Below are 132446 nucleotides of genomic sequence, written 5' to 3' on the forward strand. Positions count from 1 at the left end.
TGGATATGAGGTTGAACTCGTGGACTTCTGGCTTCTTTGTTGTGAGATTAAGACGTGAGAATTGTACCTCCTTAGGTGGACAGTATTGTCAACGATTTTTGAAACAGAGTCAACTATCAACACGTGTACTGCACTGTTCCAGATTACAACTCCGCGGAAGCGTTGTATGGTACTACGAAGAGTACAGCTTGACTCTACAGCTCGCTATCATGAACAGGAGACACACTACCGGAAAATTCTCTTCCACCCCCTTCTTTTCTCTAGCTGTGACTTGAAACACTCACCTCCATTTCGGCAGAAGGTTCGATTACCGATAAATCTGGCCACGCAAGCTATTGCGCCAGAGTTCTCCTTTTCGCATTCCCCAAAAGACCGACCGAGAACGACAAGCCGATTAGTGGTCTATCAATCTCCACACTTAGTTCCACCGCCCTTTTCCAGTCGTGCTCGGCCTCGGGGTATTTCTCACTCCCGTATCTTCCGCTTGGTTCCGAGACACGGAACAAGGCGAGAAGCGGTACCTAACGGAGGGGCGAATTCGTAAGCCATTCGCATCTAGTATAATATGCGAGGCCGAGGTGGGGAAATGGTCTGTTTGGGGTCAAATAAAGTGTCGTACTGATAAGCATAAGTAAGGGATCAACCCTCTTAGACCTGGAGGAAAAAAGAAGTTTTGCGGGTTCATTGGGTGAGATGGGCCCGTTTTTGCCGGACATTTCCGTGAATAGGGTTGTGAAATAGGCTTTCTTAGTCATGCTTAGCGCTTTATCTCGTCACACCCGATATCATCAGAAGTAAAAAGTCTAGTCGCCTAATTCTCTCGGATCCATCCTTGCGAAAGCGAGGCTCAGTTCGATGTTGTTTAGTTAAACGAGTCTAGAACGTAACTTGTCCACTCCCTCTATACGTCGCCGCCCCCATCTCTCTGTCTTTCCCGGGACTGGCCTTCAAACCTTGATCTCGGGCAGTGGCGGTAGACCCGCTCTCGCTGCAGCGTCTTTATATGCGTTCTTTTCGTATTACACGGGATGAACCCCTAATTGTTAGCATCTGGATCAGGATGAAACAGCGCTCTCGGGCCTAGGTAAAGTCCGTTCGATCGAAGCAAGGATAGGTCAAGCCAGGGGCACGGCAGTGGGGCACAGCTAGAGCGAATGAGAGGACTTACATAGCTGTCCAGGCGCATGTCGTCTGGAATCATTCCCGGCGTCGTAGAGCCTTGGTTTTCGAAGTTGAAGATGGCGGCTGACGAAGGATCGTAATTATCCCAGTGCGGGACATCCGGGACTGCCGCGGGGAGAATTCGTCAGTAAGGAGCTCGGAGGAAGGAAGAAACTGCTTACTTCCGTGGCAGTTCGGGTCCAGGTCGTAGGCGAAGGATATCCACCTAATGATAGAAAAACAGCGGTCAGCCCGTCATTTCCTCTTCAGGCTTCCAGGGACCATGCTGCAACGTCATTCCATCCACGCCCCCTTTGCAGCAATGGCCTACGGAACAGAGCCAACTCACATCGACTGCACCAAACTCGCCAGCTGTTTATCCTGCTCCACCGCATCCGGCCACCCGTAAATGTCACCGAACACGGACCCCAACTCGGAGGCGTGCAACACGCCGGCTCGGATCTTATTCGCGTCCGGCACGTCCGGCGGGAAGCCGTAGAAGCGCTCGTTAAACAGGCTCAACCGTGGCTTCTGCGACCACCGGTACCCCCACGTCTTTGCTCCTCCTGCTTTCTTCCCGACGCCGCCGCCGCCGCCGCCGCCGCCGCAACTGCCGCTAGCGGTGGTGGTGGTGGCCGTCGTCGTGTTGGGCGCGTCCGCGCCGGAAGCGTGCCGCCCTAGGTTGATTCGCCGTGGGATGTCCTGCACCGCGTCGCCCAGGACTGCTTCGCCGATGTAGTAGGAGTCTGGGGCGGTGGGGTCGGCGTCGAAGCCGCGGCCGTTTTCGGCGGCGGTGTGGTTGTAGTAGGTGGAAAGCACGGGGCGGGCGAGGGTGAGGTCTGTGGTGTGGAGGTTTTCTGGTTTGAGGCGTCAGTGTTGTTTGGATGACTGGTGGTAATGTTTCTGAGGGCAGAAGAAGAAGAAGAAGCAGGAGAAGCTGGAATAAAAGTACTTACTCGCAACAACTTGAGCCAGATAGGTCTCGTTGGTCGCCAAACCGGTAGGCACACGGCCGTACAAGCTGCCTTCGTTCAGGGTATCTCCAATCATCTGTCCCACGCCGGGCGGCGCTCACGGTCAGCCCTTATCATCTGCAAAGACCTCCCCGCCAGACACTTTCAACACCGCCAGGCAAACTACAACAGCAGCCCCACACACTCACCATCGGAATCTGCGCAGCGTCCTCGTCCCAATAATTCTCCGACTTCACCCACTCGCCATCTATCCCGAACCCAACCGGCAACTGCACAAACTCGTCCAACGTGTTATACAGCTCACTCGAGCTATTATACCAAACCTGCATCAACTCCTCCACCCCCACCCCCCTCAAACACGCCAACGCCTCCTCCTGCCCCGTCCCGCCGTTCGCAACAGCAGACGGACACCCCAACGCCCTCAAACTCCCCTCGAGAAACCCGTCCCCCTCCTCCGGCCGCACGCCCCTCAGCGCGAGGCTGCCAGGCCCCCCGCTCTCCATTATCGCGCCGCGGAACAACTGGCCATCACCCTCACCATCACCACCTTTCTTCTCTTCAACGGAGGAGCCGGCGGAGGAAGCAACGTACGCCTCATACCTCACCTGCGTCCACACATCGAAGCTGCCCGCGCTCTGCCCGAAAATCACCATCCGCCGCGGGTCGCCGCCAAAGGCCGCGACGTTGGCGCGCAGCCAGCGCAGCGCCAGTCGCTGGTCTTTTAGACCGGTGTTGAGCAGGTTGTTGCGGGCGAAGAGCGTGTTGGACAGGAAGCCGAGGCCGCCGGTGCGGTAGTTGAGGGTGACGGCGAGGACGGGCTTGGGGGTGTTGGTGGCAGTGGTGGTGGGGTGCAGGAGGTTGAGCGAGTGCAGGACGAGGTTGGAGGCGGTGTAGTGCTGCGATTGGCCGCCGATGTTGGCGCCGCCGTAGATGTAGATGAGGACTGGGAGGAGCGGGGAGGAGCTGGTGGTGTTGTTGGGGGTGTTGGGGGTGGGGTTGACGGCGGCCGCTGTCGGGCGGTAGATGTTCAGCGTCAGGCAGTCCTCGCTCAGGCCGTTTGCGGCCTCGAAGGCGCGGTCTTGCAGGCACGCGGGCCCGTAGCTCGTCGCGTCGATTTGCTGCGACGGGTCGCCCGATGTGTAGGGCTGTGGGTCGGCGAATCGTAAGGCGCCTAGCGGAGGCTCTGCGTAGGGGATGCCGAGGAATTGCTCTACGCCTGGTATGCTGGTGTTTGGGTGGTAGGTGCCTTGTGGGGTAAGGACGGGTAGTGGTGGTAAGGCCTGGCAGAGGGCTGCTGGGGAAATGAGGAGAAGCTGAGACGTGAAGACAGGCATGACGAAGAGGAGCATGGTGGTGCTGAGGTCGGGAGTGGACGCGTTGCTGCACCATCAATTGGAAGATGGAAGGGTATTAAACCATGTCAGCAAGCCTGGTGGCGGTGTAGGTGTTTGCATGGCTCGGGAACGACGTCAAGACTTCAGAAAGTTCAGCTGCAGTTGGCGGTATGTCGTCACCATGGTACACGGCATGGCGTCTGGACAGCAGGGCCTGCAGACTGTGTTCTGCATGAGCGGCGGTAGGGATGGCGTCTGCCGAAATGTCAGCCTGCATTAGGGGTACATGCAGACGCATGCTGCGGCTGAAAAATGTCAAGTATGCAGAACCCCCAATCGCCACTACATACCACCATCACTCTTTTAGTCGTATGGTCTTGGCAGCGCATGCTGTGCGTGATGATGTATATTGGCTTTGTCTCAATGCAAAAGAATTACGGATACTCACCAACGCAAACTTGGCTGTAGCCCTATCCTCCAACGTTAACATGTCATTCTGCTTGAGGCACCATTGGTGGTGGTAAGACATTCAATGGATGTGAGATCGGGTGTTGTCGAATATTGCAACAGGGTGTCTGAAGTGATATCCAATGGTGAGTCAGCTGGGAGGAACAGTAGCAGATACGCAGCCATTTGAGCAATGCGGCTTGGTGGTTCAAGGGATTTCCATGCACTATGCGGTCCCCTGCAGCTTAGGTATGCGCGTTTGTGCAACGTCGGGTGGAAGAACGGAGCTGGATGGTTGCATTTGACAGGCGCCAACGGCCCAGCAATGAGGATCTGTGTAACTAAACGAGCCGTGCTATCGAGTCACTCCGTGGTCTGATATTCCCAAGGAATGAAAGGTTGTGATAGCCTTTGTTCGACCGTCTCTTGGCGTGCTAAATCGGATTAGGTGGACATGAAGGGAAAGTACAACGAATCAACGACAAGTCCACACTGTCTAATCGCAAGTGTCGCGAGTGAGTAACATTTTCTGCATCTGGTGAAAGAGTTTGGATGACTCCTCAAATGGGATCCCGGAAATGGCAATCGTCGGGGGCATCTCTAAGCTTCATGCTGCCTTCGACTGCCGAATCATTAGTGAATCTTAGTCTTAACAACTGTAGGTCGAGCCAGACTTGGAAATCAGCAACACTGAAAGGTGTGGAAGTTTTTTATGCTCAATTGTCACGGTGCAGTGTCGAGCATGCATGTGTTGTCACCTGGTCATGCATGCATATGCATCGAACCGCAACGTCACGCGATCGAAAAAACGCTGCCGCAGTCGAAGACATTGAAGCTATAAATCAGTCAATTCAAGAAATTTGCCAGTTATTGCGTGCATAGAATCTGGACTATTTGAGGAGGCTCAAATGGGTAAAATGGTCATCTCAAAGCTTCGTGCCATCACCCATGCGTGCCTTGCTTGCATTGTCTCGGAACTTCTCCTGCATCCAGTTGGGTAATCCTCTGAAGCCTGAAAGGAACGAGTGGGGTTTGGGCAATATCAATTGGTTTCCACGGCAGGCAAAAATTTGCTCCAGGATGGAATTGCCCACAGATGCGGGCGTCAGGAGAGGGCCGTAGTGGCGCTCAAGTTCTTTGGCGTGATGGGCGATGAGAGCCGTACTAGTCCAGCTGGGATGAACGACGGTGGTGTGGACATTGGGGGCCCCATGGCGGTGGCGGAGCTCTTGGGTAAGGCCTGTGAAAGCGTGAGCTGTGGCAACGATGCAAGGGGTGTGATGCAAAAGTATACCTTCGTGGAAAGCAAGAGCGCCGGTCTTTGTGGCAGCGTAGTCGGCGATGTTCGGCAGGGCCACAAAGCTGGCGGTACTGGCGACAGTGACGACATGGCCCTTGTTGTGCTTGATCATGTCCGGCAAGAAAGCTTGGCATGTATACCAGTGAGAGAACAGATTGACCCCGAAAATCTTGTTCAGATGTTCAGGACTAGTGTTGAGAATGGTATGAGAGGCGCCAATGCCCGCATTGTTGACCAGGATCGAAGGTTGACCCAAGGTGGACCTGATTTGGTCTGCTGCACGGTTGACGGCATCAGGGTCGGTGATGTCGCAGTGCTGGAAGAAAACATTTGCTGAGATCTGTTAGAAAGTGGGCAAGGCCGATTGAAAGGGACGTACAATGTTCCAGTCTTTTAGGCAGAGGTTGCACATCTAATATAGCCACCTTGACGCCGCGCTGGATGAGACCATTCACTACTACTTCGCCGATACCGCCACAACCGCCGGTCACAACGGCAATTTCCTGGGACCAGACCCAGCGATTGGCATCGCTACGGATGCTCCAGCCATTGGTTGCGAGTGAATTGAGCCATGAATTGACATGCTTGACCAGGCCGATGGCGCAGAGCCACTTCAATGAGGACACGACGCGGCGAATGGTTAGTTGAGGAGCAATGCTGGCGAGGTGACGAATGATGGGCTCTTTGACGTGGTCAGGGGCTTTGGTGAGCAATAAAAGCAAGGGTCCCGTGATCAAAGGATTCGTGATGGCTCCCACTACAGGGGAAGCAAGTTTGGAGACGGCCATGGTGATTTTTGGCGTCGAAAAACAGCACAGGCCCGAGAGTTATATAGTCGGCGGGCTGGAAGGCAACGTGGAAGAGCGGGACATTTGCGGAAGCATGTGGAGCAGCAGCCAGCAGCGCAGATCAGATTTGGAGATTCGAGCCGAGGCAAGCATATCGTCCAGCAACTGATCGTCGCCACAAGCCTGTCGGCGGTAGGTTACTCGCCATAACGTAGCCATTTCAGGTATCCAATGCGACCGGCAGCGAGGAGGGGAAGGAAGAAAGGTGGTGGTCATGACGCCAGCGCCGGCGCGTCAAGCGCGTCACACGAACTGAGCCGCGGCAACTTTCCCTCTCCAAATAATTTCCACCCAACCCCAAACCGCCGCATACCTCCATTCGGCACCCACGCCAGCTGCTCTATGCCATGATCTCCCGCATAGGCAGTGCGCGGGTTGCCCCGTCGCCCTTCACCCTCACTCCGCTCCAATTTGCCTGTCGCCGCGCCGTCCACCAACAAGCGGCCACCTCGCCCTCCAGGCCGCCCTCCAAGTCCCAGCCTAAGCTCGACCTGATTAACAGAGAGCGCGCCAATCCCCCGGCTTCGACCCTCCCCGAGCTCGTCGACGTTCCTCCGCGGAGGCCCGACCAAAACATCCTCAGCTATGGCCTCCAATCCGGCAAAGCCTACTGGAAGTTCTACAAGGCCGGTGTGAAGAGCATATGGAACAACCGCAAGCTGGCCAAGGCCGTCTTGGAGCGCCTGCGCCAGAACAAAGAGCCGTTTGTGCAGATCAAGCCCGGCATGGACGCATTGGACGTGGCCTTCACACGCGGCGAGTTCCAGCTGTTGCGCCGGTCGCAGCATGACATGCGCCGCGTGCCCGCCTTCGCCGTGCTGCTCCTACTATGCGGCGAGTGGCTGCCGGTCATCGTCATCTTCGTCGACGGTCTCGTTCCGCTGCCTTGCCGCATTCCCCGCCAGGTTGAGAAGGCCGAGCGCAAGCGCGAGGACCAGCGCCGTGGCGGCCGAAAGCTGCTGGCCGATACTCAAGCTGCCGCCCGCATAGATCAGCACCGCGTGCCGCAGGGTGATGGTGAGACTATGAGGGCACTGGATACGCTACATCTCAACCTCGACCAGGCCACGAAGAACTTGACACATTCCCCCAAAACCTCGGTACATCTGTACCTGCACCATGCCGCTACCAACTTCAATGTGCGCTCTACCCTGTGGGATCGGACTAAAGCCTACACCATCATGCCGTCGATATTGTGGATGATCAAGCTGCGGAGGCATTTAAGATACCTGACGCTTGATGACGCGCTTCTGCGCCGCGATGGTGGTGTCGACGCTCTTAGGCCTGAAGAGGTGCTCGTTGCCTGCACTGACCGCGGCATTGATATCACGGGGAAAGCGGAGGGACAGTGGAGGCCAGACGCACAGTTGAGGGCGGACTTGAAGGAGTGGCTGCAGAAGAGGAGGGGTTCGGAATGGTTGAAGCTGCTTTTCGAAAAGAACAAGGCATAGTCAGTTTTCCGCGATCATACGCGTTCGCCAAATTAGATGTAAACAATGTAATCCTTGTATTCAAGTATAGCTAGTCTCTACCCATGTATGAATAGACATGTTGATAAATACACACTACCAATAGTCATTACTTATATTTGTTACCTCAACGTATCACCATCTGAAACTTAAACGGACAGAAGTATGATCAACTTCGACTGCACTTTTGACACTTGCTGGGCACATATGCGGAACCGTGGTCGATGTCTTGTCTTGTGGTCCGGGGAAGATCACGTGCCGCCCACTCGGGGCTCGCGACGACGAAAATGCGAGCTTTGTGGCTCACCAAAATCTCCAGCACGAACCCCTCCAACCTCTTCCACTTCGGCCTTGCTGCCCACCACATCCGCACACCATGGGCATCCCCTTCGACTTCGCGCAGGAACGGCCGGAACACATCGACCAGATCCTCAACGGTCTGGATCGGTACAACCCCGAGACCACTGCCGTCTTCCAGGACTATGTGATGCAGCAGTGCGAGAGCCAGACCTACGACTGCTACGCCAACCTGGCTCTGCTGAAGCTGTACGTTATTCCCGCCCTCGTTTCCAATCTTCCGGCCTCATCTGCGATCTTGGTCGCGTCCTACATCTTTTCGTCTGGCCTGCGCGTCTGCCCTTGTTGCAATGATGATCAAATACCACACGTTTCCTATTACCTGAGGGCGTCGGAGTCTGAACCCTCCTGTCCACTGAAGCGTCTTTATTAGCTCTATCTGAAAGCGCGATTCTCCTACTTTTCTGTCACCGCATGCACTTTTCAAGCAAGCATCGCTAACACGAATCGGCGCGTCCACAGCTACCAGTTCAACCCCCACCTGGCCCGCGATGAGACCATCACCAACATCCTGGTCAAGTCTCTGACCGTCTTCCAATCGCCCGACTTCTCGCTCTGCCTGTCGCTGCTGCCGCCGCACATCCTCGCGCCGCTGTCGAGCACCTCGACCGCGAACCCGGCCGCCGGCGACCCGGCCCTCAGCGAGGCCGTGCAGAAGCTCAGCGTGCTGAGCAACCTGCTGGGCGCCGCCGACTACCAGGGCTTCTGGGCCACGCTCGACAGCGACGACCTGTACGCCGACCTGATCGCCGACGTGTCGGGCTTCGAGGAGCTGATGTGCGTCCGCATCGCCGTCGTCGTCTCCCAGGCCGTGCGCGAGATCGAGCGCCCCATCCTCGAGACTTGGTTGAACAAGAAGGGCAAGGAGTTTGAGCACTTCGTCGGCGACGTGTGCGGCTGGACCATCGACGGTGACAACGTCAAGGTGCCTTTGAACAAGGAGAACGAGGCCAAGGGCACCGTCGTGAGGGAGAACGTCAAGTTCGACCGTAAGTCTTCCGTGTCCTGCACGCTTGCAAGGGGGGTTTCCGTCTTCTATGGTATGCTAACATGCTTTCGTAACAGAATTCTCGAGGTTGATCAGGCGTGCCTACGAGCAGCCCGCGTAAGCGCGTTGCTTGATGACGTTACCACCAACCTTAATACCAGACCTCAGATCCTTGTGTTTCTTCATTCTATCTCGTACCTGCTCCAGGGGCACTAATCACTGCTTGGTGCTCTCATCATTTTGTTGCTTTAAAGATATCTTTGGGCACGGCACCCGCCCTAAAAGGTTCGGAATGCACGAGTATGGCGGAGACAAAAAGGGAAACGGCGTTTTACGAGATGACGAAATAGTGCGGTTCCATCTTGAGTTGCAAGGCTTATCGCATGCTCTTACTTCGGAACCAAGCTGGTAGAGAAATGGAGCACCGGTTGTTTTGCGCTGGAGGCTGAAATATGTCCTACAATGCAAGAACAAGTCACCAGCATCAAGGAAGCTCGATCAGTGATGAACTCGCTGAAACCATTAGAGGAAAGAAAAAACAAAATCATCCCTTCATTTGCTCTTCTCTCATGCCGTGATATCTCGTAATGACCAAAAAACGCCGAAAGTGCTCACTCCAAACTTTTTCCATCCCACCTTCTACCCTACCAACGGAATCGTTCAGACATCGCTTACATTACTTCCTGTCAGCAACCTCCTCCCACTGCACACCCACCCACTCCTCCAAGTACTCAGCCTCCCCGTCCTTCGCATCCTTGGTCACACAATCCTTGGAGCAAACGCCAACAATGATCGTGCCCCACTCCATTCCATCGAGACCCAACTCCTCAGCCTCGAGCTCCGCAATAGCCTGCGGCGTCAACTGCACCTCGAAGACGCGGCCCGCGCCGCAATTGGCGCACTTGGGCATGCCCTTCCCACGACCGCCCGCCGTCTTGACCTTGCCCTCCTCCATATCCTCATTATCATCATCGTCCCCGCTATCAAGCAGCTTGCCCACGGCGTCGGTCTTGCTGTACAGCAGCGGCAGCCCGTTCCACTCGTACCGCAGCACCTGCTCGGGGTTCTGCGCCAGGCGGTCCGCGAAGCGCTGGAACGTCTTGTCCATGAGGGACTCGTAGATCTGCTTATCTTCCTTGCTCGCGGCGCCTGCACCACTTCCGCTGCCCTCGCCCGCCGCGTCGTCTGGGTCCGCGGCGTTGGGGTCCAGCTGCGCGTTTGCGGGCAGCGAGTTGTCTTCGGGCGACAGCGTCTCGTAGTCGGCGTCGAGGTGGTAGGACGGATACGGCTTGGCCAGCGCCGAGGCGTCCGTCGGCCAGGGCTCGTACGGCGGGCGTGCTGCTGCTGCTGCGGCGGCGGGTTGGTCGCTGGTGGCGGGAGCGGCGGCGGCGATGCGTGCTTTTTCCGCAAAGGTCTGGCTCAGCTCGTCCTCCTTCTTGCCGCCCACCACCGCCTGCGGCGGTTTCGCCGCCAGCCCGCTCGCCGGCGACGCGAACGGGTTCGCCATCGCGCCTCCAGCACCACCACCACTCGCAGCGAACGGATTCGCAGCAAACGGGTTCGCCTGCGCGGGCGTCGGGCCTGCTCCGCCACCAAAGAGTGCGGTCCCCAGCTGCCCTTGCTTCTTCCACCGCTCCTCCTCCTCTTTCCTGCGCTGCTCCGCCTTTGCGGCTTCTTCCTCGTTCTTCTTGCGCTCCGCGGCCGCCAGCGCGGCGTCGACCTTCACGCCGCGGACGGCGCGCACCGAGCCGGCTTTGCGCGCGCACGGCTTGCGGCGGCACGCGAAGATGTAGAGGCGCCGCGAGTGGCCCGGGAAGTGTGTCGGCGCGTCGCCGTTGATCTGGAGGAGGAGCGGCATGGGCGTGTTGCAGACGCCGCATTTGGTGAGGGCGAAGGAGGGGGTTGTGGTCGTGTCGAGCCAGGTCTGTGGTAAATTGAGTTACGTGGTCAGCTTGAGGAAGCTTTATTGTGGCCATGGGATTGGACTTTGGGAGGAGGGACAGTCGTGAAGCAGGTGGGGTATGGTACCGGATGGCCGCCGAGCTGGCTGAAGTTGTCGTCTGTTGGCTCTTTGGAGGCGTAGCCGAGGAGGACATTGGTCTCGGTGAATTCCGAGTCCTCGTCGCCGGAGGAGTCGCTATCGTAGGGTGGCATTGTTTAGGCGGGGGAATGGGTGCAGAGCGCGAAGAGGTGTGCTGTTTTGAACTTTTGGGCGTCGGGCGTTGTTGTATCGCGGGGCCGTTCGAAAAAAGTTGGATTGCTCGTCTGGGGCCGATAAGATAGCGCGCTACGCTTACCCGGCGAATATGTGGATTGCGTCATTGAAGAGGCTATCTATCAATCCTCCACGGAATCTTTCGTGCAAACAGTGAAAACGATGCTTATATAAGATATCGATATCCTGTTATTGCAGATGAACTTCATATGCTCTATTTGATTTTACATGTCCTTGTTTTACTTCTTTTCTGGCTCATCCCTCGGCATGTTGACTCCCATCATGCCCATCATGTTGCCCGCAGGTCCTGCCATACCCGCCTGGCCCTTGAAAGCCTCCAGCATATTCTTCAGCATATTATAGTCCATGTCAAGAACCTCACCGTCTTCGTCGTCGCTTCTCTCAATTTCCTCGACATCATCATCCTCATCCGCCTTTCCCTTGCCCTTTCCTTTGATCGCTTTTTGCCCATCGGCTGTCTTAGGCTTCGGATTAAGGTTCAGTGCTCCAGCCTCCCTGAGCTCTGCCTCCATACCCTCCATCATTTTGCGGAACTCTTCCGCTTCTTTCGGATCATAAGCTTCGTCATCCTCATCATCAGAACTCAGCTCTTCCACCTTTGCGGAACCCTTTGGTGGTGGTCTTGGAGGCCCGAACATTTTCGCCTCCGTCTCCTTCTCTTTTAGGCGTGCCTCAACTTGCTCGCCCTTCAGCTTTTTGAGTTCATCGATGGGCATCTCCATAATTTCTTTGTAGACGTCGTCGGGCATACCCATCATCTGTCGCATCATTTTCGAGAACTCCTCTTCATCGAACGAAGCCGCCTTGTCCTCCCCTTCGCTACTGACCTCGCTGTCGTCCTCGTCGTCGTCTTCATCATCCTCATCGTCAACGTCCATATCGTCGAGCTCCGCCCCTTCCGGACCAGCCGTCTCATCGTTCAAGAAGCTCTCGAACCGCTCAACCATCTTCCGCAAATTCTCCTGCACGTCCTTATCCCCGAAGCCCTCCTCAGTGCCTCGAGTGCCCTCCATGGTGAAACCCTTCTTGCCCGCAAGCTCGCGCTCGAAGTCCTCATAGTTGATGTTCATCCAACTGTCGTCATCCTCTTGCCGGTCCCACGCAGCAATTTCAGCGTCCGTCGGCAGGGCGTCGTCCCCGTTCTCAACGTCTTCCAGCAGCAGCTCAATTTCGCGCACGGCAGGCTTATCGCGGTTTTGCGGGTCACCGACCAACATCTCGAAGCCGCACGCCAGCTTCATGCCCAACAACAGCCGGTCGTGTTCTTGCGCTTCTACGTGTTGAGCGAGCGCCGCTTCCCACGCCTTGTTGGGTGCGTCAAACTCCTGCGATTTGAGCTGCGCGTAACCGACTTTCGTGAAGCGCACGCGCACGGTCACGAGGTCCTCAGGCGGGAATCGCAGGGTGCCGCCTTTCTCGTCGGCCTGTTTCAGCGGCTTGAGCGCAATCGGATCACGGAGATAGAAGGCCTCGACAGCGGGGCTGATGTAGGCGGGGTTGCTGTGCAGCAGGAAGGCCAGTCGCCGTGGGATGGTGGTGAGCGCGTGATGCAGGGTGCTAGAGATTTCGGAAGGGTAGTTCCGAAGGCGGTAGAATGCTTCGGACTCGATGAGAGGAGAGTCGGTGGCTTTAGATGGGGACGTTTTGATGATGTCGCGGGCTTCAAGTAGTGTTAGAGGCCGTTTGTCTGGGGCAGTCGGAGGACCGTCCAGAGGAATGATTTTTAGTTGGCCGTTGTTTAACCATACCTGCATGTGTGAGCGAAGATTTGTAGACGATGGTGAATAGTAGCTTACTCTGTGCTCTGCAACTTCCGGGTTGAGCCATTTGGGAAGCGTATTGGCAGCTTCTATGAGGAGGAACTCGCCGTCTGTATCGTACACGCGTATCCAGGCATCGGCAAATTGCTTGCTGATTTCGCGAAGCAAGTAGACGATTAGCCACTCATCCGCAACAGAATCGCCATAATTGGTGGTGCCACGCAATAACCACGTGCCATCTTCTCTCTTCAGCTCCAGCTTGAAAGACTCGCGCTGCCATATGTAGTCTTTCAGGAGTTTCTTAATGAGCAAATTCGCTGCAGTCTCGACACTTCTAAGCCTCTCACGGACTTGCGAGTCTGTGAGCTTGGAGTCGATTATGAAGATAATGTACTCGACCGTGTCGTCCGGGAGGCGCTTGGGAAAGCCGTCGAAGCCTTCGCCAAACCATTTGAAATCATCTCGGTGCGTGTCGACGATTTGTTCCATGGTCGAAGATGCCCAGGCACAGAGTACTGCAGAATATGATGCTGAGAGGACCTCGAAAAGTTCCGCCCAAGCTGACGATCTGCTTCGTTAGCGCAGAGCGGAAAAGAGTGGCGGCTCCGTTGATGGTCGATGGCAAAGACGGAAGGTCTTGGCGCGAGTGGCCCGTGCGGTACCCGCAGGCTGCCTCGGGGACGCCAATCCCAAAACGACAACAGCAAAATAAACAACCGTTAGAAGCTACAACCACCCACCTCCCCGCCGAAACGGCAACGACAACAATCCACACGCGCCCGCCATTGCGCGCCAACACCGCCAATTTTTTCTATTTTCTGCCTTTGCGCATGCTTATGACTTACCCACCATAGCCACGAGAGCAGCTACGTGCGCCTAACTACAGCCCAACACAAAAACTACACAGAGGCCACCATGGCATACCTCTACCCGGACACTCCACGCACCGCGTACGGCGAAGGCGACCAGACACGCCTGTCGGCCGACGACCTCGACATGTCCATCGAGCCGTCCTTCCACTCGCCCTCCAAGCACGGCGACGACCTCGTACGCCAGATGCGCGGCCAACGAACCCCGCGCGGCCTGAAGACGCCCTCGGCCGGGGCCCGCAACCCGCTCGTCGCCTCCCACAGTCGCCGGCAGCAGCCGCAGCCAGGCAAACAGGAGTTCACACCTCTGCTCAAGAGCGCGATGAAGAACAGGATATCGAATGCGTACGACAGGGAGCTTGGTGGCGGCAATGGTGGTCCGGTCTTCAAGGGCCCCATTCAGACTCCTGCTGCGCTGAAGCCTGGGTACAAATTCGATAACAGCCCACTGCCAGAGGGGAGCTCGATGTACGATGGCTCGTCAGTGACTGAAACCACCGAATTGGCGGACCCAGCGCCACCGCTTGCGAGCAGCAGTATAATGTCTACGCCGATGGCGTTGCCTCGGTCGGGCGAGATGGACAGAGGGAATATGCTCACGCTGCGTGAGCAGGAAGCAGTACGTCTCCAATCATGGAGCGAGATAGATTGTATGTGGCTGACACGGCAGGAATGCAGAAACTCGCGCAAATCGACAAGGAGAATTTCGGCCTAAAGCTCAAGATCCACTACCTCGAGGAGAACCTGAAACGGACTGGCAACGATTACGAACAGGATGCTCTAAGAGAAAATACCGAACTCAAAGTCGACCGCGCACAGATGCAGCTCGAGCTAAAGAAAATGAAGCAATCGCTGCGCAAGGCTGAAAAGGAGCTCGAGGAATACCGCCAGCAACTAGAGGACTACGCTGAGAAGGTCAAGAAGAGGCATCTTGACGCAAGCGCACGAGAGGAAATCGAGGAGCTGAAGAAGCTTGCGGAATCGAGAGCCGCCGAGCTTGAGAAACTACAGAAAAATGTGGATTCGGCTAGCAAGGACAACGCAGAGGTGGAAAAGCTACAGGGCGAGATTGAGGACCTGGAACATGAGCTCAGGCAAAAGGATCAGGAGCTGGACGAAAAGGATGAGCAGCTCGAGGATCTGCGTGCGAAGCTTGAGGCGGCGGAGGGTGGTGATGGTGATTCCGAGGAGAAACAACGAGTCATTGATGAACAATCCGACAAGATTGACGAACTCGAGGATCAGCTGCGGCAAACAGCCAAGGAGAGAGACGAGAAGGAAGATGAACTCGAAGAACTCCACGAAAGGCTGGAAACCATCGAAGGCGAGAAGGACAACCAGCTCAAGGCATTGCAACGGCAACTGGAGTCGTTTGAGCGGGCAAAGAAGGATGATTTCTCAGCATTGGAGGAGAAGGTTCGGCTGAAGGATTTGGACATCAAGTCCCTGGAGCGTCAAGTCGAGTCTGCCGAGCGCGAGAAGCAAAACGAAATCGACGCGCTTCTGGACCGCGTGAGGATCGCCGAAGCTTCTGGCGGAAATCAGGCTCAACTCGCTCAACAAGCTGCCAACGAGGCTCGCGAGAAACTGCAACAGATGAGCCGCCAGAAGGATGACGAGATTTCCGCTCTGAAGGCCCGTTTGGATGCAGCCGAAGTCCTGGGGGACAAACTCGAGGAATGCCAGTACCAATTGCGCCAATATGCCGACGACGCGAGGCGCCGGGACGCTGTTGAAGACAGAAGAGAGCAGGAAATCCAAAACCTACGGGAGCAGCTTCGGGTCTCGGAGCGGAACATGAGCCCACTGAAGAAACGGATAGGAGAACGTGAGGACGCTGACCGAGACTTGGAGAAGCTCCGGACTACTCTGGCTGAGCGTGATTGGGAGGTTTCTAATTTGAAGCGCACCATTGAGTCGCAGTCCTCATCCCTGGAAGAGCTTAAGCGTTCCCAACTCGATGCCGCAAGCCGGTCCTCAGATGCGGAAGGTATCAAGAGGGCTTTGGAGTTCACTAGGAAGGACCTTGAACAAAGCCGTAGGACCCAGGAGCAAGCCGAATTTACTCTCGCTCAGCGCACACGCGAATTGGAATCAGCTCGTCAGTCTTTGGAGGAACTGAGGCGATCTCAGCTGGAGGCCGCAAGCCGCTCTTCGGACGTCGAGGGTCTTAACAGGGCTCTAGAATTCACACGGAAAGATCTTGAGCACAACCGCAGAACCCAGGAGCAACTCGACGCTACCCTCTCTCAACGCACTCGGGACCTGGAGTCAGTTCGCAAGTCTCTGGATGACCGTACAAATGAACTTGAAACCGTCCGTAGGACTCTTGACCAGCGGACCGTGGAGCTCAATGACAAGAGCAGGGAGTTGGAGACTGCTAAACGGACCTTGGCTCAGCGGTCTGAGGAGATTGAGCTGCTCCGCAATAGCATGGAGGAGCCCGACACCCAGTTCGAGATTGTGAACAACCTTGCCCGGGAGCGTGAGCAGGATCTCGACCGCCTTCGTTCAACTGTAAACGCTCGCGAGAAGGACCTTGAGGCTGTCCAGAAGCTGGCCAACGAGAGACTTGAAGCCATCAACGCTCTGCGAGAAGAGCTTACTAAATCGAAGCAGGAGCTCGAGGACGAGATCGAAGTCTTGATTGCTGCTGCCGACGAAGCCGACGTGGAGAAAGAGGCTATGGAGTTCAGGCTTGCGCAGCTGGAGGAAGAAGCCAAGGGCTCTGACGATGTCCGAAGCAAGCTCGAGCCACTTGAGCAGCGCCTCCGCACCGCTGACCGGGAGAAGGCCAGCCTGCAGTCTGAAATTGAGTCACTTAAGCAGGATCTTGGTATCGCAGACAAGGATCGAGAGTCTCTCCAGGCACGCGTGCGCAAGCTCGCTCAAGAGCTTGAGCAGTTGCGTGCCTCCGCCAACAAGGGCCCCGATGTCACGTCCACCGGTGAGCGCCGTGACTTGCACGAAGCCGTCAAGTCTGCACAGCTTGAGGCCGAAGAGCTCCGCCTCGAGCTCACGAACCGCGAGAAGCAGCTGTCCGACCTCCAGTCCAAGGTCCGTGAGGACAAGAAGAAGCTCCGGACGGCAGAGCTGGAGAATGAAGAGCTCAAGCTTCAGATTTCCGAGAAGGATGGCGAATTGGAGGCTTATGCCGCCCGCTTCAAGCGTGAGGGCACCAACCGTGACGCCACTAAGAAGCACACTGCCGACCTGAAGGAGCTGCACGAGATGCTCCGCAACGCGACGCTCGAGGTGGAAGAGCTGCAACTCGCGCTTTCCGAGCGCGATGCGCAGATGGACGCACTAGCGAAGGAGTCGCGCCAGCTCATCCGCGAGAAGGAGCGGAAGCTCAAGGCGCTACAGCTGCAGGCTGACGCCAGCGGCGACGCGGTCGAGCTCAAGGCCCAGCTGTCGGAGAAGGATAAGAGGCACTCGAGCGAGCTTAAGGGCCTCGCCAAGCAGATCCAGTACCTCCGTGCCAGGTGCGCGCGCGAGGAGAACTTCCGCGAGGGCTTGGCGTACGAGAAGAGGTTCTTCATGATGCAGATCGAGACGTATAACCAATGGTATGGTGCCCTTTCCTTCCTCATATTCACGTTTTCGTTGGAATTGCATGACTAACGCGATATTTTTGCCTGCAGCACTCAAGCGGATCTCCGTCTCGTCGAGGAAATGGGCATCACGCCCGACGTATCTTTCCGTCAGCGCAAGCCTTCCCTCCGTACCGCCGGTCTGGCCGTCATCGCCGGCATTCGCATGCGCAAGATGCGCGAGGAGTGGGCCAACAGCAAGAAACTGCACGATGCCCTCGTGAAGAAGTTGGAAAGCATGAGGAGGGCCGGGAGAGCGAGTGGAAGGGGGTTGAGGGCCTGAATTACGGGATGAGAGAAGGAGGGATGTCTCAAGGCGAAAATTGGTCTATTGATAGGCGTTTTCTTGTGGTTGGGCTGAAGCATGGGTTGGTCTTGTGGGTTTAAGGGCCTCGGAGTTATTTTCGGGAATGGTTATTGAGCGTATTTTGCTCTTTGGGCGTTGATTGTACCGCCTCGTAAAAAGGCTGTATAGGGATTGGTGGTTGATGATACTTCATTCATACTTGTCTTACAAATGGTTCACATGTCCATGTCACATGATGATATTGGAAAAATACGCAAGGTTGATGATGCTTGACTTGCTAACCTCAAGCAAGCAAATCTTCGATGTTCCAATGAATGTGATAGAACACAGACTTCCCCTAGGCAATGTCATCCTCACAAGCGTTTTGGCATACAGCGTCATTCGCCTCGTATCGACCACCAACTGTGTCCAATCAAGCGCACTTCATGTCTTTTGATAGGCCAACTTCACCCAACAGAGGCTGTCCTGTGAGAACATCCTACGAATGGGGAGACCGGCCGTCGTAACAATGCCAGATGGGGACAGGGAGTATGATACCTACGTCAGGTACATCTACTATAGAGCCTTTAGCATGCCTCAACTATATGGAGACTCCGGATCCCACGACAACTCCCTCTGATTAAAGAGATGATTTCGCCATGAGGATAGTAAGAAGCGCATTCCTAATTCAAATATGGTTACATAATGTTTCATTTCAACAGCGCTGTTTCGATTTGCAATTGGTGTGAAATTAAAGACATAATCTATTATGGGGATATTTTATTATAAGCTAACCCCGCCAGAAGCTTATCTCTGAAAGTAATGGTGTAGCTTGGTGAGTAAGAGCGAACGTATACAATATCCTATATTAGAGACCGCCATTTCAGCCTAATCAATATAGATACAGATCAAGTACAACCGTAGTATCGGTCAATCATCTTAAAAGCCCTTACAGAACAATATCCGAGGTCCCATTTTCAGCTACCAGTTAACACGAATAGAACACGAAGCGTAGATCGCGATACGTCAAATGGTAAAAAGTGTAATAATGATGGCGGATCGCGATCCTACTATCTACGCTATCTACCCGTTCTTACCTATCTGGCGTGGAACCTAATCCTAACTACCCATTCCGTAGCACCTATCATCCGCCCGGCTCGAAAGTGTCACTCCTCTCGAACCCGCTGTGCGGCGAGGCTGGTGCGTGAAGCTAAGAAGGTAAACGGGTGATGTATTAAGAAGCTACCCGAAAGAATGCACTAAATACCCCCCTCGGCGATGGTTCCTGCCAACACCGCCACCACTTTACGCTTAGCGTGCCGTACAGATCACCAACCTAATACGTAGTCTGCTTAGATGTTGGACGTGTCTTCCATCATCGCGATCGCGGTGACGTTCTCGAGCATGACCTTAAAGGCCTTGTCGTTGGTCTCGATGGCGTGGTTGATGTCCTGAAGAATTCCGTCTTTGGCACCTGAGGAAGTGAAGCTATCGATTTGTGACTTCATCTTTTGCAGGGCTTTGTTTTCCTCGCGGTTTTTTTTTTTTTTTGACGATGGAAGTGAGCGTGTTCGTGGCTCGTTTCTCAACTTCCAACTCGGCCTTGACCTCGAGCAACTGGTTCTCAAGGGCCGCGATCTGCAGGTTCTTGATTTCATTCTTTCGAACGAGGCTGTCCTTCTGCGCTTTCAAGTTGGTGACGGTTTTGCGTAAGCAGTCGGTCTCAGTGAGCAACGGTATTTTCTATGTTTGGCTCGAAGATGGTCAGTACTCGGAAATCCACATCGGAGCAGTGACTGCATACTTGAACAAAGCTTACGACAGAACTCGTCCCACAAGTTGTGGATCAACAGGGGGACATCCGGGTTCGCTATCACCTGGTAGATATCTGGATCCCTTGCGCTGAGAGCATACCAAATGTTCATGAAACGTCTCATAAAAATGAGCGGGTAGAGTTCCTGGTGAGGCGCGAGCCCATCTGAAGAAGATACCAGGAGATGGCTGCTTCCAGACCTTTCGAAAAGTTGAACGACCCAGAAGATCTAGGGAATCCGAATGACCGAACGGCTGCGCGATGGCAATCGACACGCGAAATTGGCGTGCCACGTGGGCGAGATATGGTTCGTGAGGGAGGAGTTGGAATGCTTGATCTTTCGGTTGGTAAGGCGTCGGGCGGTCATCGACAAAAAGGGTTCCTCTCTCGTCGTTCACGCGTCGGAGCACCCTCTCAAATGATTCATAGGACGGTACCGGTTGTTTGGCGGCCATCCGAGACGTCTTGAGCGCTTCGTAAAGCGCCTCGTTGGGGTCGTAGAACCTTCTCCACGACCAATCCGTCGCGACGTACTCAAGGGGTGGTCTTCCAAAACCAGGTTCCTCGAGTGCGATGGGTGGCCTTGGCTCTCGCACAGACCTCGGTTCCAGATAGCAATTCATGCCGGAATTGCTCAAAGGATGGTATTCGATCATGAACTTGAGCGGGTCAGATTCTGGGGTGCGTGCCATCTTTACCTCATACTTCATCTTTTGATACTGATAGTCGTTGACGTGAAATGGGACGAAGTAGGGAGGCAGAGAGCCATGCATCTCCAGCTCCTGTCGGAGAAGAGGCTCTCTCTCCTGGCGCTTTCGGATTGTCCTCTCCTTCTCCTGCTTGGGCCATGGCTCACCCGGGCCAACTGGTTCTGGGTGCCGCTGGAACGCCTTTTTCTACCTGCACATCCTTGATTTGGGCCCACTCGTTCGCGAGCTCCAGGTCATTCTTGACAAGCGTTTTCCAGGAACCATGGTCGCTCTGCTCGTCTCTGGCCACATATAGCTTGAGGTTATTAATGTGATGTGGTCCGATGATCTTGTCAGTCTGGAGGTCCTTCAGCTCAGCCGAACGTTCTGTGGCGGTAATTCTGTCGATCAGGTATGGTCCTCTCCACCGGGGCATGAACTTTTTTCCTTTTTGCGAATCCAGGGCAAAGTTCCTGAGCAGAACAAGATCATTCTTCCTTGGGGCTTTCCAGATCTTTTCCTTGGCTGGGAACTCCTCGTAATGTTGCGCTCTTCGATCCACGGTTTGTTGGCGGATCTCGTCCAGCTTAGCGAATCTCACTGAGGCATCAAGCATGTTTCGGGTGGAATCACCGCGACCCGACGGCGGGTCGAGACAACTGAGGTGAAGCTGGAAGGTTGTCGCGGTGTGGTGGTGCGGCGGTGCGGCGGACGACTGCGACGCTGCGAGGATCAGGTAAAGTCGCGCGGCGGTTGTTGTCAGTTGAAGGAAAGCAGGGTCGAACGTGACTGCAGTTTAGATGCGAGTCGCTCGTTTAGCCGGAATAGCCCCGTGGGGCGCCGCTCTCGCTCTATGACGTAATTGGTCGCACGTCCGGCGGCATCAATGCTCCGGCCTGTCACTGAGTGCCAGTGAAGGCCTCTGCGCAGACGGCGAAGCTCAGCGCCGACGGTGTTCAATGGCGTCGAACAAGACCTCAGCTCAAGCGTGAGTTGCCACATTGAGAACAACGCCTAATTAATAAAGAGTACCAACCACCAGAAAGCGTTAACAGTTGAGCTTTATCTTCCGATAACTGTAAAGATTCGACTTCATCCCTTGTACCTCGCCGCCATGAGTACTGGCGTGAGCTCAGAATGAAAGATCAACTAGAATACCTACAAAAAGCGCAGAATATACACGCTGCTAAATAGCTTAGGAGAAAACAGAGGCCATAATGCAGCAAATAGAAAGTAAGATGAAGGAAATAATAACACCACACAATCTGAAAGCGCAGCAGGAACCGTCAACTGCTTGCACTTCAAATCCAGTCCCACAAGTCATTCATGTACTCTGTAGGAATACAACCAACACTGCCGCATACCTGAAACATATGTTAGTATGAAAGCTCTACTAGGTGGCGATCTCGTTCATGTATTCAGTCTTCGGACTTACGCAGCAGCGCCGGCCAGGCTCTCAAATGGCCTCACAACAGCCGTCAGGGACAACAGCACCACGAAGCTAACGATAAAAGCGGTGATAACTCCAAGCCTTGACGACATCTTTTGAACTCCAGCCAGAATCCAGAGCGGTGCGATCAACATCATTAAACCGATGGCCGTAATGACCAATGCGACAAAGTAATCGATTCGCTGATCGGAAGCATAGCGGACATTTTCATCATGATGTTCGGGAAGTGTGCGCCTCCACACTCGTGCCAGGCGAAAATGTGAGGAACGTTCCAAGAGGCGGCGTAAAGGTGCTTTCGCCTTAGGTACCATGCTGAAGAGGTCAGATGTGTGGTTTATATACTCCGTTTCATCCGTCAAGATCGCATGTTCATGGTTGTGAAACCAGTTCGAGATGCTGGTTACATCTTTTTCCTGAACACGCGGGCGCGAGCGTATGTTCTAGTGTTGGATAACGAGTTCATATAGGGGTCGGTTAGCGCACTCCAACGTTGGGAAACTTGCTGGGTAGCACAACTTACTATACGCTCTGAGCTTTCGGTCAATTTCGTGGAGGAGCTCCAGGCGATTCGGCAAAGCCTCAAATCTGAAAGAGTCATTTCGTTTCTGTGGATCCGGGCTTTGCGCAACTTCTTTGTCCAATTGTGATAGCTGGCCTTCCAATTCTACGAGCTCGTCTTGAGCAGCGAGAAGGACCCGTGCTGTCAAATCGCTGAAGCGCCGGAGCACAAAGAAATCATCGTCCGACGTGACAAATTTGACAAAATTCGGATACCCTTCAGATTTCCAAGGCTCTGGGTGTAAGGCTGCGTTCTCAACATCGGTGGCCAAGGGTGGACTTGAAGCTGATCCTGCGGACATGGTACTGATATTGCCGCAAAAATGTGACACTTGGGGAGGCTATGCTTGCTTTCAGCCTTACACAGCTTCTTACCCTCATTATCGTGGGCGGATGATAAGGCTTTATTACGAGAGCCTGACCGTGAGGTTTAGTGTTACACTGCCTGCGAGGCTGAGCCTCGAAGTACCAATCATTTTGGGACACGAGTATTCGTCGTACATGCTTACTTTTAGGAGCCCCAGCAGCGATGAGGGGTTTACAACTGAGAGTTTGTAGTTATAAGTTCACGCTCTGAGAATCTGGACGGATATGCGACTGATCGACTCAATAACTGGGGCTTGAAACCAACCTGAAGTTCACCTTCCCAACTCCAAGTCCTTGACACCAGCCCGCACCACTTTTTTTTTTCCTCGAAAACCTCGATACACTTCAAACCGATATCCGCCGACCCACAGGACAGATCATGCGGCAGGATCCCGTTGGGCGCGGCGCAGCCAATGCCGCGTCGCCCCCTACCGATTTTAAACCACATACCGAGACGTTTCAGAAGGATCCCGTATACTACGGGCTCCCGGGAAAAGCACATGCCGGCGAAGTAACCAAGAAATCATCAAGCAATGGTAACGCTGGAGTTTCCCCTCCAGTGTACTCTGGCCAGAGGATTGGCGGGGCGAAAGACTTCACTCAAGGCGGGTCGGGCGACGGTGATGGCGACTCTGGTAATAGCAGTGGCTCCGGCGGCGGCGGTTGTGGTCCTTCCAGTGGTGGTGGTTACGCCGGAAGCAGTGGTGTTGAACCTTCACAAACCGGTCAACACAACCATCCGTACCGTTTCAAGCACTATGCTGGATGTCGTGGAAGTTGGCAGTTTAGGTGAATGCTGCAACGTTAGTGTTTATGATCCGCTCGTCAAGCGCCCAGTTGGTAAATCTTGAATACGATTTCAAATAATCAGAGCAGATTTCATTGAGATACTGTCTCATGAATACCAGCCACAGATGTTTGGAGAGAGGGAACAGTAAGAGATCGCTGCGGGAGGGTCAATTACAAAGAGCTCCTATAAGATGAATACCATTTAACGACACCGCGGGAGCACCTTCCACATTAAGCCCTGCTGACTAACCCTCCACGTGCTCCCTACCAACCTCCGAAACCCACCGTGCACAAACCGCCCAGAGCTGAGACACCCAACAAGCATGCACACAAGCAATGCCGTCATTCCGGCTCGACCGACCGGTCGAGCCCCTCCAGTGACGAACACGCGGGGGCGGCACAGCAGTACTACGTACCTATCTGTTGAACCGAAACAACCTAACCCTAGTCGTGACGTGCGTGTCTCATGACCAGGGAGGGTCTGATCGAGAGATGATGGGGTCAACTGGTGGCGAGACGGAACCGTGAGGAGAGCTGTGAGCCGAAGCGGGTAGGCGAGGTGGAGATCTCTTCTGCCTGACCGGCCCGTTTCGGACTGGTGCTTCGTAACTGCGATTCATGGTCCGAGTCGATAGTTCCCAACCCGCCGCCGCTGTGCCGCCCCCGTTGGCAAGGGCCGGTGAAGTAAAAAAAAAAAGGAAAAAAACAGGTTTAACCGTCCCGCGCTGGCTGAACGGTATGGCGCCATCGTAGAGTGGAGATCGGCGGCGGGGAGGCGTTTCTGCACCGGTTCAAAGGAGACCGTCGGGTGTCGAGGTAGCGGATACTGGGATTAGTGATACTCGGTATAGTGAAGGACTGAACCACTTCGCTGGGGATGATATATGAGCCGTATGCGAGAGAAATGCCAATGAGACAACGTGCGCTTTAGAGACAGCCGTAACTGTGACTACGTTTATCTGCAATTGAATAGTACAAACCAAAAAAAAAGGACTATTTAATCCAGCGCCAAGCCTACCATCCAGTCCTCCATCTCCAGCCAAAACCATGCAAACCGGCCGTAGCAACACCCTGCATATATGACGATTGTATGAACCTTATAATAGCGAGCAAGCTGAATGAGAGAGACAAGCAAGAAAACCGTTGCGGCGTGACTTCCCCCTCTATGCAGAACAAATTACTCTCTCCTCAAGACCGTTTCTCAAATACCAGAATCGAAGAGCGAATGCATAATCCAGTTACTTTTTTTCCCATTTTCCTTGAGACGCAAACTCCTATAACGAGGCATACAGTGATGTATCGAGATGGCCGCCATTTTCCCACCCTTGCCACGGGTTGTAAAAGTTCGAGTCCATCGTCGGCCGGCGAGGTTGAGGTTGAGAATGGGGTTGTTGTTGTTGTTGTTGCTGCTGATGGTGTTGTTGTTGTTGCTGGTGCTGTGCCGCAGCCCCACCTCCGACCCCAGCACCACTATTTTGCCGCGACGGCGGAGACAGCTTCATTGCCTTAGCCTTCAGGTTGTTAGACAAGAACGTGGCGACCAGGTACGCCATATCGGATTTCCTCCCCAGGTACCACAGCGCCTTAATGCAGTGCTCGCACCGCCGCATGTATTCGCCCGCGGCGTTCATGTTGATAGGCACGCTTCCGGGAGGAAGTTGCTCGGGCAAGGGAACGGAGTCGAGGAGCACACGGGCGGACTTGGCAAACGCTCTGACGAGCACGACGGTCCACGGCTCGGTGAGCAGGGCACCCTTGTTGACGGCAAAGTGGAACTCCTGGGCCTTGGCGAAGGACGAGTCGGCGCTGGGGCTCGAGACGCGGCCGACGTCGGACATGGCGAAGGCGTTCTCCTTGCGCAGATTGACGACGAGTCGGGACTGTTCGCGTTGCTCGCGCTGCGGGTCAAGGCCCATGCCGCACTCGTCGATGCGCTGCAGCATGTCGGCCAGGCTGAGAACGGCGAGGTGCCAGTGACCGGCCAGAATGACGTACCAGGACTGGATGCGCGGGGGAAGGCTCTCGTGGTGGTTCATGCAGTCGAGGAAGAATTGCCTGTAGATGTTGTTCCAGTGCTGGTAGACCTTGAGTGACTCGGTGATGGACGCTTCCATCTTCTCCGGCGCCGTCGACACGCGCGACATCAACGTCTGCAGCCGCGCAACTTTCCTGTAGAGCAACACCTTGACGGGCGAGGCGTTACACAGCGTCGTTGTGGCTTCCTCGTACGAGCATGGCCATCGGGGTATACCCTGGTCCCAGCGGACTTGCTTGGGCTTAAGGAATAGATCGCCCCACAGATCACCCTGTGGCTCTTCCGGGAGCTTGGCGGAAAAGGCGCCGTCGGTGAAAAGGTCGCCGCTCGAAGCTCCGTCGAACATGCTGTGGCTTCCGGTGCGTCCGCTGTTGCTGTTGGCTTTTGACCGGTCAGGATGGATCTTGCTGTCTTTATCTGAGACGATGAGTGGCCGGTCGTTCATCACGGCCGAGAGGGTGTCGAACATGACGCATAACCAGAACATCATGTCGAATGTCTGCAATGTGTTAGCGAGAACACATGGTAGGGGGGTTTCACATACCTTGCGGTCACTCGTCTCCAGATTGCTTGCCGGGTTCGCCGCACCAGGCCGTCCCATCATGCGGTTCAGCTTCGCGCGATGGGCGAAGACCTGCCTAGTTGCTGCTTCGAGGAAGATGGGAGGGCCTTCGGCTTCGATGATGTCGTCGAGTCTTGACGTGTCGCCATCATCAGACGCAGCAGGAGCATGCTGATCTAGGTTTAGTGGTTTCTGTGTGAAGGAGAAGATGATGTGGGCCAGCACGACGCGGAAAGACTCGCAGTCAGCGGCATCCTGCAGAGCGCGGCGGGCCTGGTGCCAGAACGACTCCTGCAGCATGCGGTCGAATTCACCATCCAGAGGGAACGGCATGCCATCGAAGCCGTTGTTGTTGAACTGAGCGGAGCTCCGCTGGCTTCCCTGAGCCCACTGGGTGGCAAAAGCCATAATAGACAGCTGCAGCGCACGCGACGCCGCCCTGTCCTCCTGTGCGCTCATTGGCCCCCGGTTCCGCAGCTTCGCCCACGACTTGTCCAGATGGCACACACGCTTGACGATGCGATTGCCCTGCCGTTCTTGGTCAGTTCCGCCGAAGAGGGCGGCAATAATCGGATCCACCACCCACGCGGGATCCCATACCTCTGACAGCGTGGCGTCGCTGCTATCCCCCGGTGCCGGGAGCATCTGGTACGTGTACGGGCACGTCTTCTCCGTGAGCCAGCAGGACAGGGCGTTCTCAAAGCTGTCATGATACACCTTCCACAACCCCTTGGTTAGTACGGATTGGTTCATGGTCGTTGAAAGCCGGCTTTGTAGCGTCGAGGGCTGTATGTTGTCGAGGAAGCTGCTAAAACTGGCGGCTGACGGGCTGCGTGCCCGCGTTTGGCCGAATTGGGGTGCTGTCGTCCGCCATGGCACTAATTCACTTTGCTGCGCGTCGGTTAGGATGTCCTCCACGCCTTGCTCTATGCTCTCCGGGCTATCGTCTTTCTCGTCACATTCCCACGCCGTGCCCGTGATATACAGGCCATTTGAGCCTGGGGACACGGTCGATGGCGCGGCAGAGGGGAAGAAGGCATGCTGGTAGTCGGGCTGCTGCTGATGTTGATGCTGGTGCTGTTGGGACTGCTGTTGCTGTTGTTGCTGCTGCTGCTGCTGCTGCTGAATGTTCTGACCCGGGACGTCGTCAAAGCGGAAATCGTCGTCCAGGGCATCGGCCACGGCGCGCAGAGGCAAAGGATCGAAGCCGGACGAAGGCCATTGGTCGGACAGGGCAGGCTGGGCGTGGGCGGAGATGGGCTGTTGTTGCTGGGGCGGCAGGAGCGATGCCAGGACGGGATCGTCGACGGAAGGCGAGTAAGCGTACGAGTAAGCGTAGGCTCCCGGACGCTGATCAGAGGCCGTGACTTGGGTCCGAGCGTCGCCACCGGGCGGCTGGGAGGTGGTGGAGGCGATTTGGGCGGGGGCGGGCGTGTCTTCCAGCTTGGTGGCGGGCTCGTCGATGTCGCGGCGCGGGCGCAACGAAGCGCGGTGGACGGCGCGCAGCCATTGCAGGGTGCAGTTCTTTCCGGTGCGCTTACAGTTGGAGCACGGCCCGAGGGCGGTGATGTCGTCCGAGTTTCCGCCTGCAGGCAGCAAGTGATGAGCTTTCAGGAAGGGTGGAGGCGTGGTGCGGCGCAGCGCTCGAGGTCTTTCGTCTTACCCGGCTCCTTGGCGAAGGCAACGTCGCACGCGCGCTTGCCCTTGCGGCACTGGTCGCAGCTGCGGTGCTGGCGGCGGCCAGTCTTGAAGCCCGCCTTCATGGGCTGCTGCGTCGTCGTGAAGTCGCACACGGGCTGCGGATGGGACATGATGTCGGCGTCGGCCTGCGAGTGACGTGGAAAGCGGGTCTCCATAGGCGGGGCCCCTGGATCAGTTATAAGACGATGCGCTGCTAGCCTCATCCTGACTCGAGCCCGCTAAGGCGGACAGATAAACACCCGGGATCAGGCCCTGGAGCGTGGGGAATGCGGGGGAGCCGCTGATTGGGCTCACCAGCTTAGCTCGATGGATCAGCACGCGTCCCGCGTCTCCCGGCAGTCTGAGGAGTTGCTCGTGACCCGTCATTGGCCTGGCGGCGCTGAGAGCGCTCGTGCGGGCAGATCCCGCCTCCAAAAGGAGGCGTTTGGCGCGCTTCTAGCCCGAGCCCGCGACCTCGCCACTACACTTTTTGGTTCTGCCTTCCATCGCTTTAATCCGTATAGGCCCACTGCCACGCGGAACGCAAATAGGGGACGGTCCTGCCCGACCCTCTGTCAAACCCACGTGGGATCGTCACATTTCTCGCACCTGTCATTGGCGGGCTTTGCACCGGTCGTCGAGCATCCACGTGGAATCCGAAACTGATAGTGCAACCACGAATCCTGCATTCACCGGCGACATGTGCTTCTCGATTCTGCGCATTGAGGCGGTGTGCCAGCCCGAAGCACTGCTGCCCCTCTGCCGAGCAAGTAAACACTGCAGGGGCGGCCCACTCGATTCTGTCTCCACGCGGGAGCTGCATCTTTACGGCCCGTACCTAAAGCAATCTGCCGCTGCAGCCGTCTCATGATGGTCGAATGCTCTTCAACCCCTTGTGTTACACCGCAAAGCGCGCGCGCGCCAAGAATCCTCCGTACCAGAAATTGCTCGCGCCAAAAGAAATCACGCGTGGGTCCTGCATGCTTGTCTATGCAGGGTCCAGAGACTTCCATCGGACATTGCTGCCACCTACAGTAGTACCACGCGCATCTACCCCTTATTGCTCTACTTTCATATGCAAGTCCCGCTCGCTTGTCGCCTCGGCGGCACGGCGCGTATACCTAGTTTCCGAGCCTAGAATTCTGCTCTAGTTAACCACGTTTCACCGGTCTGCGTCTACTGAATCATATAGGCCTACTGTCATAACGTCCCGAGATTTTATCGTAGGCGCTTTAGCAAACCCCCCCGGTTCTGCAAGGCGCAGCTTGCTTTTTCTTGTCGTCGGATCCCGCGGTGTCATCCCCGATGCCCAGCCTAGTGGTCGGGATATGTTTCCCTTCCTCAGGTAGTGCAACACCTGGGAAGAAAAAATGTGCGTCGCCTTCCTTCCTCGCCAATCGAAAGCCCTGGTGGGGCGAAAAAATCTGGTTATCTCAGCTGCGGACCCACACGGTGGAGAATATTTGAGATTACGTGTTTATGTAACGTCTGCTAAAGGCTTACCCGGAGCATCTCGCGCTTCGCCTCTACCCAGCATGAGAGACCCCCTACAATGTAAGGCTGGACCCGAGTATTATGTTGCGGAGTATAAGGTTGCATTTGTAGCAACAAAGCTCACATGATAGTATCAGCTGCTCCTGGTTGAGATTATGGTTCGCGTCGAACTGCTAACGTGTAACCACCCGCGTGTCGAGATGGTCTACAACAACGCCCCTGTGCGTCTAGTCGGAGATCGTGCGATGACATGCATAAATTATAACAGACATCCCGGATTCATTAGAATTTACGGACGACACACTACTGAAAGGAGAAAAGCTCATGGCAGACGACCAGAAATGCGGTCGCCGAAAATAACCAGAAATCAACGCGCATTGTATCCTAGGAGAATCGCAATCTGACCTGATAGGCTAACCCAGGTCTACCAACACGAAAGCTGAGCCTTGAGTGCGCAGCGGCGGGGGGGCCAAATCTCCGGGTCCAGCGGAGCGGAAAGTAGAGCGACGAGGAGGGGGGGCCATCAAGCCACAACAGTCCGGAAGCCCTTGAACCCCGGAAGCGCATCCCGGATCTCCTTCGTATAGTTCGGGATGCCTCCCGCGTAATTAACCTGCTCGAAAGCCTTTCCGGGAAGGCTGCCACCCATGTACGTCGACTTCGTCGTCGGGAAGAGCGACTTGTCCGACAGCTCGTTGATCCGCTTCTTCCACTCCTTGCTGGCCTCGGGCGTGGGGTCGATGTACTTCAAGCCCGCCCTGTCGACAGCCTTGATGCAGTCGATGATCCATCGGCTCTGGACCTCGATGCTCGTCGGGCCGTTGCTAAGCAGCGTGGGCCCGTGGGGCCCGTACAGATGGCTTGCATTCGTCAGCATTGCAATATCAAGACGGATACGCTGGACACGCCACTTACAACATGTTCGGGTAGCCGCTGACCGTCGTGCCCAAATAGGTGTAGGCTGCGCTCTTCCACTCGTCTTTGAGAGTGGTGCCGTGGATGCTCTGCAGGCCCATGTTGGTCATTCCGCCAGTCGTGATATCAAATCCAGTCGCGATGGCAATGACGTCGACTTCATGCAGCGTGCCATCCTGAAGCAGGATGCCATTAGGCTTGATCTCAACGATTGGGTTGTCCTTGATATCCACGATATCGACGTTCTCCCGGTTGAATTGCTCATAGTAATTCTGCTCCAAGCAAGGTCGCTTGACACCGCTGTGCTCGTCGTCAGCTGTGTAACCAGGATTTCAATTTTCGTCGGGACTTACAAGTGATGAGGAGGCTCCACAGGGGCAAGCAGGTCTCTCTTACGGGGGTCCCCAATACGAGCCCGTTGGTTCTTCGCCCTGCAGCTGCGTGTGAGCTCGATGGACGAGGTATTGCTTGCCTTGAATCAGTGATAAAGCAAGGTTTCGAGCTTACCAGAAGTTGTACGTCTCTCGGTTGGCCTTCGCATCAAAGAGATAGTCCTTGTAATTACCGAGCCAGAAGGAAAACCCGCCGTGGTCCCACAGCTTCCGGTAGTACTTTTCGCGCTCCTCGGCCGAGTCCTCGAATGTATTCTTCTCGGAGAAGCTGAACAGGAAGCCGCCAAAGCACTGCTCGCGGAACTTCATGAGTTGCGGATAGAACTTCTTCGTCCGGTTCTGCTCCTCCGCTGTCAGGGGTTTCTTCCCCATAGGCACTGCCAGGTTTGGTGTCCGCTGGAAGACCCTGCTCCCGTCAGCAACATTACCTAAAGTGAAAAGTTCAATAGGGAATACTTCAAGTGGCCGTTCGTCCCGATCTTGGGGCCCCATTCTTGCGCGATCTGCACGCCAGAAGCCCCCGTCCCAATGACAGCGCAACGCTTGCCCGCGACATCAATGTCATCCTCAGGCTCGGGCCAAAACGACGAGTGGCAGATGAACCCTTGATCACTCGATTAGCTACACTCACCGGTCTCCTTCTCCAACCCCATGTCGAACCTGTTCAAATTGGAATGCATACCTTGGAACGAATCGATGCCCGGCCAATCCGGCACGTACCGCTTCGCCGCGAAGCCGGCGGCAACGATGAGGTACTTTGCACGCGCCTTGCGGCCATCCTCGGTGCGCACATTCCACCGGCCTTCTTTCTCGTCGAAGCGCGCATCGACGACGACGCTGCCGAAGGCCGTGTCGCGCGACAGGTCGAGGACTTTGTCAGCGTGCGCGAAATACGCCCGCAACTCGTTGAAGTCCGGGTAGTTCGTCGTCCACGTCCAGTCCTTCCAGAGTTCTGGGATGGAGAGCTCGTACTCCGGTACCTCCGAGTCAACGCGCGCACCGGGGTAGCGGTTCCAGCGCCTGATTTTATGTTTAGCGAGGCGTAGATGAGGGGGAATACAATGGAAAACATGACAAAGAGGCATGGAGATCTGGCCTACCAGGTGCCGCCGTAGCCATCACCAGCTTCGTAAATGGTGGTCTTGTAGCCCAATGAACGGAGCTCATGCAAGAGGTATACTCCAGCGAATCCGGCGCCGACGATCAAAACGTCTGTCTCAAGGTTGTCGGCGTAGGGCCCCTTGCCATCGCTGGGGCGGTGAGCGTATTCGCGGAGCTCTGTCTTGATGGGACCGACCATGTTTGAGAGCGTTGGGGATAATAGGGGCTAACGAGTATAGAGTTTGGAATCTGACCGAAAGTGGAAATGGAGTGTGCAGGGGAAAAGCTTCTGATGTTTGAGGCGTTGGAGGGATATCCGAGGCTTGCACTTGGTAACTGGGTGCGGACATGATAGTTATATAGGAAAAGAATCTGGGAGAAATTAATACTCGATACTGCGTGCGCGGTTCTACGGATGTGATCAGCGTTAGAGAAGCGTTGAGCAAAGGCCAGCGCAATTCTCGTCCGCAGTGGATCGTGAGGGGACGAGTCTACGTCAGGCGACTTCGAGTACATGGCCCAATTGCGCGCGTGCGGCAGCCCGTGGAGCGGAAGCGTCTTGAAAGCTGCGGCTCCGCATGGCGAAAGGAGGGGTTGTGTGTTGTTTTGGAGAGTATCAGAGGCTATCTCTCCCCCGCATGCCAAGCTAGGAAGGCGGCTACGTTGGGTTGATGTTCGTGCGTGATTGAGTTTCCCCACACAAAGTTCCCCAGATTCCGGATCCGCAGCACAGACGGGGTAAGTCTGCTGCACCTGTGGAGCTCTCCTCTTTAGTCAACCAACGTGGCCACCGTCCACCGCGGATCCCGCCGGCAAACAGGGTTTATTCGGCCCTCATAGGGTCGGCTGTGATGCGTCAATCGTTGAACCCTGCAAAGTAAGTTGACAAGTCATGTACAGTGCGGAGATCAAGTGGACGAAAGTGAAGGACAATAGTCGGTGGCTGTGTACACGGTAGAGCATTTCCGTGCTTCCGAGATCCCGACTGTTACGCACTCTCGAGTGGGAAAGTACCGTAAATTACGAACGGTAACTCGCATACCCAGTGGTTACGTTTTGGGCATGCCAAGCTTCATAAGCATAGCCGCGTTGCTGTACAGAGCCAAAACGGGGTGAGGTGGTAACGATCGATCACGCCTGTTGTGCATTAGCGCTGAGTAAGAGTTATTGGACCCGCAAGACGCCATTTCTCTCCAAAGTTCCAATGGCGAGTACAACTGGTGGGTGATGAAAAGCAAAAAGAACTGCCTTTGCCGAAGTTTTGAGTCTCAAGGCATCAATATATTGGTGGTCTTTGGATTGAGCTGTATGGCGTGCTTGCTTCCGTTCCTTCCAGAAGTGATATTGCGAAATTGTGGGGTGATTTTGAAGAGACGGGTTGGTGAACGCGGCAACAGATGCTTGAGTTGGAGAAAAGAACAGTTGAGAGAGCAACTCGGCGATCGCCAGGTAATACGGAACCCATTAGCGAAGCAGCCGATCCAATGAAGTTGCGTCTGCTGTTTACTGGCTATCGAGCGTTGGGGCTTTGCTTAAGTTCCGAACGGGAAATTTACACTCGGCTTGCTCGGTTTTGTTGCAATACGACATGTTGAATATCTACGACGGTTGATTCGGCAAGGTCTTCAACGCCGTGAACTCGCACAAAGGTATGGTCAGCGGTGTTGATCTGCGCAGTTGAACATATCTTGCACGAATATTCCCCAGTTGAAGCAAGCAAGACGCGTGGGTGATGAGAGACATAGCCATTGTAGTGTAGCTCTACCAGTCGCAGGACAATTTCTTCCAGGATCGGAGGAATAGCTATGCGATCGGATGCAATCGATCAACGACGTGTAAGTGCGGCAGCAGGGCCATCCAGTAAGCCATCAGAAGCCCCGGAATTGGGAGCGACGTCTGTTCAATAAGAAAAGGAGCAGAAAGGCGATTGGGAGTGAAGGAATCGCAGCCGAGTGGGGGTGATGTCATTGCGGTGCGGGGCAGGCGTCTGGACCCAAGCCAGCCCGCGCGGCAGCCGCTAACGGAGCCTATACACGATGTCGCCCTCCTACACCATCACGACCTTCCGCTTCGACCAGGCCGCCAATGGCTTCGTGAAGAAGGCGGCCGACCGCGAGCTCGGCGCCAACGAGGTGCTCGTCAAGACGACGCACAGCGGGCTCTGCTACACCGACGTCCATGCGAAGCATTCGAACAAGGGCTGCGGCCTGGGCCATGAGGGTGTCGGCACCGTCGTGCGCAAGGGTGATGCCGTCAGGGACCTGAAGCTTAGCCAGAGAGTCGGCTGGGGGTGAGTCCACGATCCGAGCCGCAGCCATGGGTTTTAGAGGCTGATGATCTGCCGGTAGCTGGCTTCACCACGTGCGTTTGCGCCTTGCGAGCTACCAAGATTGAGCACCTTGCTGACCGCACCAGTCCTGTGGCGCGTGTGAGTGCTGCGTCGACGGCTACAGGCAGTACTGTGCCGACGCGTGTGGCTTCGCCTTCGGAGAACTCGAGCAAGGCTCAATGGGCGACTACGCCATTCGCAACCGGTCTTTTCTCTACCCCATCCCCGACGACGTGCTGTCCGAGAACGCTGCTCCGCTCATGTGCGCTGGCGCGAGTACCTTCGAAGCTCTCACCGCCGCTGAGACTAGATCGAGCGATAGAGTCGGTGTCGTCGGCGTAGGCGGGCTGGGACACATGGCGATAATGTTCGCGCGCGCTTGGGGCTGCGGCGTTACGGCCTTCTCTAATGACGAGGGCAAGAAGGATGATGCGCGAGAACTCGGCGCAGATGAGTTCTTCACGCTGGACTCGCTCCGCAGCGGTCGCCCTGCATCCGCGTCGCCCGTAAATGTGCTGCTCCTATGCTCTAACGGCATCCCAGAGCTCGAATTGCTGCTGCCACTGCTGGCGCGCAGGGCGCGTATCGTCTTCATGACCATCCAGCAGGAGCCCGTCCAGATTCCGTACATGCCGTTCATCCTCCCGGGCCACAAGATCATTGCTTCAACTGAAGCATCAAGAAAGACTTACATAGAGATGCTGCGCTTTGTTGGCCGGCATAAACTTGCCCCGTGGATTCAGAAGTTCCCCATGACCGAGGCTGGATTGGCTGACGCGTTTGCGACGCTGGAAGAAGGAAGGATGCGATACCGCGGAGTGCTCGTAGCTGAATAGGTATAACAATCTGTCATACTCTATTTTCAGCGGATGGATATTCCAGCCGCGTGCGGATTCCGCGGCGCGCGGGAAGGCAGAACCCGGACTTAAGGTCGGGGTTGAGCGCAGGCGTTGGATCCTTCGCTTTGTTGTGGTAGGCTGGCTGAACACCATCCACGGATTTAAGCCCGGACCGCTTATAAGCAACCAGGCCTACTTGTACAGATAAAAGGAAAGTGAAATTCTACTTGTTGCTGAACCTGCCCATAGAGAACAACAGCAATTCCCGATCTATTCTTTCAACAGCGTGTCACCCACTGAGCAAATATTCCAATTTCATTGTCTATTTCCTCCGATTCACATAGCACAAATCCACCACACGCCATGGCTATCATCCCAGGATTCGTCTACGACCAGTACAGGAGGCTGCCCGTAGTGCCCAAAGACTGCACCGGCCAGACCATCATCGTCACAGGAAGCAACACAGGCATCGGCTTCGACGCAGCGAAGCACTTCGTCGAGCTAAACGCCGCGCGCGTCATCATCGCCGTGCGCTCCCTCGCCAAGGGCACCGCCGCCAAGGACGCCATCGACGCCGCCTTCCCCTCCCGCGCCGGCGTCGCCCAAGTCTGGGAGCTCGACCTCGCCTCCAACGCCTCCGTCCGCGCCTTCGCCAAGCGCGCGACCGACGAGCTCGACCGCATTGACGTCGTGCTCGAGAACGCGGGCGTCGCCATGGCCGAGTGGATTGAAGCCGAGGGCACCGAGACGACGGTGCAGGTCAATGTGATCGGGACGTTTCTTCTTGCAATGCTGCTGCTGCCGAAGCTGAAGAGCGTCGCCAAGGAGTTTGGCATCACGCCTCATCTGACCGTCGTGTCCAGTAGCACGCATTTCGACGCCAAGTTCGTCGAGGGTCAGCAGGATGACGTCTTCGCGGCGCTGGCGGAGAACAATCCGGAGTACATGAAGGAACGGTGAGTGGTTTTTTTTTCCTCGGCCCCCGTCTGCCGCAGCGGTTACTGATTCGTTTTGGCTTTCAGGTACCCCGTCAGCAAGCTCATCGAGATTTACGCCGGCCGCGAACTCGCCAGCCTCCTGCCGGTCGAGAAGACCGGCGTCGTCATCAACCTTCTCTGTCCTGGCCTTTGCTGGAGTGAGCTCACACGCAACTGCACTTGGGGAGTGTGGCTGCAAATCTTTACCTTGCGCCTGTTGCTGGCGCGGTCTCAGGAGGTCGGCAGCCGCACGCTGCTGCATGCTGCAGTCGCTGGACCGGATAGCCATGGCCAGGTTTGTTCGGATTGCGAGATCAGGGAGTAAGTCGTGTCCTTTCCGTGCTGATGCATCTTGAGTGGAGCTGACGTTTCTTCTTTGTAGGGATAAAACCGCCGAATTTGTCAAGTCGGAAGAGGGCCAGCGCACGCAGAAAAAGGTCTGGAATCAACTTGTTGCAAAGCTGGACGCTATTGAGCCTGGATGCGTGAGCAAGGCATTGGCCTGAAGTCGTCGTTGAAGTTCTGTTGCCCTTCTCTGGAGGCGTTTTAGTATGATCATCACTTGGAACAGGCGTTTTGTGTCGGAGAATGTTTTGTCTCTCGAAGTCAATTTATTAATTCTTGCTATTTCCACATCATCAATTTACCGAAGCTAACATCGAGAGCTGAGTTGAAGGAAAGTCGGATCTCGGACGGCCCTTGTGCTGTCGGCTTATTTCTACAGACAAATGCTTAGCTCCACACCTAAGAAAGGCCAACACCCGAGGATTACTTACGCCGCAGCCGCTGCAGGAGCACTGTCCTTGCGGGCAGGTGCAGGCCGACGGACCGTTGCAGGTGCAAGAGGAACCACAGCTGCAACCCATGATGTTCGTTTCAGATGTTTGAAAAGTGTAGTGGAACTTCGAGGAGTGTCTTCTTGAGGCAGAGAAATGCAATTCTGGTTGCTCTGATGGAAAGACTATGAGCTGGATGCGGAAGCTGCTTCTTATAGACACTGCAGCGTGCGGGCCGCGTCATGTGGAAGCATATGACGTCGCAGCCGGAAGCGGCGGGGAAAGAGGGTCAATCTGCTGATATTGTGCTCCCATTTGCTCAATGATGCCTGGTCTGGTTCGAGTTTCTTCGGAGAAAAGGCGCCGTCAACGGGCCGGCGTAGTTACCATCTCGCTTCATCTTGCCATGAGCGACTTCCTTTGACTCCACGCTTGTGTCATCAGATCATCCTTCTCCGCACGTCTGGCCAGCGTGCCAAGCGGCGCCATTCACTTGATGTACCCCGTGAGGCCGTCTTCCACTGAAAGGTATCAGTTGTCATTGAACAGGTGTCTGCATGTTTAAGTCACGCACCTCCACATGACCGCGGAACCGTTCGTATCTTCTGTTCCACAATATTGCCGTGTGTGGTCAGCTAGAGTAGGCATGTTCCATCAGGTTGTGTCCCCCTTGGATCCACGCGTTTGACCCCGCTGCAAGCGAGTGCCCCACATTCCACAACGACCCGTCAGGGAAACTCACCTGTGCCTGGAACCAAGGCAACTGCCACGGACGTGGTCTCTGGTGGCTATTGTTGGTTCAGTAGTGCCAGGGGTTCGGGCGTGATTTACCTTTTGGTCCCGTCTCTCAGCTTTTGTTGACAATTCGCTGGATTCCCGACGTACCTTCAACTCTGCATTTCAGCACCCGCAACGGAAGCACCAAATTCTCCTTTGAGCAAGCAGGGGACAATTCGTGGTACTCTTCACATCTAAACAATGGTAAGATTTGTCTCTCCACATACTCAGACGCTTACAGAGGGATATTACAGCGGAAGGCTACCGCGAAGATAGAACAAAGGGGAGAGAGACTATGTCTCAGCAATCCTCTTTTATGAGGGTTATTATACCTTCACGTCCGAAAGTTAGCTTCAGCTGCCCATAGAATGCGCGAAAAACAAATCCACGCTGACCTTCGGCTCCAATACTCATTTGTGCGCCGCTTCCCAACAACATAGGCCCGCGCATAATGTAGCCATTTACGACAACCTCACCATCCGTGCTTGCGTTGAACAAACTCAGCCCTCGCGGAGAACATCATCAGGGCCTGACCGAGTTTTGTGAATTAAGCGCCGGACTCAAGGCGGAAGCATCAGCAGATCTGCTCCGTCGTGCTGCGCCATGCTCGGGTGCGCAGGGTCAAAATCCTTCGTATGCAGGTGATAGCTTCGCCGCTCAGCTCGCACACCTTACCCAATTGGGACAGCTGTGCGCTCCCCACACATTTTTCTACTGCTGACGGTGCTACAAGCAAGCGCCAAGCTTCGCATACGGAGGGGCATTGCAGCCGAGGGCTGGAGCGAAGAATAGTAAGGCCCTGGAACAAAGACTATGCCTTGACCTTTTTCCTAAGAACAAAAAACCACGTTTGGGTAGTAATGGGAGCCATGATCCGACCGTCAATGTAGAAGCAATAATTATATATTCACCTCCAGCCGATAGCTTCTACTGCCTATAACATGAGCGAAAACAAATTCACATTAGCCTTCACTCGCGATACCTTTCTATATTCAGAATTTTCTTCAAATATTGCAGTATCACGTCATTCCTTGCAAAGTACGGTAAGCCATTTCTCGTCGGCTCCATATGTGCTTTCCCTCCTCTCAAAGGTGAGCGTTATAATAGATGGCCACAACCGTGGTATGATAGGTGATTTAAGAAAGGCTTATGTTTTTAGCCACCAATCGAAATAGTTCTCGCGTGGATTGGGGGACGAGATGAATTACAGCGATGAATCGCAAAGCGTGAGACTACAGCCCACGGTGATTTTAGCTATATCGCCGAGTAAAGCGGTCTTTATACTTACACCATTACTTCTAGAAGAGAATGCGAATCCGGCTACGCGTCCGAGTGCGAGTCCGGCTACGAATCCGGCCCGAGTGGCTGTGCGCATCCTTCGCTGGGGATGCCTGCTTCGACGGGAATGTTGTGCATATCACCACCGCGAGAAAATGACAAATAAATTCACAAAGTGCCACGTATTTGTCAATGGTAACCAGCGGGTATGTTTGTGGACTAGTAAAGACTCATTCACTGCAAGGTTCACCCGCACGTTTCTCCAAAATACACAGCCATTTGGTGTTTATCAACTTGCTCAAAGGATGCATATCTTCACTACATGAAACAGATACGGCTTCAGGAATATGCGGATCTGAAAGCTGTCCAACACGCCGCCGCCATTTGACCGACGCGAAGCACAGACTGGGCGGATGCGACGGAAAAGCGACGAGATGGTTACGGTAGGCTATTCCTGCAGCCCAGCGCATATGAATGCGGGCCCGCGTATGTTTTGAAGGCTAAGCGGAGTTTCCATCAAAGGTTGTTGTGTATTCGTGAGTCAGACCTTGCGCTTAGTTCGTTGACGATGGATGCTCCGCCCTCAATACTAAAGGTTTAGCATACGAGAGACCAAATGTTTAGAAGACCAAGCTTTACTTGGCTCACACGGGACGATGCTTGACCGATGTTCGGTGAGAAGAGGGGAGGCGCGTACGTGGGCGGCAGGTTGAATAGGCATGCGCTGTCAGCACTAGTGGGTTGGGAGGATTACAGTGGCTTAGCGCCCGTCAGCAACAGGTGCACAAGGGGCCAAAATGGCAACGCTAGCCCAAAACAAGAAAGCCGTGCGAACTTGGAGAGGCTTTGCGAAGCTTGGGTGTCATGCCCACCATCGCGCTCCTCTATCAACAGCGCGTCGACAGGATGCTCATCCACCAACGGCCCCAGCCACGCCGCTGCGGTCGGCAGCTTTCGTGCATTGCAGATCCTCCAGGACCTATATAGCCATGCAGCCAGTCTGCTCAGGATATCGCATCATCACATTCCAACACAACAATGTTCGACAAGCTGAAGAACACGACCTGCCCGGCGCCGATATCTGACGCCGAGGCCAAGCCTTTGAGCATTGGAATCACAACGCAACGACTCCTCACCTACATTTCTATTCCATGCGCTGCCATCTCATCAATCGCTTGCCTTTATCTCATCTTCAAGCATCTACACCGATACACTCGACCGGCAGAACAGCGTCAGATCGTCCGCCTCATCTTCACTCCCGTCATTTACAGCATCCTGGCTGTACTGTCGCTCCTGTTCTACGATGCGCATGAATATATCGAGCCGCTACCTGAGCTGTACGAGGCCTTCGCTCTGGCATGCCTCTTCGTGCTGTTCGCGCATTATTGCCGAAACCCCACTGTGCGAGATACGAGCGGGTTTACGCGGGCCAAAACGCGCAACGAGTTTGAAAGCATTGCAGATATCAAGGTGAGACTGGCCTCTATCTCATCAATCTTTTCGCATGCTGACTGTTGTAGAAAACATGGATCCTGGTTTTCCAATACCCCATCGTCAAGACCATCCTCATCATCGCACAAGAAGCATCGACAGCGACAGGAACGTACTGCGCGGCTTCCAACTCGATCCATTTCGGTCACATCTGGGTATGGAAACATCACTCACAATGTACCAAGTCCACACGCTAACCTGAACAGATAACGGTTATCGGAAGCATCTCTTTGGTTGTCTGTTTCATGACCATCCTCCGGTTCTACAAAGTCAACAAGCACCTCATGACGGTCCACAAGCCCCTGGCAAAGCTCGCCTCGTTCAAGCTCATCGTCTTCGTCATCTTCCTGCAGAACCTGGTCTTCAACTTCATCCCCACGCCCAAGGGCCTGTCGTCCAACGGCACCGTGTCGCCGCGCGACATCAAGTACGGGCTGCCGTCGTTCCTGGTGTGCGTCGAGATGGTCTTCTTCTCCTTCTTCTTCCACTTCAGCTTCCGCAGCCGCCTGTACCACCCGTCGGAGCGCGGCACCGGCGCCGCCATGTCGCTGCCCGCCGCCGCCTTCGACGCCATCAACCCGTCCGACCTCGTCATGGACATCGCCCAGATGTTCACCACCGGCCCCGTCGCTGCCGGTTACATGCGCACCCAGAGCCCTGCCGCCTTCGCCCAGAACAGCCCGGCGATGCACCCCCTGGTGCCGCCGGCCGCTGGAGCGGAGCGCCCGGTGTCGCCGGTCAGCATGCCTCCGCCGTACGACAGGCCGTATGATCCCGCCTACAGTCAGCACCTTTCTCCGCCGCCCCGCAGATGATAGTTGGGGATGGGGGCTGTTGTGCCCATGGCGGTTGTCGAAGCTTTCTCTGCGATTCTGAGAAAGGTTTGTGGGGGCGGGTTTACCGTAACGAGTCTCGGTTGTGATGAATTCCTTTATTTTTCCTTAGCGCTTGTTTACAGTGTCGATTCAATATTCTGCGCGAGGATATCCAAAGTTTTTAGAGGTTCGCCAATGCAAAAAAGTCCTTCATGCCAGGTTGGTCTCAGAGTAAGCGCGCATACAATATTTGTTGATAAGGCCAGGGGTTTTTGAGTTTCGTCATTGCCAGCCGATGCGTTGTGGGCCCCTACAAATTTAGAAACTCGGAAGCTTCCAGGCCGGCTTGGCATGCAAACACATCCTCCCCAAAGCTGAACATTTGCTTGATGATAACGCATGAGTCCACAGAAACGGTCATTTGACACGAGCTGCCGGTGGACCCTCCGTGTGCGCAACCAGAGCAGAAGCCTGGTAGGACAGTTGATTGAGCCGACCAAAGGAAATCAAGCGCAGCCAAACTTCTCCTTGAGAGCTGAAAACCCAACTTTGAAACGGGTCTCTTCGGGCAATAATTGGTGCCTGCGCCAATCGTTCATATCGCCACCAATGCACATCCCTGCATGTGGCTGACGCACGTTTCTGGATTCTGTTTCGAATTGGGACGCCTAGAACATGCGCCACGGATTGATTGTGCGCGTTTTCATTGGCTTACTACCCTTAGCGTCGCGTGTAAAGCTTAAAGATCCACTCTTGCAGCAGAATTCAGTCATAAATTACAAACTTCAACCAATCGTTCGGCCGCACGCTGGCACTCAGGCCGTAAGATGCCGACTTGGCACACATACGCAATCCGTCGCACTTATCGCCGACTACAGGGGCCTAGTGACAAGAAAAGGCCCATTAATTTATGTATTGTCTGGGTCGATGACGAGGATGCTGCCGCCTATCTAACGGCTCCCTTCTTGCTACCAGCTCATGTCCTTTCCTTTCTCCAGGGGAACTGCCATGAATAGAATCTCATCGAGGCGCCGAAGGATCTCGTATGTACCCACATGCTGGACCGTGAGAAGGATGCAGTCATCATTGCATGGTTCTCGAACCTTATGCCCGTTTCACACCATGCTTGCAGAATCTGGTGAGCTCCACCAAATGCCAAGAAAGAGGCTGGAAGGAGCGGGAGAAACGGGTTTCACCGTGCAGCTTAGAAAATAGAGTGCATATTCTTCTTTTTTCTAGCCCTTCTCTCTCCGATTCCTCTCATCAGGAGCTACGCCATGCCTTTGCCTGCTGCCCCGCTACGCACAATACTACTCACTGCTGCTGTAGCCGCTCTCATATGGCTTAATCTCTGCCTTCCTGGTCAGCTCTCGACTAACGATCATCCCGTCTTACCCATTCACTTCTCCGGATCCCGCCCGTCCGACCCGCCCGAGCCCCACGGACTGTCGCTACCTGGAGATTACAATGCCCCAAACACAGATCCGGAATGGTGCGAGAGCAAATACAGCACAAGATACCTTACCAACCTACGTGATGGCCGGCAGTCGTACTGTAACCCGAGCGTGTCAGACTCGTCACTCAACTGCTTCAATACAAAGATAACAGACGAGCGCACCGATACCTTTTGCATTGCAAAGGGGGTTTCTATGCTGCACTCGCATCAGTCAACCACATTCAGACTCAACTGCACGACTTGGAAGAGTCCGGGAACAGACGGGAGCATGGCGCTGGCGCCGCTAAAGACCGAATCCTTCCCAAAATATTTGTACAACACCGGCCCATACCACATCTGGTCCGACTACTTCTCCACCGTCCCAGGCTTACCATCACAACCATTCTGTTCGGAACGGCAGGGCACCCCGAAGTACACCATCCTTGTGAAGCGCGATGGCGATGGAAACATGTGGCATTCGTTACTGGAGATCTTCTCCCTCTACCTCACCCTCGACACACTGCGTATCACTCCCCAGGATCCCTCCTCACACACCCCCGAACCATTCCTCTCTGCCGCGGACATGTCCTCGGCACAGATAGTCATCCTGGACGACTACCCGGACGGCCCATTCTTCGACCTCTGGAAAGCCATCGCCCCGCTCCCCGTCGTCCGCCTGAAGGACATTCCCTCCTACGGCACCGCAGCCGCCTGCCTCGACAACGTAATCATCCCGCTCGCCGGCGGCAGCAACCCGCTCTGGCGCGGCGACTGGCACACGGGCTCCTGCACCCATTCCCAGCTCATCGACACGTTTACGAGGCGCGTCCTGTCCCACTACGGCCACGCCGCCAACACTTCCTCGACTTCCCTCCTCCCCCCCTCCTCGTCTCCCCCGCGCCCGAAGGACGACACCGACACCACCCCGGACCTAACCCTCACCTTCATCGACCGCCGCTCCTCCCGCGCCCTCGTCAACACCGAACAGCACCTCGCCAACCTGCGCCTGCACTTCCCGCGCGTGCGCGTCCAAGCCATCGACTTCGCCGTGCTGCCCTTCAGCGAGCAAATCCGCATCGTCCAAACCACAGACGTGCTAGTCGGCGTGCACGGCGCGGGGCTGACGCACGCGCTGTTTCTGCCACCGGGCGCCAGCGTCGTCGAGATCCAGCCACGAAGACTAAACTACAAGGGCTTCCGCAACCTGGCCAAGATGCGCGGCCACCGCTACTTCAGCGCGCACGCCGCGGCGAACGACTCGGCGCCGGACTGGCACGATTTGGATGTGAGTGTGGGGGAGGGGGAGTTTTTGGAGTTGGTGGGGGCCGGGATAAGGGCGGCGTTGCATAGGGGTGGGAGGGAGGAGGATGTTGTTGTGGTTGGGTGATGGGTGGATGGATGGATTGTTTTTTGTATGATATGGCTGAAAAAAGTTGTGACGATTGATTAATTAGATAGACGGGTGGGGAATTGGTAGAGGCGCAAGGGTCTGGGGTTTTATGACATACTTTTACCTCTCGGGAGGCTTTTGGCAGGCTTGCTTGGGCGCGGATGTGTGCGCAGCGCTGACGAACTACAGAGAGGTGCTACATACAGCTGATAGCTAGCGCGAAGAATAGCAGGGCCTCAGAACATAGCGTAAGTATGCCTCGGTTCTTTTTTTTTTTAAAAAAAAAAGAAAATTGACATATGTGGGTAGCTGAAGCTATCGTCCGGACGTGTATGTAGAAATTTTAATTCGACATTCTCGTCCGGACGATAGCTTCAACTACCCATGACATGAGCAAAAAAAAAAAGCTATCGGTTGTGAGAGGGGACTGTAACTTGCTTTTGGACAGGACGCTTTTAGGGCCAGGGTCACGATTTAGGCAGCAGCGAGCGTCGGCACTCGAAAAACGCCGTCGCAAGCAAACATGCAAGTGCCGCGGCCCAAAATGGTTTAGCGTCCGGATATTTCACATGGTAGGGCAAGAGCTCAAGATATTCCTCCTGTACCTTGAACCTGAACCTCGCCATCAAGCAGCATCCTCCACTTAAGACTGTCCTTCGATCAAACCAAAATGGATCAAGACACGGTCCAAGCCAGGCTTGACGAAGTCCTGGCTGCAGATGCGATCGAAATCCGTCGCGCATTCCGCAACTTTTTGATATATTCGTTTGATGTCGTCACTCACAGTTGCGCCGACCCTCCACCCCAACTTACGGACGAGGAGATCGACGATGGCTTCGAGTACATCATGCTCAAATGTAAGTTTCTCTAATACTACTAGGTAACAGCTCAGGCGCTAATTTCTTAGTTATTGGACCTGTAGGGTATCACGCGGGCGACTTGCCGCATCGCCGTATCCAGCAGAGGCGGGAAGCGAGGGAGCTTTTAGCTCAAGAAGACCCTGCGTATGCGGCATTATTGCAAGAAGCAATCTCCACCCTTCACATCAGCGATACAGATGATAGCTCTGTGGCAAGCACGACCCATGAGAACGAGCCGGAAAGTGATTCTCAGAAAATCGGAGACGGACAACCCCAGGACCATCCTACCACCGATGCTAATGCCGTCGGTCCCGTCGCTGAGGAAAGCGCCAACCCCCGCCCACTCTATCCCCGCAATTCCAACACGCCACTAAGGATATTATCCGTTGGAGGGAGAGAGCTCACTCACTTGGGCTCAACATACATCGCCGTCACAAATCAGAGCTTGAAACGTTTCAGCGAGGAAACGATCAAGGAGCACGGTGCGAGCCACCTGCTACAGAACCATCTCAGGGGGTTATCAAGCCAGGCCAATCTTGGTGTTGGCCAACCATCGAACACACTTCAGCACCCCAGTGTAGACTTCCCGTCGGAATCCCCGTTCGAAAATAACGGTCGTACTGGCTTCGGTCCTAGCGTCGGAAACCCTCTTAACAGTCAGCATATTATGGACGTGGATCTTAGTGTCAAGCCATCAAACAAGCCTGCTGATGAAAACCCGGATGCCGAGTCCGACAAGCTTTCGAATGAAAATCCGGATACCGAGTCCGACAAGCCTGCTGACGAAAACTCGGACGCCGAATCAGATGCAAGTGTCACGGGCATTAAGCCCGACCCTGATGCCGGACCTTCGAACCAAGGCCCTGGCAGTGTTATTGAAATCAAGTCCGACCACTCGTCAATGGATGATTGGCCCGCTGCTCCTGAAGATGATTACCTATCTGAATCTTCGGCCACGACCGACGACACAGCAATGGCGCGCCCGGTACCGCTGTCCACCATGGTATGGGCAGACAGCATGTTCCCCTTCCTTCAGCGAATCCAGGTCACGGGTGTGCAGCTGGCACCCATCATCCAAACTCTACCCCTTCTATCGCAGTATAGGTTAAGGCCGCTAGAGGCCTTTGCTTCGATATTCGAACACATGCATATCATGGTCGGATCACTCAGCCTATTATGGCTAACGCCGTACGACTCGTAATACGCTTACTCGTTTATATCTAGCACGTAAATTCTGTTACTTGAATACTTCTCTCTTTAGAACTCTTTCTTCTTTAGTAGCTTCTTTTCGTATATAGAATCATAGTCGAATTCTTATTTACTACGTTTTCTAATATAGCCCAAGTTATATTAGGCCATTTCGAGCTCGCCACAGCGACGTTTCTATCCGAGTAATAGAAGCCTTAAGACCAAAGGCTCGCCTGGCCATTAACATCAGTGCTGGCAGAGGAGAAACGTCTTCGACATGCATTGGGAGGAGAGCCTGGTCTAGGATTCGATCGAGAGACTATGCGCACTCAGAGGTGAGACTAAGCCAAATGGGCCTTCTATTTTTGATAAATACTCTGTGCGGCTCTTCGTACTCCAACAAATCAGTTAGTCTGTGGTATGCACTATACGGCCTGCCTCTCGGTTGCCTCATACTTGTTATGTCACAGAAATAGTATATTAACTGATGAAGCCAGAATGAACTCTCAATTAGGTTCAATACAGTACTCCTTTAAGCTTAAAAAGCATATGCAACTGCGTTGCGTACTAGGTGAGGGCAAAGCCCTTACATATCGAGCCACATATAGGATCACATGAGGCAGGGATGCCTGAAATATTCTATGTAGTGGGTGCTCCAAGTTGCGAGGGACAGTTTACAATGCATTATAGACTGAGTTACTACTGTAGTCGGGCTGCGTTGACTCGGCAGTTCCCCAGACCTGTCGTCCATTGCCGTTGAGGCTTCTCGTCAAAGGCTGACTTGTTAGCAGAATATGCATAGAATATTTTCAATACATGAGTTACCGAAAGCACATATGCAAGGAAAAAGTTTCCCGTTCAACAGTATCGAAGTAAGCCGGAGCTCGGCAAATACTTCCGCGCTAGTTGAACTATTGAGCGGAAGGAATGGCGGTTTCGGTCTACGGCCCGTTGAGAACCAACTTCGTGTTTCGAAGAATAGCTCGTCAGAACTAGCCTGTAACAGAGCTCCACACATTAAAAAGAAGGTTGAAATCCGGCAAGACCACGGCAAAGAGAGCGTGCAGGCCGGGCCAGACCCAAAGGATTTTCCAACACCATACGCTTGGCAACTTACATAATAACGCCAAATATATCATAGGATGACAAAACCAAGCACGGTCGGACCGAGTACTGCAGGCAAGGGAGCGACATATCGATACCGTGGCTCAAGTATGCGGTATCGCAAATGAAGTATACGACGAAGTGTTGCGTGGCATTTAATAGCTGGCAACGATATCACCGGACAGCCAAAACGACTTTGTTTGGTGGTTTTTAACTCCTATAAGCAGGTGCTGCACAGCCACAACTTCTACGTGTGCCACAGCGCCAACCTGATCAGGCCGACTGCATCGCAGCTTGCGAAGCATCAAACATCGGTACAGTGATTTGCCCGCAAGGTAAACTTCTTCAGCTTTTGGTTTAAATTGACGATACCCAAGTTTCAACTGATAATCTGTAAAAAAAATGTCCTTGAGCTCAGAGATACCAATATGTCCGCGATAGAAGTTATCATTCTAGGTAATGCCAACCGTTACAACCCCTAATTAAGCACCTCGCTATGGATGCCATACTAAGCAAATGCACCCTTTAGAACCCTCCGCGTCCTCTGGTATACATTTTGACAGCGGCAGTGGCACTTTGCGGGTAAATTTCTTTTCTTTAGTCACGATGAGACGATGTTGACGTGATGTTTTCGCAACCTTGTCAGTTGCACATCTCTGCCCCGCGTCAGCCGTTCTCTTATCAGACATCCGGAGAAATTACGCAATTCTTGGCCGTTTCTTTGGCTTCGCGCTGTGACGTGTGTAGAGGTAGGGCTCTGGAGCTTTCTTGTCGTGACAGTGGGCGCATGTGAGCATGACAGTTTTCAGTCCCGTTCCGTTACTCAATCATCATGAGTGAGGTGGTCTATGAGAAGAAAGCCTGAGTGAGGAGACTGTGAAGTCCATGTTTGCAATCGCAGTCGGAGCGTCGAAGCTTTTATACCGCTTACCAAAGACGGAGATAAAAGCGGGCGAATTTCCGGACCACCTGGCTTGCTCTTTTGCATACTATCACAAGGAAACAACAACAGGACTGATGCATAAAAGCGGTGAGATATCTCACAGGGCTGTCACTGGCCTTCTGTGGAAATTGTAGACATCATACCGGTGAATCCCATTCGGAATGAAAGGGGGAGCTGGCAAGATGCTAACGGCTTTGGCAGACCAAATTTGACAAGAGCCATATGGTCTTCTGAAGAGCCCACTGGTGTGTAGCATCTAAGAGGCCCGATAGTAGGACGGCCACCAAGAGCATCAGCTTGAGACAGCAGCCGGCAAGCTGTACCATACCAATAAGGGCCGTGACCTGGCTGGTGATCATCGTCAGAAGTGGTCTTCGGAAAGTGACCTATTGTAGAGGCCAAACGACTAATCACAGTCGTAGTGGAAAGGCTACGCGGCCCCACATGGGGTATTCGGAAGTCTTGTCTGTAATCACGTAGGATTTGGTAGAACTCGGACCAGTGCTTCGGAATTTTCGATAGCTCACTAGGCAGCGGGAAAGTTTTGCCGCGCCACTTCGGATGCTTCCGAGCCTGGCGGCGCATTGACCGGAAAATTTCGTATAGAGGGAACACCCCAAAAAATCACGACCACGTTCCCACTGTCATCTCCCCCCTGGTGGGTACGGTTGAAATGATGTTAAGGCCGAAAGCGTTGGGCGGGTGGTCAGTGCAGCTTACTGTTAAAGGACAGTGCTATCGACCCTCGGCCTCTGGAAGAATGATGAGCATTGCCTTGCATGTGACTAAAACCGACGAATGGCAATTGGACTTGTTGGCGAAGCGAAATCCACAGTCACGAGTGCATTGCGCTGGCGAGAAAAAGATCGGCACCGACTATCGGGCTTGGCCGCAGATCGCGCTGGGCTAGCATGGCAACAAAGTTTAGCGCCCCCTCTAGAACAGCTAGAGACTACTCGAAGAGGAGATGTTAGAGATCCCGGGCAATAGGCCGGGATTTCCTTGTTGGTCAAATGCTGATAGGCGGACGTACTGTGTACTACATACAACATATCGGCGTTATGGCGATCTGGGGGATGAGGCTTGGATCAGCATCGCCTTTCTGCTCGACTCTATACCGTGAGCAAATCGACGATTCCGGCCCGATTGTCGAATAGCTTCATTTTTTTGCATGCATGGACCTTTGCGAACTGTTGGGAGCTTGTATGATTTGCATTGCTCCCCGCTGGCATGAATCGTGGTACTGCTCGCGCGAAAAGAGAGGACTTCGCGGTGGAGCATTCCAAACAAGGGTGATCGGCAGATTATCTGTGAGAAGGAGGCCTCGAAGTGATTGCAGGTTTGAACATTCGTGACATTTCTACAACCTCAACTATCGAAGTGGAATGATTGTACGGAAAAAGATGAATGGGTATTGGACTTCTGGGATCTTGCCCGGACATGCGATGGGGGTATACATATGATATTAATAGGAGAGGTATAATTGACAGGGACGGTCAGATCATTACTTTTTGAGGGGTATCCAGTTGCTAGATTGGGTCATGGTGGGATTTTTTCATTACCTCCACGACAGGGGCACTTCGTCGTCTTGCCGGTGTCCGTGTCCGTGGTGGTAGTTGGCATGCTCTTTGCTTCCTCTACTGCTCGCTTGCTCCGACTGCGATATACTCTCCGGACTCTCCTGAGGGTCAGAGATCTGCACAGTGACCTCGCGCTTTGTGAAGATCTGATTGAGGCCTTGGCCATTTTCTTCTTCTGAGTACTTTTGTGCGGAGACGGTTGAAGTGTGGTTCTGCTCAGAGAAGGTTTCGAGCTGGACATCCTTCGCGGTAACGTTTGTGCGGGTGGGGTTAAAGGTGAAGCGGCTGTGGCCATGGCTGGTCGAGGTTGTACCCAGGTTGCGCTCGTTGATCGACTCCTTGGAGATGCGCGTAATCAGATTCGTCATGGACAGCTCGATCTTGAGCTTGACAGTATAGGCAACGGGGTGGAACTGGATGAAGACGACGCCGTTCTTGAGGAACATGGTGCCGATGATGAGCAGCTAGGGAGGCCAGGTCAGCTAGGCAACGTCTAAAGGCGCAACCATCGAGGAACCTACATCCATGCCGATCGAGATCAAAATGATGTGGGTGTTGAATCGCGCGAGAGCGTTGTACTTTTGCAGGCCGTTGGCAATGAGGCGCTTCTTCACCTGAACAATGAAGTACCAGTTGAGGGCAGCATCGTTCAGACCGATCAGGACCTTTGTTATCTTGTCCCAGACGGCGTTGACTTCGACAAACCTGTCGTAGCTGTCAGCATGCCGTCGCTACGGCCGTAAAGGAAGACGTACTTTTCGCCGACACCCAGGTTAGCAGGAAGGAAGATGCAGAAGACTGAGATGTTGACGAGGGAGATGAAAACGACGGTCCCCCATCGAATCCAGGTGAGGAGGCGGTTGTCCATGGAGACGATTGCCACTCGGTTGACGATGATTTGCAGGATGAACTGAATCTCAAAAACCCATGCCACCACTAGAAATGTATGTTAGCATGCAGCGTGCGAGCTGGTCGGTCGACACGGCTTACGGATGAAAAAGAAGGTTGGTAATCTGGACTAGAGTCAATTGAGAGCCAACAGAGGTAGATGGAAGAAGACGTACGTTGGTGGAAGCACTTCTTCGAGGAAAAGCCATGCCAAGATGGCAATGGAGAGGTTGGCCAACAGCTCGCCCCATACCATCCACACGAACAAACTCCGCAAAGGGTTCCGGTTTTTGGCAGTGATCTTGTAGGCATCCCAGGCGGTCAGGTAGCCAAAGCCCAGGAAGAATCCAAAGGCAATGGACGACACCTTGGTGTCAGTGGCCGAGGCAGACATGGCTGGCGGGCGAGTGGTAGGGCAGCGGTGCCCGGTAGGAAATCCAGAGAGCTGACAAGAAAATGGCAGTGCAAGAGCGGGCACTCTTATGAGACGAGAGTGGGTTCGCCGAGTTTCCGGGAATGGTCCGGGGGAAATAATAGGTGCAAGAGAATGAACGGGGGTGACTGGTCCGGAACGAGCGATCCACAGTTTTATGGAACTGCCTTGTCGGTCCCTGCCAAGGGCTGGGGAGCCAAGAGTGTTCCTGCACAATTGCCATATGATGGCGCCGAGTGGCCCGCCTCCAGGAATGCGGCTAGAAGGCGAGGAAATCGGGCGACCTGGACTGGGCTGCCTGCATGATCAGGTCCTTAGCGAGGTGGGAATAATGCGGGGATGAAATTGTTTCATCGCCGCAAGGTTCGCCCAAGCTTTCACGTGGAACGACGCGCCAGCTGCCACCGTCGGTGAAGGCAGGCTCACGAGATGGCGGATGGGGACCACGGGAGCACATGTACGGCAGCCCCAGACGCCGGGTGTTTTCGACGATTCGATAGCGGGCTGGCAGGCAGCAGCCATGTTGGAGCTGGCGCGGAGGCTTGCGACATGGCGATGGTGTTACGAGAGGAAGGGCGGATGGCGGCTGGGTCTCTAATCCGACAGTGAAGACTCATCCGAGGCTAGCGGGCGGAAGGCCTGCGCGCCGGCCAGGGCGGGCGAAAGTGCCGGCGCAAGATGCACCGTGCGTACCCGGCGCGAAACGGATGTCAGCTTGCGCGCACCACGCTAGAAGCCTTCAGCCGGTCCGAAAACGCCCTGCGCCGAACCACGGCTGTTCTCCGACGCGTTATACTGCTTCCGGCCGCCTCATCATGTGGTAAGTGGCCACCTTCAACCACCGTCACCGCGTGTCGAGGATAGGGGCCACACTGATGAGGGTCTGTAGGGCTCGACCGGATGAAGCGGACGTATCGGCGCGCTGCCGGCGTCGTCAACTCTCGCGCAATCACCCGCCAGCAATAGCCGACCGACGACGGCAAGCCTCAGACTGTGGTGGTGCGTAGCTCGCGTCTGAGGCGCTGCTCCACCGGCCTTCCCCGATCACCAGTTCCCGGTTCCCCAAACTACCCCTCCCCTCGCCACTGTGGCCACGGGCTCTGGCCGCGTATGGTAATCTCCGGCAGCGAAAGTCCCCAGGCCTGGCCATCATGTCAACTCCAAACGCCCCTATTCTGAATGACAGGACGATCACCAGCCTCACCCATGTTTCGCGCTGTTGACCGCTCCACCAGCGTCATGCCCCAATGTATCCTTTCTTGTCGACGGCGTGCGGAGGCGGGTCCAAGGGTCGGTCACAGCTGCCTGCACTTCACTGCCAGAATCGCCAATGGCATGACGGATCAACACCAATATTATTATCATCTCTTTTCCGCTTTCTGATGGCGGGCGGACGGAGCACCGTCAGATCTGCTGTCCGTTGCGCCAGCGGGATCAGCGAAGCGAGCGTTGAGCGAACCACTTTTTGTGGCCCGTCCGCCAAACGGTCGGCGACGGTGCAGAATTTTATCACAAGCGGCCGTTCTTTCATTGCCTATTTCTCAATGGCGCGGGCGGAGCCTGTTGCTGTTGTGGGACAATTGGATCATCTTTTAACCTAGATCCCTTGATCTTACCGGCAGCTCGCTTCCACATGAGGATCTTATCAATTCTCCGACGAGGGATAAATCCCCACTCTTGACGCGGAAAGAGGCGAGCTGCGTCTCGCATCCCTCGTATCGACAAGGCTCTTCTGTTGCACTGCAATTGCCTCGCCTGCTCGACGATCAAGGGTCACTGTGGAGAAGACATCGACGAATCAAGTCAGATCACACTAGTCAATGCACTGCCTGCTTCATTGTTGCGCAATCACCTTGCGTCGCGGCATCCCTCTCCCGCCTACCCGTCACGCTATTCGCTTGCAACCCTTTATGCGTCACGCATAAGGACGTGCAGTCAAACAAGATTCTCAACTTTGTTGAATTGTAATCATGCCCGGTCTTGTTCCTGCATATGTCGGTCGCTTCTCGACGATCTTTGAGCTTATCTCCGACGAGTTTAGACAAGTGGGGAGCTCAAAACCGAATCCCATGACCGCATGGTCCAGGGAACCACTGCACTCCTCACGTGCACTTTTGGCCCTCTCAGAAGTTGCCCGACTGCCATCCGGACAGTTCGTACGCAGTTGCAATTAGGTTGCCTTGCATGTACGACATCAGGGCGATCCTAAGGCAGAGCGAGTCAGTCTGGCGAGCTGCCGCGCCACTCGTATTTTCTTGACTCGCTGCAAACACCAGACCCGCAGCTTCTCGCCAAACCACTACCAATCAGCTCTGGCTGCCGCTGCTAAGTCTCGAATTGCGACATCTCCTCCTTGGTCGCCTTGACTAGGACTTTTAACTTTACGCCCATCCCCCACAACGCTCTGCCCTTGTCGTTGATCCACAGAGATCCTCCACAACTTGGCAAGCCTTTGAGCTTTGGGCGTGTGTTTGGACAGGTTCGTATGACTCGTGTAACGACCTTGGCCTTCTATCCCATCGGGCTGCCATCTGCAGACACGGTACATAAGGTATCAAGTCAGAAGATTGAACTCTTATCATCCAGACATGGTCTGCTCCTTGAAAGCCTCGGTTCAGGGGCGTTGACTTGAACCCAAAGAATCTCTGCGAGAGCCTACCCTATTTTATTACCACGGCCATGATGCATATACTGACCATGCTAGACAAACTCTCATTCCAAGTCTATATTGGACTGTTTTCTGCTTTCACAAGACGGAATATCATAAATCACTTTGCAGATTCCCATCGTCGTCATTACCTTCCGCTATTATCATTTGCTTCATCAGTTGTGCTCTCCTTCCAGTTTCATAAATGATGGAACCGCTGGTGTATCCAAGAAAACTATCTCACAGCCATGTGAGCGGGCTGAATAAGCATGAAAATGGTCTATGTTTGATAAAATAAGATGCAAGGCGAGGTCAGCCAAGGGCGTAGTAAGATTTCTTTATAAGCAAAAATGCTGAATAGTCCTGCGTTGCGGCTCGCATCGGTGAAGCTTATCAACTAGGTGATCGAAAAGATATATATAGACTCTAGATCTGCAATAGTAAGGCATTTCAGTGGGCAGCTGATTTTCTCAGCGTACCGGTACTTCCAGTTATTGGTTTCTCTAAATCAAATTTGATGGGGTTTATCCGCAAAATCAGAAACATCTACTCAGGGACGATGCTGAACTCTCCAGAGCTCACCTGTTTGAAGACCTGGGCATATTTGGCGAAAGTGCTGTAGTTTCTGTGTGACTGTTTTGGAGCGTCGGGTAGCCGCCGGAAGCCTGCAACCTTTACGTAATCGGCTCACCCCGACCATATTCAACCACCACCACTACTCGGCCATCTTTAAGATTATTTTTCTCTCGAACTACCCAGATATCCTTGCTCAGCGAGCCCGACAGCATGCCCCCCGCCAAGTTCTCGTGTCCTCATTGCGAATGCGAGTATACTCGCAGGTGTGACAATTCCTGGCCGCGGCAGCAGATCAGAAGACGCTCGGGGGCCACCCGCTGACATGAAACCCCACCCGCAACAGAGACTCGCTCCGCCGCCACATCAAGCTGCACCACCGCGACAAGGATCTGAAGCGCCTCCGCGCACTCGCCGCCTGCGTGAACTGCAAAGCACGCAAGACCAAATGCGAAGGGTCCGCGCCGTGCGACTTTTGCTTGGAGAGAGGCTTGCAGTGCAAGTACGACAACGGCGGCGGCAGCGGCGCCGATCAGGCGCAGCCGGAACCCGCAACCAGCAGCCAGACGACGATCGACTGTACCAACTTGTGGTCGCCCGAGATCGACCAGTATGTCGAGGCCTACTTTGCGCGCTTCCACCCCACCTGGTCGTTCCTGCACAAGGCCACCTTTAGCCCGCGGCGGGAGCTGCCGTTCCTGGTGCAGGCCGTCGTTATGATTGGGCTGTGGGCGACGACGCAGCAGTCGGGCGCCCGGGAAGCCGCGATAAAGCTGCACGAGAAAATGCGGGTGTCGATCCGGGAGCAACAGGTAAGCTATTCTCAGGAAGGCGTAGCGGCGCCGGGGAAAAAGACATAAAACTGATATAATCCGCGTCGTAACCAAAAAGAAAAAGTGGGATGTATCAGGGTGCAAAGATGACGACCCTCAACTGCAGGAGGCATGGCCCATCGGCACGAGCCAAGCCATCCTCCTGTTCCTTGTTTTCACCACCATGCTCGAGACCCGGCAAGAGGCGGCGGCCCCATCAACCCAAAACGACCGAGATATCCTTATCGCCTTGGTGAAGAGCTGCCGCAAACGAGGCATGTTCTCGCATGAGAATATGATTACCCAATTCCGCGCTGTTGGCGCCAGACCCTACCACGCGACGCTTTGCGCTTGGGTGTCGGTGGAAGAAATGAAACGATTTGCAGCCGCTTTGTACCAGGTCTGGAGGCTGTATGAACAGTCGGGAGTCTTGCCGGAAGACGAGGCGGAGCTGCTCGAGGACGAACACCTTCAATTCCCCATGCCCGATGGCGAATTTTTATGGGACGCGGACTCGGAAGCTGATCTGTTGAGAAGGATAGGAGAAGAGAAGAGCCGTGGGGCAAGACCATGCGAAAAGGAGATGCAATGGCTTGGGACTAGTTGGGATGATATTCTGACGGACTACATACGTCAGCGAGAAGCTGCGACGTAGGGGTTGACTTTTTGTCATGGAATGTCTATAGTACTGCCGGTAGATCCTCGCTCTCCATCTCCTTGTAGGTCCTTAAAGAGGCCGGGGTGCTTCGGCACCAAGAACCGGTAGTTCACCCCTGTCGTCCCCTTGTTCGCCCTTCTCGATGAAGTTCTTGTAGGCTGGCCTTTGCGCAATCTTTTCCAGCCATCCCAGAATCCCATTGTAGCCAGTCAAAGCGAAGGGAGTGAATAGACGCACCGTCGTGACGGTGAATACGGCGTAGATATCGGCAGCTGTGATTTCGTCGCCCGCCAGCCATGGTGCTTTCTGAAGACGCTCGTCCATCATTTTGAGCGCATGCGCGAGGCGGCCCTTGAGAACTTGCATGACGGGATTCTCATCAGGAACTCCGGCTTTGGCGACGAAAATGAGAGTCATTTCCATGCTTTGAAGAGTGCCGATGGCCCAGTGGTACCAGAAGACATAGTCGGCAAAGTTCGGGGCGGTGGAGGGAAGGGTGAGGCGGCCATTTCCGTACTTTCCCAGGATGTAATCCATGATAGCTCCGCACTCCGAGATGACAACCTCACCATCTTCGATAACCGGGGCTGTGCCGGATGCGTGGCTGAGTGGATTGCTCAGTCAGTCAAGGGTATCAATGTGTGCGTGAGACGTGTACTTACATAGCCTTGAGGTTTGGCGGAGCTCCCAAACCAACCCGTTCGCGATGGTAGACTTGAAGGTTGTAGTCGATTCCAAGCTCTTCACAAAGCCAAACAATGCGCTCTGACTGCGAGCGCTGGAGGTGGTGGACCGTAAGAGTCATGGTTAAAATGATTGGTTGTTGCGCTTCGGATGGGCTTCCTCAATGACTTGAATGGAAATCAACGGATGAATGTATCTGCGGTCATAGTAAGCTCGGGCTTGATATTTATTCAGCGCATCATGCCAGGGCAGACAGCGGACAGCCAGCTTTAGTCAGTCTCGGGAAGCCGCAAGGTTTATCAACGGATACCCGCAGTCGCCGGATGGCCGTCGGCAGCCCACAACACACCTCAGGCGAGCTGACAAACCTGCGCACTGCGTCAGAAATGTTAGTACACATGACCCGATTGAATCTACGAAAGGAATTAACGCCCGGTTCGTGTGTAAACTTGCTCATATTGGCATTTTAACTTAAATTTTTCAATCGGTTCCTACGCAGATGAATTCTTCGCACGATCTGGACGTGGCCACTTGTACGTAGATGCACTGCCGAACTTGGCTCCATGAGCCTCGAGAGACATGTGGTGCGGAACCTTTCAGGCCACTAGACAGTTGGAGGAAACATGGCGCAGAGAAGCTTCTGATTAGTGGACTGCATGTGGTCAACGGCCTCTAAGCAATGGCACCCTGGCTGACGAACATCGCGGCGTAGCTGATGCTCTCCATGTTGTGCATATGGCCTGCATTAGGAGCACCGAGGTGTAGGTGGTTTGTAGCGGGCATTGCGGCTTCGGGGTGCTCAAACATTCTACAAGATGGATGTTCATTGGTTGAGTAGAGGGATTGAATATGATTCCAAGAAGGCGGATGCTTGGAGTAAGTTGCGCTGGATAAAATTATGGACACGCGGGTACTTGGTAAAGGCGTTGCGTACGCTGCTGCGAGGGGTTTCCCCAACTTGTACATAGATTTCCTGAATAGGCGCGTCGTGTGCTGAGAGTGGCGGTACGTATGCTGGACCGAGAGCTCGAGTACCTCAAGGGCCTTTTGTGGGTTTGAAGCATTGCCAGGGCCTGCCGCATTCATTAGATCCCAGGTCCAATCGTTGTTCATGAGCAACATACGTAGGTGAGAAACGGTGGGTGACGAAGCGTGTGTGGATGGTGCTGCCTGATGCTATCACGCTAAGCCCCGTTGAGGGGCGGCCCCCAATTCCAGGCTGCCCAGCTGAAGTCCTCACTGCACGTCAGATTCCCCGACGACCGATCCTGCAGGATTGTAAGGCTGTGCAGCTCCGCGCACTACTCGATGCAGCGGAATTCCGCCTCCGTCACTCCACCTTCACTTTACCTTCCCGCTCAAAACTTTCGCTCGCGGAACTCCACCATGTCGCTCACCTACGCCACAAGCACTAGCGCCGCCTCGGCAGCCGCCCCGCCACCCCGCCGCAAGAGCTGTGGACGCTGCGTCAAGGCGAAACGGCGCTGCGACCTGCAGCTCCCTTGCTCGCGATGTGCGGAAAAGGGTCTGGCGTGCGAGTACCCGTCCGCCGCTGGTCCCTGGAGGCCAGACCAGTCGCAGAAGCCCGCTGCAGCACCTGACCTCGACCTCGCTGCACGCAATGCGATGGGGGCGGACGGCTTTGAGAGTATCATGCCCGGACTCATGAACGGGTACGATTTGGATCTGCACATGGACCTGGGAGATACGCCTGCCCTTCTTACTGGCAGTGGCGCCTTTGACCAAATGGATGATCGTCGCGAAAGTTCTTTTGGCAGTCCAGAGTCTCAATCGACCTCGACCCGGGAGACGTTCACCCGAGAAGATTATGAAGACTTTTATGAACTAAGGGTTTGTCGTGTTCTTGTATTTTGTGAGGGCGCATTCTCACCGGCTTGTAGGAAGAACTTGATCAAGGCAAACTGGGCAACCCGAACTCTGCCAGCGCATACATCATTGATCTGGTGCGGAATTTCCCCAAAACCATGGCTTTGAAGATGAAAACACCGTTTCTGCATCCGCGGATGTACGAAGACAATATGCCCAAGGCCATACTCGATGCCTTTACAGCCTCGGCGCTTTATGCAACCAAGAATTCGGCAAACGAGGCAGCTGTATTCAAGGTTTTGGATGCAAACGCATCCAACTTGCTTCAGCAGTACAACCCTGCCGAATCGAGACCAACTCGAGATCTGCTCATCATGATCCAAGCTTTACTACTCTACCAGATTATTCGCGTCTTTGATGGTGACATCCGGCAGCGCGGGCATGCCGAGACTGCAATGCCAGCCCTGAAGGAAATGACAATACAGCTTGAACAACATCGCGATCAATTTGCCAACGTCCCTAGCGCAGGCCCGGATCCACCTCATTGGGATGTATGTTTCTCCCCGTAATATATTCAATGATTGTGCTTAACTTCTGAGTGCAGTCCTGGCTACTTGAAGAGTGCACGAGAAGAACCGTGCTCGTGAGCTATTTCTTTCTCAGCAAATACCATTTGCTGAAGAATGGAGACGGTAACCCATTCGACCTTTTCCCCAAAGGCATTAGCTGACGTGCGACCATAGTCGCTGATGTAGGTCCCTGGGGAAGGGCGCATCGTTGGACACTCTCCGCGCATCTGTGGGACGCATCATCATCATTCGAGTTCACTCGGGCATGGAGGGAGAAGCCTCATTGGACAATCTCTAATTGCTTTGTGAAAGAGGTTTTGCACAGTGGAAAAGGCTCCGATGTAGACGATCTCGGGCGGATGTATATCGTGTCGTATGGCTCCCCCTTACAGTACAACCATTCTCGATCTGACTTTCACCAGGTACCTTGGGACCGATGCCGCAAAGGGATGGTATTACGAAACTGGATCACCGTTTGACTGAATTTAAAGGCGCACCATTAGATCGAGGAGGTCTACCTTTGATATATCAATCAGCCTTGAAAATGGCCGACAGTTACAGACTTTCTTTTCAGGATGACCAGGAACGTGGAAAACGAGCGTCAGGATGTTTCCACGCACCCGCCTCTTAGTCGCAGCCAGTAGAGGATGCAAAGCGGAATTCCGCCAAGAAGTGTTGTGTGGCGGATTCCACTTTCGAGAAGCCCCCAGCGGACCTCCGGACGGAACTCCGCCAGGCTCCATCACCAACGTTTCTACCACGAAAGATGTACAACGAAAAGTATAAGTAGGGACTCAAGATGTGGGAAGGGTGTTTCGAACTACCAAACCATCATTTCATACAAACAATCCACCAGACTTTTCCGCAAGACTCCCGACAGATTTTCACAATGTCTCCCATCCCGACAAAGCCACTCGGCGCCAACGGCCCCCTCGTCCCACGTCTGGGGCTCGGATTGATGGGTTTGTCTATAGAACTCGGAGAGCCTGCGCCCGATGAGGAACGGTTCAAGTTCCTCGACCGCGCCCTGGAGCTCGGCGAGACATTTTGGGACACGGCCAACGTCTACGTAATTTACCTCTGGATCCCTCTGTTGTGCAAGAAATTTATCTGACTGTCAAGGCAGGGTGACTCGGAAGATCTCCTCGGGAAGTGGTTCAAGCGGACGGGCAAACGTGATGAAATCTTCCTGGCCACTAAATTCGGTGGCATCATCGAGGGCAAGCTCGGCTCTCCCGACGTGAGATTCTTCCTCCGCAGCGACCCCGAGCACGTCAAAGAAGCATGCCAGCGTAGCTTGGAGCGTCTCGGCGTCGACTGCATCGACCTGTTCTACCTCCACCGCGTGGACGGCAAGACGCCCATCGAGCACACGGTGCAGGCCATGGCAGAGCTCAAAGCGTAAGTATTTCGCACCAACCCCCACCCCGAAACATCAACCATGACTAACACAACCGTCACCACCACCAGCGAAGGCAAGATCAAGCACCTCGGCCTCTCCGAAGTCTCAGCCACGACGCTCCGCCGCGCTCACGCCGTCCACCCCATCGCGGCCGTGCAGATGGAATACAGCCCCGTGACGCACGAGATCGAGACCTCGGGCTTGCTCGCCGCGTGCCGCGAGCTCGGCGTCGCCGTCGTCGCGTACTCGCCGTTCGGCAAGGGCCTCGTCACGGGCGCGTTCCGCAGCTCCAAGGACTTCGGCCCCGGCGACCGCCGCGCCATCTACCCGCGCTTCTCGGACGAGAATCTGCCCAAGAATTTGGTGCTGGCGGATACGATATGCGGCATTGCGAGGGAGAAGGGGTGCACGCCGGGGCAGCTGACGCTGGCGTGGTTGTGGGCGCAGGGGGGTGATGTTTTTCCGATTCCTGGGTGAGTAAATGCTGTATGTGACCGTGTGGGTTGCTGATATTGATGGTGTTTACAGGACGAGCAAGATCAAGAACCTCGAGGAAAACGTTGGGGCCGTTAATGTGGATATCACCCCGGCTGAGGTTGCCAAAGTACGGAAGCTGGTTGACGAAGCCGAGATCGCGGGGACGAGATACCCGACAGCGCTCATGGGGGGTTTGATGACTGACACGCCGGAGTTGTAGGTGAGAAGAAGGAATCGTGGGGTTACAGCGAGGTGGGGTGGTCCTTGCGGGAGATGTGCCACCGGTGGGGTCAGCCTGTGGACGACTGAGTGACGGCGGAGGCGCAGGCGCCACTGCGGGTGGCGGCGGGTGCTGACGCAGTGGAGGCGGCTGACGATCTCTTTAAGGCCTTGTTTTAATGCCGCCGGCTGTTTTTCTTGTTTTTGGGGCAATCCTACAGAATACACAAACGGTGTCCGGGAATTTTCAACACTCTATTGGCTATGTTCCGTTCTTGTTGGCACGATACCACTAACAATGGGCTATTCTCCGACCACAGTGTAACGGAGAGCAGACGCAGCTGTAAACAGTTCCTCTAATCGTATTAGTCTTGGCTGCCTCCAGGAATGCGGAAAAGGTTCGTTAGCGCCAGGCTTCTGTACCATGGTCCCGGATCACGGCCACACCATATGCTGCATTCTTCGTTTCGTTTTAGCTGTCAAAAGAGACTTTATTAACGCATCCGATAGGTCTCATCTATCTGAATTCCCATGGCACTGGCACGTGGGTCGCACGCAATGGGAGCCAAGACGGGCCAAGAATTCGTCAAGGCGGAAGTCGGCAAACTGTCTGACCTCTCCGCCCACTCACGCCACGCATTGGAGCCGCCATCGGAAACCTGTCTTGGCTTGCGGCGCATAACACTCGTTATGATTCTTGGCTGGACGGGTTCAGTGAACCTGGTATAAAACCGCCAATTCGACCTGCAGTCTGCCTACCGCTCTCTCGGGACCTTTCTTTTTCCCCTTGCCTTATTCTTGTGCTTCCCACCTATGGAAATGCTTCAGTAATGGCGGTCTCACAATACATCAAGAAGGTGGGCGGTTGGCTCGCTCCCCCTCCGCAAAAATCAGAAGATGGACGTGACCAATGGCCGTCGCGAGCTGCGTTTCTTCTCGCCGCCATGGGTGGCTGTGCAGGCCAAGGCAACCTGCTGCGATATCCGTCTGTCGTCTACAACAACTACGGCCTCCAATGGTTCATTCCATATCTTATGGCTGTCATCCTAATTGCCATCCCGTCGCTTATCCTGGAGATTTCCGTTGGCCAAGCATACCAAGGAGGAACCCTTATGGCATTCAACAATATCAATAAACGCCTGAAAGGCGTGGGCTTGGGCCCCGTCTTCGTCAGCTTCATTGTTGTCCAATACTTCACCGTCAACTTAGCATGGATCATGAACTACTTCCGCCATTCCTTCACCAGCCCGCTCCCGTGGGAAGGTAGAATTGAAGAGTTTTATTGGAACGATATCATCCACAATGTTGACTCTGTTGAAGGGAGCTTGACTCCGGGAAACAGTCAGGTTGCAGAGTACACTAGTTACCCAGGCATCTCCATTCTCGGGGAAACCGTCGGATGGAGCGCCTTTATCTGGTTCCTAATCTGGGTCTCCATCTTCCGCGGCGTCGGTCTTACTGGCCGCGTCGTATACTTCACCATGGGATTGCCAATCGTCACTACCATCATCTTCGTGGGCCGTGCTCTCTCTCTTGAAAATGCCCGGGAGGGTGTTAGACTCTTGTGGGCAACATGGAGAAGTGATCAGTTAGCATCTGGAACTGTCTGGCAAACTGCCGTTGGACAGGTCTTCTTCTCCACTGGCATTGGCTTCGGCTACTTTACCTCGTACGCATCCTACAACGCAAAACACTCCAATGCCGTCATGGATGCAATCCTCATTTGCGGCAGCAATGTCCTGTTTGAGAACTTTGCGGCCTTTGCCGTATTCGGTGTTGTCGGATATCTTCGCAGGTGGCCGCAGGATGGCGTCCGGCTGGGTGCTTTCGTCGTGGGATTCCTGACGCTTCCAGAGGCCGTGCTTCAGATGCCCGGCTCCAACTTCTGGGCCGTTCTTCTGTTCTTCACCCTTGTTGTTCTTGGATTTAGCTCCGCCTTTGTCATGCTTGACGCTGTCGTAACTTTGGTTGTGGACTCGGGACTCAAGCTCTCGCGTCCGGTCATTGTCACTGTGCTGACACTGATATCGTTTCTCATGTGTCTACCATACTGCACAGAGTTTGGCTATTACCTTCTGGACGGGATCGACAGATGGATTAACAACGTGGCTCTGATTTTCGTGGTCTGGACGGAGGTTGTGAGCGCCACTACCGTCTACCGCTGGAGAGACGTTGTTGGCCAGACAGGTTTGCCTGCATTCGTCGTCTACAACGTCGGATATTTTGGAGGTCAGATTATCGGAATCTCGGTTGCACACGGCATTTCAAACCCTGGGGCAGGAGCTGGCGCTGGATTTGGCACCTACATCGTTTGCTCCCTCGTATCCATTCTCATCTCGAAGACACCGGACTCCAAAGCACCGAGTTTCTGGGATGCCAACGTTTTCCTCAGCCGATTCTGGTACTTGGCGTTCTACTCTGTAAGGCTCGATCAACCCTTTACCTCCCAGCTTCGCTGACCTCTGCTCTCACAGGGAAACCAACTGCGGCGTGACCTCAACGTTGTTGTCGGCGGTGGGAGGAACTGGAATATTCCTGCCTTCCACCCTTTCCTACTGAGGTACATCAGCGGTCCCACTCTGGCCATCATCTTCAGCTTCGCCTATCCTGAGTTCTATTCCCTTCGTTACGACCCGATGATGATATCCGGCTTTATTCTCGCACACCTCTGTCTGCTCATGATCATTCTCGGCTTCATCATGCCAAGATACTATGACTGCTTCGTGCCGCCTCATCGGCGAGGCGAGGGTACTGAAGTCACTATTGTTAATTGGACTAAGGGGGAAGATGCCACAAGTGCTTAATGGTGGTTTGGATAATAGCTTTTCGGGATTTCATATGGGGAAAGGACTTTCGGTTGATTAAAGCGCCTGGTCGGCTCACGAACTCTGCCCCTCGGGGAACGGCATTCAATTTCGCGCGGCTATGGTTAAGCTCGCCATTGGCTAGTAAGAAAGAACAGATGACGAAAGATACAGTTAAACCTAGACTATGCGGAACCAAGAAACAAACCGGAGGACTCCTATCATTATCTTTTCTTGTAATATTACAAGCCTACATGCTGATAAAAATTCGTTTTGAGGGATCGGATCTCTCGGCACCCGCTATAGCGTTAGAGGCAGCAGCGAAGGCGAGCTTGGGGATCCGGTGCCGGCAGTATTACGCAAAAAACATGTTCAATATCTCAGTGTCCATATCCGTTAAGAACTCGCCCAGCTCAACGCCTGCCGGCGACGTCCCAAATGGACCGAACGGATTGCTGAGATCAGGAATCGCACCGTTCCCGAATGCATTTGCGGAACCATTAGCCCCGGGACCAGTCGGTGGAGACAGCAAGCTCGAAACCGCCTCCACGGCCGGCTCTTTGGACACGACTGTAACCCATACGGTCAGTAAATGTATGCAAAGCATCAAACGCTCAATAACAAGGAAGTAATGGAGAGCACAGTGAGTTACGCAAGAAGGAAAGCCACTCACAAACACTATTCAAAACCGCCACCAACCCACCCAAGTGATTCCGGCACTTATCCACCATCCGATTCCCCCTATCCAGCACCGCCAACGCCTCGATGGCCGCGTCCAACGCGTCCCTCGCCTCCGCATCCTCGCACGCAAACGCGAAGCCCTGCCCGGGCACCGCCTCGCCACTACAACTACCACTGCGCCGGACGATCAACGCCGCGCAGATGACCAGCGCCGCGTTGAACGTGTAGTACAGCGTGAACCACCACGCGCCCAGCGCCTGCGGAGCAGAGCGCAGCGTCGTGCGCACGATGGTGATGATGGACAGTGCCGACTCGAGGCAGCAGTTGAGGTTGTATGCGCCGACTTGCTTGAGCAAGAGGTCTGGGGGATGGTGTGGGGCGTTGGCTGCTACTGAGTCGAGGATGGTGGTCAGGATGGGGCGGTGCACGAGAATGCGGAGGTTGAGGAAGCGGAGGATGAGAACGGTGGCCGCACGGGTGTGGATGAGGTTTGTGGTCGGCAGAGGGGAGGCGGGTGTGGTGGTGTTGGGTGGGGATTTGGGTTCATGGTAATGTAAATCAGCAGGGAGGCTGCTCTTCCAGTCCTGCAGCTGCGTTTCGAGTGCGAAGACGTGGTGGACGGTTTTGGTGATGGGAACGGGGCCAGTGGAATAGCCAAGGTTGGAGTCGTAGCAGCGGGTTATGGTTTGGTTCAGGATACTGTACAAGGAGATAGTGGCCTTGAAGAACATAAGGCTGATGGCTTTCGAGTGGTGGTCAACAACGCCAGCGGTGTTGCTCAACGGGGGCTCGGGTGCGGGGAGGTCTATTTTGATGTACTCCTCTGGGATCGATGGCGGGCGACCGAACGTCATGCTTAGAGTCCGGTCGAGCAGAATGCATCCGTACCAAGTCCGCTTTCTGAACTCTTTCTCGATTGGCGTGAATGCTGCGGACGCATTTTGGCAGTGCAAACCCAGCTGAAGTGCACCTTTGACCGCAACACCATGCACCATCCACGTCTGCAGCGATTTATGGGAGCCTTGAAGATACTGGCTGGTGAGGAGCTGCAGCTGCACCGTCTCGAGATTTGACGCTCGGAACATCTGTTCCTTGCACAGCGAAATGGAACGGCGGAAGAAGACGTCAGAATCCTTCTGCCGCGTGACGAAGGACGATTCTTGGCCGTGTGAGGTGCTTATCGCAAAAGCGAGCATTACGTTCAGTAAAGACAGCCATGTCTTCTGAACTGAACTTGGCCCTTTACGCTTCATCTCCTCATATTTCTGGCGGAACGTCTCCTCATGGATGTAAGGGAATAGAATGCCGGTGTTTGAGAAGTACATGTTCATCAGCCTACGCACATCCTCATCGGGAGGTAAGGTGAAAGTATTCTCTCTCCCCCCATTGGCAGTGGCGGCCGAAAAACGGGAGGGGCCCGAGCTTGTGGGAGGAGATGCCCTCCTGGACGTCCTGACCATTTCACCCTCCAGGTGAGACGGTATGGATGATACCGTGTCGGCCCGTCCCGCAGGCGATATGCGCGCCAACGCGGGGCCAAGGTGCCGCATGAAAGCGATGTTGGATGACGGGCCGAGGAAGGCGGAATCCTCTTCATCGGCAAAGCTGATGGAGCCGATCCCGTCTGTTGCGCCTTCGGCTTCATCGCTGCGGTGCTCGAACTGGAAGGTAATGAGTGGCGTTGTGGTCCTCTGATCCGACGTCTCGGTACCTGTGCCTCCTTCATCCTCCTCTGGCGCCGTGGCCTGGGGAGGTGCCGCATTGGTGCTGCTATTCGAAGGACTAAGGAGCGGTCTGCTACCGATATGGTCCCCGTGGAGCTCGCCATTAGCGGCGGCGAAGAGGCGGGCCTCAACACGCTCAAGCCGGGATTCCAGATCAGAAAGGTACTCCTTGCCGACTATGACGTTGGACGACGATGCTGACTGGACATAGCTGCACTCAAAGCCGAGAGCCGTACAGCTGGAGCACTTGGGCCGCTTGCCGTCACACTGTTGATCCCCTGATTAGCGAACCGGGGCATTGGAGGACGGAGATGATCGGACAACACCGAGGCACACTTACCCGCGATTTCCTGGAACGGCATGTGGAGCATGCTAGGGAAATTCTGCGGCGCTTGCTGCGCTCTGGGTCCGAGTCCCCATCGGCATCTGTCGCCCGACGTGGAGGCATCGTCCGCTCGGAGGAGGTGTGGGGGAATGTGTGGGCGGAAATTTGCACGGAAGAAGGGCCGGGTAAGGAAAGGTAGGGGCTGGTTCGGCCGTTTGTTGTCGGGGAAGGGCGGCTGTCACGCCAGATCGCCAGGTCAGTGGACTGCGGCGAAAGCTTTTGGGAGACGCCCCGATTAGGCCGGAAAGGTCTTTATCGACGGTGGTGGATTTGAGGGCTATGGAATTGGTTACGTGCAAATTGTGGCTCAGTAGGTCGATGGCGGGCTGTGAAAACCGTGTTCAGAAAGAGGTGGTCCGCTTTGGCTTCACCGGGGAAAGAACGGTAAGTCACGTGTGGCCCGGATGCTCTCATCGGCAACCGAACGCACGTCAGTCTTGGGATCCAACATCTTTAACTTTTTATCGAGAAATCAGACCTGAACATTCACCCGTTGAATAATCACCTTCTGAGAGTTGCAAAAAAAAAATTGAAGATGAAGACTGCATGGCAAAGACTGATCCGCTTCGTCGCAACTGACGGACGAACACTTTACGGCGAACCAATCTTATCGAATCCAGATTTCGATCTCGGAAACACTACGCGAGAGACGGGCCTCAAGGCCAAAGTCATCTCAGGCACCGATCTTTACGACACCACCGGTGCCACCAAAGTCACTGAAGAGACCGTCACTGTCCAAAAGCTGCTCGGCCCTCTGTCTCAAGAAGATGTGCCCATCGTGCGCTGCATTGGGCTGAACTACAAGACCCACAGTAAGTATCCCTACGTGTCTCCGCACGTGATCTATTACCGCCTTGCATCACAGTTTTAACACCGAAGAACAGTCAAGGAAGCAGGCCGCTCGCCCCCTCCCTTTCCCTCCCTCTTCTTCAAACCCAACACCTCCATTCACGACCATGATGCCGACGTTGTCATCCCGAAGATTGCTCAGGATGATCAGGCCGACTATGAGGGCGAACTGTGCGTTGTGATTGGCAAGGACGCCAAGGACGTATCAGAATCCGAGGCCCTTGATTACGTTGCAGCTTACACCGCTGGCAACGACATCTCGTCGCGCAAGTTGCAACGCAATCCCGAGTTTGCTGGAAGAGTCCCACAGTGGAGCTTCTCCAAGGGGTTTGATACCTATGCCCCGCTTGGTCCTGCACTGGTTTCAGCGGCTGTCATCAGAGAACCAGAGAGGTTGAAGTTGAAGACCGTTGTGGATGGGGAGCTGAGACAGGATACGGAGTTGGCTGACCTACTGTTCACGGTGCCGTATATTATTTCGTACCTCTCGAGCGGAACGACGTTGAAGAAGGGGACTGTGATCATGACCGGGACACCTGGAGGTGAGTGGATTCTAACGCATCATGAGTCTCAGGTTGCTAATGTGCACTGGCAGGAGTTGGTGCCGGGATGAATCCACCCAAGTACCTCGTACCGGGTACGAAGATGGAGGTAAACATCTCGGAAATTGGCACGCTAAGGAATGGTGTCAAGTTTGCATAGAGGGAGTGCCAAGTCTCACTGGCAGGCATGCAAGTTATTTAGCCTGAACCAAATATCTCCTGGATCTTTCAATGCACTAGATAGTCAAACTTCCTCCAATGATTTACCTACGAGAAAAGCCGCTGCATTCTAAGGTGAACACTGCTATGCTTCGAACGTGGACCTGTGCTTTCGTGTATGAAGTTTATATGCAGGTGTAATCTTCATCAACAGATAGCTGGAAAACGTGAGGCATTTTTTGGACCTGCCTGCCGACTTGGTCCGGGAATCACAATCAACAACTTCAACTTCTCAACAAGACAATCAAGATTACGACATCATTATATTCAACAGTTAGCGGAATAGGCGCTCAGATGCAGCAACTTGTCTTTTATCCTTCTTATCACTCTTGTCATGTTCCTGTGAATTTCAGGAGCACTTTGCGGTAGGGTGATAGTGAAACGGAGACCGAGGCATCTGACATTTGATCTGGGCTGCTAAACTATCCAAAACTAAAGGCTACTTATAAACAGAACCTCCGTTCACGCTTCCGTTGGTCTGGTGTGAAGCTTTCCAAGCTTTGCGAATGGCATCTTCGGCATCATACCCATAACACCATGCCTGCGTAGCGGGGTCACTCCACTGATTTGCGCTTTCAGAAAAGATCCTCCCTTCGACCTCTGCTCTCATGCTCTCGTCTCGAGCACGTTGCTTTGGACCATCTGGAAAATGCCAAATCACTCCGTTCAAGAGGCTTGCCGTCTGCATATCTCCAGCGCGCTTCATTCTCTCCTTCTCGAAACATTTCAGGGCATTGGGCACCTGCTTTCTGTTGTTGATGAGGCTCAGTGCTTCTGCAATTGCTGCGGCATCCTCAACTGCCATTGCAGCACCTTGAGACATGTATGGCAGCATTGCATGAGCGGCATCGCCAAGGATCAGAAGCTTGTTCGAAGGTGCGATCCACGTTGGCAGCTTGGTCCCACTCATCAACGGCCACTTGAGGGTCTTGTCGATAAGGCCGATCACCTTGGTCAATCTGGTATCATCAGCGGTGTGCTTGAGCAACATCAGAGCATCACTATACCTTGGGTCCCACCCCTCAAACTGGGCGCGCATGTCTTTCAGTACCCTGTCCGACTCCCATATCGCGGCATCTGGTGAGTCTGGATGGGAAAGCACCATATTGAATGTCTTTCCTCCAGCAATACAATATGTCATGCAGTGCCTGTCTTCTCCAATCCTTCAAGTACGACGGGAATCAGCCATTGTTTCTCCTAAAATCATCCTGGGAGCTCACCAGATGTTGATACCGGGCCTTGCAAGGATCGAAGCAAGATCGGGATCGCTCTGCATCTTTTCCACGGGAACAGTTGCACGGTACGCAGCGAACCTCGTCTTCTGTGCTGGCATATCTTCTCCTCCCAGAACCACTTTTCTTGCTGTTGAGCGGACCCCATCCGCTGCAATGACAAGATCCGCGGTAAAGAGCTCACCATTGTCCGTCTCTACAGATGGAGTATTTGGATCGTACTTCACAACACTTTTGTTAATGAGGATCTTTGCTCCACTTTGCTCTGCGAGTTTGTGCAGCGCGTCGTGGAGGTGAGCCCGATGGATGACGTAGTACGGAGCGTCAAAATTGTCTTCGAACTCGGGTTTGAGTTTGGTAAACCCAATGCTCTCTCCGCTTTGCCACCTCCGAAAGGTGATACTCTCAGGCGCGATGACCTTATCCTGAAGAAAGGGCTGAATCCCCCATGAGAGGAGGAGACGAGCGGAGTTCGGGGGTACCTGTATACCTGCCCCAACCTGCGAACGTGAGCATGTTGCAGTGAATGGGGGTAAAGTTTTATTACTTCACCGAGCTCTGCTGCCCTCTCCAGGACGGTCACAGAATGTCCGCGTCTGCCGAGCGCAACTGCCGTGGCCAGGCCGCCCAACCCTGCACCAACAACAAGAATATTCAGCTTCAGGCCGTCGTTTTTGGGCCCCGGAGCCGTGGCGTCGGAGAACGGAATCTTTGTGAGAAACGAGAGACAGTTTGTTGGGTAAGCAACATCCTCAATCTGGCAAGGTTAGCTCGATCGGGTTTGGTGAGACAGTTGCCATTCATTACCAGCTTTTCCAGTTCAGACATAGCGCTGTTCATCGTTGTTGACGCAATACGATTTCTAGAATGTCGGTCGTTCAAACAACGGAATCACCGGCAGCATTTATCAAAATGCTCCTTTTTAGATTTGCCGACTCCTGACCCGTCATGGATGTTGCCGCTTTCATGGTCCCGACATTTCCGTGCACTCCCCCCGCATCTCCCCGCAACGATCCGCGAGAGGACCCGCGCTGAACTTAATCAACTGCAGATCACCCCAACACGGTATACTTAGAGCAGATGGCCCGAGGCAGAAATCTTGCAACGTGCATCAATTAGCCACAGCAAGCAACACAACCACATCGTTATTTCACAATGTCTACTATTGTTGAGTCCGCTCAAACAACCACCACTATTTCGCCTGATAACAAGGCAACCAAGTATGAATCCCTCACTAAGGGAATGGAGTCTACCGCCACCCTGCCCCTATGGGAGCAGATGAAGAGGCTCAATCCTCCTGCGCCTGACCCACGCACCATCCCCTACATCTGGAAGTACGATGAGATCCGGCCGCTCCTCATCCAAGCAGGCGAACTCGTCACAGAGAAACAGGCCGAGAGAAGAGTCCTCATGCTCGTCAATCCCAAGCGCGGTAAGCCGTACTCTACAGTTCTCCCCCCGACGACATCACACTGACTCTGCAACAGAGGCGCCGTTCACAACGGACACGCTCTACGCCGGCCTGCAGCTGGTCATGCCGCACGAGACGGCACCAGCGCACCGGCACACAGCCTTCGCCATGCGCTTCGTCATCGAGGGGTCTGGCGGCTTCACCGCCGTGCACGGCCGGCGCGTGCCGATGCAGCGCGGCGACGTGATCCTGACGCCGACGTGGAACTGGCACGACCACGGCAACGGCGGCTCGCAGCCCATGATCTGGCTCGACGGCCTCGACCTGCCCAACTTCGTCCACTTCCCCGTCCACTTCGTCGAGCACTACAAGGACCCGCGGTACCCGGCCGAGGACATCGATACCGATGATTCGCCCATCGTGTTTCCGTGGGCGAAGATGAAGGGGAGGTTGGATGGGACGGCGGGCGAGTGGGTGGCTGTGCCGTATCTGAAGGAGGATGGGAGGGAAGGTATGTGGAAATCTGGTTCTAAATTGCGTCTCATGAGCTCTGTACTGATCGCTAGCTGCAGTGAGCCGCATCTTGGGTGGCTCGGCGGAGCGCCTCAACTCGGGTAGCACATCGCCTTCCAGACGTGAGACTTCTTCGGCGGTCTACCACGTCATCGAGGGTTCCGGATATTCGGAGATCAATGGGGAGATGATTGCCTGGAAGAGGGGTGACACATTCTGCATTCCGTCATGGTACCGGTACCAGCATTTTGCCTCCCCTGGCGAGACTGTCTATCTGTACCGGTTCGATGATAAGCCGATGCTGAAATCGTTGGGTTTCTACAGAACGGAGGAGATGGATGAGAATGCCCTGCTGTCTGACTGAAATGTAACTCCGAAGTGTTTTAGAGGAGCATGAATCACATCTCTCATGAATATGAAGTAGCTGTCATCCCATCTGTACGTCTCCAAATGATTTCATGAATGCATGAATGTATTGCCGAACTTCGTAAACTCGCTTCTTGGCCAGCTCATGAATGAAAGCGATCTTGTTGATTAAAACCTCCATGAACTGTGCCAGATATATCAGAGCACTTTGGAAGTGTCTACACTATGACAGAGGTTTCTCTTTCATGAAAAAAGAAAAGAATGCTTGGGTGAGGAGGGAAAGAACTTGCCTGTTGATTCCCCCAAGACCCGTATTTACCGATAGTGCATTGACTCACTGTACGAGGCAGCCTAAGATATCTACAAGATCACTAGCCGGTTCAGCCACACCCGTTGTAAATCGGTGAATCGGTCCAGTACGGAACCTGTGAGGGCCGAACGTGGGCCCGGATGGGGGATTCGGCCGAGACTGACCAATCAAATTCGCCGGGGTTGGATCGGGTCGGAAAAGGATGTCATTTTTTGTCAAGGCTATTGATTCAGATTTCATTGAGTATAAAACAGAAAAAAATGATTCAAGAAATTTGAATTTAGCGTTTCAGCCACATCATATTTCACCATACTGAATCCTTTCAGCCACGCTCCACAAATTCTGCAACTTCTGACAAAGATGCCGGCGTACCACTGGATCAACCGCGAAATCGAGAGCCTCGATCCTCACACGGACTACGAGCGTATCTACCGCCTATCTACTGGATATGGGCTCAACGACTTTGCGAACAATCTTATCTATGCTCTGACGTTTCCAAATTTTGTTGTTACCCCTCACGGAGCCGAGGTCGTGTGGAGGGACGATGGTGGCAAGGTCAGTGCTCAGAAGCACTTTCTTAAATTATGTCCTTCTGACGTGACGTAACAAGGTCCTCTCCAAAGCAACGCAGCGAGAAGAAGAGACGCAGAACAACAACGCCCTGTGGTGGTACTACGGCCCGAACGACCCTCGCACACAGAAGTCCATTGAAGGCATCAACAAGCTCCACAAATACTGGGCCAAGAAATACCCGGGACGCTTCTCCGACAATGAGGACTATGTGTACACCCTCGCATTCAGCGTGATTCTGGTGCACCGCTTGAGGTTGCGGCTCGGACTGCGCGGATGGTCTGAGAAGCAGAAGATTGCCGCACATCTCTTCTGGCAAGACATGGCCAAGTACTTCGTGACCGAAGAGGACAATCACCTCATTGGGTTTCCATCCGACTGGGACGCGACGGTGAAATACTGCGAAGAATTCGAAAACACGCCCCGTGAGGGCACCGAGCGCGGCCACCTCATCGCCGAAGCCATTTATAGCCAGTTTGGCTTCCGCTATTTCCCAAGGCCGCTGCACTGGCTTGGGCGTGCGATGCCTATTGCGTTGTCGCTGCCGTCAACGTTGAAGGTGCATAAAATTGACCCTATCAACCCGGTCCTGGAAGCGATTATCATTTGGGTGGTTGGGGCGATGTTTTGGATAATGGAAACGTTGCTACCGGACCCTGCTCCGGAGACGGCATGGTGGCCTAAAATGGAGAGTATGGAGCAGGGAGAGAAGGTGAGCCGTCAGAAAGAGCTGAGGCAGGTTGATCAAGCGTTCAAGCCCTTTTTCGCAAGCTCGCATGCGAACCATTGGCCGGGCTGCCCGTTTCATGCAGCAATGGGGAAGGCGGAGAAGTCTTCATAGTCAGGGGATGGAAAGTTCGACAAATTTGTAGTTTTAAGCGTAGGAAATTTGAATTTGTGTTCGTCATGTTGCCCAACATCTAAGCTAGCCCAAAACAATCTCTTTCCAGACTGCTCCCTCCGCCAATGCTTCCGAAAGATCATCCTTCCCAATCGACCCCACTGCAACGCGTTCATTCCAATCGCCATGCCGTTCAATGAGCATGGCCATATATTTCCAACCTTCTTCCTTGTCCTCTGCTCCCCATTCTGGTCGTTCGTCCCTCCCCTCACATAAAAGTATAAACTCATGCTCTCCTGGCACATGGGCTCGTTGCCAGTCCTCACTCACAAGCACGTGCCCAAGCTCTCGTCCGCTTTTACCGAATATCCCAAGGCGGCATCGCCACTTACTTGGAGTCATATGGGCTTCTGCATCTGCATCCGGTGATGAGTTGAGGTAGAAAGTCACAGATACTGTCCAAAACTGCAGGAACCCAGATCCAGGGTTTGGATTGAGGATATCTTTGCAATATTCGGGGGCATTGAGGAGCTTTCGGGGTGTTGGGGCCGTCTGGCTGCAGTCGAAAGGGAACCGGCTCTTGATTGGGCCACCATAGAAATTTCTTTGCCCAGACGGATTGGCATTGTTGTAGGTCCAGACCGGTACGCACTCGGTAGACTCTTGCCTTACGCGCTGGTACCAGATGATCCAAGTTCGGTGTTGCAATGCGTTCCGGACTTTTTTGATGTCGCGTGAGTACCAGTTCCACATATTCGGCCAGCCGCCTCCAATCCATCCTGACCATGACCAACTTGGTGCGCATTGACGACGTCTCACAGTGTTCGATGTCGCCCACAAGAGAAACCAATCGAAATAAGCTTCTGGGATCCCGTGGCACAAGTTTGTTTCGAGTTCCAGCGTGATGTACCTGGCAACTCCGGCGAACGCAGAGTAAATATCGGTCTCGAAAGAAAGATTCAACTCAGAATATGACTGAATGAGTCCCTCAAAGTTTCCGATATCATTTGAGCTCCTGTCTAGAGAAAGGATCTGAGTAGTCTCCGCATCCTCCAACACGACGTCTTCGCGGAGTTGATCTGTTCGTTGGCAGTTGAAAACTACCTGTCCGCCGATGAAGATGAGGTTTCTCCGGGAAAAAAGATGCTCTTGGAAGCTATTAACAGTAAGAAGGCTGCAGATGTGATGTTTTGCGGAACACTTACGTCCAGCTCCTTGTGTAGTAAGTGGAGCTACTGATGTAGTCATGGTGCGTTGGCTTGAAAGCCAGTCTGAAGCCAGGGGCGATTTGTTCGATAGGTTGGCGAAAGTTTCGCGTCCCTGGCCGCACTCCAGGTAATCCAGCATTAGCATCGTTACCTGTAGCTGCCAGGATTGTTATGAAAGATGCTCCGTATACGAGGTCCATTTTCCTGATTGCCTCTTCCTTGTTTCCGCTATCATCATCCTGAACAATGCACAGACTGTCCACCCACATGTATCGAAGCCCGATCTTCCTCGTCACTTGCATGGCATCTCGGATCGTCCATGGGATCTTTTCGTAGACTCCCGGCCTCGTGAGTCCACCGTGCTGTTCGAAACGGCCCACAGTGCTCTTTAAAGTGTGAAGGAAGTCGATTTGTCCCCAAACGTAACTCAAAGTCACGTACTTGGTCCTACCGACGTTGACCCCCCGTACTAAGCAATTGTCGATAACGTCGACCAGCCGGAACTCGGGAATGATGTCGACCGGGTGCTGGAGTTGGTGGTCTCGCATCTTGCTTTTGTTGCAGTCTTGCCCGTGGCCATTCTCGCAAATCGCGATCCACTTTCGAACCATTCTGAAGTCAATCTTGTCTTGCTGTATGGGCCTGGCCAAAAGGGTTGTTGACGGAACCGGAGAATCGTTGGCGAGGAGGGTAATTTCTGGGAAAAATGGCAACTGTTCACGCGCCGATACGCTTCCCCCTTCCAATTTGCGAGCGTATGGACACAGGTTGCGGATCTGAAGGATATTATCCCCATCTGGGCCGAGAATTGATCCATCAGTATGCGAATCCAGGGTCACCCACACCGGCTCCCCATTTTCAAAAGAGGGCAGTTTGGGTCCCCCAAGCGCTGTGATAATCAACCGACACAAAGGACAGTTACTCCTCTTCAACATATCTGCTACCAGCTCCTTCTCGATGAGAGGCGAATTCCACGCTTGGTCTTCATTTTGATCGACCACGAACTGTTTGGGACTGAGACTTAGACCTTTGCAAACATCGCAAAGTTCGTCTTCAGGCGATACAAGATTAGAAGGAACAGGTAAGAGGGGAAGAACCGTTGGAAGTTCATCAGATTCAGCTTTCAATTCCTCGTCATCGGACTGTGGATCAGATATTTTCGGAGGTGAGCTTTTCTCTTTCTTTGTCAAGAACTTGTTGATGAGATGACGAATATTCAAACAACAATGCATTTTTGAATCGGGGGTCGACTGTGTGCTGCAGAGGTTCACCGGGAGGGAAAGGGTGTTTGTCGATGAGGATGGCCTGCTAGGGGATCAAAATAGTGAAAATTTTTGAACTGCCAGCTCATGATCCCCAACTCACAGTGGGGACTTCCATTCAAAGTGCTGTGGCTGCAACCGTAGAGCTAAGAATAAACCGCGGATCCACCCATTGGCTTACAGTCTGTTCCCGAGCCGGGGCGGAGACTCTTTGCGGACCACCCAGCTGAACAACACATACTATGAGGCGTACTTACAGCAGCTAAATTTTTCCAGACAGGTTAAGCGGCCAGAAATGATTCCCTAAAAAAATAACATGTTCTACACGCTTAGCGACCGGTGGTATGGGTTCCATCCAATACGACTGAAGTGTGGGGATCTCTTATCTGTATGGGGGGCTTAATTCAGCCCGGGAACTCCGATTGGCTAGTTGGTCATAAAGAACTCCAGTCCCAAGCTTCAGACGAGCGGGGTCATATCCAGTAAAATGCTAGCTTTGACGATCAATTTTGCTGAAAGTACGACAGTCAGCTCCAATTAGGGGTTAATTCTACCGGCAGAGGGGTTCGCTGCCGGCATTGCCGGTACGTCTGGCAGTATTGCAAGTTCTGCTTAGGCAAGTATTAGAAGATTTGCAAGCACCACATTAAGCAAGACGCCCTAGGAAATATGTCCAGCAGCCCTTGCAGAAAGGGTAGGTGTGTCCTTTCCTACGATCGCGTCCTGCCCAATCGGGTAGTAGATAACAGCCACACGTACTGTATTGCCAGCAGCGCGAAACATCCAGGGGCAATGCCGCGGCAGAACCGGCACTGCCGCCCCCTGCTGCTGCCAGATATCACCCCTAGCCCCAATTAAACCAGGGCAGGATGCTAATTCTCTGTTGCGGAGAAGCTGATTTGGTGTCCTTCGCAGCCCTCAGCCTGCTCCGCGGACTCAACAACTATTAATCCGATTCATGTGACATTTCACGTGAAAACTTTCATCTGACCAGAAGTCTCAACTCCATTTCTGGTGGGGATGTAGAGATCAGCAGAGAAAATCATAAACATCTTCCATTTTCAAGACTACCGCCGGGCTCTCGAATGCTATGTACATCAATAACGCCATAATCATGCCCAACCTTCCGTTTCCGGAGAGTTTCGGTTTCGGTTTGGGCCGCTTGCATAGCGTATCCTTACTATTGCCTCGTGAAACAACCAAGACGACCCCGCTGGTTCTTCAATGCCAGACCACTGCAAAGGTAGCGACAATGAACTAACTCATATTGCTTTTCACCACAAATGCAAAGGAGCAGAAAGGATCCGATCACTATGCGCGAGATATCATTTCAGGACATGCTGTGCACGCACTGCACCGTGGTGGGGGCCCGCAACAGTGATCTGACGCTGTACAGCAGTCTCACTATCAGTCAACTGGTGCTTTCAATGGTTTTGGTGGGCAATACGGCCACCGATGGTTCTGCTGTACGACCCTTCAGATTTTACACGGCACTCCTGTTGAATTTCTCACAGCAGCCCGTGACCAAAGCGTTTAACGACTTGGAAGCACGAAAAATCTGAGCCTCTGAAAGCCATCTCGGCCAGAATTTTCAGCAAATCCTAGAAGTAGCGAATCAAGCTGGACTTTTGGGCTCCATTACCTCTCAATTGAATCTTAATATGTTCCTTTGCATCGGAGATTGCATGTCGCTGACGTGGGCAGCGGGCTGTGTTCCCATCTTAGCGCTGTTTATGAAGTCATGCATCGATCTGTTAAGGTAGATGTTGGCGTGCTTACTTGTGTACAAATCTAAAACAATCGCGCTTGTCAGAATCAAGGGATTCAAGTGCTGAGGAGAAGCTGAAATCAGCGATCTGAGAATTTTCATGAGCAAATGTGACAACCACGAGATGCGGTACTCTCTAAGCACTACCTAAGCACTACAAGAACAGGTGGAGCTAAATTATTACGCATCTTATGATCCCACGAAAGACCCAGTATCAAGCGTGCCTTTTTAGTCAGAAGGTAAAAGGCCCCCAGCAATGATTAAGTAGAAATGAATCAGGTACTTTATGATGCATGAGCCGTTTGGGTAGGAAGAGACATGTATCAAGAGCTTCATGCTGCAAACATGGCAACCACGGCTGGCTATGAAAAGCAAGTAATTTCGCTAGATTTGTTTTGACAGTGATACAGCTGCCAAATTCATGCGGTCGGCAAGTCGGAGGTTGGAAACGCCGTAAGGGCATTCAAATGTTGCACAGTGTTCAAACTGTAAGGCTGGGTCAAGGGATTCTGCATATTAGGGCGGATCATAATGCTGGGAGGCCTTCGAAGATCACTGCTCAATATTTATTAGCTTCGCGGAATTTGTGGTGGCTTAAACTGTAGTCATGCCGATGATAGACAAAGCGATTTTCAGCTATGTGGGGTAGTCAGCACAGGAACGCTTTTGAAGGAGCTTGTATCACAGTCATACCGGAGCAAACCGACGCCGGCCAGCCAATCGGAGGCGAGAGCGCAAAAGAGAGTGTGCGGGGGGCAATTGGCGAACGACGGTTCTGTGTCACTCCTCGTGGACGACACATCTGCCCTACCAGTAAGCTGGCAATGCATTTGCCACGGTCATTCACCGACGTCTTTCTTTGTGGGACATGTAGAAGGATTGAAGGCCTGATGGGAACAGACTGGCGGTCCGGTCGCCCTGGCCGCATGGAATAGCAGCAACAGGACGAATATATAAGATGGCAGAGATGGAGTTCTGAAGAGCATCAGCAAGTCGCCCTTTTCTCTTCCAAACAGTTCAATCCAATCAACAGACATGAAGACCCTCACCTACGTCTCTATCCTGCTTGCCGGCATGAGCTTTGCCTCAGCTGCCGCTGCACCGGCCCAGGACATTGATGGACTTGTTGCAAGAGCCAACCACAAGGGCGTCAGTTACAATCCTCAGTTTGCATCTCTCACAGGCTAATCAAGACTGTAGACTTGCAACAAGGAAAACCAGGTTTGCAACTACAAAGTCAATGGCGACAGTCGTCAGTGCAACTGCGGTGCGCCTACTGGGGGCCTTGTGAGTATTCACTGATTACTATTGGGGGTGGTTACGGCGGCTAATGCCCTACAGTGCAAGAAGACCGGAAACGAGTGCCACTGGAACACGAATGCGAACCCCAACAGGTGCAACTGCTCTTAGAGCAGTTAGTCGAGGCTTCGTGGAACGAGGTATCAGGCCATTTCTTTATGGTTCTGAACCGATTCCATGTGGCGGTGATCGCTTGATGGGAATGGGTCTTGACATTTTTCTTTTACAGCTGGCCAGCTTCGTTATCCATCTAGTCACTCGCTATGTACACTTTTCTTCCCATGACATAAGTGTACTGATCTTGATTCAAACCTTGAGCATTGAGTGTGAGTGGAGAGCGAGAGCACCGTCTCGGAGTGGCAATCATCATTCGGTACACTAAGATCTTACGTTCTCGGTCTCCCAATCAGGCTCACTTAAGTGATGTAACGGAACCCATTTTTCCGTGCCTCTCGCTCTTCTTCAGTAATTCCAGAAATTTCTGTAGCCGCTTCGCCAACCATGACCTCTCCAATAGAACGCGTGCCCCTTTCCAGATCTCGGTTCGCCTTCTGCAAGACTAATCGAATGAGTAATGCCATGAATATGCCAACCAGGGCGAAGGCCGAGTTGGCTGACATGGCCAGAGTGTACCGAGGGGCAGACTCGTCAGGATAGAGGTAAGAACTGAAGACCTGTTGATGTTAGTGTGTTATGATGAAAGAGGGTAGGGACAACGCCATACCTGGGAGGTGTTTCCAATCGCATTGACAAATGCAACAGCGGCAGCACGTTTAACACGGGGCCGGAGCATGGTCTTCTGTGTCCATGCAACCACGACAGCGTTGGAGCCTGCAGAGTAGCTTCAGTCAATAACGTTTGCCGTTGCATCTAAATAGACTGAGGCTTACCGTGTCCCCCAACAACCATGAGGATCATGGCAAAGTATCTGGCGCCCGTGTTCAAAGTTGCAGCGGCCACAACGAATCCAACAATGGCCATCGCAAGGGGCCACATGACGTGGAAGGAGGAGTTGTGAAAGTGGTCCGCGGACTTGTTGTTGAAAATCGTGACGGTTAGGGATATGATGTAAGGCGGAACGGTGAGAAGCAAAGTATTGACTTTGCTAAAACCGAGCGTCTCGACGACACTGGGAAAGAAGTTGGACGTAGCACTGGCGACTTGGATGCAAAGGAACATGAAGGCGAACAGGTAGAGACGCCAGTCGACAAAGGCCATCTTGAAGCCATAGCTCCAGGCCTCGTCATCCTCATCGACCTGTCCCGCATCACAGATCAGTCTCCATTCAGCGACGGCTCGCTCCGTTGGTGTGAGCCATTTGGTGTTGGAAGGCCAGTCTGGGAGGATGAGCATGGCGCACAAGGCGATGAAGACTGTGATGCTGCCCTCAATAATGAAGAGCCAGCGCCATGACTCCATTCCTCTCTTACCATCCAGACCATGCTGAATGCCAGCGCCAATGAGGCCGGAGAATGCACTTCCCAACTGAGAGCCAGAGAAGAGGATCGCACACCTGACTCCAAGCTCAGAGCGCCGGTACCATGACGAGATTAGAAACAGAGCACCAGCTGGATGCGGTGTCAGCCGGAGCCCAAGAAAAGGGGTAGGTGCAACGTACGGTAGAACGCGGCTTCAACAACTCCGAGGAAAAATCGGCACGCGTAAAGACCACCAACACCCTTGACAACTCCTGTGCAGCATGAAAGTATTCCCCAGATAGCCATTACGGTCGGAATGTAGATCGATGGTCGAAGTTGTGTGAGGAAGATGTTCGATGGTATCTGCATGGACACGTAGCCGGCGAATAGGACAGCCACTGCGGTCGAATACTGGGTAGAAGACAGCTCCAAGCTCTCCTTGATGCCCGACACTTTGGCTGCGGCAATGTTGTTCTGCAATAAGCAATTAGCAATGGTGAGCCACTCGCAAGCCTCATCCGGAACCTACTCTATCCAAATAATTCATGATGAAGATGACCCAGACCGTCAGCAAAAGTCTTACATCAAGCTTTTTCTTGACCGAAGCTTCAGCTGCTGCAAAGTCTTCTGGGCTTAATGCTTGAGCTAAAGCAAGTCGGTTGGTGTTCGGATCTTGCACGATACTCCCGACCCCCTTGTCACTGACAGAGACTTGCTCTGAAGGTTTGTTGTCGTCTCCCATGGCGGCGTAGGTAGGAGAATAGAATGTCTTGCAACAGAGCAAAATAAGAGAAAGAGTTGGCCTGAATGCTTCTTCCATCAAAAAGACTGCCCAGATGCCGAGATTTATACGTGCACACAAGCCGAGCTGGTCCTGCACACAAGCTTTGCGGGGTGGTCCCGCTATTGAGCGGGGGGTTCCACACAGGCCCAGATTGTGTGGGGGAAGGATTCCTCGGTTCACCGTCTTTCATCACAAGCCCCTCTGCGGTGTGTCAATGCTGGTCTCGGAGCGGGGCCGCTTCCGAGGAATTAGCTCTCGTAGACCGCCTGAGCTTGGCTTGAGACTGATACTGGTTCCAGAATCCAGAGCGGGATGTGTCCGTTCGTGAGAGTGGTGTCTGCTGTGGACGAAAGGCGGAACTATTATTACAGCTTTGCAGTGAATGATTGTGTCGATGCATTCAGTAATGCATTTCCTGATGTCACTCGGTGGTATTTCGACAAACCATTCACGCAGTCCTCACCGTCGCTCCCCTCATGCTGATGGTGATCTCAGATTATATGCGTTAATTATTACTGTTGTTATTGCCTTGTAAGATACATATGAATTACGATTCCATCTACATATGTCTTTACACAAAATCGTACAGATCACATGGGTTTTCCACCCAAAGCGCTTTCCACTCATCATCCGACAGCCATGTGCTAAGAGATTCAACCCAGCGCCCGTCATCCACTTTAAGAAAGGGCTCTGTGTCTTCAGGATTTCTTCCAACGCGGTCTTTGTGCCTCTGCGTGTGTGGCCAATCACTTCCCCAAACAACTCGCCGGGGGTTTGCATCCACAATGCGACGAACAATGGGCTTCAGCTCCTGAAACATCGGGGCGTCATCCGAGCATCGGTACGGAGCAGAGATCTTCATCCACGTGTTCCCTTCTCTCAACGCCTGGAGCAGCTCCGAAAATCCCTCTTCTTCCTCGCTGGTCCACGGAGCTCCGTGCTCCCTGAGGCTGGCGCATTCGAGAGACGCGAGGTGATCCACAACCAGTGGCCGTTTCAGGGACGCCCCGATTTCTCTGAGCCGTGGCCAAAAGTCCAAGCGAGGCTGTTGGATCTGGATGCTCCAAACCTTCCCTCCCTGTGCCCTTCGCCCGCGTTCTCCAAGCCACGCGGACAGGCGCTCGTCTGTTTTGAGGATCAGGTCCGCTTGCCTTTCCACATCTTGCGTCGCGCGGTGCCGAAAGAAGTCAAGTCGAACGGACCGTACGCCGGCGGCGTGATAGGAATCCAGCAGGTCGTCCGTCACCGTTTCCAGGTCAAGCACGCAAATGCCGCGAGCTACTGCCGTAGCGCTTTGCTTATTCCATTCGGCGATGAAGTGGAGCAGGGAGTTGCAGTCTGCTCCATAAGACAGCCCGTGGGCGATGCACACGCACTGAACGCCGATGCTTTCCTCGAAAGCCTTGAGTTGCTGCAGAGTTGCCGGAGCCGGAGTAAAGTGTCTTCCTTCGGCTAATGGGAACTTGGACGTTTCGAACACATGCAAGTGTGTATCCCATGCGCCTGGTGGCACGGGTTTTGGCGGGAATGGGAATTGTTGACGAGACATGAGCAGAAAAAGGGGGGGGGGGGGGGGGGGGTTTCCCTTTGGTATGAATTTTGGATGTTGAAAATGGAAACAATGGGTTTTGCGTATATTTGCAACCGAGTCTTAAAATTTATGGGTGCAGGGGAGCGCTGATGTGCGGCCTCGGGGAATGTCCGCTAGTTGTCGGGGGGACTCCGATGGCCACCAAGCCTACACTACATACCTACGGCCGCGCGTTCCCGTCTCATGCGGGGGATCTGCGCTTAACATCCGTTCTAAGCCCCGCAATTCTGCAAAATAGGCATTTTCTGAGGCAATTTCGTAGTGCGCATAGACGTTACGCCTATATCAAGTCCCCACACTGACCAATCGATGCAAAACTACCACAGGCGGCCTTCTTAGCAAGCGCTTTTTATATCCATGCTTCTACGAGCGGTGTATAGATCATCCAGTAGACTCACTGTTGCATGTTTCGCAATGCACTATGGAAAACGACGCGTAGAGGAGCGGATGATCCAGGTCATTTACTTGGCCAAGTGAAGTATAAACGTTATTGAATATCTGTCTGGTCCTTATGGATATCGGAAGTAATCCTGGCACTTGGTATTTTAAACACAAGGCTGCCTGTATGGACGGAGATGTTCTCTTCATTTCAGTATCCGGTTCATTCACATGCATTCCCTCCTAACCCTTCTACAGGTAGGCAACGTAGCCGAAGACCAGGGCCACAAATTAAAAAACACCAAAGTAAAAGATACCTATATTTTTTTTTTTCACAAAAAAGCGACATATGTGGGCAGTTGAAGCCATCGTCCGGACATGTATGTATAATTATTAATATCACATTTATATCCGGACGATAGCTTCAACTACCCATGAAATTAACAAAAAAAGAGAAAAATAAAGTCAACCTTGGCCTCGGCTCCAATCCCTGTCCCATCCTCAACATCATCTACATGATTTACTTCACCGTGCTCTACCTTGGCTCCTTCTTGCAAAACTTAAACACCGGCAACGGCAATGCGTCCCGCAAACCGAACTCTCTGATCACTTTGACTCGGTATGCTGGCCGACATCGGCCGGAAAATCTCCACCGTTTGCGCCTAACTCCTTATAGGGTAAACGAAACGCTGAGAACCACGGTTCGCGAGCACGCCGCCGATGACCCTTTTCGCTTTGAAAACCCGCTCCTTGCCACGTGCGGTTGACGCGACTCTCGATCTGATCGGATCGGATTCAGGATTTTTTTCTTTTTCGTGATTAAGGCTTAGTGGAGTGCTTCAAGGTGGGGGAGAATAATATTGGCGGACCACGCTCCGGTGTGGGTGTTGGACGCGGGCGCAGATCAAGTTGATGGAGATGCAGGCTAGTTTTACGCACGGGAGAAGTAGGGCTGAGAAATGGAGGGCGTAAGCTAGTTTGGGGTTGGGATGGTTTTGCGGAGAAGATGCAATTACTGATTTTGGAAGGGGCAGGGTAGACGGGAGCCTTGAGATAAGAATATACCTGACAGATGCTGCAATTGATAAGCACTTGCATTCGATAGTCTGGTGGGGGCGTGGAGAGAAACTGTGAGAAAAATCGCCGACGGCGCGCTAGTGTGTAACGAACGATGAACGGCAACGGTCTTGCACAGATGCAACTTCGTCGGCAGTTGAATCCTTTGGTTCGGATGCTTGGAGTTTCCCATACACAAAATACAAAAGGCTTTCACTGAGTCATTCAGGATCTCGGCCGCCCCGGGTGGTGGCTTTTCTCCAGGCTCGACTGTTGGCTGATGCACGCCGGGTAGGGCCGTATAGGCCCCCCATCAGCTCAGATCTCACAAGCCCATATTTCTGCCTCTTTGCGTCTCGATCCAGCCACTTCTGATTTCGCTTACCAGCTTCGGCCCCGACAAATGCTTCATCAGCCACACAGAAAAAGCGTACGTGGCCGCCATGCCCTTTTAGCAGCCTCACTAGGCCCAAAGTGTACACCTTTCCGCATCTAAAGCTCGATACAGATGATTCTCCGGTTCTCATGTAGCACGATATGGCCCGACACGTACGAAACCATATTTTTGTCCCGCATGAGAGCTGAAAATCTCCTTGAGATTGGTTTGACAACGCATCGCCACACACTCTCTTCATGTCCACAACTTGGTGCCACGTCTGCGCCACGTGAAATCTTTGCTGCTGCTGAATGCACTCCTGATAACGGGAAATGCCACTTTTATATGGAACGGTCCGCCTCATACTAGTTGACCAACCCGATGAGGACCCTGCGAGCTTAGTTTACTACCATGGGTCACGATGCCTAGAATTATATAAATAATGCAGCCACCCAGACGACAGAGGTGAAAACCGAGTGCCTACACTGACATCTTTTTCTTATCTTCAAAGGTCCTACAGAAAAGCTCCAACCCTCACTGAGAGGGAGATTGGAGACCACCAACCATGGCACCGTTTTCTGACTTAGGTGGCTGGTTTGATCGACTGGGAGACAAAAAATTGGCCACCGCCGGAGTCCCAAAAGCTCTCGAATCCATTTCCGTTCTCTCGGAAAAAATAGCCATAGCAACGGACGCCGCACGGCCGAAATCCCGTTCTTCAGAAAAAGCCAATCACGATGCAAGAAGGAACTCCACGTCGAAACCCAAGTTCCCCCGGTTAAGCAGATCTGTGCACTTGATGCGCTCGGAGTATGACGTTGTCGTTATCGGATCTGGGTACGGCGGTGGTGTTGCGGCAAGCCGGATGGCAAGGGCAGGGAAGAGCGTTGCAGTGCTCGAGATGGGGAAAGAGAAATGGCGTGCGTACTTCAGTGAACGAGTTCATACTACAGCACACTGACGATGGGTAGCTGGCGAGTATCCAAGTACCCTGATGGAAGTGTTACCAGAATTCCATATCTCCGGAAGCACTGGTAGAGCGACGGCAACATGCAAGAGTGTTGCTGCCGGGAGCCCCACGGGAATGTACAATTTGGTTCTGGGCCAAGGGCAAAACGCCTTTGTTGGAAAAGGTGAGCAATACTTCCACCATTTTCAAGCTTATTTGATGCTGAGGGTATAGGTCTTGGTGGGACATCTCTCATCAACGCAAATGTTTACTTGGAGTGTGACAAACGCACCTTGGCGCTCTGTTCATGGCCAACTGAGCTCCGAAACGACGTGGGTGCTCTTGACCCTTGTGAGTATACTTAGCTCTCAACCCAGAAACGTGCATTGATCAATTTTCAGACTACAAACGTGCCTCGGAAATGCTACAGCCAACCCCTTATCCAGAAAATCTTCCTACACCGAAGAAGCTCTCCGTGCTTGAGAAGCAGGCTGAGGCTTTGGGCCAGAAGCACAACTTCTACCGTGTACCCCAAACTACGTTCTTCCGAGAGGGTTTGAACAACGCTGGTGTTCAAATGAAGGCCTCAACATGCAGCGGGCAAGACTGTACTGGGGTGAACGATGGCTCCAAGAACTCGGTTCTGATGAACTACATTCCAGATGCCTGGAGTTGGGGAGCGGAAATGTTTTGCGAGTGCGAAGTACGTTACATAAGCCGAGATCCAAAAGGTAATGGCTACATTATCTTCTTCGCCTGGCATGGCGCCGGAAGGGAAAAGTTTGAGGACAATTTCCACAGAAGCCTGATGTGGGTACGAGCCGTAAGTATTGATCATCTATTTATTTTGCCCGAATCACCACTAATCTCTCATGCAGAAGGAACTTTGCTTCCTTGGGGCTGGTTCTTTGGGAACAACAGAGATTCTCCTCCGTTCCCGAGATCATGGTTTGCAGGTATCACGTATGGTAGGGCAAAAGCTCTCTGGAAACGGGGATATCTTATCCTTTGGTGAGTCAATCAAGATGCTCAAACTCATCGGTACTGACACGGTCAAGGATATGACACAGATGAGGTTGTGAACGGTATCGGCCGTGCGAAGCCTTCAACAGAACAACCATCCGGCCCGACAATTACCGGAATCATTGACAACAGAGACGCAATCAGCTCTCCAAACGTCCTCGATGGTTACATTATGCAGGAAGGTGCCATCCCAGAAGCACTTGCACCTCTGATACAGTCCATGCTGGAGATACTGCCCGGGAAGCAACAGCCGGAAAGATTGAATGCTAAGGACCAGCTCCAACACCTAATGTCGAAAGCTGAAGCTAGATTCCTTGGCCCGTACTCCAAAGGCGGTTCCGTCAATAAGACCCAGGTCTACCTCATCATGTCTCATGACAGCAACGAAGCGATTTTGTCTCTCGACAATGATAAGCCACAGTTGCAATTCGTGGGAGTTGGGCGCACAGAGAGCGTAAAGAAGCTGAATGCTGTTCTTGCAAAGGCAACCCATGCTATTGGCGGCACGCTTGTCAATACTCCCTTCCATTCCGGTATGAGAAATGGAATCCCCTTCCTACAGTGATTGTACTGACAGCCTTGAGTAGTATTAAACAAACAAGAACAGATTACGGTTCATCCCCTCGGTGGTGCCGTGATGAGCTCCGACGGTACCGGCAGACGTGGCGCCACCAATCACCTGGGTCAGGTTTTCAGTGGTGAGGGTTCGGAAGTTCATGATGGTCTCGTCTGTGTTGACGGAGCCGTGGTTCCAACTTCCCTTGGTAAGAGGTGTTCTCCATAATACATACATATTGAATGCTAACATCCCAGGCGTTAACCCTTTTGCCACCATCACCGCCCTCGCTGAGAGGTCCGTGGACCTCATCGCGCATCAAAGAGGCTTGTGCATTGATTGGACAAGAAATGGTAGGCTTGATCTATTCGGCAAACCTGCTAAATCATTTCCACCTCCCCGGGATCTTGCTGCAGCCCACAGGACCATGCAGATAGCAGCGGCCACGGGTGGCGTACAGTTCACTGAGATCATGGAAGGCCATATCCACGTCGGTAATGATCTCGATGACTTTGTCAGTGCTGAAAAGACTGCGCAAAGCTCGTCAAGCTCGGGCTTGCTGTATTTGAGTGTTTCGTCTCCCAGAAGAAGGAACAATATGCAGAACCAGGATGCCGTCGCCACCGGGACGCTCTCCTGCAGAGCGCTGTCCAAGGATCCTCTTCTAGTAAGAGGCAAAGTAGAATTCTTTTCTGCAGACAAATCAGTTTCTGAAGGCAGCAATCTGGTCTACAACCTAACTGTTCAGAGCACCGATGGCAGCACATACCATATGCATGGCAAGAAGGACCTCACACCGGAGATGGCCTTTTCCATCACTTCGACGTGGAGAGCCACAACAGTGCTGCGTACCACAATCACCCACCCCGACGGCTCCCTGGCCGCCAAAGGAATCCTGCGCATACCGTGGCGCAACTTCGCCTCGGAGCTGAAGACGCTGTCGGCCCTCCCGAACGGCAGCCTCCTCGACCGCGCCTCAACCGTCGCCGACTTCGTCGGCAACTTCGCCCAAAACACGGCCTCCTTCTACCTAGGGCCGCTCGGCAAACTCCAACTCTCCCAACCCAAAGTGGACATGTTCGACAGCCCTCCACCCAAGCCCGCGCCCATCAGCACCGTCGAGCTCACCGCCCGCGACGGAGTCACCAGCACGCTCCGCACCTGGGCCGCGACGACCACGCCCACCCGCCGCAAACACCGCATCCTCATGGTCCCCGGCGCCTCCGTCACGCACGAAATCTTCGCGCTGCCGACCGTGCCCACCAACGCCGTCGACTACTTCACCTCGCTCGGCCACACCGTGTCCATCGTCTCGCACCGCTTCGCCGCGACGCCCATCTGCGCGCAGGGCGGAACCGTCTACGAAGCGCGCCTGGACGTCCTCGCCGCCCTCGAGTACCTACGCACTTTCGCCGCCGACGCAGAAAACAACGAGAAGATCTACGTCATCGCGCACTGCATGGGCTCCGTCTCCACCGCCATCGGCCTGCTCGACGGGACCATCCCGGCGGCCTGGCTCGCCGGCCTCACCTGCACGCAAGTCTTCGCGCACCTCGTCTTCGGGCGCTGGAACACGCTGAAGGCCGACACGCCGTGCCTACCGAAAATCTACGCTGCGGCGGCAGGCAGCGAGTGGTTCCCGATGACGGCGGCCGAGGGCGCGGACAACAACAGGGCGGCGTCAGCAGCGGTGCAGGGCGCCATCGACCAGGCGCTGCGCTTCTACCCGGTCGAGCGTAAGGCCGAGGTGTGCCGCAGCGCCGTGTGCCACCGCTTCAGCCTGACGTACGGGCGGTGCTGGGAGCACGCGAACCTGAACCGCGCGACGCACGAGCGGCTGGGCGAGTTGCTGGGCGGCGTGCACATGCGGATGCTGACGCAGACGATGGCGATGGGGAGGGCCGGGCATGTGCTGGATGGGGAGGGAGGCGATACCGTCGCGACCGAGGGAGGGTGGGAGCGGTTGAGGGGGCTGCCGATCCTGTTCGTCAGCGGCGGCTCGAATGTCGTGTACGATCCGGAGAGCACGTTCGTGACGTACGATGCGCTGAGGAGGCGGTTTGGACCGGATTTGTATTCGAGGAGGGTGGTGCAGGGTTATGGACATCTGGATACGTGGATGGGGAAGGATTCGGCGAGGGACGTGTTTCCTGCGATGAGGGAGCACTTGGAATGGTGTGAGGATGGCGTGCGGAAGTAATACCTGCGTGGGTTGGGTCGGTTAAGGGATAAATGGTGGCGTTTTGGGAGTCAATTTCAAGATACCTGGATGTGTTATAAAATTAATAGTTCTGTAGAGGGACTTGGCATCCCTGCAATGGCAATGATCGCGATCACATTTACGGTGGAGTACCTGATTCCACTGTCTCCCCTTTGTGCTAACTAACGCCATCGACATGTCATGCATCCGATACGTAGAAGGAAAAGGCTAAAAAGAGTATTCTACCTAATCTTTCTACACTCCTGAAAGTAGGTCTAGTGCTGTGTCAGTCTCTAAGTCTCATATACGTACAACTGTCTCTCATACACTCCGGCGGCAGCATGTGGATGTTCGTTTCCTTGTTCCGCTGAAGTTCCTCCGGGGAAATGTCGAAAAGACCTTCCTGTAGGCAGATATTGATCCTTTTCAAGATAGACTTAAACTCTCTCTGCTTGCCAACGGACCGTTTCAGCTCCGACAAGAGGTAGACAACGAGCGCATTGCGTCCGAACTTCTTGCACTTCTTGACGTACACATCATACTTCTTCATGCGATCTGGACATCCGCTGCTCATGAGATCTCCATCTCCCCAGCCAGGCATGACATTTTCGCGCGGTAGCGCTGGGATATCGTTGGGGTTGTTGCTCTGATAGAACCTCTGCAGGACAGGAAACCAGAATTTGGTGTAGATGATAGGGCCGAGATAGACCTCTTCTTCATCTCCATTGGCCATGGCGCGTAGCTCATGGTTCTCTGGCATATTCTCGATACGACCGTGGGTGTTCTGGTATTCCTTCCTACCTTGACGAATAGTAGGAGGTCGCGTATCCAGGATCTCGGCGAAGATGGGGGAGAGTGACTTGAGATTTTGGATTTCCGCAAAAGACTTGATGATCTGCGGATGTGCGTGGGCATCAAGGCGAGCGGGGGTCATCCACGCCGGCCCTTTTCCATGCTTGTACTCCCGCGCCCAGGAATCGAGATCGTCCTTCCGTGGATGAAGATGCTTTGGGCCCACGGAGACGTTGTCCTTCGCACGCCAGAATCTTGCACAGGCCTTGACAAGGAGCCAGTCAAACCTGTGGGGATCTCCGTTCGCGTTCCCATTCAATTCCCAGCCAATGACCTGGTGGAATTTTGTGATATACCCTGCAGCTCTTGCGAGACTGAACTTGTTGATCTCTCCGGCAGCCTCAGGAAACGCTTGCTGGAATTGGCGAACCAAGGGCTCGCTCCATTGCTTCTTTTCCAAGAACTTCCGAGGAATGGCGTCTAGTTCTTCCTGGATAACGGGAACGCCGCCGAGGCCCTTGACCAAACTGGTGTCCTTGACAACAAAGAGTCTCTGTAATTGCTGCGTCAAGGAACATCTTCGCGCCATAAATTGGGCGGTGTAGCCAACAGCGCGAGTGAGGATCCAAACGACGCCTTCATCTGGTTTCAATCCCGCTACCCCGTTCCCAACTCCGTCTCCTCGGGCAAGGCCACTTCAGCCCATGTCCACTCCCTCCTGGAAAAAATACAACAGAAATCCTTTGCTAAAGCATTCGAAGAGTTTCCCTATGCCGAACGGTTCGATCTCACATATCAAGTGGCAGAGTGCGGACTGATGCTGCTCGGAACATCCTGGCTTTCGGGCATTCGTAGCGCTCGCCTCTTCCGGATCAAGAACTACACCTTTCAACATTATCTGTTCGTGCTTGAGGTAGCAGACGGGTACAGTGAGGGGACATTGCAGAGCCAATCGTCGGTTTTATGCAGTACACCTCGAAGGACGGTAGTCAGAAGCTTGCTTTGAAAGTCACCCGCAGGAATGACCAAGGGAAGAAGCAAGACTATGCTATGAAAATTGGTGCAGCTGTTCGGCAGGTGAAGAACTGCATGGGTCTCGCGTACAGCGAAGCTGTTGAGTTCTGCCTGCGCCAGTCCGCGATTAGCAGAAATCCCGCTTGGGCGCAACTAGCGAGAGGTACATGTGGGGAAGCTGAGAGAGACGGGGCATACAAGACATTGCTGAAAGATTTTCACCAGGAGGTGTTTGCGCGGTAAGTCTCCCGCCTGCATCTTCGACGCTATATCCACTTCAAAAGTTGCGTCAATTGTCAGGCCGCTCAGAAGCCGGAAAGGCATTTTCCTTCGCCCATTTCCTTTGCTTCCTATGAGCGGTGGTTCCGCACATGTTTTCCCACGTCTGTCCCGAGGGTAATGGTAGTTGACGACAGAACACGAACACTTTGAATTATTTCCGACAACATGCTAGGCTATTGCTGACATATTTAGTAAGATTCAAAGACTCTACTACATAAACAGAGGTGAACGTGGAACGAGTATAACAGCCTAGAAATGACGGAATTGCCAAGAGGCTGCCGCGGAGTCAGCATTACTCATTACTCAAGCTTCATTCTCTACTTCTTATTGATCTCTTAATAAAATGCTTTCCAAATCATTAGCACCTTCCTTTCCTCACTTCTCTCTATCCTCAGCGCAAGGTAAGCAAAAGCGCAGTTGCTCATACCCGTCGACGTTGACGAACACCTCCCGGCTGTGTTAAAATTTGCGTCCAAAGCCGAGTTGTCCACTGTTCAAAGTGTGCGAAATGTTAAGTTCCCACGGCGAGGTGAGATCATTGGGGAGTATGCAGACCATTGGTACTTCGCAGAGGTATCGGCTCACGTATTCGGCGAGTTCTGGCTTCTGCCTGCGGTTGGTTGGAAGCACGAACGACGATATGGTTGGGCCTGACTTTGTCAGCCGTTCGATGGCTGAAGTGGTCATCTGGGCGGCGACAGGGTTGTTGGAGCTGTAAAGGCGGACGATTCGTTGCGTTGGGTCACCGACAAGAATTACTTGGTCCAGTGCCTTGTCGATCGCCGCGATTGCGACAGCCACACCTGCGTCGTTGACTACGGAGGCCTCATCAAAGGAGAGGCAAGAGAATGATGGGTCTGCTCTCCGCAAGTCCCCACAGGCTCCGAGTGTGGTGCAGATCATTTCAGCTGAGTTGACGACCTCATCCCAGACATCCGATTCCATTGGCTCGTCGCTTTCTCCACGTTCTGTACTTTCTTTGAAGACTGCACGCACTGCCTTTTCAACAGAATGCTGCCATGGGTCGACATCATGGCCTCCATGCTCCGAGATCCCGTTCTCGTAGACGTGGGCCATCCCACGCCCGAGGAGCCGTCTTATCTTGATTCCGTCCGCATGGATGGTGTTTTGGATAACTAACACTTTTTTGAGCGGGTTATCTGCGGCTTGGTTGTTGTTTGCGATGAGCAGGGCACGTCGTTTCGTGAGGGCCAGTCCAAGTGCAGACGCTGCTACGAGGTGTGATTTCCCGGACCCTCCGTAGCCTTGCAGAGCCAGGAAACCTTTCACATGTCTTTCATTGAATAAGCTTCCAAAAAAGGCTTTCTGGTGGCTGTCCAAAGCATCGTAGATTGCACGATGCTGCTGACTGAAGCCTTTGATGGCTGTGCCTTCAAGAGCACATGCCAAGTTGCCGGATATCCCGGTAACCAGCTTCGGCCAAGAGAAGCCTTCATCTTCTCGCTCATCGGCTTGCCAGGTCATTGATAGCGTGACATTGTGTCACCTTTGGTGACGCGATGTTGCGGGTTTGGAGGGTAACGTTGTAGATACCATCCCGGAACGTTGGCGCTGCTGGCGGACTGGAAAAAAAAAAAAAAAAGAAAACCACCCACCAGTGCGCGACCGTTCGGAGATGCAGCCGCTGAATCGGAACGGCACGAAATGGTACTCGGGACTTGGCAGCAGTTTCGCGACGAAGCAAGCGTCGTAATCTGGTGCGATGGCGTTGTTTCGCAATCTGACTTCCACGATGTACTGGGCGCCGCGTCTTCGGATACTCGCGCTGTGAGTTGTCATGCTGTTGTAGGCATCGTCAGACTGAGCGCTTAGCCTGTCAATCTCGTGCAGGATGCCGACGCTGAAGATATTTGCAACCGATGTCATCGAGGGATACCACAGCTGACTCTCCTGCAGAAGCCCATGGCGGAGCTCGCCATTATGACTGCAGGAATTCCGGGACATCGGGAAATTGACTGGAGTCCAGGACTTTCCTGAACGGGTCTCGGGCCATGTGGTCGTACAGTTCATGGCGGGAGTAGTACCAGGCATTGCTGGCTGGACCCATCCTCAGGTTGCGAGCGTCCATCCAAAACGCCATTGTCTCGTCCTCCGTCTCTCTTATCCCTTCAGTGTGTGTCCACCAGAGACGCACTTCCACCCCTTCCCTTGCAAGTGCAAGGAGCTTGTGGTAATCTTCATTGTCCCGGGAGCCATCAATGGAACCCGCTTTCAACATAGGAGGTCCAAGGAAACCCCACGGCGTGCAGGGTGACTGTCTCATTTCCCCCAAGTTTGTGTTGAATACCCGCCGCAAGAGGATCGTCCTAGTTGTATATTTCCACGTGCAGATACTCGCATAGGTCCGGATCTATGACGAGGTCGAGGTATGTGGCTTCATCTGCGTTCGAGCCCTCTGGCAGCGTGCTGATTTGTACCCTGATTACAGACAGTATGGTCGAGGGTATGTGCTTTAGGCGCTCGTGGTTACTGTCGAGCCCTCCGCACAATTCGTTGTTGCCAATCTCCAGAATGATGCTGTGGAACATCTTGGGAGTCTTCACTTTGACGTTAAGAGGCTCGGTGACAACGTCGGTGAATGTGGTTGGCAACAGAGGGATCGTGCGGAGGGCATGGATGTGCCCAGTCTCGTTCTAGAGACTTTATCCAGCTCCAGACATGGCGGCGATATACAAGGCGTTGGATGCTTCTGCAGAACGTTCTGCGACATTGTTGGCATCCTCGGAAAGGGCGCTGACTTCCGGAAGAGCAGGTGTCGGATCGTTAGATGCAGCTTCACCGAGCTTTGCGGCGTCCACAGGCACAGGTGGCTCGGCTACTTAGTTTGAACCTTCGCAAAGCGACTTGCCAGAGATTGTCGGTTGAACCTCATCGAGCTCCGCGGCCTCGGCAGACGCAGGGGGGTCAACGGCTGGACTCGGTGCTTCCTGAGTTAGACGGCTGACCTCAGTACCTCTTTTGTGAACCTATCCCAAAATGGCCAGAAAGAGCCGTAAATCTTTGATGTTGCTCCAGGTGTTGGTGATTCAAATTGCCAAGGGACCGGAGTTGAGGCTGTTGCAAGCTTCGCTGGTCTTCATAAGGATCAACAGCTGCTTGCCGAGCCTCAATGTAGTCGTTGATACCGCAACGGCCAATGTCTTGTCTTGACGTTGGCGGAACAGAGCTGACCTGCAGGTCAACTTGGACCATAGCTGCTGTCCATGTGTGGCTGATGCAAGAAATGGCGGTTGCTGATGTGGGTGGGGTTGTGGCAGTTTGCTCATGGCAGGTCCGTCGATATGTCCGGGTGTGCATGACGGTCAAGTCTTGTCGGGTGTCGAAGAAGCGACAGCTGAGCGGGCGTTCCTTCCACACCTGCCCAAGGCAGAGCTTGAGTCGCAGGGCTAATACAATTCAGGAAGTCGTAGCGAGCCTGAATTCCAGACTCTGTCTTGGGCAGGAACGCCCGCTCAGCTGTAGCTTCTTCGATGCCTCTTCCTCATTGTCGTCGCCGTTGACAAACTACTTCTTTCCTTGCAGCGGCCACTACGACTTCACCCACTCACCACAACAAGTGTTAGTTGCACGCTCTGCATTATCTCAGTTCACTTCATGGGCAATCGCTGATCTTCTTGTCCAACATTCTATCAACACTTATGTATTTTTCCCATCTAATTATTCGTCTCTCAATAGAGTCGTGACCAAGTAAAAGCCCAACGCAGGCTTGGGAATCATAATGATAGTACGCCAGAGTAGCCAGTATTCCCGGTCTACTTTCCCACATGAACCCCAAAACGCCATATCGCTAATGCCACTTAATGATAGACAGGTCCACAAACCCCGACACAAACAAATGAAAAGCCGACGGGACTCAAACCAGAATTCTATGCGATGATACAGAATCCGACCCGGCCCTCTCATCCACGCTCTCCACATCGACCGTCGCCTTCTTGCCTACCAGCTCGAGCTCCGAGTGGTGGTTGTCGCGGCCGTCTTCGAGATCTGCTACCGTGCGGTTCTGCGTCTCCTCCAGCAGACTCCAGGGTTCGTTGTGTTTTCTGCCTCTGCTCCGTTGGGTTGCTCCGGGCCACACGCGGTTGTTGTTGTTGTCGTGCAGCCTGTTGTTGTCGCTCTGCCCGTCGCCGTCCCCGCCGGAGCCGATGCCGTAGGAGGACAGCTTGGCGCTGCAGATGCGGAAGAGCGGCCGGAGGCAGGCTAGTGAGCCGGCGGTGATGGCGAGGCCTTCCTCGATGGTGGACCAGATGGCGATGTCTATGGTTGCCCCTAGTAGGAGGAATCAGTGGGCTGTTTTACGAGAGCGAGATATGGGGAGGGGGACTCACAGAGGAAATCAGGACTTCTGAAGTCCTTGACGTAGGCCGTCCTGACCAGGACACCGGCAGAAGCGATGCAAGCCATGCTCAAGATAGGCGCAATGGCAATCTTGGTGCTGCGGGACATGTTGAGGTTCCAGAGCATGACGATGGGGAGCAGGCCGAAGGTGAAGTCGCAGAGGGCGCTGACGGCGGAGTAGAAGTAGGTGAGACCGATGATGATCTCCATATCGAGACATTTGCCGTCGCCGCCGACGGCCCTACTCCAGAAGTAGGACACCGGGCTACACTGCAGGACGGTCACGAAGAAGAAGACGATGCCAGTGACGATGGTGATGCCCATGGCGGCGTAGATGATCCAGATGTAGACCTGTTCCACCGTCACCCGTAGGAGGAAGAAGCCGATGGAGATTTTGGCGAACATCATGGTGCTGGTGTAGGCAGCGTAGCATAACCACCAATACTGAGACGGTGTCAGTATATTGCGTGAATCTTTCTGCGTTGATATACTTACGCGGAGAGCTCTCATTGTGTTATCAGGGGTTAAGTTGGCCATATGTTGGCCTGTACCGTAACGTATTCCACCCAAAGCGCATGTTGTGAACATGATAAATGCAAGCTGCTTGGCGTGTTAGCCATTATGAAGAAGACGGTATTCGACATGACTGACCAATGCGGCAACCATGAAGTAGTCATCAACACCAAAAGCCTTGACGATCTTTAACCTGACATAGACTCTCAGAGCCGTGGCTACGGTCGCCAGGACTATCATGACCACCAGGACCTTGAAGAACTCGGGCGCGCGGCCCTCGAGCTCCATCATTTTGGCAACTTGGGAACCTCTTGGATTGGCGGTATCGAGAGAATGAAAAATTCAGCAGGGGCGGTGTGCGCCGAACTGCGGGGAAGGGTCGGAGGACTGGCAGTAGGGTAAGAAGTTCTCGGTGTTGGCGCGGAGGCTAGGTTCTGAGAAGCCCTGGCTATCTTTCAGTGTTCAAACAGGCTCAGGGCCCATGCCGGGAGGGAGTGTGGAGAGAGCAAATGTGGAGAGCGGCAGTTGAAACATATTTCAGGTTTCTGCCTATCGGGTCGGAACGAGCAGGTTCTCCTTTAGCGGTCTGGTAGAGGGGGATGGTGCCCGGTGCTAACAAATGAGCGGCGCGGGCGGCAGGACGGGAAGGCCAGCAACCACCAGCAAAGAGTCCGAGGAGTTCCCGAGTGTGCATCACGGTTGGCTCTGATTGTTTGGTGGCGAAGAATCCAGGGATCGGGTACGAGGAGAGGCCATCGTCGGGGATGTGCGAAATGGAGCCGTCGCACGCCACATTCCGGATCGGGTAACGCCCAGGCACGGTCTGTATTCTTGGCCACGAACTCCTCTCTGCGCTGCACCGCTGACAACTCCTGATGTATGCCCAACGTATGTCATGGGGGACGCTACTCGAGGCGAAGTCGTCAGTCGGTCGCGTGGAAGTGAACCGGTAGACGGCGCGAGCGATTAAACAACGGCGGCGCAGGCGGTGCCGTTTCGCACGTTCGTGCGACCCACCAGATGGCGGGAAGGGCGCGGATCCGCGCGGCCCAAACAATAATCCCAGCTGCCATGTGGATTCCGCTGACGACGCTGGTTGGGTCACTTTGCTCTGCTTTGGCCGGAGATTTCTCCATGCGTACGCCCCTTGCTCTTCGTCTCCGCGCGACTGGGCCATGAATCGCCAAAGCTTTCCGCAAGCATGCTGGCAGCGATCCTTCAACAAGAGTTGGTCCGATCCCCTTGTACATGATTCAATGCGCGCGCATCTGCCGACCCTTCCGCAGCAATTAGACGTTGGACTATGGGCCGCGATCGACGCAATATTGCCTCAGCCATCAGCTGCTCGGAAATGCGTGCCGGAACTTGCGATGAGATTTTGATGACTGGCAAAGTTGAACATCAGCCCACTACTGCAGCAGTGGTGCTGTAAGCACCCTTACTACGGGACGGCTGCGCTTAATGCTCCAACCAAGCCCCAATCCTAACAAATTTCCAGCCGCGCAGGTAACTCCTAAAGCCGTCCAAATAAAGTCCTGGTACTTACCGTCATGGCCTGATCTCACCTCCGACCTCCCGAATTTCTCAGAACTGCCGATGGGCTCTGCGCCTTTCTGGAACCTGCTGCGCCATGGAACACGCAACGTCCGACGCCACGACATGTCAAAAGGAAAATTCCGATGTTTCAGCGTCTGCTGCTGCAAAGATTCGGGCCGTGACGCCACGGCTCGCGTGTCTCCGCACGAGGGTCTCCCTGATCTGCTCCTTGATCGCCGCAGTGGCGGGCATCAGATGATCGTTGGGTTTGAGGGATGAGGAATGAATTTTAGTCCCATCCGCACATGGACTACATATGACAGTAGGGAAAGCGCGAAATGAACCCCCCGTGCGGCTGAGAAATGGCTCACCCGCGCTAAGCAGTCTCAGTGTCCCAAGTAATCCAAGGCTGACGTCTAGATTGTACCGCCAAGACTCTCGACAGCAATGTGGTGCACTACTTTGAGGGCACCAACCGAGGCCCCGCCCGAACCGGTCCCGACTTGAACAGGTACTCCGGTACCTGACTTGGCCAATCAGCCAGTGCGGTCCCTGACATGGACATGCATCTTGGGACCGGGCTCCCTTATAGACTTTTCGAGAAAGGCTTGGTCCCATCAATTTATTGGCGCAATGCTCATGTTTGCTCTACTGTATCAAATCCGAAACCTCATCCGAAGCAGTGCAGAGAAAGCCAGAAGCATTACAACCCGACGCGCCAAGCTAAATCCAGCAATGTAATCCTCAAACTCTCGGCGTGAACCGAACCTGGAGAGGCAACAGAGTCGTGGTAAACGTATCCATGACCCCTTTGTCAAACTCCTCCCCCGTTTCTCCCGGTGCAAACGACACATCGAAGTGCAGTGCAATCTTGCTGAGGGCTATGCGGAGAGTGGCTATGGCAAGACTTTTACCCGGGCAAGAGAAGGGTCCTACTCGGCCCGATCAGTACGGGGAAGACCGTCTTGGGGTGGCGGGCCTATACTTACCAATGCTGAAAGGTATCCAGGGCTGCTTTTCCGTCTGCCACTCGCCTTTGCGCTCTCCAAACCGCTCAGGGATGAACTCGTCAGCCTGCGGATGGTAGCGAGAGTCGGTTTGGATCAACTGCACCGGAACGAAAACATTCGTGTTCCCGGGAATGTGCACGCCATCAACGACGATCCCATGCGGCGGAGTAGTCCGGTAACCGCCGGTCAGCAACGCGGGTTTGAGGCGGAGCGCTTCGTTAATGATGTCATCAACGTAGCTGACCGACTTAGCGCTCTCGAAGGTCCACTCGCGATTCGGCATGACGACATCAAGCTTGGTCTGAAGCTTTTTCTGCACCTCTGGATGTTTGCATAGGTAGAAGAGGATGTGTGTCAGCGTCGTTGCCGTCGTGTCACTGCCCGCAATGACGACTGCTCGCGCGTCCTCGTGCAGTGAATCTGCCGTTGGTGTAGCACTGATGTCCTTCTCTACGTATGCCTTGAGGAGATGTGAAATAATGTCCTGCGGTTGCTTCTCCGATGCCCAATCCTGTGACAGTAAGCATCAGTTTGCTTATTGCGGGGAAGAACTTACCCGATATTTCGTCTTCACTTGCTCCTCGCACCAGCTGAAGAAGGGCGCGTAGCCAGCTGTTGCACCGGGGATCTTGCCGGCAATATTCAAAAGCCAAGGCACAGTAGCCATGATTCCGAGGACCGTCATGTGATCGTGAATCCCTTTGATCGCAGGGTGCTCGATGCCACTCTTTAATCCACCAAAGTCTTTTCCAAAGCCAACTTCTCCCATCATATCGAAGGTCAAAAGCATGGTCCACTTTGACGCGTCAAGAGATTCGCCTGCCGCCGTGTGCGCTTTGATCTGGTCCAGGAGTAGATCAACCTTCGAGGAAATTCTCGGTGCGTAAGTGTTGATGGCTGCGCCGAGCGTGAGTCTAGATGCGTTTTGAAAAAAAGTGAAACAAGACTCACCCTTGACGGAGAAGCCCCTGTCCCAGGCTTTGCGGCGGTTTTTGTGGGCATCAAAGTCTCGAGTCATATGGATGGAACATTTCTTTTGATCCGGAGACACCTGTATATACCATGTGGATTTTCCGCACTCGGATTGCGGTCCGTAGATGGTGTTTACAGCTGACCGCCGGACTATCGCAAGCTCTCGGGGGCCTAATGGTAATTAGAAAAATAGTGAAATAAATCATCAAGGTAACTCACCAGTGCGGATGAAGTCTCCATATTTTTCATGCCATTTCTTGATTTCCTCGTGGTATTGGACCTTCTTGGCAGAGGTGAGAGTGACGTAAAACCGGGAGAGCTTTGCTCCAAACGGCCCTGGGAACTTCCGCAGTCTGTGAAAGAAAAGTCTGTAGGTGGCCATGCTGAAGTAGAGTCCCGCGTTGAAAGAAAGTATGAGCAGACTAGCTGTTGTGAGTGCCTGGCGCATGTCCAAAACCGACAGGCAGATGGGAAAAACGCTCGCCAATGCAACAAAGTAACACCCGAGAAACTTATACATGTACTCTTCCACGGCCAATTTTCGCAGCACCAGGGCATGGAACAAAAGCCCATAAAGCGCTGCTAGTCCAGCAAGTGAGCCAGCCCTTGCCCGAAGCGCATGCTGCGCCGCAGCATAAATGTCGTCGAAGCCAGCCATCGTCGGAGACACTGGAGGGGTAGAAGGTAGGACGTGGAGCAAATTGCTTGGCCACAATCTACCTCTGCACGGTTTGCCTGCGCTTTTAAACATCGCGCGGCTTGGAAAAATTGACCTGAGCCCTGCAACGATTACAAGCCCTCAAAAGACATTTTAGGATATTAGTGCTTGCTGAATCAGTCTCTTGCAGGTGTCAAAGCGGGACAGATCCGAGCTACCGACCAATCAGCGGCGGCCTACACTTCCATCACCCACTTTGAGACAGACCCATGTAGAGGCTAAATTGAAAGACCCGCTCCGTTGCCCAATCATTAGTATTCCCGTCTACATAATTCGGCAGTCGTTGCTTACACTGCATGGCTTTTGAGCCCCCGCGTGCCACCTACTATGCCCATACGCAGGAACCATGTCACCGTTTGCCGGTGGTGCCTCGATTATTGTTCGAGACGGGATATTGGTACGCGTACTTTCCAGCGCCCACCCCTGCACCTGCGTCTAGTCTGCAAAGATCTACGGTGGTTCTCTTTAATGCTTCGCGAGATAACCGCCAGAAATTCTTGCTTGTTCCGCAAAGCAACTGGTAAGCCGTATGGAGTAATAGTTTGAATTTTACTAATGCGTGAATATGGATATGAGACACATCAATCAGCACTGTCAGCACCGAACTCTATTTTCAAACAACAGACAATGGCTCTTCATCCGAGACTCATCTGCCCCGGGAAAATCTACCGTCATCGCTATCGCGCGCTCGTCCTCTCCAACGCCCACATCAGAACCTCCGCCTGACCGCACCGAGCCAATGCCGCACACATATCACCGCCACCGCTTCTTATCCTCTCTCCTCCCACCATTCCCTCCAAGTCCAGCGCGCGCTGCAGCAGCTCGAGCAACACCACGTGCGCCTGAGCACAAGGAGGCATGTGGCTCGGCACAGTCTAGAGATAGGCTTCCGCGGCATGCGGCCCCACATTGTTGAGCCAACACTCGCACCCGCACTTATCTCTGCCTCGACTATTACCACCCTCTCCCTCCTGTGTCTCGGTGCTCATTCTAGCTGCCGTCGCCGAAGCGAACGACGTCGACCTACAGCATGTGTATCCGGCGTCATCGGGTGCGGAAGCGAGACCGTGTTTGGCGGCGGCGCTGGCTATGGTCTCGGGATACTACATTGCTGACGAGGTGATGCTGATGAGGTGGAGGGCGTGGAAGATGGTGTCGAGGGTGGTGGTGAAAGTCACCGAGGTGGGGCGGCTCATGTGGCGGCAGAGATGCGGCAGGTGCGCGAGGGTGCGTGCGTGAGCGGCGAAAACAGCGGGGCGGAAGGCGGAAGGCGAGAGGAAGAGGCGAGGTTGTGTCGGGGCTGGTCGCTGAAGGCGCTGGAGGAGCAGGAATGAAAGCGGGGAGAATGGAGTGGGCGGTGGAGAGCTTGAGCACGCTCCACGTCGTCGTGCGGCGGGCGACGCGCTCGAAAGTGTCGATGCCGCCTTTCAGACGGGTGATTTCGGGGGCGGCGTTCAGGTGAGAGAATGCGACGTCTTTCCGGCTGGGATGCGGCGTCAGAGGTTGCGATATTCGCTATTTGAGAGGATGCATGTCCGCACCGCTGCGCTTACCATGCCTGCAATCGCAGTGATGTAGGAATCGGAGATGTTTCAATGACTTTTGGATGCTCAGGATGCTAGCGTCTCCTTCATGGACCAGAAACATCTTTCTCATAGCTTCAGGTAAGCCATCCTCTATTCGGAATCTTGGTTCATTGTGGAGCAGAAACGTGCCGGTTCTTCGAGCACCACCAAGAGTGATTCCTCCTTCACAAGGTGATCCGATCCGGGCAACATATCGTGCTGCAAGGCGTGTTACTCGAGTCAGGTTCTCTCGGTGTGACCTCCTAACGGGTTTCTTGCTCTCCTACGAGTGTACGTATTGTACGTGGAGCCCTGGCTGCCTGTAGGTCATTTGTCAAGGCAATGGTCAGCATGCTAGTGAAAGTTCGGAGCTGGAGAGTCCCAGTTATCGATGATATTACCACATCGCAATGTGAAAGATTAGCAAGAAACCGGTGGTCACTGGGTGCTCTGTTTATATATTGAGCAAGTCCGCCTTCACTTCATTGACCCGGCCAAGAATACCAGTAACGAGTGGGGAGTTGACGCAGACGCCCTCCCTGCTTAGGCTGTGACTTGGCCGCCACACGCAAGGGTGGGGTACGGTCGGAGGGTGTAACGGGAAAAAAACAGGCGGTCCTTGAAGAGCCTGTTTCTGTGCCGACAGGCATAGTTTTTTGTCTCCAACAAACATAGCTTTTTGTCCCGTCATGATGGCCGTTTACATAGCTAGCAAGCAAGCAAGCAAGCAAGGCCATCAGCGTATCTTCTTTTCTTTTTGTTTCTTCCCTAGAGAAATGTCCAAGCCAGTCTCAGACATGAGTCGCAACGCGTCTGATTCCCTAAAGCGGTAATAACAACAAACACTGAAGGCACGGGTCCCGCCCCAACCTTTTCTCAGGCAAGCAACGCTCGATACCATCTTCACCTCTTCTCATCCCGGGCGAAGATTTTGAGATCCTCCGCAGCTAGGCTAAGCACTGCAAGAGTCCCGCCGGACCTAGCACCTTCCCCCCCCCCCCCCCCCCCCCCCCCCCCCCCCCCCCCCCCCCGGCTCCCGGTCCTCACTTCGTACATTCCGCATCCTTAACTAGCGCACTATCTTATGTCTCCTGTTAAGGCGCCTCAATCGTTCCAGATAGCATTGAGGTATTTCTGGAGCCTGGGCGGCCGACCACGCCCGAAGCAGCCAGGCCACAATGTAACCTCTCCAAGCTTGCGTGATGGAAGCTAGCTCTCTTGACAACAGCTGATCACTGCCTCGGATGTCATACCTCTCGCCTTCACTGCCATTAGCGGTTATGATCACCTATTCGCTCATCCTCAGCACAGGCCGCCTCAATCGCATAGTTTGCATGAGGTGTCTGAGGTGCCCAAGGCAGCTGCGCTCGGCTGCAAATTTCGCCGGGCGCCGTCGGCGCGGATGTCCCATAGGTTCCTTCCGAATCAACCCAGACGCACGCCACCACTCCGACCCGCTCACCCGCCCCCAAAAACCTCGCATAACGCGGCACGCGACACGTCCGCAACCTCTTGGCAGCGTTGGTCCGCTCTCACTGCCACTCGAGACGTCCTCGCCATGTCGACTTCCTTGGACTTCGTGGTTGACTTCATCAACACGCATCATGCGAGCTTATCTACTTTCGCGCAGAAAGTCGACTCCAATGACCTGAGTGACGATGCTGGCCTGAGGAAGGCTCTCTGCGAGCACGCAGACAGATTGAAAGCTGTCCTCGCAAAGGCTCAGTGTCTTGAGGCAACATTGATCAAGGAGACCGACGAGGTACAGAAGAGAGAACAGAGCTATATTGCTGAAGTCGACAACTTCAAGGAGCAGCTGGAAGATCAGCGTCGTAAGACAGCGGATGCGAACAACCTGGCTGAGCAACATGTCAAGACGACGAAGCTGCACCAGGAAAAGATCCAAGACCTGGAGGCGAAGTACCAGGACCTGCAAAAAGACGCCCACGGCCTACGAGAGCAGCTCAGAGAGAGAGACTCCACGATTCTAACCGTCCAGAAAGACTGCATTTCACGTCTCGCCGAGTACATGGAGCAGCAACCGCGTCCTACTCTTGCAGAAATCTCTTCGTCGGTCAAAGATGCTCTGGCCGAGCAGCCGCGCCTTTCCCCTGCTGAAGTCTCATCTGCAACGAAGCAGGCCCTCACGGACATGCAGAGCACCGTCACTCCGATCAAATCAGAGATGAACAATACCACAAGCCTTACTCTACAAGATCTCCAGGCGGAGCTTGGGCGCCGTGATGAAGCTCTTCTCGGGAAGGTGCAAGTTTCAGTTGGCGCGGCCATCAAGGAGCAGTCAAGCGGGACTTCAGGGGGTACACGGGGTACGCTCAACCAAGTGAATGGACCCGCAGTACGAGGGGCGAGGGCTCAATCACAGCTCCCGTCAGGCTCTGGTCTCTTCTCGAGCCGTACTGATGCTACAATGTCTCCATGGCTGCGAAGTGGCCCGGCTCAAATAGGTGGCGCGGCAAACACTTTGAATTCGCTTCCTCCAAAGCGTAAGATTGACGATCTCGAGCACAAGGCTGGCCAGGAAGCAAAAAGGCCATTCCAAAACGAGACGCTAGACGGCCGTAAGGCCATTCCAGGATCCACCATGTCTCCATAGCGAAAGACGTAATCAAAGGCTCATTCCCAGGCGCAAGCGATGAAACAGAGACTGTCAGATGCCCCCGGGGCCACCGATGAGCCATTTCCATGGAACCGGCATACCTGTGCTTCACATTCAAGCCTGTGGGAACGAAGCATAACCACAGCAAGCACTTTTACTCGAATTTGCTCATGAATTTTGTCAAAGCGGAATTGATCGTCTTGCTCCAAGATCTCTACAAGCATAAATTTGTCGTCCTTTTCGAATATTTCGCTGACCATGCTGAGCTGGCCGAACACCTCATGACCCATTTATCTTCCGGATACGCATCGCAAGGCGGCTATGCGGCGACATCCCCGAGCAAATCTCACTCATTGACGAATGAATACATCGACTATTACGCAAACAAAGAAAATAAAAGCGACTATGCAACCGAGATCATTTCAAGCGAGCCGTGGGTAAGGAACGAAGGGCGATGGCAGTTCGAAGTTCAATACGCGAGTTGCACCTTCAGTGGGACACAGGCTGAAAGGGAGGGGGGGGAAGGTCTAGCGGACGCTTGCAGACTAGAAGCTATAGTATTAAAGGTCATGTTTACAAGGCTATGTAGTGCCTAACAAGTAAACAATGCGGAAGATGCAGCTGTGACAATATGGGAGGTGACAATGATGTATGAAGTAGTTTGAATTGCATCGTGCAGCGTCAGACAGAAGAAACTACCCGCCTCTCCCAGAAAAGAAAATAGAAAAAGCCGAGGAATCAGGATCAATGCATACACAGTGCGAGTTGTGAATGATAGCGTTATCACTCACCAGGAACCTATGCAATTGGCGCGTCGGATCAAGCATTGCTGTGCGAAGTTGCTACATCTACGTCATGCATATCGTGCTCATCACCCTCGCGTTTGCCTCCACGAGCCCATCTGAGTTTCGGTCTCAGTCAATCATAGTGAATGTTGCAGCTCCTTGAGAAATTCCGCTGTTGCCCTAACGGGACGTACTCCATCTAAGCTCAGGATCCTGTCAGGAAGGCTCTATCTCCTAATGAATCCTTGCGACAATTTGTCCTCCTTCTTCGTTGCACCCAAGTTGTCCAGATCCGCGGTCGCGCATTGTCCCAAAGCGTCCAGATGCCCTTTGTGTTACTTCTCCTCTATTCCGACGCAATGTATCCAGTTCCTTCTCATGTTCTGCGGTCTGGCCTTGCGGTGAGGTTTGTGCGCAGCCATGCCTTGTCACTGTGCGGATGGCTCCGCCGAGCCTGGGCACCGCCATCCCGATGGTTGCCAGCTGGCGGTGCTGCCTGGGCGGCAATATGGATGAGGGAATCTGATCCTTCGTGATGTTAGCCATCATGATCGGGCAGAGACCTTGTCGACGAAACGCGCGCAAAGGGAGCTTGTAGCGTGCTGGCGCGGATGCGGTGTAGGGAGAGGTAATTTCCTCGGGTCGGCCAGCAGAAGCGCTTGCGGCGGTATGACGAACCACTCGGCGTGTTCTTCAATTCCTGGTGCGGTATAATGCCTGCTAAGTATGAGCGAGTGAGGAAGGGTGCTTCAGACCTGCCGTCTCGTTGCGGGATCGGCCAGGCGGCCGCGTTCACAAGAGTTCAAGGTTCAAGCCGCGCTGATCCTCAGCGGCGTACTCCATGACATCTATGCCGAAGAAGATCTCCGCAAGAGCACCACAAGCATCCTCCCCTGTTATTTTTTCCCCAGTATCAAGTGTTTGCCTCGGTCGAATCGTTTGTCGAGGGTCCCGTTCGTCCTCGGAAGCGTCGGGGTATCTGTCGGTGCTGCACGGCGTCTTTGCGCGGCGAGGAACAGTTCTTGAGTATACCGGCGTTCAAATGCTGTGTCAGGTGGTGAGGGCCGTCACGGTGTCGAATTCGTACGTGGTTGGTGAAGACTTGATTGTCATCGAGAGTGAGTAGAGCGGCGCAACCGCATCAAGCGGAGGCTCATATCTCTCCGTCCACACGAGCCGATCTCAAAGAAGTTAACAATCCAACTGTTTGTTATCCGAAGTCAACAGAAGACATGACCAAGCTAGGCTTTGAGGTGCATAAAACTTAAGACTGCGAAGTGCATCGCCTACCCCTGGGTCGCGATAGCTTCACAGCTGTCATGTCAACACAGACAGCGTAGTGTGCCCCAAGCGCAGCCGCTGGCCAGTCACAGGCTTTGGGAAGTCAGCGGCCTGTTGTGGAGGGGGCGTAGCTGCCCTTTTGGTCGCGAGCCGGTTCGGAAAATCGTCGGGCTCCGACTGCGCGGAGCGCACACGATATTTTCGCCACCCTCCCATCTTCCTCAACCCACATCCGCTTCCTCTATCTTGCGACCGTCACCAACATCTGTCTTCTCTACCTCATAGCCGTAACTAATGACACTGTCCACGATATTTTCAGGCGCAACGCTTTCACTCGCGCGCACTGATGGCCCTTTGTGGTCGTCCTCGTGCCAACCTCACATCCTTGTACGCAGCTATCCAATTTCAGAGTAAACATGTTTCAGACTAACTTTTCACAGACCTGGTAGATCGACAGCTGCTCTTGATCGTTGTCAGAGCTGAACCGGTATCACGTCTGCGGCTTCTGTCATTCCCAAGGGCGTCTACATTGCCGGCGTCGTCTTGACGGTCACTCGACTCGCGTATTTTGGCCGCAGAGCTTTGAGGATCCACCCTTTCGCACGTCTTCATTGAAGGCGTAATCATCTACGTCCTCTTTTCTTCTCAGTCCTTCTAGCTATGGCCATGCAACGAGAAACGACAGACGACATCTTTCGCGAGCTTCAAAAACTGAAGTCAGACCACGAGGCTCTCCAGCGGGAAGTTTCCAGCTTTCAGGCAACGACAAACGATCAGGCTGTTAAAATATCAAAGTTTGAACAAAAGATCCGACAACTGACTCACGGAATCATGGATATGCATGTAGTCCCAAATGTCACTTTACGAGATTGGCTGAAAGCTCAAGAAATCGTCGACCCACAAGCAGAGACGACTCGAAGGCCATTCAAGATCTCACACCTTGAAAGCTCACTGAGTCTGTCAGCCAGATTGCACCACGACGCAGTGAGGTGTGAGTCCAGCCCGGATCATACTTTCGTGGACATGAAGGTCGATAACTACAGCATCTGGATTGTGGACAATGCCGAGGATAGGTTCACGGTGGTGCGGCGTGGGGAAGAGATGTGGATCTCTACAGCACCTCCCAAATTTCACAGTACCGAGGTGAAATGCGGCTTCAATTTGGGGTCGAGAATCTGGAGGTACCTCTCGACTTTGAAAGCGGAGGAGATCTGGAACGCTATGTGGGAAAGAGATATGAATATGAGCTCGTGACCGCTGCGGTCGAGGATATGCAGGAGGTCGCGAGAGTCAGGAGAGTCTGAGTTGGCGTGTGGAGTAAAGCTTCTGCCTTCTTTGGAGGCATTCATCAATGTCAATTCAAGAGAGTCCAGCATGTTCTCTCCAAAGACGATCATTACGTCGTCTTATCATTGTTTCTCCTGATGTTTGTTTTCTTCGCAAGCCTTCCATAATTCAGTTTTCTCAAGCAGCGTCTTTAGGTCACCAAAACATGTCGATTTGTTTCAATACTCTTTACCTTTTGCTGGGAATCATGAGGCGATGAGACCATGACTCATGGATCGACGAATGATCAAACCTACGATGGCTAGTATGATGCATGGCGTTTATAAATGATTGCTTTCAACAGAAAAGACTTTTAGATTTGAATATGATGGTTCGTGGCTCAGAAATTACAGAAATGGATTGGTATATGAACGTGAACCGTAGCCACAAGGAGCACGACATACAGGACACAACAACTCCGCTATCTCATCCCGACGCGCGATCCTTCGTCCATTTCTGTTACTACGCCGGAACATTTGACCGGATATTTGCTACAATTCACTGATTTTTTTTCCGCTGAGCGGAAAAAGATTGTCATTTATGTAGCACAAACCTCGGTCAAACAACAAAGGGCTTGAAGATAATAAAACGCGACTGGAGCGCTCATTCATTCTAAACTTGACCATCATTTTGAGTGCTCGCCCTCCGCTTCCGAGTCCCCTTTCCCTTTCGCTTCCGGGTCCCCTTTCCCTTTCCCTTTCCCTTTCCTTTCACCGTTCGCTTCTGCTTGCCGCTCCCGTTGCCTTTCCCGGTCTTACTGTCCCAAAACTCCCTAATGGGGTCGCAGTCTACGATCCCATGCTTGTTCACACTGAGGGAGTGGAAGTGCCGGTCGCTAAACTCAAGGATAGCTTGTTTCATGTGCCTTTTGTCGTCCGGTCTTGATTGAGGAAAGATCAAGTCGAGGTTCTTCAAATCCTTAAGGATCTGTGTGGCTAAGCCGTACCAATCACGCTTCGCAATTAGGCCTTTACAACCATCGGTTCTTTTGCCAGATAGTCACCGTAATCCTGAAAGATTCGGTACTCATCAGCATGAATGCTGAGTTCTTGAGCTGGTCGATAGGCTTTAGGATTTCTTGGGCGTTGCGCTTGGCTTTTGAGAAGAACTGGACGGTCGCTGGGGAGACTTTGCGAGCGGTTTGTTGGTCCAAGGTGAATATGCAGTCGCAGTCAAGTTGGATGATAGACTCAAGGTTAATTTTGCTGTCGGTTTGGACGCGAGGTGGTGGGGAAGGCCGGTGGGGGGTCGCTTTGACCGTTGGCGTGGCATTGTCAGCTTACTGGTATCTTCGTCTAGAAGCTCTAATTCGGTCTTGACGATTGTCGTTCGTTTCTTGTTGCTGGGGGGATCTTCGTCGGGAGGCTAGAAGTGAATATCTTGTTGTTCTGTTCTTGCTGCTGGGGGAAGGCATTCTTAAATAGTGAACAAAAAATTGGACTTTGGTAGCGATCGATTCAACCGTGGACCAGGGCGGCAAAGGAGCTGGTCAAAACTCGTTAGGGGAGCGGAGGACTGAGAAGTAGCAAGTAACAGTCAGAAGTGACTTCCTCTAGTCTGTAGCGCGAGCTTTGAACAGCCACAATCATGTGCTGAGGGCGCTGCCGCGGCCGAAGGTGCTGGCGCCGCGGAGGGAGATGGCGCGGCTAAGGATGCCGGCGCTGCCCAGGACGCTGGCGCTGCTCAGGACGCGGCCGGAGCGGAGGACTCTATCGTGGATGCTGCTGCCGATGATGGCGCTGAGGGGAAGGACGCAGGCGCTGCTAAGACCGATGCGGCTGCCGAGGGAGCTGCTAAGGAGAAAGGTGAAGCGGGGGCTTCTGAAGCTGCCAGGAAGCCAGAGGGTGCAGGATCGAAGATTGCGGCCGTCAAGTGTTTCTTGAGGTTCTAGTGAGACATCGACACCCCGCAAATGTTGGATTGGTGCTGCGGGAGACTGTCGCACTTTCCCTTTCCATCAACAAAGACACCTTCCAACACCACCACTCCACGAGTGTAACCCCCACCACCTTATCCTCAATGTCTGTGCTATCGTCCGGACGAGAATGTGGAATTAAAAAAATTCTACATACACGTCCGGACGATAGCTTCAGCTACCCACATATGTTCTTTTTTCAGGATAAGCTGGGGCATAGTTACGCTATGTTCTAAAACCATGCTATTCTTCGCGCTAGCCATCGGATGCCTCGAAAAGCGACAAAATTCACACAAGCCGAGGGGAGGTTGAAGCCGCTGGGAATGGAATCGCGCCGATGGATGAGATGAGGGTATTTGCAGCCTCTGAACAGCCAATTAAGTTCTCCTATCTTTCTCCGTTGGTGTCGCTTAATGATTCTGACCGCTTTAGCTCAAGCAGGGCACCCAAACGTCCCATTGTCCTCACGGGAACCTAGACCATTCCTGAATGCTACTGGGCATACCTCGATCTGGGCAAGGTGAAATCATGAATGCAGCTTGCCGGCGTCGAAAATCACAGCGTGCTGCTTAGATGCAATCGATGGCAAAGGTGAAGCACCAAATATCTTCCTTTGCGTAAAGAAGGCTAACAAATGTCAGGACCATCTTCAACGCATCCATTCTGACAAGGCTCTGAACATGATTCTACGATCCCACGGCATGCTTCGCGCCCGCAACCCGGGCTCGCTCCTTCTCCATCAACTCCCGAAGCGGCCCCTCCGGTACATCCTCACGATCCAAAACAAGCTCTACCATCCGCAGACCCCTCCCGTTCGTTAACCTCTCATCGGCCATGACTGCCTCCAGCTCTCCCCACGTCCTCACCGACGCCGTGAAAACGGCGCCGTCCCCGTCTCCGTCCCCTCCGCTGCCAGCACCAAAGAACTCCGGCGCACGCAAGTACCGCCAGCGCCCAACGTCGTTATACCGCTCGCGCAAGCCATGGATACACCGCTCGATCGTATACCCGTCGTTATTGAGGACGAAGACGATAACGTCGAGGTCGTGCCGGATAATGGTGGACAGCTCCTGCACCGTCATCTGCAGGCTGCCGTCGCCGATGAAGAGGATCGTGCGGCCACCGCCGCCGCCGCCTTGCGGCTGCTGCTGCTGGTCATGAGAGGATGCGAGTGCCTCCCGCTGCGCCAGCGCCGCGCCTTGCGCCGCAGGCAGCATGTATCCGATGGACAGCCAGGTGGCGGGCGCGAAGAATCGGCACCCGCGCGGAAGCGGGTGCATCTCCCTGACGCCGTGGCCGGCGGTGCCGGTCTCGCCGAGGAGGATGTCGTGCGGGCGGAGGAAGTTGGAGCCGGCGAGGATGCGCCAGAGCTTGTCGTGTGTGAGTGGCTGTTCGCGGTGCTCTGAGATGTCCGAGAAGGTGAGGAGATTGTGGCGGCGGAGAGCGGACAGCCCGTCATCGGAGTGGTTGGCGTCATATTGGCGGGTCCTGGAGAGGTCGAGAAGATGCAGAAGCTGAGAAGCTGCTTGCCGGGCTGGGATGTCTCGGAAGGTACGGTCCTTTGTTTTGATTTCTGTGTCTGTGAAAGATATGCTGACACTGGCGTCTGGTATGCTCGAGTAGCCGTTGGTGTTGGTCGAGCTCCAGTGCGGTCCGAAGCACAAGACCAGGTCTGATTGATTGAAGAAGTCTTGCACAGCTTTGTCGTCATACCGGCCTTTGTAGATGCCGTGAAAATTTGGTAAGGTCTCGTCCCAAAGGCCTTTACCGTAGGCTGTTGTCCATGTAGGCCAATTGGTGCTTTTGATGAGGGCCTGCACGTCGTCGACAATGCCGAGAGCCCGACACTCTCCATCGACAAGGATGACTGGTTGCTTCGCGGCATAGATTCTATCCAGCACCTTCGCCAACGCCTCATCCAAGGCCGGACCGGGCACCGCATCCGGCACACGAATGTCGCGCTCGAGGCTTGCTGCAGAAACCGGCGCTGCAACCAGATCCACGGGAACCTCAATATACACCGGCCTGCTGTGTAGCAAGCACTGCTTCAACACATTGTCGATTTGCTCGGGACTCGTCCGGGGGTCTCTCAGGCTGGCCTGCGCTACTGTGACGTGAGAGTGCATCTCGCCAAAACGCCGATAGTCGCCATCGTTGAACGTGTGGTGCACCAAAAGTCTTCCCTCTTGAGTGGCTCTCCTCGGGCTCCCGACGATGTGGACAACAGGCGCACGCTCGGCGTACGCTCCGGCAATAGCGTTGATTGCGGACAGCTCTCCTACGCCGAACGTAGTGATGATGGCTCCGAGGCCTTTGATACGCGCGTAACCATCCGCCGCATACCCGGCGTTCAGCTCGTTGACGCTGCCCACCCAGATCAGCCCGGCCGGCTCGACGTAGTCAAGCAGATCGAGATTGTAGTCGCCGGGGACGCCGTGGATGGAATCCACACCCAATTGGCGGAGACGCTTGAAGAGATACTCGGCGAGTGCAAGGGTGCCTGGCATTTTGGAAGTACTAACGAAGAGAGCAGAAAGGTGAAACGGGACACAACTTCAAGAGTGGGACTACTTGAATTATCATGTCACCGCAATAAATATTCCGATGGGTAAATGGGGCTGCAGGTTCGGCTCAAGGGCGAGGTCTGTTGGCGCCACACTCCGACTACTCCGACTATGCCGAACGTGCCGACTACATCACTTTCCTGAGCAGGTTAGCTCTTCCACGGCCTTTTCTTGAACGGCCCACCGACAATCCTCCGATGTGACCTTTGTGTAGTAATTGGCCATGCTTACTGATATTCCTTGAGAGTTTTCTACTGCCTTGCGGCTCAGCGTCTTGTCGTTCCATAAGTACACTTACTGATTAGCAGTGCACCTCTGCTACCTTGCAAACAGCACTGCTACTTGCGAAGGAATTTCTAGATCAACCATTCGAAATATCGTCTCAAAATGCGAGCTAACGACTGAAGCTGAGCATACATTCCAGATGACAGAAGCGGAGGTTTGCATGACGCAATATGAGGCCACTTCGCTCGTAATTGTTACCCTGCTGTACGCATATTCAGATACCCCGCATCCCGTTATCGGAGTGGGACTGAAGTATGACTAATGCCACTTAGCGTGCCATCTCGCCTATCTCCAACAGTCTGTGTCCGCTTTGTCTCTCGGAGTGATATCCAGCTTCCTTTCAAGAAAGGCATCTCAACCCTTCTGATACCCTGCGTACCCAACAATGCCCCCGAAATTCCCGGCTTGTGATCCTTGCAGGGCCTCAAAACTGGCTTGCGACCATACGCAGCCAGTGTGTTCACGATGTAGGGACAGGAACCAGGCAGCTGCTTGCGCATATCGATCGCAGCCATTCAAAAAGAGGAAAGTCCAAGACATATCCACCAACCCAAGCCCTTCTCGACAAAAGACGCCAATCTATTCGCTCAAGCCTAAATCCCTTGGAAGACCACTAGCAAAATCACGACGCTATCCCAATCCAGGCTACCTCGGCTCCTCCAGCCACACCACGTTTTTCGAACACCTCTCATCTGGAAGTAGTAGCGAGATCGAGGAGAAAGATCAGGCTACAGGACGAGGTCTCAACAAGGCCTTCGATTGTGTGGTCAATGATGAGAAGGTCTCTCACGGCGCCATGTTAATTACACAAATCTGTTCAGTGAAAGGATCGTCCTGGATCTCATTGGTCAAGGCATGGGTCGCCAGCGGGGTCAATCTCGCCCTGGTTGGCCCTTTCACCATTCAATGCGCTGAGTCAGCTCAATATCTCTTTGAAACCCCCAGTGAAAGCCAGAAAGACATGGAGGAAACATCAAGAAATCTATTCTCGCACTCATGCAGCCCGTTGGTGACTGGTGCTGATGTCACAATGGAGGAGTTCTGTGCTAGATTTTGCAGGGAAAGGGTTCGATGGGAGACCCTGGGCTTATTCTTCACTGCTGTCGCTCGAGCTACGCTTGATGTTCCATTCTTTGAACCCCTCTACGACTCTAACCACGACCGGGGAAATCTCCAAAGACTCGCTATGCACTACTCGGACCTCTGCCTGGAAATTGCTATATCTCTCGACTGCTTGAATGACCTTCAACTCCTGTTGCAGTACGAAAATTTCATTCTCCATGCTCAGGTAGAAGGAGACCAGAGTGAGTAATCGCGTCTTCATCTGCAAAACTGTGCTGACTTTCTAGGCTACCAATCTTGGAGGAAGCTGGGAGATGTTGTGAGCTCACTGTTTGCCCTCGGCTACCACGAAAATTTTGGCAATGCGAAAAACGACCCAGCCTTTCTGATTCAACTTCGGCAAGGCGCTTTTGAACGCGCTTATTCTGCAGACAAGAACATTGCGATATTCATGGGACGACCGCCGCGATTGCATCGAAAGTATTGCCGGATTGTTCGGCGGCGCGTCGAATGGGCTCCAAACGAAAGCTTCACCTATTTAGCGGATACGCGCTGGTCTGCTGTGCTAGCGGTTCTGAAAGAGGATATACTTGATCTCTTCCGAGAAGAGAACCATGATCATCGAATACGCAAGGCTCGGTTGGTGGACCCCCATGCGTGGTAAAGGTCAATGCTGATCAACAAAGGGCGATTCAAGCCGATGCCGAAGAACAGTGGGCCACACTGCCTCCACAGTTCCGTCTCGAAGGGCATTTGAGGTCTTATGGTGACCGACGACCCATAGAGCAGGACTTTATGGTTAGCGCGCGCCTTAATTACCTGCACGTTGGGCTTCTCTTGCATTTGGCACTGGTGCGACGAGTGTCAGAACCAGGCGTTAGGCTACTAGCCATTTCCGCCGAGATGCTGAGTCTCATCGTTGAGGCGGTGGTCCTGAGAGACCGGCTGGCAAACTCCGGCACATCTCTTCGATGGAAGGTAAGTCCAGTCCCGCATCGCGGGGTAGGCTCAAACTAATCTGTCATAGGTAGCATATTATGGACTCGCGGCGGCAGGCATAATCTCCCTTGCTTTGCTGAACAAATCATTCACGACAGGCAGCGAAGGGGCATCTCCCTCCAAGGCTATCCGAGACCTAAGTGTTTTGGTGGCGGAGGTAGAAACAGGCGCACTCGTCAATCTCGAAGATCCCAACTATGCATTGCTATCTGGGGCCGCGCAAACAATAAAAAATCTCCTCGACAGGCTCCTGTCCAACGAGTTCATCAAGCAGCCCAACACACAACCCGCACCCGACCCGCTTTCACTTTCTCCGACGGATTACGTTGAAGACTGGGGGCACTGGCAAGGCCAGGTGCTACAAGACTTTGAAGTAGACTTCTGGCTCAACCTCGCCGAACATCCGTTCCTCGTTGGTCCTGAGAATGACGTGCAAGGGCTTTCCTAAGCATCCGATTTCTCAGTCAAGCTGATACACGGCGCGCACGGCGGCTCCAAACCGCCTCACAGCACGTTCCAGCGCATCCAACGGCGCCGCTGCAAACGTCAACCGAAAATTGACACCGCCCGCCTTCTTCGCCTCGTCATCAGCGGCGAACCAGCTACCCTTACTGACCAAGACTCCCTCCTCCTGCGCCTGGGCGAAGATCCTGTCCTCAATGACGAGGCTGAGTGATTCACCACCACCGCCTCCACCTTCACCACCGCAACCTCCAGCCCGCACCGCACCCGGACACCTCGGCCCACCAACCCTCACCCACAAAAACATGCCCTCAGCTGGCACCGTCCACTCGCACACCCCACCCTCCCTCGGCAAATACCTCTCACACGCCTCGACCAGGACGTCCCGCCTTCGCCTATACCGCTCCGACAGGCTTCGCAGCCAGCCAATCAACCCGGCGTGGCCGCCCCACGCCTCGTCGAGCAGCTTGTACAGCAACACCTGCGTCGGCCCGCTGGGGGCGCCGGCGCCGAGCTCGGTGCGCGCGAGGAACTTGGCGACGACGGGCGCGCTGGCCGTCAGCCAGCCGGCACGCAGGCCCGGGGCGAGGATCTTGGACGCCGAGTCGAGGCGGAGGACGCGGCCGGAGGTGTCGAGGGAGATGTAGGAGGGGGGGAGGGTGGTGAGGTAGGCGTCGTCGGCGTCGTGGTCGTTGTTAGTCGTTGGCGGTGGTGGTGTTTGGTGGAAGAGGGGGGTGTCGGCTTGGGAGGAGGATGGGACGCGCGCAGGAGGAGGAGGCCCCAACTGGAGGAAGTAGTACGGGTCGTCCTCGATGATGTACAGGTCGTGCCGCTCGGCGACGTCGTAGATGGCCCGGCGCCGCGCCGCGCTCTGCGTCGCGCCCGTGGGGTTCTGTCCCGACGGGATCGTGTACAGCACCGACGGCTTCTTCTTCTTCTTCTTCATCCTCTCGCCACCTCCTCTCGCACCATCCCATTCTCTAAGCCGCCGATCCAGCTCCTCCGGCACCAACCCCTCCTCATCCATCCCCACGCCCAGCACGTCCAACCCACGCGCCCTCGCCGCGTCCAGCGCGCCCGCGTACGTGTGCGCCTCCACCAACAACGTGTCCTCGCCGCGCTCGCAGAACAGCCCGAGCACCGTGTCCAGCGCCGCCGTCGTGCCCGCCGTCAGACACGTCTCCCAGTCCGCGTACGGCGGGTCATGCACCAGCTCGACGTGCTCGGTGACGAAGCGGACCAGCTGCGGCGACCCCGCGGCGTAGCCGTAGTTGAGCGCGGCGGCGAGGTTGTAGGCGGAGGGGCTGGTGTCGGTGATGGAGCAGGTCGTCGTCATGGTGGTTTGGGGAGGAGGCGAGGTGGTGGGGTTGCTATTGCTGCTGGTGGTGGCAGCAGTGTGCATGGACAGTGAGGTCCATGGGTAGAATTCGGCGGACGGGCGGCCGGTGCCTAGGCTTATGGTGTCGGGGGAGAGGCTCTTGGAGCGGGCGAAGGCTTTGAGGACGGATGTGCCCTGGTTGAGGGCGGCGTTGCTGAAGAGGTGATTCCAGGACTTGGCTTTGGGCTTGGGAGTGGCGGTTGGTGTCTTGAAGAAGCTTGAAGACGTGTATGGCGAGGGCCCGGACGGGAGAGGCTCGGAATGAGCTCGTTGCTTCTCTAAACGGAGGAGCTTTTCGCGAAGCATAGTTCAACTCGGCGGCGGTGGTCGTGCCAAAAAGAATGAAGATGGGAAGTTGATCCCATGCTACGTGGCAGCCTACGACCATTTATCTTTGGTCCCTCGGTGATTGTGGATACATGGGGCTGCTGATGTGGTCGGAGTGACCGTCAGACTACTATGCTCGGAGTAGTTGTCCTCCGTGGAGATATCGGCGTAGTCGGCGCAGTCGGAGTGAGTGTCACCATAGGAGAAGATAGGGAAATGATGCTTCCTGGGCAGGCACCACTTCTCGGAGTCCACGCTGACGAGTACATCTTGATTCAGTTAATTTACTTTCTTCCGCTGTCGGTATGCTTCAACAGAGATACTGGCACAACATCTCCTCACCCGTCACGCGAACACCTAAGGTAATATCGCTTGGCTGCTAATGGACCCGCCTTTTTTTCACGACCAACTGTACTTAGAACAAAGAGGCACAGTTAATCTGTATAGCAATATTTAGATCTGCATACTGCGTGGCTACACGAGAAAGTGTATATCCACATCGAGTCTCACTCCCTGTGCATCGCTGCCAGACTGGTACCCGGCGAAATGCGGGCTAGTTACGTAATCAGGCACGACCCCTCTCTTATCTTATCGAGTGCGGGGTTCCAAAGCGCTACATCCCCGCCACTAACATCATGACCATACTAGAGTACGCACAGAATCTCGGCGTCTGACTGCTTACAAGATACAGGTCATAAACAGACTTACAACAGGAACGTCAATTCCTGTAGTAGTAGTACGAGCGCCCAGCAAGCCTGCCCACAGGGTAACCGATTTGACTAACCAATCAATAGGCATAAAATGACTTTCAACCGGCAAGTGGAACCGCACATCCTTGGGGAAGTCCCATGCCTCTATCGTGGACCGGGTGGTGCGATTGCTGTCCTGAAGGATGGTGAACTCATCGATCAGCACGTCTGGGGATACGCCGACATCAATCGACGAATTCCGATGACATCCGATACACTGATGCCAATATGTTCCATCACCAAGCAGATGCTGTGCATGACCATGACTGATTTGGAGCGCAATCCAACACCACAAACGGCTGAGCTGGGAGACGTTACAGAAAAGTTCGCCGAGAAGCTACAGTCAATTCTTCCTCAACAACTCCAACAAGAGAGCGGTTTAACGCTTAACCACTTGCGTGACAATCAATCTGGGATCCGCGATTACTGGGCGACAAGCACACTTTTGGGTGCACTGCCGGAACGTCAATTCTCCCGGGAGACTGATGCTCGAGCGGTGCTCGATCGGTTTGCCACGCTACAGTTTCAGCCCGGCGCGCAGTATTCCTACTCGAATACGAACTTCCATGTCCTTGGACGAGTGCTGGAGGAAGTCACCAGCACCCCACTCGAAAAGCTGCTTGCACAACACGTCTTTACTCCGGCTGGCATGAAAACAGCTCGTCTGTGTGCGAAAACAGGGGATCACCCCGAACCCTGCGTCGGCTACGAAGGGGACGAGCAGCACGGCTTCTTCCCGGCTTCCAACGCGATAGAGTGGGCTGGTGATGCCGGAGTAGTGGCGTCGTTGGCAGACATGGTCGCTTACGAGAAATACTTCGATCGCCTCTGGTCTGACCCGCAAAGTTGGTACCGGCCATGTGCTGAGTCCCAAAAGTTCAACAACGGCAATCCTGCACGATACCGCTCTGGCTTGTTTCACGTCGACGTGGAAGGGGTAGCCACTGTAGGGCACGGCGGCGCGCTCCGTGGATACCGGCTCCACCGAATGTACGCGCCTCAAGAACGCCTGTCCGTTGTCGTCTTGTTCAACCACGAAGCCGACGCAGGAGATGCTGCAGAATACATCTTGAGAAAGATATTGACCCTGCCTGAGCCGGAAGCTTCGACCGTCGATCCCGATCCACAATGGCTTGGGAATTTTCTCGACCGCGACACGCAGCTAGCCGTCACCGTGTCTCCCGGCAAGAACGGGAAACTTGCAGTCAACTTCACAGGCGACGCGGAGGATGTTCGACCTATCAGTGGCATCCGTGCTCTGTCTCGAGGCATGGTTGCGGCCATCAACTGGGAACATCTCAGCATCAATCGGACGGAAGACAATCTGATCGTTCATGCCGACCGCCTTTTCCCACCGAATCTCGGCCTTCAGAGTGCGCCCTTCCTCGGCGACTACCGCTGCGCTGAACTCGACTCCGTGTTCCACTGCGAGGGCAAAGGTGAGATGTTGTACGGCGCTTTTGATGGAATTTTGGGACAAGGTCCAGCACATCTGATGCGATATCTTGGAGGAGACGTCTGGGCTCTGGCGTGTCCGCGAGGCCTGGATGCTCCCGCCCCAGGAAATTGGACCTTGGTGTTTGGTCGGGATGAGGATGATTCGGTGAGGAGTGTCACTATCGGCTGCTGGCTCGCGAGGAAGTTCGAGTTTGTCAGAATTTGATGTAGTCTTGTTTATTTACATACCACCTGGTCCGCTTCACGTGAGACATCCCGTCCAGGCCCTTTTCTCAATGATCAATGGAGTCCTTTGATTTCCTGGATATTTACATGCAGACTGTGCTCTGACGACAACTTATTTTTCTCTTATTTGTACGTGTTCGGCAGCCCAGTCTCGACACCATGCCCCATGATGAACCACGGTTCCCACACTGTGGTAGCGCCCTCCGTTGCAATTCCGTTGGCGTAGGCTGGAGGATCATAATAAACAAGGTTGGTGCCGGACGCCTCCATCTGTTCGCCGGTCCGGCCGGTGTCGTCCTCCAGGTACACGCGGTAGCCTTTGATGATTGTTTCAACGGGTGTGGGGCTATGCAAGAATGATCAGTATGGCCTATCCGTATCTTGAGTTGGAAATGAAGGAATCGAGTGAAAAGCAAAAGAGAGGAAATCAAGAAAAAATGATAGGAAATATGGCGAGGGAAGTAGAAGGGACAAAAAAAAAAGAAAACAGCTCTGCACCTACCATCCCTCGGGCACCGCCTTAATCATCTCCTGGGGAATAATCGGCGTCTGCACCAACCCAGGATGCACGACATTAATCGTCACCCCATCCTTGACCTTCAACACGGGCGCCACGCCCCTCACAAACTGCACCACCGCCGCCTTCGCACCACAATACTCGGGCACCACCCTATGCGGATGAAACGCGCCCACACTCCCCGTCACGATAACCTTGCCCCCCGGCGTCGGGCTGTTAAACCGCATGAAGTGCACCGCCAGCATCGTCCCGTACACGACGCCCTTGTAGCACACATCCGTCGCCTCCAGGTCCGGCGCCGGCGGCACGTCGTCGGCCGACGCGCGCGCGCCGCCGTGCTCGGCCGTCAGCTGGTACACGCTGCTCTTGTCCGTGATGCCCGCGTTGGCGCACAGCACGTCGATGCGGCCCCATAGCGCGTGCACGGCGCGGAACATGGACGCCTGCGACGCGTACGACGCGACGTCCGCCTCGAAGAAGCGCGCGCGCGCGCCTGTCGGGTCGAGCGAGGTCGCGACGAGCGTGCCTAGCTCGGCGCGCCGACCGACGAGCGCGACTTTGTAGCCCGTGGAGAGCAGGTCGCGCGCGATGTCGACGCCGATGCCGGACTGGTGGGGGATGGTCAGTCGGGGGGTGGCATGGTGGGTGGCGGATCGGTGGATGGTGCAGAATGGCGGGTAGGATGGTGGTGGTGTGGTGTTTGGGAAGGGGCGGATATATGTGCTTACCGTAGCGCCGGTGACGATGGCGACGCGATCTTGGGTTTTCTGGCTACTCATTATGTACGATGTTGGTTCCTGTAGTGAGCAACTGGATGTGATTGGCGACGAGGAAGCCCTTCCTTTGGACATCACAATTGCTTTAAAAGGACCACCTCTGGGGCTCCATCGAACTGGTAATAATCCTCCGTTCAAGGCCTCCCTTCGACCCCTCCCTCCATTTCCCCACTAAGCAGCTCTCGACCCTCGTCGCCAATGCTGCCAATACCAACGACAATCGTAAAACGACTTAAGGGGCACGGCAATCTAGCCACGTGTGACCCGCCAGCCGGTGTAGACTGCAGGAACAGGCATGTTGCCCGTCCGGAGTGCTTCCGTACACAGTTATACTCGGTTGAACAATCGCGCGAGCCAATCAGAGTCCTCGAACACGATAAGGTGGGTAGTCGTCGTGCCGTCCTGGACCCCACCCGTGCTTAAACGGCCCGAGTCGCGCAAACGGTTGGTGGAGCGAGCGAGCATGGGGGAGAACTTTGTTCAAAGTTGGGGCTGCTGAAATACAGGAGGGTATTGCAGCCGACGGCTAGCGTGAATTCATTTCGCCCATACCGTGGGCAGTTGAAGCTATCGTCCGGACGTAAATGTGGAATTAATAATTATACATTCACGTCTGGACGATAGCTTCACCTACCCACATATGTTATTTTTCTGAGAAAGAGCTGGGGCTATTCTTCGCGCTAGCCATTGGCTGCAGCACCCCTCTGTAGTACGGAGAGCATGGAGTTTGCATGTCTACCAGATAGCACCTATTCTCCTGCCAAACGGTCAATACTAATGTCTCATGAGAAACGAACAGCTGCTTCGAGCTTGTTCTTGTCATCGATATAAAGCATGATAAATTCAGCCCGTATAACATCCACAATTAGCGCTTGAACTGCACAGCATCCCTAGTATGTCCGCATCCAAAGACTTCTTTAAACCAATAGCCATGCTACTCCAAATGCCACAACTAAGCTCAAAAGACAAACTTTTTCGCCAATGCTGCCAACGTAAACATTCCGAAGATCCGCCACGAGTACCCGTCAGTGTGGACCGGTTCGCTGCAGTGATGTCGACAATGCATAATCCGTTTGTGTTCCCTGTTCGTGAAGAAACTCATCGAAGAAATTCAAGTCAGCGATCTGCTCTCCTTCGTTGCCCAAGGTCTCGTCGTTTGCCCAGCCGCCGGCGAAGTCTGTAGGTGATCGGTCTTGCGCGCCAGCATGGCCTGGGCCTGGCTGCATGAACGACGTTATCAGACTGCCTGAGCTCCAGTGAGAATAACCGGAATAGTTGTTTGCCACACTTGGACCGTCAAAAGAGCTCATGCCGGGGATCTGGTGGCTGTGATAGTCCTCTGCATCTTCCATTGGGTATTTTAGAGGTTGCTGTCTAGCCTCCATCTCTGCAGAGAAGTAGGCCGAATCATTGGAAGTATCGACATGCATCCCTTGAGGATGACCAAGGCTCTCGGCCTGTGACGCATCTCCTGGGAACATGAGGTCGCTGGTGGAGTCCTGTGTCGTGGGTTGTTGCGGTGTGCTTGTTGCCTGGAGGTCGGAATGTCCACGTATTGCTGAATTTGCGGTCACTGAGAAGGAACCAGAAACAGTGATGGGCGTGTTTGCTCGTGTGTCGTTTCGGGAATTAAAGCCGTTTTCCATCATGACTTCACGCATCAGCGCGGGGAGCATGTCAATCAGTTCGTCCACGTCCGTATATTTAAGGCGACTGGTTTCTTCAGAGAGGCGTTTCTGTACCTTCTCGGGCAACGTCATGCATTGCATCTCCTGAAAGCTCGCGAACTGATCCTTCTCGGCGCAGGATGCATTTTCGTCGTCAAGATCTGGGATCTCCTGTTAGCAACGGAAAAACATTCTTGTCGGGTATGCATACATGGTGAAGGAATGTTCGTCATGTTCGGAAATAAAATGCCCCAGAAGACCTTCCATTTCTCGGCTTCCGATGTATGTCTCTTGGATCTCTGCTTAAGAGATGCTTGCTTCTCGGGGCCGAACAGCATTTCAGGGTTACTCGTTCTCGCATGGGCCGAAGTTCTATTTCCAGTTTGCGCCTTAATGAGTGAGTGGGTCCTGAGAAGATGCTCTCTAAGACAAAATGTCAGTAAAATGTTATTGAATGATCTTGCGCGCATATACTCACTTCACCCTAGTAGAGGTCGGAAACGGGTGAGTGCAGGTACTAGAAGGCAATCCTTGTCTTGAGAACCTTTTGTAATACGGGCAAGCAAAGTCTGCCCGGGTCTCGGTACCGGTGGATGTAGAACAACGCCGTTTAGTACCTCCCTCATAGACATCGCCTTGGGGTATAGAAACAGATCTTTCACGTCTTTTACCTTGAGGTACTGCTGAAAGTTGTACATGCTGTTCCGGATTGTAGGCGGCATTTTGGGCTCCCTTTGCGTAAAGTGGAAACGGATCTTCTTTGGCTTCGCCCTGGGTGTACCTCCAAAGAGCGGTGGAAGCGTCATGTTGTCTTGGTCCGTCGTAACCGTTCAGAAAGCCAACTTCGTATCTGTCATTGTCGGGGGCATGCAACTGCGGGTTATTATTAGCCCGCCGTTGACATTCATCGGGTCGAAGATTGTATGTACCGCGGCAGTAGATGCTTGGAGCACCTGGAGATTATGTTGTGACAGCTGTTTGGGTCGGTGACGCACGCCGCCCCCACCTTCCCCAATTGGATTTAGTGACCGCGAGTGGGGGCGGTCCATGGGGCGGGGACTCGGTCATCCGAATCCAAGCCTTCGGTCGTGGGGGCTGTGGCTGTACCTCTCGAGGTTGATGTCTACTGCGTGAGGGATAAAGGGGGACCAAAGCCAACAAGCGCTCGGGCGACGCAATAACGTGAGTAAGAGGTCGAGGGACTGCAGATGACAGTCGACGAGCAGAAGAGGAGGGGTTCAAATACTACGTTCATTTCGTTGATTCGGGACGTCGTGGCGGTGTGGGGCCCTGTAGCTCGCAGCCGCGAAGAACGCTAGAATGAGCATCAGCCACAACGGCCAGCCTCACGACCAATGGCTTCACCACAATGGCCTTACATAATCGGCGGAGAGCCGAAATATTGTTTCAGCCGGTTACACAGGAGCTTACCTTTCGCAAACCTTTCGCAAAACATACCTTTTTTCAACATATGTAGGTGGAGCGCCTCTCCGAATGTACACGTTGGCTGCAGAACTGTACTGAAACATCCAGATGCATGCTCCACCTATAACATAAGTAGGATGCCATGTTTTATGAGGATAGTGTGGTGAAAAGTGGAACTTTTGCAACACTGTGCTCCCGGAAGTGCGGAAACTGCGGAATAATCCCAAAAAAGATAAACAAGAATCATACCTTTCGCAGAAATATGACATCAGCATAGTCGAACACGTGAGATCTTCCTGATAGAGATTGGGGAAGAGAGCTTTGAAAAAGAAAGTTATGCGCGTAGTACCGTCACCTCGGGCAAAGGATCATATGGGGAGGAGAATTATCTCTATTAGTTTAAGACGAAGGTTTAAAGGCGCTCTGCACCGAGCCATACCTGCGATTGAAGTTAGTAGCAACATCTTACAATGAGAAACAGTAAGCTTACCCCTGCGGACACTGACTTCCAAGCGCCACGCTACCACTCCTCATGTAGCAAATCTTTGCTTCCGCACACGCGTCATTTGTGCAGTTTGGACTCATCACGCTGCTCTTGCCCTGGTACGTATTAAAGATGCTAACGAGAGTACGGTTTGCTTCCATAGCTTCCGTCACGTGATGCCAGAAAGTAGCATTAAGCGGCGCCTCCTCAGGCCAGTCGGCCGCAAGCCCGTACGTATCCCTCGTCGAGTACTCCAGGCTATACGTTGGCCCGGTGCCGCTCATACCTGGGAAGGCAGAAACATTTGCAACAAAGGTCCAAGCGTCCATGATATCAAAGGTGCCGGTGTCAACTTCGTACAGGCGGAAACCGGAGCTGAGGTTTGTGAGAGGCGTCACGGAAGGTCCAATCCAGCCGGACGTAAGAGCGTTCTTGGCGTCACGTACAGTACCGTTGTTGGCGTAGTAAATCATGACTTGATCCTCATGGGTGTGGCCGAAGAAGACGTTGGCGATGACGTGAGGGCTATAGCGGTCAATGATCTGGTAGAATAGGTCTGTTGGGTTCGGGAGAGGGTTCGTGCCGACCCAGCCGGAGAGAACGTGTCCGATGATCCATACCCGTTCACCTGCATCCTCGGCGGCCTGAAGTTCGTTGATCATCCACTTGAACATACCAGAGTTGTCTGGGTCAGTGGTATTGACTAGGGTCAAAAAATTTGACTTGTACCAGAAATCAGTATTGAAGGTGATGATGCGCAGGCCGTAGTGGTTCTTGATGCTGTAGGCGCCATAATGCAGGCGCGCCTCAGCGGCTTCCTCTGGGCCAATCCAGCCCTCATGCTGCCACAGGCCTGCAACGTGGTCGTAGTTCCATGACTGTTGCTCGCCGAGCGGACCGGGAAAGTTATGAGGAGAATCAACGGCTTCCGGGCTGCTATCATGATTCCCCAGCGCCGCAAAAACCGGGCCTGTGGTATACTTCTTCAACATGCCATAGATGCTGGTCTCAGCATACTCAACATAAGCTCGAGAAAGTTGACTTTGCGGATCATGGGAAACGAGGTCCCCAGTGTATATTGTCCAGGCCAAGGGCTCCTGCTTGCTTGTTCCCGTTAGCGGTCCAACCGCCTGTAGAGCGGCGAGACCAAGATCGTATGGAGTATCACACTTGTAAGCGCCAAATAGAGGGGCAGGAAACGATATTTGACCGGAGCCGAAGACCGAGTTCTCCACGTTGGTTCTGCAACACATGCTCGCAGAACAATCCGCCTCAGAGCCCACGGAATAACGTGGGTCAAGATGGAAGTCTGACATGTGCAGCACCTTGACCCTGTTTCCGCTAGCCCTCGGAGCTGTGGCATTGGCAGGCTTCGGCTTCGGGAATAGCGCGGTCGTGTCCAGGGGAGCAGTCTTCTGCGTGGAACAGAAGGTGCTGCTTAGCGAGTTGCAGATGTAATGACCATCAGATCCGCTTAGATCGGCAAACCTCAAGACCTGGGTCCAGATGGAGCCAAATGTATGAGCCGAGAAGTCCTCCTCGCAAGTGCTGTCCGAATGCAGCCGATACTTCTTGCAGATGTCAATCATCGCATCCGGAACTCTATCAGGAGCGTAGAGGGCTGCTGGTTTGGCGGCTTCCAGTGCCGCAATGCATTTTGAGCAGTTATTGGCAGTTCCATCGTCGTCAATGATGGTGGAGATGTTGGCAAGGATATCATTGAACAGTGCTTCAACCTCACCTGAGGAGAGGTCTCCAATGGGGCTTGGATAGAACACAGGGTCAAAATCTTTTTCGGGTATCGTGTTCGGATCGGTGAGGTTGAGCGGGAAGGTGATATTCAGAACCGGATCATGGAGTGCAGGCTGCGGTTCCTGGGTCGTCGAGGGCGGCAGATAATAGGACGAGAAGGCGGACGTGGGGAAACCGGCCGATACTTCGTAGGACAAGACACCAGGGGCCGAGACTTGCATCTCAGGAGAGCTCAGAGCAAAAGGGATCATGGAAACGAGGACGAGAGTTTTGTCGCGCGTCATGACAAGGCCAGAAAACGTGGATGCGGCTCACAAACCGCGTTTTGGGTGGCTGGCCAAGCCAGAGAAAGCTTGCCCGCTCGCTTTTGTAGCATCCTAGATGCAGTTCCTCCCTTGGTTCGTGGGGAGATAATGATGTGGAAAAGTAGCGAATGCCGTGGTGAGGTCTTGCACGTGTGTGCTTGTGCGCTTCCGACCGGACCAGTTCCGCGCCCTCCGCATCTGGCGAAGCTGCCAACTCTGCCCATTGGCCCCTTCTGCTTTCCATCTATTCAAACCCTTGCCCGCCATTGACAGTGCTCCAAGCCTGCACGGTGAGCGCTCAGACGAAGCTTGGTCTTGATTCTTGGCGAAGACTGCATATGTCACGTGTTCCTGGCCGCCTATGGTAGGAACTCGTTGGTGGACAGTTTTGATATCAGACCTTTTCTCGATATCAAAGCTCCCGATAGCGTTTTCTTCCAGCATTCCGGGTTCTGGTCCAGGTCTGGGTCTTCTGCTCTTGTCATCAAGGCCCTCAGCCAAGGCCCTCGCACACATCCAAAGAGCGAAAGGCCGACGCCCCGTAAAACCCGAGCCACAGCCATCACGAATGAAGTTAACCACCTTCTTTACTCCTCAGCCCTCTAACAAGATCGCCGTGTAAGAGGTCTTGTCGCAGAAATTCGCGGCCCTCATTACTTGGTCCAGTTTAGCGGCTTAACGGCGCGAGCGGGGACCCATGTGGAGCTTTCATGGAAGCTCGCAAAGAGCGAGAATCCGAGCGAATACAGTTCTGGAGCCGGACTTGCAACATTTTAGCACGAACCCCGCTCAGAGGCAAGCCAAGGGAACAATGTCGCCAGCTACTTATAAGAGTTCCGCAGGTCTTTCCATCAATTGCCATCATCAGGGCTAGTTTCCACGTTTCATGAGAAATGGCTTCCACAATCTTGCTCAAAGGTGGCACACTCCTCATCCACAATGAAAACGATCATGTCGTCCCGACCAAGGCCGACCTCCTGATTGCTGGCAATATCATCTCCTGCATCGCGCCAGAAATCTCCGACAAAGGTGTTGGAGAAGTGATTGACTGTACTGATAAAATTGTCAGCCCCGGGTTCATCGACTGCCATCAGCACGTCTGGCAGACACAGCTGAAAGGCCGACATGCCGACGAGACATTCTTGGAGTACATGCCTACCGGTTAGTTTGGGCCGATTAGTGCTAAGGGCGAAAGGCTGACGATATTGGCAAGGGAACCTGCAATCTTCCCACTATACCCTCTCCGACTTTTACTGGGGCCAGCTAGGCGGCTGTCTCGAGCTTCTCAATGCTGGCACAACCACGGTCCTCGACCATGCGCACTTGAACACTTCTCCTGAAGCCTGTAAGTAAACAGTGACACACACTTACCTTCCGCGTCCGCCTCAAATGCAGACATTCAACTCACAACCCAAATAGCGCCCACCGCCATCTCCGCAACCCTTACCTCTGGCATCCGCTCCATCTTCGCCTACACCCCAATCAACCAAGTAGCCTCCTGGGAGCCCACTCTGACCTTCTCTACCTCCCCGGATGGCTCCATGCTCGCGCCCTGGGTCCTCGAAACCTTCAACTCACTTGCCTCACGCTCCCCCTTCGGCCCAGGCGATGGGCGCGTAACCCTCGGCCTTGCCTTTGACGGCTGGTTCCTCCCCGAAGAAGCCTGCCGCCCGCTCTTCGCCGCGGCACGCCAGCACAACATCCACCTGCTGACGACGCACTTCGTCCGCAACGCCAGCCAAGCCGACCACTCACTGCCTGCACACCTCCAATCCTGGGGCCTCCTCCCCAAAAACGAAGCCACCGCAACCGCATCCTCCTCCTCTTCCTCACCCCACGCCTTCCCCTCGGTCGTCTTCTCCCACTCCAACGGCGCCACGGCCGACGACATCCGCATCATGAAAGCCAGCGGCAGCCACCTCGCCAGCACGCCGAGCACGGAGCTACAGATGGCGCTGGGGCGGCCACTAGCCTTCTCTTCCTCCTCCTCCGAAGTCGACGCATTCCCAATCGCGTGCGCCGGCAACGACTGCCACGCGGCGGGCGCGGGCAGCATCGCGGGCGAGCTGCGGCTGGGCCTGCAGGCGGCGCGCGGCGAGCGCAACCAGCGCTTCCTCGACGCCGGCCGCGTGCCGCGCCGCGTCTGGCGCTCCGTCGAGGACGCCTTCAACCTCGGCACCGTGCACGGCGCGCGCGCGCTCGCGCTCGACGGCGTCGCCGGCCGCCTGCGCGAGGGCTGCAAGGCTGACGTCGTCGTCTGGGCCGGCACCAGCCCGGCCATGGTGTGCGCGGCGCAGGAGGACCCCGTCGCGGCGATCGTACTGCATTCGAGTCCGCAGGACGTCGAGGCGGTGGTGGTGGATGGGGTGGTGAGGAAGAGGGGTGGGCGGTTGGTGGATGTGGTGGTGGAGGAGGATGCGAGGGGCCTCGTGGGGAAGGAGAGGGTGGCGTGGGGTGATGTGGCGAAGGAGCTAGTGAAGAGCAGGGCGGCGTTGAAGAAGAAGTGCGAGGGGACGGATTTCGAGGCGGCTAAGAAGGTGTTGATGGATGCCTGGTATATCGACGGGTCGAAGATTGTGGATGAGGTTTAGTTTGAGGTGATTCCGTTCTTTGAGTTGAGAATCGGCCGCACAGTAGTCAGTACTGAGGATAGTGACCGGCGAAAAAGGGTTGCAAATCATCTGTATCTGATAAGGCCTACGCTAATAATAGCTGGTTATCTCACGATGTTCTAGTTCAGGGTCTACGGACCCATGGTCCCGTTACTACACATGTTATCTCGACCCGTGTTGCGTGATCCCAACCGCAAGATTTGCAGTGTGAGCCGACTTTCCAAAGGACCCATGACAACCAAAGACCGCATATTGGACGTAGATAAAGAAAGATTTTCATCCCCTATGTTTATTATTATTCACATGCAACCTGAAAGTACGGTTCGTTGCCACTTCTAAACCCTAGGTACCACATAGCGGTCGCATCCCATACTATAAAGTCCAAGTTGCAAGGTCTCTTGTCGACGACCAGACTCAAGCACACCGCCAGATCCTCTATTCCTTCTCAATTCTCTTCTCAAACGAGATGGCCACAGATAGCAGTTGGTCGGCGAGCAGCGTCTCCCTCAACTCTCCCCCAACAACGCCCGTACCACAAAACTTGCCCACCAAGCGACCCTCTCTTTCGCGAAACAGCTCCTACAGCAAATACCTCACTGAGAGGCCCCGTGCGATGGCTTCAGGTTAGCAAATCCTCTTGCCGTAACACCGAAAAAACAAACATTCCTGCTAACAAGAAACATTAGGCCTCTGGGATTTCTGCAAATACGGTCCTGAAGTCTCCGACTCCAAAGAGCGGCTCCTCAGCAGGGTGCCTGCGGAACCAGAAAAGCGCCATTTGCCCTGGCGCAGGTGGGAAGGATGGTGAACGATTCGATGCTGGCCATCTGAAATTTTTGTTCTGCTTGCGGTCGGTGCGATGAGATTTCGGTTGATAGAGGAGTTCGATACAGGTTCTGATTTGAGCACGGTAGCAATAGTAATAACAATCTGTCTTGTGAGCTGTCAAATTTGCGTGTGTGCAGCAATGTGGCGTTATGTCGGAGTTGTGGTTGCGAGCAATTCGTCTCCCTTGCCTTGGGTTACGGTGCCTCAGGCAGACGTAGTCATGGGCGTGGGCGTAGGTGTGTCAGAGGGGACCGGACAGACAGCTGACATGTGGTCAAGGTGATTGGCGCATATAACTGCGCGGTAGGGCACCGTCAGCCAAGAAGCCTCCAAGCACTTTCCGGACGATGCTAGAAAGAACGTCTTCGATTACTCTTTTGTGGGCACAACGTCGATGCCTGGCGGCCTGAAGGCGATTATCGGCCTTCCCCGCTCGCTGCAGGTGGCTGACTACTCTCATGGCTGGCTGCGGGGGGAGGTGCATGAGAGCGGAAGGCCATGGAAAGACGCGGCGCCTTCGCGAGCATTCGGTGGTTCCCTGCAAAAGCAAGCGCTGGGTAGGTCATCCACCGCCCGCCCGCCCGGCGAAAACGCGGTTATGGCCCGTGCGAGTAATGACATATGATCTGCCTGATTGATGAAAGGCTCCATGCCGCACTGTCCAAAGCCCCTCCATCGTTCAAGTCCACTTAAGCTACCTGTTACGCGTCAGTTGCAAGTCGACAGGTTCCTTCGATACCTTTTGAGCTTCCGTCCCAACTCGACCCCAAATAAGTTTCATACTACGCGTTCAATTGAGCCGACAAACAACTATCCTGCGCCGATCCGCATTCCGAGCAGCGAGCTTCCGGCCACCACACTTTGAGCGCCCACCACACCATGGAGCGCACACTCCAGGGCTCCTGTGCCTGCGGACGCAACCACTACGTCGTCCAAGTCCCTCCCGCATCTGATCAACTCGCCTCCGTTCTCTTCGACAGCAGCCTCCGAACCCGTAAGCAGCCCTCTTCCTCCCCCAAAAGCTCTCCCACGTCTCAAGCCACACCGACCACTGACGCATTCCGTACTACCCAACAGGCCGCCACCAAGGCACGCCCTTCAGCGCCTTCCTCCGCGTGCCCCTTAGCTGGTACCGCTCATCCGCCGAGCCGCTGTTCCCGGACGAGCCGCTCTCCCTCATCCGCCGCACCTTCTACGAGCCGCAATCGACACTGCCAGCCACGACGACGCTGCCCGGCCTCCGCCGCCAGTTCTGCGGCTTCTGCGGCACCCCGCTGACATCATGGCACGAGCGCACGCGCGAAGACGCCGATTTCATCTCGCTGACGCTGGGCAGCCTGCGCGAGCAGGACGTGCACGAGCTGGAAGATATGGGTTTGTTCCACGGGGACGCTTCGTCGGATGAAGGAGGAGTCATGTCGGTGCCGACGAGCAGGGCTGTGACGCCGCCGTCGGTTGCTGGAGGCGCGCAGAGCCAGCAGCAAGCGAGAATGACAAGAGAGGTTTTTGGGCCGTTGCAGGTCACGCCGGGTCGGGGTGCGCCGTGGTTTGAGCGGTTGGTGGAGAACAGTCGTCTGGGGAAGATTAACAGGACGCGCGGGGGTTATGCGTCCGAGGATGGTTCGTATCGTGAGGAGTGGGAAGTGGTGGAGTTCACCAATGATGAGGGCGATCCGATGGATACCACCGTCACGACCGGAAAGAGGAAGCTGTCTTCGTGAGCGCTGCGTCTTTACGTTAAATTAGCAGACTATTGGGTGGCATTTTGGAATCTTGGATTGCATCTTGATGGAGCTACCGTGGGCGTTACAAGCTGGCTTGGATTCCTCCACATCACACGCAGTGCAGTCGTTGAAATAGCTGAAGCCTTGGCGATATCTGACCTTCTCTTAATCTTCACCTGTGACAGGCTTTGATGCAGGAAACGAGGGACAGTGGTTACGCTTGTAATTACTTGTTTTACAATCTTTTTACAGGTTCAAGCTCTTCCTCTTGATTCGTTCAAGCTGTTTGACCGCTTTCCAGGCCATTGGAGTGGAGATGTATTGTGGTAGCGCAGCAAGCGCTATGCTCAGCACAGAGTGCAAAGCTGGTCCGAACCGACTTTCAGATGGCAACGGACAATATCGGCATATCGCAAGATGTCGGGTCCGGCTAGTGTAGCACTGTTGTATCAAGTACACGTACTGTGCATGGTGCCGACGCTGCAGAAGCGAAAGCCATTGCAAGCATGCCGGTCAGCGTAGGTTCGAGGCTGGAATTTGCGGTGCTGCGCAAGTCCTTTTCAGGCGGCGCAACTCGTTCATAATTCCAAGCGAACCGGCGGCCACGCAATGTCTGCAGTGGGCTATGATATATCTTGTCTTCCATCCGAGACCGTTTGGACTTTCCGGTATTCTTCCTCCAATTTCCGTTGCATTTCAAAGTCGAGCATACGTTCGCGCTTCAGCTTTTGTTGTTCGAGGTCACGGAGAACGCCAGCGTGCATGGCCTAAAATCGCATTAGTTTGTAAGTGATCCGTCGTCAACATGCGCTGAGCGTACCGCTTTCTCGGCCTTCTGCTGGTAATGCACCATGATGACGATGCCGATGGCGCCGGCGGTGGTGCCCAGAAGGGTGAGCTTGGATGCGGTGGACATGATTGTGGAGAAGAAGGTGACTACTCCCAGTCTCAGGAGATTGCTCCGCAGAAAGAAGTGTAGCCGATCGAAAGCGAATGTGAGTGGTGCGAGGGAAGAGACGGGCCGGGATATTTTGAGATTGGCGGGCGTCAGTCAGGCGCCGCACCACCCTCACCGCCTTGGAGGCTTGGCTCGAGCTCCACGCGGGCAAGCACGACGAGGCCCGCTGCAACTCCAGTCGCAGCTCCAGCATCGGGCACCTTCGACCTCTCGCGACCATCCACCCCACCTCGTCATCGATCCCTCCAACATCCCGGCACCATGGTGCGTCGAGCTTCGCATCCCGTCCCCAGCTTGCTCCTAGACTGACCTGCCTCTCGCAGTCCGCCCAGAACTCCGCGGGCATTCAGACGCTGCTCGACGTAAGCTAACCCGAGTTGCGGGTCCATGTCAACAACACCGAGCTCACAGCAACGCACAGGCCGAGCGTGAGGCCCAGAAGATCGTCCAGAAGG

The 132446-nt window shown here is 54.1% G+C and overlaps 43 protein-coding genes across 43 annotated transcripts in view; 22 read left to right on the plus strand and 21 right to left on the minus strand.

The window, feature by feature from the left end:
- Positions 1–648: 648 nt before the first annotated feature.
- On the minus strand, positions 649–3484 carry LTHEOB_4796 (Alpha beta hydrolase fold protein; the record flags this gene model as incomplete). Its single annotated transcript, XM_035513869.1, has 6 exons — positions 649–654; positions 1169–1287; positions 1344–1387; positions 1511–2018; positions 2118–2211; positions 2324–3484. 6 exons carry the CDS (start codon positions 3482–3484, stop codon positions 649–651), a joined length of 1932 nt encoding a protein of 643 aa, XP_035374238.1.
- Positions 3485–4842: 1358 nt separating this feature from the next.
- Positions 4843–6004, minus strand: LTHEOB_4797 (Short-chain dehydrogenase/reductase SDR; the record flags this gene model as incomplete). Its single annotated transcript, XM_035513870.1, has 3 exons — positions 4843–5156; positions 5211–5549; positions 5596–6004. The coding sequence occupies 3 exons, from the start codon at positions 6002–6004 to the stop codon at positions 4843–4845; spliced, it is 1062 nt and encodes a 353-aa protein (XP_035374239.1).
- Positions 6005–6411: 407 nt separating this feature from the next.
- LTHEOB_4798 (LETM1-like protein) lies at positions 6412–7515 on the plus strand (the record flags this gene model as incomplete). Its single annotated transcript, XM_035513871.1, has 1 exon — positions 6412–7515. The coding sequence occupies one exon, from the start codon at positions 6412–6414 to the stop codon at positions 7513–7515; it is 1104 nt and encodes a 367-aa protein (XP_035374240.1).
- A 394-nt stretch (positions 7516–7909) lies between these two features.
- Positions 7910–8999, plus strand: LTHEOB_4799 (Eukaryotic translation initiation factor 3; the record flags this gene model as incomplete). The annotated part of the gene is made up of 3 exons (XM_035513872.1): positions 7910–8079; positions 8353–8879; positions 8956–8999. 3 exons carry the CDS (start codon positions 7910–7912, stop codon positions 8997–8999), a joined length of 741 nt encoding a protein of 246 aa, XP_035374241.1.
- Positions 9000–9554: 555 nt separating this feature from the next.
- Positions 9555–11032, minus strand: LTHEOB_4800 (Pdcd2-c domain-containing protein; the record flags this gene model as incomplete). The annotated part of the gene is made up of 2 exons (XM_035513875.1): positions 9555–10802; positions 10907–11032. 2 exons carry the CDS (start codon positions 11030–11032, stop codon positions 9555–9557), a joined length of 1374 nt encoding a protein of 457 aa, XP_035374242.1.
- Positions 11033–11332: 300 nt separating this feature from the next.
- Positions 11333–13363, minus strand: LTHEOB_4801 (SGT1 domain-containing protein; the record flags this gene model as incomplete). The annotated part of the gene is made up of 2 exons (XM_035513876.1): positions 11333–12862; positions 12911–13363. The coding sequence occupies 2 exons, from the start codon at positions 13361–13363 to the stop codon at positions 11333–11335; spliced, it is 1983 nt and encodes a 660-aa protein (XP_035374243.1).
- Positions 13364–13789: 426 nt separating this feature from the next.
- On the plus strand, positions 13790–17619 carry LTHEOB_4802 (Microtubule associated protein; the record flags this gene model as incomplete). The annotated part of the gene is made up of 3 exons (XM_035513877.1): positions 13790–14362; positions 14422–17312; positions 17388–17619. The coding sequence occupies 3 exons, from the start codon at positions 13790–13792 to the stop codon at positions 17617–17619; spliced, it is 3696 nt and encodes a 1231-aa protein (XP_035374244.1).
- Positions 17620–18974: 1355 nt separating this feature from the next.
- LTHEOB_4803 (Exocyst complex component sec15) lies at positions 18975–20740 on the minus strand (the record flags this gene model as incomplete). The annotated part of the gene is made up of 4 exons (XM_035513878.1): positions 18975–19096; positions 19442–19580; positions 19636–20274; positions 20336–20740. The coding sequence occupies 4 exons, from the start codon at positions 20738–20740 to the stop codon at positions 18975–18977; spliced, it is 1305 nt and encodes a 434-aa protein (XP_035374245.1).
- A 3821-nt stretch (positions 20741–24561) lies between these two features.
- On the minus strand, positions 24562–27740 carry LTHEOB_4804 (C6 transcription factor; the record flags this gene model as incomplete). The annotated part of the gene is made up of 3 exons (XM_035513879.1): positions 24562–25821; positions 25867–27470; positions 27548–27740. 3 exons carry the CDS (start codon positions 27738–27740, stop codon positions 24562–24564), a joined length of 3057 nt encoding a protein of 1018 aa, XP_035374246.1.
- A 1841-nt stretch (positions 27741–29581) lies between these two features.
- Positions 29582–31665, minus strand: LTHEOB_4805 (Steroid monooxygenase protein; the record flags this gene model as incomplete). The annotated part of the gene is made up of 7 exons (XM_035513880.1): positions 29582–29918; positions 29974–30273; positions 30327–30404; positions 30481–30771; positions 30822–30969; positions 31048–31385; positions 31466–31665. The coding sequence occupies 7 exons, from the start codon at positions 31663–31665 to the stop codon at positions 29582–29584; spliced, it is 1692 nt and encodes a 563-aa protein (XP_035374247.1).
- Positions 31666–33502: 1837 nt separating this feature from the next.
- Positions 33503–34631, plus strand: LTHEOB_4806 (NADP-dependent alcohol dehydrogenase; the record flags this gene model as incomplete). The annotated part of the gene is made up of 3 exons (XM_035513881.1): positions 33503–33756; positions 33815–33827; positions 33882–34631. 3 exons carry the CDS (start codon positions 33503–33505, stop codon positions 34629–34631), a joined length of 1017 nt encoding a protein of 338 aa, XP_035374248.1.
- A 366-nt stretch (positions 34632–34997) lies between these two features.
- On the plus strand, positions 34998–36117 carry LTHEOB_4807 (Short-chain dehydrogenase/reductase SDR; the record flags this gene model as incomplete). Its single annotated transcript, XM_035513882.1, has 3 exons — positions 34998–35590; positions 35657–35932; positions 35994–36117. The coding sequence occupies 3 exons, from the start codon at positions 34998–35000 to the stop codon at positions 36115–36117; spliced, it is 993 nt and encodes a 330-aa protein (XP_035374249.1).
- Positions 36118–39480: 3363 nt separating this feature from the next.
- LTHEOB_4808 (uncharacterized protein) lies at positions 39481–40748 on the plus strand (the record flags this gene model as incomplete). Its single annotated transcript, XM_035513883.1, has 3 exons — positions 39481–39912; positions 39963–40088; positions 40140–40748. The coding sequence occupies 3 exons, from the start codon at positions 39481–39483 to the stop codon at positions 40746–40748; spliced, it is 1167 nt and encodes a 388-aa protein (XP_035374250.1).
- Positions 40749–42025: 1277 nt separating this feature from the next.
- Positions 42026–43570, plus strand: LTHEOB_4809 (uncharacterized protein; the record flags this gene model as incomplete). The annotated part of the gene is made up of 1 exon (XM_035513884.1): positions 42026–43570. The coding sequence occupies one exon, from the start codon at positions 42026–42028 to the stop codon at positions 43568–43570; it is 1545 nt and encodes a 514-aa protein (XP_035374251.1).
- Positions 43571–44243: 673 nt separating this feature from the next.
- On the plus strand, positions 44244–45634 carry LTHEOB_4810 (uncharacterized protein; the record flags this gene model as incomplete). Its single annotated transcript, XM_035513886.1, has 2 exons — positions 44244–44430; positions 44496–45634. The coding sequence occupies 2 exons, from the start codon at positions 44244–44246 to the stop codon at positions 45632–45634; spliced, it is 1326 nt and encodes a 441-aa protein (XP_035374252.1).
- A 3592-nt stretch (positions 45635–49226) lies between these two features.
- Positions 49227–50530, minus strand: LTHEOB_4811 (uncharacterized protein; the record flags this gene model as incomplete). Its single annotated transcript, XM_035513887.1, has 5 exons — positions 49227–49712; positions 49770–49953; positions 50004–50184; positions 50239–50261; positions 50313–50530. 5 exons carry the CDS (start codon positions 50528–50530, stop codon positions 49227–49229), a joined length of 1092 nt encoding a protein of 363 aa, XP_035374253.1.
- A 3472-nt stretch (positions 50531–54002) lies between these two features.
- LTHEOB_4812 (C6 and C2H2 transcription factor) lies at positions 54003–55256 on the plus strand (the record flags this gene model as incomplete). Its single annotated transcript, XM_035513888.1, has 3 exons — positions 54003–54055; positions 54136–54601; positions 54729–55256. The coding sequence occupies 3 exons, from the start codon at positions 54003–54005 to the stop codon at positions 55254–55256; spliced, it is 1047 nt and encodes a 348-aa protein (XP_035374254.1).
- Positions 55257–55328: 72 nt separating this feature from the next.
- Positions 55329–56064, minus strand: LTHEOB_4813 (Glutathione s-transferase; the record flags this gene model as incomplete). Its single annotated transcript, XM_035513889.1, has 2 exons — positions 55329–55863; positions 55922–56064. The coding sequence occupies 2 exons, from the start codon at positions 56062–56064 to the stop codon at positions 55329–55331; spliced, it is 678 nt and encodes a 225-aa protein (XP_035374255.1).
- A 1265-nt stretch (positions 56065–57329) lies between these two features.
- Positions 57330–58500, plus strand: LTHEOB_4814 (Ras small monomeric GTPase; the record flags this gene model as incomplete). Its single annotated transcript, XM_035513890.1, has 3 exons — positions 57330–57794; positions 57845–58321; positions 58375–58500. 3 exons carry the CDS (start codon positions 57330–57332, stop codon positions 58498–58500), a joined length of 1068 nt encoding a protein of 355 aa, XP_035374256.1.
- Positions 58501–59228: 728 nt separating this feature from the next.
- On the plus strand, positions 59229–60438 carry LTHEOB_4815 (Pyridoxine 4-dehydrogenase; the record flags this gene model as incomplete). Its single annotated transcript, XM_035513891.1, has 4 exons — positions 59229–59408; positions 59466–59740; positions 59810–60214; positions 60270–60438. 4 exons carry the CDS (start codon positions 59229–59231, stop codon positions 60436–60438), a joined length of 1029 nt encoding a protein of 342 aa, XP_035374257.1.
- Positions 60439–61381: 943 nt separating this feature from the next.
- LTHEOB_4816 (Sodium chloride dependent neurotransmitter) lies at positions 61382–63241 on the plus strand (the record flags this gene model as incomplete). Its single annotated transcript, XM_035513892.1, has 2 exons — positions 61382–62857; positions 62912–63241. The coding sequence occupies 2 exons, from the start codon at positions 61382–61384 to the stop codon at positions 63239–63241; spliced, it is 1806 nt and encodes a 601-aa protein (XP_035374258.1).
- Positions 63242–63596: 355 nt separating this feature from the next.
- LTHEOB_4817 (C6 transcription factor) lies at positions 63597–66017 on the minus strand (the record flags this gene model as incomplete). The annotated part of the gene is made up of 3 exons (XM_035513893.1): positions 63597–63811; positions 63915–65924; positions 65987–66017. The coding sequence occupies 3 exons, from the start codon at positions 66015–66017 to the stop codon at positions 63597–63599; spliced, it is 2256 nt and encodes a 751-aa protein (XP_035374259.1).
- A 549-nt stretch (positions 66018–66566) lies between these two features.
- On the plus strand, positions 66567–67582 carry LTHEOB_4818 (Fumarylacetoacetate hydrolase; the record flags this gene model as incomplete). Its single annotated transcript, XM_035513894.1, has 3 exons — positions 66567–66843; positions 66916–67422; positions 67476–67582. The coding sequence occupies 3 exons, from the start codon at positions 66567–66569 to the stop codon at positions 67580–67582; spliced, it is 891 nt and encodes a 296-aa protein (XP_035374260.1).
- Positions 67583–68080: 498 nt separating this feature from the next.
- On the minus strand, positions 68081–69713 carry LTHEOB_4819 (uncharacterized protein; the record flags this gene model as incomplete). Its single annotated transcript, XM_035513895.1, has 6 exons — positions 68081–68600; positions 68649–68727; positions 68773–68804; positions 68862–69373; positions 69421–69630; positions 69681–69713. 6 exons carry the CDS (start codon positions 69711–69713, stop codon positions 68081–68083), a joined length of 1386 nt encoding a protein of 461 aa, XP_035374261.1.
- Positions 69714–70028: 315 nt separating this feature from the next.
- On the plus strand, positions 70029–71161 carry LTHEOB_4820 (Gentisate -dioxygenase protein; the record flags this gene model as incomplete). The annotated part of the gene is made up of 3 exons (XM_035513897.1): positions 70029–70305; positions 70361–70795; positions 70857–71161. The coding sequence occupies 3 exons, from the start codon at positions 70029–70031 to the stop codon at positions 71159–71161; spliced, it is 1017 nt and encodes a 338-aa protein (XP_035374262.1).
- A 672-nt stretch (positions 71162–71833) lies between these two features.
- On the plus strand, positions 71834–72884 carry LTHEOB_4821 (Trans-anethole oxidase protein; the record flags this gene model as incomplete). Its single annotated transcript, XM_035513898.1, has 2 exons — positions 71834–72028; positions 72084–72884. The coding sequence occupies 2 exons, from the start codon at positions 71834–71836 to the stop codon at positions 72882–72884; spliced, it is 996 nt and encodes a 331-aa protein (XP_035374263.1).
- A 5273-nt stretch (positions 72885–78157) lies between these two features.
- On the plus strand, positions 78158–78532 carry LTHEOB_4822 (uncharacterized protein; the record flags this gene model as incomplete). The annotated part of the gene is made up of 3 exons (XM_035513899.1): positions 78158–78271; positions 78323–78409; positions 78464–78532. The coding sequence occupies 3 exons, from the start codon at positions 78158–78160 to the stop codon at positions 78530–78532; spliced, it is 270 nt and encodes an 89-aa protein (XP_035374264.1).
- Positions 78533–78837: 305 nt separating this feature from the next.
- Positions 78838–80581, minus strand: LTHEOB_4823 (MFS transporter; the record flags this gene model as incomplete). Its single annotated transcript, XM_035513900.1, has 5 exons — positions 78838–79095; positions 79146–79252; positions 79312–79989; positions 80040–80313; positions 80369–80581. The coding sequence occupies 5 exons, from the start codon at positions 80579–80581 to the stop codon at positions 78838–78840; spliced, it is 1530 nt and encodes a 509-aa protein (XP_035374265.1).
- Positions 80582–85394: 4813 nt separating this feature from the next.
- LTHEOB_4824 (Glucose-methanol-choline oxidoreductase) lies at positions 85395–88752 on the plus strand (the record flags this gene model as incomplete). Its single annotated transcript, XM_035513901.1, has 6 exons — positions 85395–85796; positions 85852–85984; positions 86032–86529; positions 86584–86760; positions 86810–86905; positions 86969–88752. The coding sequence occupies 6 exons, from the start codon at positions 85395–85397 to the stop codon at positions 88750–88752; spliced, it is 3090 nt and encodes a 1029-aa protein (XP_035374266.1).
- A 255-nt stretch (positions 88753–89007) lies between these two features.
- Positions 89008–90133, minus strand: LTHEOB_4825 (uncharacterized protein; the record flags this gene model as incomplete). Its single annotated transcript, XM_035513902.1, has 2 exons — positions 89008–89027; positions 89080–90133. The coding sequence occupies 2 exons, from the start codon at positions 90131–90133 to the stop codon at positions 89008–89010; spliced, it is 1074 nt and encodes a 357-aa protein (XP_035374267.1).
- A 4581-nt stretch (positions 90134–94714) lies between these two features.
- LTHEOB_4826 (Integral membrane protein) lies at positions 94715–96000 on the minus strand (the record flags this gene model as incomplete). The annotated part of the gene is made up of 4 exons (XM_035513903.1): positions 94715–95127; positions 95187–95640; positions 95692–95796; positions 95848–96000. The coding sequence occupies 4 exons, from the start codon at positions 95998–96000 to the stop codon at positions 94715–94717; spliced, it is 1125 nt and encodes a 374-aa protein (XP_035374268.1).
- A 1989-nt stretch (positions 96001–97989) lies between these two features.
- Positions 97990–99609, minus strand: LTHEOB_4827 (Benzoate 4-monooxygenase cytochrome P450; the record flags this gene model as incomplete). Its single annotated transcript, XM_035513904.1, has 5 exons — positions 97990–98177; positions 98235–98766; positions 98812–99152; positions 99207–99398; positions 99447–99609. The coding sequence occupies 5 exons, from the start codon at positions 99607–99609 to the stop codon at positions 97990–97992; spliced, it is 1416 nt and encodes a 471-aa protein (XP_035374269.1).
- Positions 99610–103068: 3459 nt separating this feature from the next.
- On the plus strand, positions 103069–104124 carry LTHEOB_4828 (uncharacterized protein; the record flags this gene model as incomplete). The annotated part of the gene is made up of 1 exon (XM_035513905.1): positions 103069–104124. The coding sequence occupies one exon, from the start codon at positions 103069–103071 to the stop codon at positions 104122–104124; it is 1056 nt and encodes a 351-aa protein (XP_035374270.1).
- A 5996-nt stretch (positions 104125–110120) lies between these two features.
- On the minus strand, positions 110121–111941 carry LTHEOB_4829 (Pyruvate decarboxylase; the record flags this gene model as incomplete). The annotated part of the gene is made up of 1 exon (XM_035513906.1): positions 110121–111941. One exon carries the CDS (start codon positions 111939–111941, stop codon positions 110121–110123), a length of 1821 nt encoding a protein of 606 aa, XP_035374271.1.
- Positions 111942–114804: 2863 nt separating this feature from the next.
- LTHEOB_4830 (Aromatic amino acid aminotransferase) lies at positions 114805–116490 on the minus strand (the record flags this gene model as incomplete). The annotated part of the gene is made up of 1 exon (XM_035513908.1): positions 114805–116490. One exon carries the CDS (start codon positions 116488–116490, stop codon positions 114805–114807), a length of 1686 nt encoding a protein of 561 aa, XP_035374272.1.
- Positions 116491–117146: 656 nt separating this feature from the next.
- On the plus strand, positions 117147–118923 carry LTHEOB_4831 (Beta-lactamase; the record flags this gene model as incomplete). The annotated part of the gene is made up of 2 exons (XM_035513909.1): positions 117147–117160; positions 117306–118923. The coding sequence occupies 2 exons, from the start codon at positions 117147–117149 to the stop codon at positions 118921–118923; spliced, it is 1632 nt and encodes a 543-aa protein (XP_035374273.1).
- Positions 118924–119066: 143 nt separating this feature from the next.
- Positions 119067–120239, minus strand: LTHEOB_4832 (15-hydroxyprostaglandin dehydrogenase; the record flags this gene model as incomplete). Its single annotated transcript, XM_035513910.1, has 3 exons — positions 119067–119289; positions 119446–120068; positions 120189–120239. 3 exons carry the CDS (start codon positions 120237–120239, stop codon positions 119067–119069), a joined length of 897 nt encoding a protein of 298 aa, XP_035374274.1.
- Positions 120240–121261: 1022 nt separating this feature from the next.
- LTHEOB_4833 (Ser thr protein phosphatase family protein) lies at positions 121262–122625 on the minus strand (the record flags this gene model as incomplete). The annotated part of the gene is made up of 3 exons (XM_035513911.1): positions 121262–122064; positions 122115–122326; positions 122585–122625. The coding sequence occupies 3 exons, from the start codon at positions 122623–122625 to the stop codon at positions 121262–121264; spliced, it is 1056 nt and encodes a 351-aa protein (XP_035374275.1).
- A 1102-nt stretch (positions 122626–123727) lies between these two features.
- On the minus strand, positions 123728–125848 carry LTHEOB_4834 (Metallo-dependent phosphatase; the record flags this gene model as incomplete). Its single annotated transcript, XM_035513912.1, has 2 exons — positions 123728–123767; positions 123819–125848. 2 exons carry the CDS (start codon positions 125846–125848, stop codon positions 123728–123730), a joined length of 2070 nt encoding a protein of 689 aa, XP_035374276.1.
- A 914-nt stretch (positions 125849–126762) lies between these two features.
- Positions 126763–128460, plus strand: LTHEOB_4835 (5-methylthioadenosine/S-adenosylhomocysteine deaminase; the record flags this gene model as incomplete). The annotated part of the gene is made up of 3 exons (XM_035513913.1): positions 126763–127030; positions 127083–127214; positions 127289–128460. The coding sequence occupies 3 exons, from the start codon at positions 126763–126765 to the stop codon at positions 128458–128460; spliced, it is 1572 nt and encodes a 523-aa protein (XP_035374277.1).
- A 1728-nt stretch (positions 128461–130188) lies between these two features.
- On the plus strand, positions 130189–131030 carry LTHEOB_4836 (MSS4 domain containing protein; the record flags this gene model as incomplete). Its single annotated transcript, XM_035513914.1, has 2 exons — positions 130189–130303; positions 130387–131030. The coding sequence occupies 2 exons, from the start codon at positions 130189–130191 to the stop codon at positions 131028–131030; spliced, it is 759 nt and encodes a 252-aa protein (XP_035374278.1).
- Positions 131031–131656: 626 nt separating this feature from the next.
- On the minus strand, positions 131657–131949 carry LTHEOB_4837 (Cytochrome c oxidase assembly protein; the record flags this gene model as incomplete). The annotated part of the gene is made up of 2 exons (XM_035513915.1): positions 131657–131800; positions 131854–131949. 2 exons carry the CDS (start codon positions 131947–131949, stop codon positions 131657–131659), a joined length of 240 nt encoding a protein of 79 aa, XP_035374279.1.
- A 303-nt stretch (positions 131950–132252) lies between these two features.
- The window catches only part of LTHEOB_4838 (Vacuolar ATPAse), a gene marked incomplete at both ends in the record, with an annotated part of 678 nt that continues 484 nt past the window's right edge, over positions 132253–132446 (plus strand). The window contains 3 exons of the mRNA XM_035513916.1: positions 132253–132255; positions 132315–132353; positions 132413–132446. Of these exons, the coding sequence (XP_035374280.1) occupies positions 132253–132255; positions 132315–132353; positions 132413–132446 (76 nt within the window). The remainder of the gene's footprint in view (positions 132256–132314; positions 132354–132412) is intronic.

This window comes from Lasiodiplodia theobromae, assembly GCF_012971845.1.
Source record: "Lasiodiplodia theobromae strain AM2As chromosome Unknown scaffold_13, whole genome shotgun sequence".
Taxonomy (NCBI): Eukaryota; Fungi; Ascomycota; class Dothideomycetes; order Botryosphaeriales; family Botryosphaeriaceae; genus Lasiodiplodia; species Lasiodiplodia theobromae.